We start from the raw sequence: 122,173 nt of genomic DNA, 5'->3' as shown, positions 1-122,173 counted from the left end.
GGCCTATTAATACCAAGGATCTCAGATTTATTTCAGATCAAGACAACCCTCTTTTATTGTCAGAAGTATATAGCAACCATCCATCTAATAGTAAATTTCAAAACCAGTGATAAAAATGTCTTATCTCATTGGCCTCTATTGCATCTGTAAGACAAAATAATTTTATGATAAGCTTTTTTGAAAAATAGATTTCAAAACCTGTACAGTACAGTTTTTTTTTTACCCTAATTTTCCCAAAATTCGGAAACAGAGTTTCGTTTACTTGTTACCAGAAACATAGTTTTAAAAATTTTTGAAAGTTCTAAAGCATCTTCCAATCTTAAAATAATATCTACCAAGTTGGCGGCTAAACTAGTCAATTATTTGTTACAGAATAAAGTAATAACAACAAGTATAGGTTTAAAAGACTCCTTAATTTCTTAAACTTAGTTTTACTAATATATAAACTTAGTTGCAAGATATAACGCACTTTTTCACACTCTTGATATGAAAATATTTAGCTTGGTAGACAAAAAAGCTGTTGACGCTTTAAAGTATTTTGCATATATCTACTTTTACATAAGTATAATAAAGTATAATATTTTGGTATTATATTTTGGTATAATATTTTGAAAAGTATAATATTTTGGTATTTATAAGTATTATATTTTGGTATATATGTATGGTTTTGTGTTATTTTTAACCTTTTATATCAACTTTAAGTAACTTTTAATTTATGAACCTAAGTTCTTAATTCTTTTATGCTATGTACTAGAAGCACAGTTGATATTTTTGGGGATAGTGCCCTTCTAGCTAACCCGAAAAAGCCACCTATATGGGGTGATAGTGGACACATGTAAGTGTCCAGAAATGGGAGTTTTGAAATCCATCTATTACGTCCGAGAAAAAAAAATCAACTTTAATTGAAAATTTCCCAATTTTTTTACTGTTTCCATTATTTACTAAAACAAGCCATAAAATTGAAATGAGTCATTGGAACTTCATGAAGTTTTATGGTGTTGTACCTATATAGTATGGCTATCAATGTATAAAATTTCATGCAGATATCTTACTTGGTCGTAAAATTATGGGCCAAAACATTTTGTAAAATCATACATTTTGACAGTGTTGGTACCAAAAGTTTTTAGTTTTGGTAAAACAATTTTGTCTGATTGCCCTGAAATTTTGTATGCATACTCTACAGGTTATAAGCAACAAGTTTTATTAACACTGTTTTGGAATTAGGACCATTGGTGAAAAACTGTGGCCACAAAATCATTTAAAACCACAAAATCTCCTCATAATATGGATTATTCAATTTTTGAGTGAAATGACCAACTCTGGGGAAAATTTTTGAAGTATTTGCTACCCTGAGCAGTTATCTATGTAAAATGTAATGAAATGCATGTACACATAACACAATTTGGGGGTCTAGCAATTTTAGTAGATTTTAAAATAGTAGACTTTTTAACTAATTCGCTCTTCTCATTATGTTCGCATGAATTTTATTCAGAAAAAGCAATACAGAGGCCGTAAAAATTGAGCTATCGAGTAAAAAGTTGAGCCCAATGTGAGCAATAGATTAAGGAACTCAATGATATATTAAAAATAACTAGATGTCTAACTTCCGCGTATTTTTTGAAGCAAAAATCTGCCATTATGGGGGGCAAATTTAAAAAATCTTAAGGTTCATATTTGTTTTGTTTTGATAAATAGCGTAAAGATTTTGCCCCCCATAATGGCCGATTTTTGCATCACTTTTTCTTATGCCGATTTACGGCAGTTAGACATCTAGTTATTCTTAATATATCATTGAAGGAACATTCGTGTAAATTTTGGTTGAAATCTGACGGGTAGTTTTTGACAGAGACAACTTTTACCGAAAAAAGAAATGTACGGCATTCCCTCTTTTTTTTGTTTAAGCGGATTTTACAGGTTCATCAATAAAAAAAACACTTGTTATTGTTTTCAAAACTTGCATTTTATTGCATTTGGAATTAATTTATTTCTTCAACAAAACTACAACTATCAAGGTAAGATTCTTTTTTTACATTTTCAATTTCTGAAGAAAGTTTTTGGTCTATGATGTTTAAGATGGAAATGTTTTTCAGCGGAAAATGTAACGAATGGGGAAAAAGCATTTTATTTTATTGAGTATAGTGTGCACTTTTATTACAAAAAAATGATATCAAAGAAAAAAGTGCACACTTTAAAAATGATATTTATTTAATAGATGTATTCCATATTTTTTGTTAAAAAAGTTGAGTGTGCACTATACTCATATGCAAACTATACTATATAAAATACTGTAAGATGACAAGTGGGTAAATGAACTAAAGGGAGAGTAGATATGAAAATAGTTTGCTTTTACATCAAAACTATTTTAATCCTAATAAATATATATTAAAGCTCTGAAATTAAGTTATTTTAAATTTTGTGACAAAGTATTGCTTAAATTTTAGGCCAATCTCCAAATAAAAGGTTCACCCTCACTTTTGTGACCGTCCATATTTCTGCATACAAGTAAAGTTTCGATTCGTTTCAATTGCATATATTGTCAATAACATCAATTATATTTTGGCTTATAAGTCTACAAACTTTTGCCTGTTTTTTTTTAATTCTTTCCATTTGCACAACTAAGAGATAGTTTAAATTTCAAGACTGATAAAACTATTTGAATACTGTTGCATTTACAGGAGACTAAGCAATTTCTCACAATGCCAAGTCATGCAACCAGGTCACGAGGAGAACAGAAAAATTGTCTAACTTGTCCTAAAAAGTGCACCAGGCAAATAACTTCATTCCAAGCGCAGCGTTTGTCAAAAATCTACGGCATCAACTTTGCCTTGGGTGATGCAAGAGTGCCTCAAGGAATATGTGATACATGCCGGACAATCATGAAGAAGCGAGATGAAGGCAAAGAAGTTGTTCTACCATCACTGTATGACTTCAAGTCTATCCGTGTCAGATTGGAAACTCATGGCGAAAACTGTGACTGTCTCATCTGCAGGATTGGGCGTCTAAAGCTGAATGAGAAACATCTACTATATGTTTCTCGAGCTGATGAGAAAGGGCACACTGTGCGCTGCAACGATTGTCTGAGTCCCATCGTGAAAGGCTTTCCACACAATTGGAACCAATCCACATATCGTGAAAACCTCAAATGGCTAGCTGCTCAAGATGAGAAAATTTGAACAGATTGCTGCAAAGTTGATTGCAAGCTAAACAGCTTCACCAAAAGGCACTGTAAGGCTATCAAAACCATCTGGAGGACCACCTCTTCCTGTGACTCCAGGTGCTTCATTTAATAATGAATACCTCAAGTAATGTTACATTGACACGACAAATATTTTTATTCAAGAAGCATTTTTCTCCTCAATAATTTAGTACTTGGAAAAATGTTTCATAAGCCAATTTGTAATTACAGGGCCAAGTGGAGATATACCAAAAACCATCTCTCCTGCTTTGAAGACACAAGACATGGTCAATGTTCAGCTTAACACAGGTTTATCTAATGTAGGAATGATGAAATTGGCAAGAGTAGTAAACCAGACTTCAGGCACAAAGCTTGTTGAGCCGAATTTCAACAAGCATTTTCTGGCTGCTGGTCGAAAACTGAGTGATTTTTTTACCCACTCAAATGTAAAGGCTTCTGACGCAAAAGGTGAAACTGGTTTAGATCACACTGTTGCCCACTGTAAAAACATCACTGATCTTATCGGCACAATCAGCACATCTCTAAATGTTTTAACTAAGCGAATTATAAAAATTTGAATCGATGGTGGCAAGGGATTTCTGAAATTTTGTTTGAGAGTCATCGACAGAGCCACAAAAGAGTCCCCACCTCAAAAGCGTCTCTTGATTGACAGGCTTGCAAAAGATACGGGTGTAAAGCGCCAGATGCTTGTGGCAGTTGCAGAAGAGCTTCCCGAGACTTATGAGGATGTCCGCCAAATTTGGTTGCTCATTCAAGTCGATAGAGTGAAGGAAATTGTTGCTTGTGATTTGAAACTGGCCAACATTCTCTGTGGGCTTCAAGCTCACTTAAGCTCTCACCCTTGCTCTTGGTGTAGAATTGATTTCTCAAATCTAGAGAAGGCTGGAGCCTTGAGAACACTTGGGTCACTCAGAGAGAGAGCTATAAAAGCTTCTTAAGTGCAGGGAGCATTCTTGCCAAGGCAAAACACACTGGCAATGTTGTCCATCTACCTATCCTCAGTGGAGCCGATGATACTCTCATTCTGGACATTTTGCCTCCACCGGAATTGCATCTTTTGCTTGGAATTGTTAACCACATTTTTCAGAAGATGAAAAGTGTATGGCCCAATGCCGAAAAATGGCCAACTTCTCTTAACATGAAACTGAGCCCCTATTATGGAGGCATGTTTGAAGGAAACAATTGTCGCAAGCTTCTTCGGAATGTGGATAGGCTTCAACAGTTGGCAGAAGCTGAGTTGGCTTTCCAAGTTTTTGGATTCATTGAAGCGCTCAGGAAGTTTGATGCTGTAGTGAAAAGCTACTTTGGATCAGACCTTAAGGATAACTTTTTGGACAAACTCCAACAATTTCAAGACTCATACCTTACCATCCCGAATGCTAGTGTTACACCCAAGATCCATATGGTATTTCACCACATCAAAGACTTTGTGAACCGCCACATATCACAACTTGGAATTTACAGCGAACAGGTAGTTGAAGCAGCTCATCAAGAGTTTTCTCATCATTGGCAACGATACAAACGACTCCCATCTCATCCAGAATACGCTCTTAGACTTAAAAACTGCCTTGTGAACTACAACAGCAAGCACCTTTAATAGTCTTACTCTGCCAAAAATGCCACATTTTATAATTCTAAAACTGTGCAGCTTATTTTAGAACTGTTTAATTAAATTAGAAAGTAGGTGTTTCTTGAATCAAAAAAAAAAACATAAATTGTGATTGAGAGAAAATTGTTAAGTTATCAATTTAAGAGGAAAATAAAATTTTTGAGTAAAAAGCTTTCACCTCTAATATTTGAGTTTTCTTCAACTCTTCATTTCAACTATTTCAGGTGACTTACCTGATTAAAATCCAAGTTTTATTGCATCTAAAAGTTATTTTCAGCTTTGAACCTTTACTAAAGCCCCAAGGTGCATGAAGAGGAAGCCTTAAAATTAACTTATTGGGCAAAACCCCCCAATTTGTGTTATGTGTACATGCATTCCATTATATTTTACAATCTAATTTTATTTTTTAGTTTTTCATGCAAAAATAGCCATGGTTACTTATTGCTTTTCCATTTTGAACTTATATTAATGCATAGAAAATGTACACGAAAAAGGCCTATTTTATGAAAATCTAAAAACTGACCTTTAAGTTGCAATTTTTTGATATTTTTCAATAGGCTCTATAATTTTTCATATTGGTTGGTGCTCAGGGTAGCAAAAAATGCAAAATGGACTTTTCAGTTGGTCATTTTCATTGAAAATTGATTTGCCAATTTTATAAGGAAATTTTGGGGCTCGAAATGATTTTGTGGTCACAGTTTTTTAGCAAATGGTCTAATTCCAAAACTCTAATAACATAAGCTGTTGCCTATTGCCTATAGAGTGTACATACAAAAATTCTGGGCAATCAGACAAAATTGTTTTACCAAAACTAAAAACTTTTGGTACCAACACTGTCAAAATGTACGATTTTGCATAACGTTTTGGCCTATAATTTTATAACCAAGTAAGATATCTGCATGAAATTTTATACATTGATAGCCATACTATATAGGTACAACACCATAAAACTTCATGAATTTCCAATGACCCATTTCAATTTTATGGTTTGTTTAGTAAATAATGGAAACAGTAAAAAAATTGGGAAATTTTCAATTAAAGTTGATTTTTTTTTCTCGGACGTAATAGATGGATTTCAAAACTCCCATTTCTGGACACTTACATGTGTCCACTATCACCCCATATAGGTGGCTTTTTCGGGTTAGCTAGAAGGGCACTATCCCCAAAAATATCAACTGTGGAAGGGTAATAGCACAATAACATGATAACCAGCTAGAATATCTGCATAAAATTAATTAATTTTATATTATTAAATTTTGTACGCAAATAAGTCTTACGTACAAATGCTGCATAAACATTATTAAAATGGTATTAAGAGTATAAATATTGTGAGGAGGGAAAACTAAAATAAAAACGACGATCGATAGAAAAACATACACAAGATGATTCAACAACTCTTCACATAAATAAGTGACAAAGCGTTAGAAGAAAGGTTAAACACAACTGTGGAAAAACGTAAACACAAAGACGCGTAAATGATAAAGCGATAATAAGAAAAGCTAAAAACAACGATCGGAAAAGACACATACAAGATGACTCGTCCACTATTCACATAAGTAAATGATAAAGCAAAAAGAATTAAGTTAAAAACAACAACTGAGAAAAGACGTAAACGTGGAGACTCGTAAACGATAAAGCGACAATTAGAAAAGTTAAAAACAACGATCAGAAAAGACTTATACACGACGATTCACCGATCTATCACGTAAGTAGACGATAAAACGGAAAGAAGAAAAGTTAAATACAACTGAGAAAAGACGTAAACACGAAGACTCTTCAACCTGCCATATAAGTAAATGAAAAGATATCGCAACAGGAAAACAAGCAAAAACTATAAAAGCTCAAAAAAGAGGGAATCTGACAGTTTTTGTTAGGAGAAGAATTGGAGAAGAATTAGAGTTTTTTTGGGAGAAGAGAAAAGAGTTTTTGAAGAAGAGATTTAAAAGAGAATTTTAAGAGAAAGAGTTTTAAAGAGATTTAAAAGAAGATTTTTATGAGAAAAGAGTTTTAAGAGATTTAAAGAGGAATTTAAGAGAAAGAGTTTTTAAGAGATTTAAAAGAAGATTTTTATGAGAAAAGAGTTTTAAAGAGATTTAAAAGAAGATTTTTATGAGAAAAGAGTTTTAAGAGATTTAAAGAGGATTTTAAAGAAGAAGAAGAATTTTGTGGTAAGAAGAGTATTTTGATGAATAAACAGTTTAATAAGCAGTTGAATAAAAGAATAAAAGAAGATTTTAATATTGACTGTTGGAGAATAACCAGAAGATTTAATTAAAGAAGAGATATTTGTAATAAAAGAAGATATAAAAGAAAGAGGAGCAATTGAAATAAAAAGTATTGAACACTGCAAGAAGCGTAAGAGAATATTATTTGTATTATATAAAAGTTATAAGAGTAAGAGTGCTACCATTACACATTAATAGAACATTTGTTGAGTTTTATTATATTATAAAATATACTGAGGACGGCAATTATAAGTTTAGCCCTTTTTGATTAAACCTTGCCCATTCCTAACTAAACTATCCCTAAACCTCGCCCTTACCTAACCAAATACTTCCCAGACCATCAACCTCGTTCCCAACCTCCATACACCTAACCAAACATAACACTAAACCCAAAACAACCCCTTCCCATTCCCCTTTACTACAAAAGAAAACAGAATTATAATAATAATTAAAAATGCCACCCTCACAATATGTATGTAATAAACAAAAGTTATATAAATATATAAAAAGTTATTTAGTATCAAAAATTAAGGTAATTTTAGATGTTGTTTAACACGCAACTAAACATCATGCACCTGTGAAATGAAAATTCGCTTTTAAATTATGGACTCTTCTATTTAATCCGTTTCGATTTGTACATCCATAAATGATGCAGATTAACAAAGTAATAATTTAACACATTAAGTCCTAAAATACATAAACTTTAATAACTCAGTGTTTTAACCAACATATATCCAAAAATGCTGTCAAAAATGACTTTTTTACAATTGTGACAAACTTAATAGCTTTGTACTAACATGGGTTGTATAATATAATTACAAATATAACCCTACAAGGAATCTCTGAGTTGTATGTACTCACTTTAAGTGACTAGCAATTCATGCAGTGTAAACAGAATTCTAGTAACCAGCTACAATCAAGACGTATGGAGACACATTTGCTGTACACAGTACAGTGTTATGGGATATAACCAAACAGTTTTTGTTTAGATTTAGCTCATGGCCTATATTTTACACTTAGAGGACTTTGAGAAACATCGTTTGAGTAGAAGTTTTTATTCCTATTTGTAATCCAAGATAAACAATTTTCTATGTGAAGTTTTATGGAGACAACCGCTAGTTTATAACTTCGCTTTGAAATATTTTGTTTCTTCTTTCTTTTTATACCTTATTTGTGCACTTAAATTTTCAAGCTATTGGACGTTGCGAGACGTCACGCAGCTTGAAAATTCAAGTGCACCGAAGTGACTTCATGGTCACAATAGTTGTATATCAGCTTGTTTATTTTTCATGTAATCTAGCCTGTATAAAAAAAGATAAAAACGTTTTATAAAGGTCTTGTTAAAAAAAATTGATATTATACATCAACAACATTGAATGGCATAAAAATCAATTATTCCTATAAAAATAAGCTAATAAAACAGATTTTTCATTTAAAAGCTTGAATTTAAAATAATTGACGTGTTAGTGACTAAAAAATGTGACTAAAATTTAAGTTATTTAATGCGGCAGTTTATCTATTTTTTTAAAGCCATTTTTTCAGGTTAGAATTATTTTGTTCTATCTCTCATTTTGAACGTTGGGAGAAAATTAGTTATTAATTTCACTAATGATTACTTTAAAATGCACTTTATTTTTTAAATTTATTTCGGGGGAATATTTCAAAGACGGATTTCCAAGGCTTGCCCTATTAAATGAAATAACTTGTCATATTTTTATTAAGAGTTCTTGGAAAAATTACTTGCCATAAACTTTTAAATTTTCTTTTAGGATTTTGGTCTGAAATTAAATGTTTTTTGTAAATGATTCATAAAACAATAATTTAAAAAAACTTAACTATATATTAGACTAAAAATAATGATTATTTAACAGGAGTCATTTTAAAGTTTATTGAGGCAATTTTATTTCAGAAAAAAAGTTAAAAAAAGTTAAAACCTTACTATTTTAATTGGTGACAATTTATTTAAAAAATGGACATTCCATACAAAGTAGACAAATGTTATTATCTTCTTTGTCATTTTTTAACCAGATTTGCTGGGTTTTGATTATCTAACTGTCCAGAGCGTAATTATAGCAGATTAGCAAGTAAAAAAAAAGATGACGAAATTAACTTTTCACTGATATTCTACAAGATGAGTTTAAAGATCTATTTTAAAAAATCTAATGAAACAATGACTTAAGAAAATTCTAAAAGTAAAAGAATTAATACGAGAATTAGTACGCATTAGCCATTACAGCTTATTCGTGGTTGAACCATGCTATAAAAACGATAAATGATGAAATGATAACACAAAAATTTTTAGAACAATAGATGAAGAAATAAAAAAAAAAATTTTTTTAAATATCTCATCAAAAAATAAAAATTTGAAAAATGATAATTTACAAATGATTTCAGCTTTAGGCAGATTCAAGAGTTTCATAACCTTAGATTAATTTCGCAAAAAAACTTCAAATCGTTGAAATGACGAAAAATTAAGTGACAAAAGGGAAAAAACTTGATGTCACACAAAACTGATTTAAGCAGAACCATCCATCAAAATAGTTTGCTCATAAGAAGAGTGATACAAATTAACCTTTAATGTCTTCTTTATAACTATATTATATTGCATTTAAAGCTGCCCGTCAATTCTAAGTCTCTACTAAGGTCTTTGTTGAATAATCAGGTTCCTCGAAATTAAAAAAGAAAATCAAAAGCAAAGAGATAATATTGAGCATCACGAATAATTCGACAAAATAAACTAAGATAGAACAAGATCTTCAATACGGAATATTACTTCAATACCACTGAAGTTTCACAGCAAAGTTTTAGAAGTTTTTGAAAAATAAAAAAAGCGGGTGAAACACAAAAAACATAGATTTATTAAAATTTCCCATTAAACTTTATTTACAATTGTTACTACAGCATATACAAATTGGGTTTGTTAAGGTTCCATTTACATTACCTATTATAATCCGTTCTTTAAAACACTATAAATATTAGTGGAAGCTCTTCGAAGGAGAAAAAAAAAGAAAAAAAGTCATAAAAAACCCTTGTCATAAAATAATTTCCGTACAATTTTATATATTTATAAACCTTCAAAAAACAAAACAAAAAAAAAACAGCATCAAAAAACAAAAAAAAACAAATAAGAAAAAAAGGCCGGGGTTGTGTAAAGGTTGTAATCGCTAGAGAGTGATAGCACTGAAGTTGAAGCTTTTAATATGTTACAGACCGCATTTATACAAATATCCGTGAAGAATGAGAGCACACCTCTGTTAACTCGCAAATTTTAACCAATAAAAGAGCCAAATACGTTAAACTTAAGCAACATGTTCTAAAAGAAACAAAATTATTTAAAAAGAAAGTTTTTAGCATAAGCCATCATGAAGAAAATCAACTGATATTATGAAAATTTAAGAAAGGGCATCTTACTTCTAACTCCAGGCATTGCTTCTTCTAAATTTCTGACTTTTTTGTAACCAGCCTGACGTCTTGTAGACGGGGGACCTCCTTCTAACAGATAACCAAGGATCTAAAAAAAAAAGAAAATTAATAATACTAAAAAGTCACTAAAAAAAGTCACTAAAAAAACCAACTAAAAAATTAAAGAGCTGAAACAAAATCGTTTTACTTTGGTTTTGTTATGGTACAAGAAGTAACCACCAACAATAAGAACAATAGAGACCATAAAGATCAACGGAAAATTACTACTGGTTGGCTCCTCTTCAAACGTCTTCATACTGTAAATAAATAAAAATACATAAGTTACACAGGCGATTGCATTTAAATTTCTTTTTTTATGTCTAGAAATGATTAATGCAAGTAAAATGGCAAGATTGGCTAAAGAGGTTAATTTTATACTTACCCAGGGTTTTTGGTATGTGATTCTTCTTTGACTATAAAAATAAGTAAATAAATAAAAAATACAACAGAAAAAAGCACATGATATAACGAATGAGCCTAAAGAAGGAAAAGATGCTTATTTTCCTTTGTTATTGTATCAAAGGTTAAGGCAATCTTACAGTAAAAGATTTTACAGATATTTTAGAAACCTATAAATGTAAATAAAGCTGTTTATTAAAGAGATAAAAATACAATTTATAAATCTAAAATAAACTTATAATATCAAAGTTAAAGAAAATTTACATCATTTAAAAACTTATATTAAGAAGTGTTTTTTTAAAATTTTATTTAAAAGTTTTAAAAATTTATTTGATTTTAAATCTAACTTAAGCACAAACTATCTTAAATAATTAATCAACCTTGAAAAGTTTGTGAAGGAAAATCTTCAATTTCTTCTTCAATAACAACTGAACCTTTTAATTCATCTTTCATGTCATCATTTTCTGATAAAAAATAAAAAAAATTATATAGTCAAGATGTGTAAAAAAAAAATATCAAAAAGAACTGAAAAAGTTTTTTGAATTAGGCAAATTCCAATTATTTTAAATTAAAAAGTAAAAAAAACAAAAAAACAAAACAAAAAAACCTTGATTATTTTTGGAGTTTTCTTTCACTTTTGATGGAGTTTTATTTTTAAGTGGTATTCTTTTTGGTTTCTGAGAGTTTTTCTGCACTGTATACGAGTTTGTCTTGATGGTTTCTTTCTCTAGAATTTGAAAGTCAACTTTTCATATATATATATATATATATATATATGAAACATTTTTATAAAAAGATTTTACAGAAGTAAAAAATTCTTTAAAAGCGTTTTACTATATAAAAGCATTTTTTTAATTTTAGTATTACTTTTAATTTTTTGTTGTTTAATGAACAATTAGTTTTGTAAATAAATATTTAACATGTAAATAAATATTTAACATGTAAATAATATCATTAGATAAAAAATAACATAATATATATTTTAAAAAAATATGGTAATCTGTTTTTCTCCTTTATATTTTATGCAGCAAAAAGTACCAATTTTTAGAAGTATGTAAAAGTTTTGTTGCCAAAATTTAATCTTAAGCTAATTATGCTAATTATAACATAATCACTATGCTTTATACATGATTTGAAAGAGAATTTTTTCTTGTTTAAGATGACTATTTATTTCAAGTGAAGATAATTTATTACTTTTGAAAAATTTTTTGTAAAAAAATGGATGTAGAAAAAATTCATTTCACAGATTGCATGCTTTATTGTTTCAACAAAGAAAAAATGCTGTTAACACTACCAATTCGAGTTGTTATGTTTATAGAATTGATGCTCTAAAAATAAAAACTTGTCAAAGATGGTTTGCTTGGTTTAACAATGGATGCTATGACTAAGAGCAATGCTCTATAAAACCACAAGTCGCAAAAAAATAAAGATTTGTTAGGATTGTTTGATGAAATCCACATCAAACAACAATGGAATTAGCTCAAACGCTTTCAGTTCATCAATCAACCATTTCTAAACGTTAGCATGAAAATGCTTGCCATTGTTGCTATGGAAACACAAAATATAATATTTGAACTAGGCTGAGAGATCATTCCACATTCTGGTTATTCACCAAACCAAGTGCCATCAGATTACTATTTCTTTTGCTCACTTGAGCATTCTCTTAGAGAGCAATCTATTACAAGCCAGCAAGAAGTTAAAAATTTCTTCATCTTTTCTTGATTCCAAACCAATATCATTCTATATATCATTCATGTAAAAGACTAACCTTGAACTTATTTTAGCTTTTTAAAAAGTGATTGCAATTTTCTTCACTAGATTACAGTGTCAGAAAAGGTATTTGAACATTTTAAAAGAATTTTAACAATATATTTTTTCTGAAGGCATTTCGAAAAACAGAAGAGTCTTTTCATGTAAAAAGAGGACAGCCATTCCACCACTCAGACCTCCTTCAAATTTTAAACAGTATCTCCTTTCAATAAAACATGAGAAAATACAACTCTGAGCTTCCAACTCCAACCGGTTCAAAAGCTATGACATTTTGAAGTTTAACCTAAAGTGCCTATTCTTTTCCATGCCTGCCATTATGGATTTTATAGTGTCAACTTTTCAAGAATAATTCAAGTTCTAGTAATGGGGGGAGGGAGGGAGGGGTTTGGAAAGTGCTACCTGAAAATTTATGAAGGTGTTGATTACCAAAACGTAATCAAAGTTTTAGATTGTTGTTTTTACATTTTAAATTGTTTAAAAAATTCTAAAAGTAAAAATTGACAGATGTTTTGTTGCATTATCATGGATGATGGTTTGACTAATTCCTGGAATTGTCCAAATATGATTGCTATCCTTCAATATTAGGCTACCCTTCTATTTGAAGGATACCAATGTTTAAAAGTCTAAGTCAAAAAATATCGTTAATTGTTACCAATGAATGTTGCTGAATCTTGCAAGTTTAAAAAAATGTCGCTTAGTAGTCTGATATAGCTTTGTGATGTCAGTTGTGATGTATAAATCCTAAAATTTTTAGTATTACTGTTTTAAATTTAGATTAGATACTACTGAGTCTTATTTAGAAAGTCAATTTCTCAATCATGGCAAACAATCAAAAATGTTGCATTGGAATTCATCTAGAAAGAAAATGGAATCTGACAATATATATACCCTTGCTTGGAATTGAACCTTTTAAAGAACTTTGTAATAATGATAGAGAAATATTAAAATAGAGGACCGGACTATTAATAATCAATGTCAAATCAACAACTCATCTCCATCATAACCCTTTACCACTTATCATGTCTTAGAAATGAATAAAAAAAAAAATTCAATTTGCATATGTTCACTATTTATGATACCAATTTAAAATCATAAAAGCGATTTTGCAGGCATTAGCGGTTTTATAAAAACTTAAGGTAACCATGTTTACTCTGAGCATTTATGGAATAATCATAACAAAAATCATAATTCTTTAAGAAAGTTACTTTATAAAAAAACATGAAGGAAAAAATGAAAAAAAAAAAAAAAAAAAAAAAAAAAAATTAATTAGTACACATGTCACTTTTTAGTGACATACCATTTTCGAAGAGGTTAGAAATTTTCCCCAATCTAAAACTTCAATGTGTATCTATGATAGCAAAAAGTTTAAATGTGAAATATGAGTATTTTAAACTTGTGTTGAAAATTATAAAATCAAAAAATGAAATATAAAAACTTTTAACTCTGTTATTTTCTCCACATTTTTGGAATAATTGGCAAACCTTGAGCTCAAAACATCAAAACACTCGAAATTATTTGAATTGGGAGATCAAACTTTGCATACTTACATGATTGATTATTTAAATAAACTAGTAAAACATTGAATGAAATCAGAGGGGTTGAATGAAAATTTTAATAATTTTGTCCTACTTTTACATAAAGTAACCCAGAAACTCTTTTGTTATCTGAACTTTTTCAAAAATTGAATATTAAACAGTATATTTACTAGAAGATTTTTTTAATTTCATTTCCATCTTGAACAGGTACTATCAAAGTAAAATAAAAAAGAAAAAGTATGATAGAAAACATGTAACCATTTATAAGTTGAACTATTTACAACTTGAAAATATAGTGACATATTTACCTGAAGATTTCTTATTTTCATTTGCATTTTGAACAGGTTCTATCAAAGTAAAAGAAAAAGTAAGATAGAAAACATGCAATCATTTCTAAGTTGAACTATTTACAACTTGAAAATATAGTGACATATTTACCAGAAGATTTGTTGTTTTCATTAGCATTTTGAACAGGTTCTATCAAAGTAAAAGAAAAAGTAAGATAGAAAACATGCAATCATTTCTAAGTTGAACTATTTACAACTTGAAAATATAGTGACATATTTACCAGAAGATTTGTTGTTTTCATTTGCATTTTGAACAGGCACTATCAAAGTAAAAGAAAAAGTAAGATAGAAAACATGCAATCATTTCTAAGTTGAACTATTTACAACTTGAAAATATAGTGACATATTTACCAGAAGATTTGTTGTTTTCATTTGCATTTTGAACAGGCACTATCAAAGTAAAAGAAAAAGTAAGATAGAAAACATGCAATCATTTCTAAGTTGAACTATTTACAACTTGAAAATATAGTGACATATTTACCAGAAGATTTGTTGTTTTCATTTGCATTTTGAACAGGCACTATCAAAGTAAAAGAAAAAGTAAGATAGAAAACATGCAATCATTTCTAAGTTGAACTATTTACAACTTGAAAATATAGTGACATATTTACCAGAAGATTTGTTGTTTTCATTTGCATTTTGAACAGGCACTATCAAAGTAAAAGAAAAAGTAAGATAGAAAACATGCAACCATTTTTGAGCTGAACTATTTATGATTTGAAAATATAAAAATATATTTACCAGAAGAGTTTCTTTCTTCAACTGCCATATGACCTAAGACTATTTTAAAAAAGTAAGATGGAAAATTTTCAAACAAAGTGCAAAAAGGATTTTGAGAGAATAATTTTTTGTTACAATAAACCATAGAAGTAAAAAACTATAAGAAGCGAATCTTCAACTTTGTAAGAGTTTAATAATGGCATCACAACCACAATATGAGCTACTTTTTAATTCTTAGATGAAATAAAGTGTACTAGTAATATATAGAAGTAAAAATATTATTTATTGAGTATTTCTAAATAATCAAATACTATTTCTAACTAAAAAAATATGAAAGAATCATGTAATTTAATCTATTAAGGGAAAGCAATCTATAAGAAAAAACATACCACACATTATAAGTAATGTTGTTAAAATCATTTTCAAATTCATTTTGTTTGAATATTGGTTGTTCTAAAGATAAATTTGTGGCACATGTAAGAAATTTTAAAAGACATATATATATATATATATATATATATATATATATATATATATATATATATATATATATATATATATATATATATATATATATATATATATATATATATATATATATAAAAGAAAACAGCAAAATGAAAGTCACCGACTGTAGAAAATTTGATTATTTACTCAAGTAAGAGTTACTTAGGGATCTTTAACTGTATTCCTTTCCTAAAAAAAAAAACTACTGTTTTCATAAAACCATGTTCTTTGGAATACTTATTGAGGAAGAAAGGTTAGTTATAGTTAAAAATAGCCTAAATAACTCTTTGTTTTCGCGTTAAGATACTTCAGCTGACAAAAGTACACAGAAAGCCGTGTTAATTATGTATGAATTTAATCTGAATTTTCCTTATCACTTGATATTATTTTTAAAAAATGTCAAAATTACAAAATTTGTAGAACTATGAAATACAAAGTTGTTTAAGTATGATGGTTCCAATTTAAACCGTGTTGTTTATAGAGATCAAGTTACCTATTTTGCGAAGTAAAAATAGAAAAATGCCGAACAGCCGTAATCGGTCAACAACAGAGTTGATTAACGGCAGAAATCGTCTTGCCTGCACGTTTCTTCCACAGCTATTAGCGGCCGCTTCCCAAACATTTTTTCCCGGCAGAATTTCTGGCCTCCACCTCCAATTTCCGCCTCCCAATTGGATGCCGCCGTCAGAATTGTGTATTGGAGGCAGAATTTTTTGGAGACCACCAACAATCGGGAGGCAAATGCCACTGGCGGCAGCCGTCAGAAGATATTTTGGAGGTAAGATGAATTGGAGACCGCCTCCAGTGGTTTCTCCCTCCCAGTTTGTTGCAGCCGCTAAACTGGACGCGAAATTTATCAAAGATCAGACTATACCAAAGATTTTCAAAGATCAGACTATACCATATCGGACTTATGAGAATGGTGATGAATTTACAAAAGATTGCCGATAAACATAATAATTTAGCATCAAAACTTCTAAAAGCTTTAAATTTACGTTCACAAAAGTTTTTTGAATGTGATGCTTTCATCGCTGCTCTCTTATTGAATCCTCGTTTTGCATGGAATAGTGCTAGTCATGAAGTTTTCAACGATTTATTGAGAAGCCGTGGAGTTGTCCATTTACTGAAGATTCATTACTTTGTAAACTCTTAAAGACAACTTGCTGAAACTGCTCGACAGCCTGAAAATTTACGAGACGAAGATGAAGTACGTTTGACTCAACTTTCAGGTAGAGATTTTACTATCATTCAATAACTAATTTTAACCAGTATTTGATATCAAGTGGTTCATAAAATAAATTTTATTCAATTACATTAAAAAAATCAAGAATTACCCCACTGTGTATCAATAAAAGTTCAATACAATTCAATATCTTGATATTAATTATTTTCTTCATCATAAAGTATTATTCGTTTCTTCTATTTTATTTTATTTTTTTTCACAATTCAAACGAAAATAATTTAACCTCTTATTGATTTAAGGCCAAAGAGTCAAATTTTTAAGAAAAGTTTTTATCTTTTAAATGTTTGAAAGTTTTGAAACTTTTAATGATTCGAAAATCAGTTCGATTAGACAATACTTGTTGTTTGATAAAGAAATAATTGATATCTCTTCTTTCAGGAGGAGGTCAACGTCAAAGCACAGATATCATACAAAACACAAGAATTCATCAGCAAATAACAAATATTGTATATAGTGAGCTACGTATTGGTATGAATGAAAATTTTAATATTCTTGAATATTGGCATTTAAAACATGATGATCCTAATTGGAAGGAACTTCACAATACTTTTTAAGTTGTTTTTGGTGCTGCATTTTCTCAAGTCAAAGTTGAACGAGATTTTAGTAGTTTTGCAATGGTCTCCACCCATTTGAGAACTTGACTTTTGCATAAAATGTTAAACTCGATTTTAACAGTTAGACAAAATATAGTGTACAGCTATTGACGAAAGTTTAAAAGATTGCAGAATTTTTATCAAGTATGTTTGGTTTTTGTTTAATAAAAAAAAACTGTAAAATGATATCGAATAAATTTTTTTAATTTATTAAAGAAAAAGTAATTAGCTTTAAAATGAGTATCAACATATTATAAAAATTTTAATATTTAGTTAGAAAAAAACAATTACAAAAAATCATATAGGAAAAATAAGAAGCACAAAAGTTTAAACGAATTGCAACATTCGAACAAAAAATTAAAAAAAAAAGCAAAATTAATATTTAAAGTGTCCTCCTTTGTTTTTATAGCAAAGATAAACTCGTTTATGGATTGATTCAACTAATTTCATGCACATCAAGCGAGGTACCTTCAGCCAGTACTCATTCAAAAGTTGTTTCAAATACTGAGTTGATTGAACTTAATAGTATGTCAGTTGATTGTTGATCCAAGACCAAATATTTTCAATTGGGTTGAGATCTGGTGATCTAGGGCACCAGGGCATCACATTGAACTTTTTTTTCAAAAATATTCTTTGATTGAGTGAGCTGTGAGAGCTAAAGCCCCGTCTTGTTGAAAGATGAATTGCTTGCTTTTGCCATACAAGTGTCTGATTGATGGATTTAAACACGTTTTCAATGTGTTCTTGTAGTTGTATTGATTAATTCGGCCTTTGTACAGCTCACAGAAGCCTATACCTTTGTGAGAAAAACATCCCCAGATGCCAACCGAACCTCCACCGCCTTGTCGATGATGTTGCAAAAACCTGTCTGAATATTTCTCAGTTGCAAATCTTTTCACATTCTTCCCTTGCGGTTTACGACTTTAAAGTTAGCTTCATCACTCCAAATAACATTTGACCACTGTTCTACAGACCAGTCCTGCCTTTCTTTGGACCACACTCGTCGTTTACGTTTATCCGTGATTGAAAGAATAGGTTTTCTAGCAGCTGTTTACGTTCCATTACCTTTGTCCAAAAATGTTCGTCTCACGAGCTCTCTGCTAACTTTTGAATTATTTTTTGAGTCGTTGAAGATTTGTGCAAGCTTTTTGTAGCTGAGTCTGGGGTTTTCTCTGCTCATTCTGAATATACCACTTTTGTCACGGTTGCTGAGTTTGGATGGTCTCCCAGTACGCTGCATGTCGGAGATGCCCTTGGTAAGTTCCCAGGTTTTGATGGTTTTTCGAACGCAATATTCAGAAACGTGAAGTATTTTGCCTATTTGAACGTTTGTGTGATTTTTTGTCCTCGCCGTACCAATAACTTGCCACTTGATCTCACTAGAAACTGCTTTGCAACCCATTTGCACGCAATTGAAAATAATTTGAAATTTACAATATTTCAAGTTGATTTTTTAAAATTTAAAAGCTGCCTGATGATGTTGCGATAAATTTTTTGATTGTAATTGACTCATTTTGAATTTATTAAAAAATAAAAAAAATTTTCGCCCCGGATTTATCAATTAATTAGCAAATAATTGATCCTAAATAAAATCGTTTAAACTTTTTTGACACCTCTTAATTTGTATCACCTACCTCTTCATGAAATTTCTGAGTAAACAGTGATGAGTAGAAACCTACTTTTTTTAATTTTATTAACAAATAACCTATATACCAAATTAGAAAAAAAACTATTTTGAAATCTATTTCCGTTAGATTTTTATTCAAGAAAAACTGAAGATTAGATCTTAAAATTCTGTAATCGTTTAAACTTTCGTGAATAGCTGTATAGATGGTAAGGATTTGCTTTAGTAAGTCAAACTCTCTTTCTTACGTTAATGATATATATATATATATATATATATATATATATATATATATATATATATATATATATATATATATATATATATATATATATATATATATATATATATATATATAAGATTCTATTTAATGTTACTTGTTTGAAAATGAAATATAAAACACAACCCAAACTTTAATCCCTGTCTTTGAACGCTCAGTGATATTGACTTTTGTTTCGATGATCAAATCGATTTTTATTTAACTTTTTGCATTAAAAAAAAAAGAGAATTACGAATGAGAAATGTTTGTAAAATATTTTAAAATTTAAAAAATTTATTATACCAAAATATTTTTCGCTTTTGGTGTAAGTTTAAAATTTCTTATCTTATTTAAAAGCTGATAGAACATTCTCTAAAAATTTCATAACTTTTTTAAAATACTAAATATTTGGCAATTAATATTATAAAACGATTTCAAGATTTCAGTGTTTTGGAGAGGCGGACGCCAATGGCTGCGAACGAAAAGTGTAGTCGAGATTTTTTCCGTCTTTTCTAAACTCTGCTGATAGCTAAATAACTATATTCAACTGGCATTAATATTGCTAACTGAAACACTCGAAAATAATGACACGGCATGCCCTTGATTAATAAAAAAAACATTTAGGGTGGAATGCAATAACACGTTTAAAATAAACATTTTATAAGCATCATCCTATCACAGTCAAACTTTTTATAAATTTATGAAAAAGTAGCATAAACTTTAACTTTGAAAAGGATTTCGAACAAATCGTTTACTCATAAATATTCAATTAGGAAGAACCTTTCCCTTACAGCTCTTTCTTTTGCAAAATTCCCTTGAGTCAACTTCCTAGCAAACATAAGACGTATTAAGACCGTCTTATATTCAGGTCTTTAAATAGTCTTGTCTTTGAATGAAGTCTTCAAGAAGTCTTCAAGACACACCTATCCAAAAATGGCCCCAACCTCAATTTTGAGGACCAAAAAAACGACCGATGGGGCATTAATCTGCATGGTCTCAGATATCACCAGATGTAAAAAACAAAATCTAATCTCTATAGCCAAAGGAGAAAAACAGATTTAAAGTTTTATAGCACTTTGCGCTACTGATCGCACTTGGAGCCCCGTTGTAAATCTATTTGGTGTTTTTTTTCACTTTGGGTTATGGAGTTTTTAAAAAATATCAAAAACTCTTTACATGTGTGTGTTGGCTATAACCTGACAAAAAAATCAGCTCTTTAACACTTGTGGTTTGTGTACAGGGACCTAAAGTATAGGGTATGGCACTAAAAGCAAAGCCTCTTTAAAAAGAGACAACGGATGCTTTACGTTGTTATTCTAACCTTATTATCGGCTATGGAAGTTACAAAATTTAATAGAATGAGGCTTTGGCATTTATCTTTCAGGCAAAAAAAATAGAATCAAAATATCTTTTATCTGTGCAAAGATATAGCTCCTAAAGTAGGAATCTCGCCTTTGAAAAAACGGCCAAAATATAGCACCTTTTTTGGTTTTTATGCTTTTTAAAGATTCAAAGTTACATCAAACAACTAATTTAGTAACAACATCATGTGACTAGTGGATATGGGATTCTATGGTTGTTAGACTTCACATTTGTGTGTACTTTGACTGCAAAAAGAGTGCTTTTTTGTCCTAGTTTGTACAAAATATGGAGAAGAAAACACATAGTTAGAGGCATTTTTTCTAATTATTCTGAATTTAAAACATAAAAACCTCTTTATATTTTAGTTGTTAAACCTACAGGTTTGCTTTGTTGTTTTTGATTAAAATGATTGAACAAATATTGGATATAATAAAAACTTTTTTTCATATTGCAAAAATTTCTTTAAAATTGTAAATTCAAAATTAATTGGTAATTTATAAAATAATTTCAAACCTAATGCTAGAATCAAGTTTTTTTTTATATAAATCAAATATGTATAACCTTGTTGTACTTTTTCTCTTGAATTGAAGTTTCCTAAAATCTTTCATTCTTTGACCAAGTTTTTTCTGCTATTTAAAAATGCGAAAACAAATGTTTCTTATTTTCCGGGAAAAGCCACAACATCAAAGTAATTCCATTTAAGGAGTAAACAGCCGAAACAACTAAAAATATTTTTTATCAACACAAGCTTGTACTGAAGTTTTTTTTCATAGATCAGTTTTTTAAGTACTGAAATGCCATATAAAAGAAAAACTCATAAAGATTGTCGGCAATCTGTATGCTTCTTTTTTTTGTTTTTCAAAATGTGACAGGCATATTTCTGATTTCATCAAGGAAAGAATATTAAATATTTTTTCTGGAAATTCCATTGATTTTAAGGATGATAGAGTTCCATTGGGCATATGCAGTTCCTGCAGAGCAATGGTACAAAAGCATGGTAAAGGAGATAGAAACTTACCTCTTCCCAAGCTACATGGCTTTAAAAAAGTGGTTACTAGACCACAGACCAGAGGATTTGATTCTTGTAATTGTTAAATTTGCCAGGTTGGCCAACTAAAAGGACATTCTACAAAGCTCGCTTTTTCAACCGATCAAGGTTTGAAAGAATCATCAAGTAGCTTTGATAAATTATGCTCAAACTGTCTCAGTGTAGTCAAAAGAGGAATAACACATGGTTGTTCACAAGCTACCAAGTTTGAAAACTTAAAGAAAATGATACCAACTGATTCCAGAACTGCTGAAAAATTTGCGTCCTCTGTAATAATTCAAAAGGTATCCTCTCCACAGGGCACAATTAGGCTGAGCAGAGAAAGTGGTAAAGCTTTAACAATTACTCCAGGTCCCTCCAGATCTCAGTGCATCTCAAGAAATTCTCTAACTACTTTGGACATAGTTCAAGTTCAAATCAATACTGGTCTTTCAAATAAAAAGATGGAAGAACTGGCTGTAACATTAAACAAGACTACAAATTCAAAAATTTTTGAAACAAAATTTAGGGAAAATTTTACAATAACAGGTCGAAAGGTTGAAAGTTTATTCAAACTTTCTAAAATCTCACTTACAAGGCCATCAACAAAAACTGATTATTTGGCGAAGGTTGTTCACTGCAAGAGTTTAGGGGATTTTTACAACTCAATTCTCAGTGTTAGAGCAATCACTTCACCGCCTCTCATCAAACTAGGTATTGATGTGGAGGATCTTTCCTCAAGTTCAGCTTGAGTGTTATCTCCAATGGTGGATGTCAAAATATCAAAACAAGTTCAGCTTCAAATGACAAAAGCTTACTGGCTGTAGAACATGGGAAAGAAACAAGTGTCAAGCGTCAGCTACTTGTTGCTGTTGCTGAAAATGTTTTAGAAACTTATGAAAATGTCAAGAAAATTTTAAGTTTATTTGGGAAAATTGATGTGCCTTTCTTTATTGTATGTGACATGAAGTTAGCCAATATCATCTGTGGCATTTAGTCTCACTCAAGCAAACACCCTTGCTGTTGGTGTGATGTTAAATCTAGTGACCTCAAAGAACAGGGAACTCCAAGAAACTTCAAATCCATTAGGATGCAATACAAAACATTAATTGAGAAAGAGAATGGAATAATGTGCGCAAAGGATTTTCATAATGTTGTTCATAACCCATTGTTTGACCAAGAAGATGTCAAACAAGTTATTGAGTTTATTCCCCCAATGGAACTTCATCTTCTCTTTGGAATTGTAAATCATCTTTACAAATCAATGCTAAAGATATGGCCTAAAGACAAAGATTGGCCATTACTTCTCAAATTGAAATTAAAACCTTATCATGATGGAGAGTTTGTTGGGAATGATTGTCATAAGCTTTTGAAAAATATGGATGTTTTGCAAAGAATTGTTGAAAGAGAAAAGGCAGACCGTATGCTTGGTTTTGTGAAAACATTCCAACTTTTTAAGAGTGCTGTTAGCTCCTGTTTTGGAAGGACATTAAACACTGAATATGTTCAACATATCAAAGACCTTAAGAACACATATCTTCGACTCCCAGTTTCAGTCACCCCAAAAGCCCATGCAGTGTTCTACCATGTTCCTGACTTTATTGCTCTAATGGGTACAGCATTGGGCATTTTTAATGAGCAATCAACAGAAGCCTTACATTCAATCTTCAGTGCTCAATGAGCTAGGTGAAAAAGAGACGCTGATCACCCTGGTTATGGAGGCCAGTTACTGAAATGTGTTACTGACTATAACAGCAAGCATCTTTGAATTAGATTTTTTAAATAATTCACTTTTTTTAAACAATTAAACAGTGATTTCTAGAATTTTATTCTTATCTGAAATTTTTGTTTATATTATAAACTATATTAATTTATTTATATTTTCATAAAATATCATAAGTTTACAAAAAAATTAATCAGAAATATATATCTTATTTTGCAAGTACTAAATAAAAAAATCTCAAGAGCACTTTGAAGAAAAAGTAATAAACATCATAACACCACCATAAAGTAATTTTTTTTTTAAAGGAAAAAAGATGCTATATTTTGGCCGTTTTTTCAAAGGCGAGATTCCTACTTTAAGAGCTATATCTTTGCACAGATAAAAGATATTTTGATTCTATTTTTTTTGCCTGAGAGATAAATGCCAAAGCCTCATTCTATTAAATTTTGTAACTTCCATAGCCGATAATAAGGTTAGAATAACAACGTAAAGCATCCGTTGTCTCTTTTTAAAGAGGCTTTGCTTTTAGTGCCATACCCTATACTTTAGGTCCCTGTACACAAACCACAAGTGTTAAAGAGCTGATTTTTTTGTCAGGTTATAGCCAACACACACATGTAAAGAGTTTTTGATATTTTTTAAAAACTCCATAACCCAAAGTGAAAAAAAAAACCAAATAGATTTACAACGGGGCTCCAAGTGCGATCAGTAGCGCAAAGTGCTATAAAACTTTATATCTGTTTTTCTCCTTTGGCTATAGAGATTAGATTTTGTTTTTTACATCTGGTGATATCTGAGACCTTGCAGATTAATGCCCCATCGGTCGTTTTTTTGGTCCTCAAAATTGAGGCTGAAGCCATTTTTGGATAGGTGTGAAGATGTCTTTTAAAAGACTGCATCGTCGTGAAAGATTGCACATCTTCGTTAGACGTCTTGAAGACGTCTTGAAGACGTCTTTATTTTTCGAATAATTCTAGCAAACAAAAAGACGTCCAATAGTAGTCTTAAAGACATTTTTAAAGAGACTTTCGGGGTGAATTTTATGTCATTTGAAAATGTAAACTTTTTCATAAAAAGTTCTACCTCGAGCTCGACCAATATAAATTGTCTAAATCATTTTTCTAGCAAAAGATTTTACAAAGGTATCATAACGGAAACTGAAAATCGAATGATGCGTCGTCGCTTGAATAAAAGTATATTGAATTTTATTATGACATTAGAAGATAAAGATATTAAATTAGTACATCGGATTTGAATCCTGAATTTTATGCTTCTCAGGCTGAGCCTGAAAATCCTTGTAAACCTCTAAATAATCTTTTTAAAGAATACGAAGAAAACAATAAGTCTTCGAGTAGTAGCTATGAGAATTTTGAATGTTATGATGCAGCACCACAATTGACAACAGAAACATCCGAAGGTTTGACAATGTGGTCTTCTAAAAGCAAAATTTCTCAAAACCAATTAAACGAGATTTTGAATATTCTTAAAAAACATGGTCATTCAGAGTTACCAAGGGATGCAAGAATCCTTTTAAATTCCTCTAATATTGTTAAAGTAGGTAGGAAGTGTGATGGAACTTAAGCGTATTTTACTATTGCTGATGGCATAAATTGTTTTTGAATTTAAAAAATGATTCTAAATGTACTGAGTTATGTATTACTATTAATGTTAATAGGCTACTTCTTTTTAAATCTTCTAATCTTCAATTATGGCCAGTATTTGGTCTAATAGAGAACTATATTTTCATCATTGCACTTTTCTGTGGAGATGGTAAACCAAACTGCTTAGGTAATTTTTCCAATAATTTTCTCTATAAATCTTTATTGTTAAGTAATGAAGGTTTATAATATAATAATAAAAATTGATGTTACAGATAAAGAATTCATATGTGATGCACCTTCTCGATCTTTTCTTAAATATATACATGGTCATACAAGATATTACTTCTGTGAATGATGCCAAGTTAAAGGATTTTACAAGGAACATAGAGTGGTCTTCATTGATAACAACCCATCAACTCCAAGATTAATTGAGGAGTTTAATACCTTTTTTGTACACTGATCATCAGAAATCTCTTACTCCTGTAGCTCAACTTAAAATATCTTGTGTTTCTGATTTTATTTTGGATTATATGCACATTGTTTGTCTCGGTGTAGTAGGACCCATGTTTACTTTTTTAAAGTCAGGTCCAAAACATTGTAGACTTTCAAATACCCAAATGAAAAAATATCTGATAATCTAAAATGCTTATGTGGTATGCATTCTGAATTTGCTTGACAACCATATTCCCTTTTAAAATTAGGTCATTGGAAAGTAACAGAGTTCAGACAATTTATTTTATACACTGGTCACTTAGTTTTAAAGGGTGTTGTTAGCAAAGATATTTATAATCATTTTCTAACATAGCATGTTGCAATGGTGATTCCCTTTAATGAAGTCAATTTATGAAATACTATTTTGTATTTGCTAGAGAACTAATAATTATTTTGTTATCAATTTGAAGCATAAAAATTCATTGTGTTTATAATGTTCACTGTTTACTTCATATTTGTGATGATGTTCTTAAATTTGATTGTTCACTTAATGACATATCTTGTTTTCCCATTGAAAATTTTATGGAGACATTAAAGAAAGCAGTAAAAAATTCAAAGTGTCTTGTTGTTCAAATGAGTTAAAATCAGTAAATAAAAAACCTGATTACCTGATTTTCCTTTGCCTCAGCCAGTTTTTAAATCTGTGCTGAAAAAACCATTAAAGAGATCTTTTGACTCTAATTTTTCAGTTGGAAGCCACCTCTTTAGAATTTACTTGAATTTTTTATTTGGAGGAAATAAAATGCAGAGAGTTTTTGTACTCATTAAGATTTTTTTTAGGTATAAAAGTAATAGTTATGTATAATTTTGAAATTGTATTAGTTAATGTTTTGCATTCTAAATATTTCTTTTTTTATTTTCTTTATATAATTTAGAATACCAGCACATGATGTTCAAGATGGTTTCAAAGGTTCTTTATTTTTGTATGATTATTTTGCCAAACTTTTGTTTAGGTTAAACAGCTCAGTATTTTAGATGCAGAGGATTTTAAACAATTGATAAGATTGGTCATGAATTGGTTTTTTTTATCATATTTTGTATAGCAATCCTTTTTCGTATTTGTTTGTGGTAAATATATTTTTTATGTATAGTAATTATGGAAATCAATAACTGAAAATTGTTTATTATTTTTCATAGATTTTATTATTTATTCCATATGTTTTATAGATTATTTACTTATAACCTGTTGACACAGTTCAACTTAAAAGGTTCTGGTGGAAAGATTGGTTTATTATGAACTAAATTATATGACTTAATAGAAGGTAATATAAAGTAAGTTTAAATTATTTAACTTTTAATTTAATTAAAAATCTATGTTGAGTTAAATTTATTTCCAGTTTATTTGACAAATATATCCTACCTTATGCTTTGTTTGATTTTTAGAAGTTGTAAAAAGAAGATTTGAAAAGGTTTTAAATGATGAAATTAAACAGCAAAGTGAACGGTATTGTAAAAATGCTCCTTCACGGAAAAAAACAATGCAAAAAGAAATATTCTTTTTTAATATATATATTATTATATGTTGTTTAAATTGTTAAATAAGAGATACTTGGTAACAATCCAACTAACTGTGTTATATGTTCCTTTTTAAATTATTTGCGTTTTTTTTTTTTAATAGTTTTCTTTTTCTTCTTTACCCACCCAACATAAGACGACTTTAACACGTATGTAACTTAACCTTAACTCGTCTAGACGTTTGCAACTAGTTAAAGACGTGTTTAAGACGGCTTTTCAACACCTCATTAAGACATCTTCCTACAATAAGTTTAAGATATCCTTAAGACATCTTAACAAGATGTCTGTCGGAACAACAAGTTTATGACGTCCGCAAGCCTTCTTAACAAAACGTCTGTCGGAACCATGCTAGTTTCGCATTCTTAAAAATCTATTGTTTTAAACAATAGAAAGTCAATTCTCTTAAAGTCTGTCGGATTCGTCGAAAATTTTTGGGCTCGCCTAACCACTCACATCAACTTGCTTTTACTTTTTAAAAATAACAGCAATAGAACCAAGTTTTAAGCTTAACTTTATATAGCAAAGCATTCTTAATATTTTAAGAAATAACGCGGATGATGAAATGAAATTGCGATCATTTAGTTGAATACTTTAGTACATGTATAACTTGAGAGGTAATAAATAATACGAAATATCAAGAAGTTTTGTAGCTACCTAGAGCACAATGGTTCCATGTTTAGTGAACTACTTCATCTACTATATTGCTGCAGTCTTCCGGTTTATGAATATTAATGAATTTTCTATTTGGGCTTGCTCCATTAGACACTTAGTTTAGCCCTTAGTTTAAGTCCAATGGATTCTAATATCGCTATATACATATACATACATATAAATATACATAAATATACATATATATGTATATATATATATACACATACATACATATATATATATATATATATATATATACACACACACACACACACACACACACACACACACACACACACACACACACACACACACACACACACACACACACACACACACACACACACACACACACACACACACACACACACATATATATATATAGGCGCTATGCTACTTTTACAAACCCCCCCCCCTTCCCCCCATTTTATTAGAGATAATGAAAGATCGTCGTTTAAATATAAGAAAACGTATAAGAAACAACGCTTTTAGACCAACTTAATGTCCTCTAAACTAAATCAGAAAAGTTTAAAAACTCATACAAAAACGCTATTATTCGTCATTTTTCAACTCGATAACGATTTTAAAAAAACTTGGTTGTAATACCATCATTTCTTGGTTGTAATATCATAATTTCCGCAATGATTAGCATTCGAATGAAGCATTCAAAACTTTAAAAATTTAAACAGCAGTAAAAACCAAGTTTAATTTCTAGATAATTTTCATTTTCTAAATTCGTCATCCAGTTGAAAAAATAGCGAATATTAACGTTTTCGTATTTTAATTTTTTCAGATCTAGTTTAGAGTACATTGAGTTGATCTAAAAGTATTGTTTACTATACATTTTCTTATTTTTAGATGACGATCTTTTATAACCTGCAATAAAAGTAGGAGGTGTGAAAGGAAAATAACGCTATATATATATATATATAATATAATATATGAACATCATAAAATAAGAATTCTCTCAATACTAATTTTATTTTATCTAAGAAATTTTCGGTCAATATGTAAAAACGCAATTCTGGACGCCATATTTTTTATACCTACGTAATATTAAAGAAGCCCAATTAAAGCTAACTTTAAAGAAGCCATTAAAAAGTGACGTTACCGTTTGTTTGTAATTTAACTTAATAACTTGTAATTAAAGCTGAAGATGCTAATATCAATAATCTAGCAAAAATTTCTTAGATAAAATAAAAAAAATTAGTATCGAGAGAATTCGTATTTCATGATGTTCATATGTTATATTTTCAACTCTCATACAAGATATCGTCATTTAAAATATATATATATATATATATATATTTTATAACTCTTCTTATATGTACGAGGAAGCCTTAGAAAAATCAGGTTACGACCATAAGCTTATATACATCCCCAATTTACAACCTGTTAACAACAAAAGTGGTAAGCGAAGAATTATCTGGTTCAATCCTCCTTACAGCAAAAATGTTTGCACAAATATAGGAAAGCGGTTTTTAAACCTGGTCGACAAACATTTCCCAGTAACCCACAAACTCCATAAGATTTTCAATAGAAATTACATTAAAGTGAGCTACAGCTGCATGCCGAACATAAAAGACATCATAAATTCCCACAACCAAAGCATTCTGCAAAAAAACCAGCAGCAAAAAAACTCCAACATTACAGAAAAAACCTGTAATTGCATCAATAAAACTAAGTGTCCTTTACATCAAAATTGTCTTACAAAAAACATAGTCTACCAAGCCACCATCTCTTCCAGCAACCCAGTAATGAAAGAAGAAAAAATATATTACGGCATCAGCGAAACACCTTTCAAACTAAGGTATGCAAACCACCAAAAATCCTTTAACATTGAAAAATATAAGAAAGACACAGAACTATCGAAAGAAATATGGAAAATGAAAGAAGAAAATTTCACACCTATCGTTAAGTGGAAGATAATCAAACATTGCAAATCGTACAACCCGGCCACAAAATGTTGCATGCTATGCCTGCATGAGAAGTACATGATTATTATGTTTAATGAAGGTACCTTATTGAATAAGAAGAACGAATTGGTTTCAAAATGCAGGCATAGAAATAAATTTCTTCTTTCGAAATTTGATACTGGTGACTAGGCCTATATTATTTCTTTTCTTTTCTTTTCTTTTCTTTTCTTTTCTTTTCTTTTCTTTTCTTTTCTTTTCTTTTCTTTTCTTTTCTTTTCTTTTCTTTTCTTTTCTTCACATGAGGCGTGTCTTTTATAAATTTCACCAACAGTTCCATCGTCTTGAGGAAAGAGGCAAATAAAGTTGGCATTGGTTCTAATCGCATGTCCGTCAAGATCGAAAAAATTTTGAGCAAGGTAAAACATGTCGACGTTGGAGTGCCTTCCTTGGGTGTAATATTTTTCACACATGCTTTGCTTTTCTCCTTTTAAATCGTCAAATATCGTCAAATTGTTTTTTGTTCGATCAAGTTCGGAAGGGTCAGGCACATCATCTTCACTTTCGAAAAAATGACACTCTATGTTCTCAGAATAATTTTTCGATCCTTGGAAAGAATTTTTTGAAAGTTCATCAATCACATCTTTAGGGTTTAAATTCAATTTTTTCATCTTGTTTTTATTAAGCAATTGGAAAATGAGTTCTTTTGGAAGGTTATTTTCAAAGCCTTTTTTGAGTATTTGATATTCAGGTTGAAAAAGGGATTTGCCAAAGACTTGCAAGTGGTTATAATCCAGCCATCCAGGTCTTAATAACAGGTTTAACATCAATGTTGTTTTTCCACAGCCAGATTTTCCAACGATGAGTCCTCGAATGTCTCTTGGAAAGAATTTGTTATGATTTCTTGTGCTTTCTTTATCATATGACAAATCAACAATGTCCATTTTTATGTTAAAAAACTTATTTATATATGTTAAAATGTACTGCGTTAAATGCAAAAGAGAAACTGAAACCATTCACTTGAAAAAGGAGATGACAAAAAACAATAGACTTATATTGAAGGGGACTTGCGACTCTTGCGGAACGACCAAATGTCAATTTATTGCTAAAGAAACAAAAGGAGGTGACTTGGTCGAATCGATTAACAAGCTGTCGAGCAAAGTGAAGCTTCCATGGGCAAAATTTCCAGGAGAAATGCATATTCCTGGGATGAACTTTGCAGGACCTGGAACCAATTTGGACAAGCGACTAACTTCTACGGACATGTATCAAGAGTGGAGCAAGCCGGTAGACAGAGTGGACAATGCAGCGTATCACCATGATTTGGCTTATAAATATTTTAACGACCGACAAAACAGGAATGTGGCAGATCAGATGATGCTTGAGGAAATGAACTCCATTCCAAACCCCACTCATAGAGAGATCAACGAGAGAAAGCTCATTACTCCCATCATCAAAGCAAAAGCTAAATTTGGATTAGGTGTGAGTGATTTGAATTGGACGGATCAGCTTGCAGAGGAGCTTCATAAACCGGTCATTCACCATTTTAAAAGAAGAAGGGTGATTGTGAACGACATGGATGAGATATGGGCAGCAGATTTGGTGGACATGCAATCGTTTTCAAAATTCAACAACGGCGTAAAATATTTGCTCATGGTGATCGACGTGTTTTCAAAGTATGGATGGATCGTTCCGTTAAAAAGCAAAACAGGCTTTGAAGTAGCTGAAGCGCTGAAAAAGATTTTCGTAAGCATGGGAATTTCGGCCTTCGAAATCGACGAAATTAAACGAAATTCGTGTTTCAATTTCGTATCGAAATTTATATTGAATTTCGAAAGACGAAACTTTTAAACATTACAAATTCACGAATTTCGAAATTAAAACTTATGTTTAATTTCGTGTCAATTTCGTTACTTTCAATGACCCGAAATTATACGAAATTTTTTCGCGAAATTAAACAATCCAAAAAATCGAAATTTCGTTCTCAATTTCGATCCGAAATTGAAACACGAATTTCGTTTAATTTCGTCGATTTCGAAGGCCGAAATTCCCATGCTTAGATTTTCGAAGAAAGAAAATGCGCCAAATTGTGGGTGGATAAAGGAAAAGAATTTTACAACAAGCATGTGAAAGCGTTGGGTGTGCAATTGTATTCCACTGAAAACGAGGAAAAAAGCTGTGTCGTCGAGCGATGGAACAGAACAATCAAAGAGAGAATGTTTAAATATTTTTCAGCCAACAATACTAATAAATACATTGATGTTTTAGATGAGATGGTGAAAAATTACAACAAAACAAAGCACTCTTCCATCAAAATGACTCCAGTGGAAGCCAGTGATGAAAAGAATAAAGGTAGGGTATGGTGGAATCTGTATGGAAAGGATCAAACATTACCAGCAAAACCGAAATTTTTAATGGGTGATCAAGTGCGAATCACAAAAAAGAAGTCTCATTTTGAAAAGGGGTATACACCGAGATGGACTGAAGAGGTTTTTACCGTGTCAAAAGTTCAGTATACGGATCCTCCAACGTATAAAATCGTTAATGCTAACGGTGAAGAAATTCAAGGTACTTTTTACGAGCTGAAGATGCAAAAGACGCATCAGGATATATTCAGGATTGAAAAAATCGTTCGAAAGACTAATAAAAAATCATTGGTCAAATGGTTGGGGTATCCAGACTCGTTTAATTCGTGGGTGAACAACGATGAATTAATCAGTTTGCAAAAATGATCTAAAAATTCGAAGAATTTTCCAAAAATGCATGCTCCTCACAAGTTTTTTAGAAATGTTGCCTCAGCAGAAGTTCACAATTTGGAATTGCAACTAAAATTTTTAGAAGAGAGGATCAGAGGGTTGGAGGAAAGAAAACCGAGTAACATTATTTTTTATACGAAAACGTTAGATCATCCGCCCTATTACAACACGAACAGACAGTATGAGATTTTTGCTCAGAAAGACATTAAATTTGTTGCTCTCTCCCATACAACGATAGCTTTATCCATTGGACTGAATTTGGAGAAAGGTGTTGCAGTGGTGACATTAATGAATAAAATCACTGAGCAGTTGAATTATAGAAAGAACGAAGTTATTATTTCAGAGTCCGTAGATAACGTTATTATGGACGTGAACAGCAACAGCAAAGAGGATGTGATTGTTAAAAAAGGAGAAAAGTTCTGCACGATTACGCACATTGATTTAAAATAATCTTTCTTAATGAAAAAATGGAGATATTGAATGAAAAACTTTATCCAGTTCTTCCAACGGCTCCAGTGGATGATGGACACGTTTACCGTCTTCAGAAGATTGGTGAGATTCAGAAAGAAATAGAAACTGAAAAAGCAAAGAGAGTTCATCTCAGCAAAAAGTACCATCGCGTTTTCAGGATCATTTCGAATGTGGACAATACGATGCAAGGATTATGCATAGCATTGGGTGCGACTGGAATTGGTCTTTTGTCAACAATTATTGCAAGTCCAGCAGCGATTGCGTGTGAAGGGGTGGCTATTGGATTGGGTTTTTTATCGATTGTTGGCAGTCAAGTGAACAAAAGAATTGCTTTGAAAGCGGAAAAGCACGAAAAGATAAAAGTGTTAGCAGAGTCAAAGTTGAACACGATCAGCGAGCACATTTCCAAAGCGTTGATGGATGGAAGAATAAGCAATTCAGAGTTTCAGTTGATTTTAGAAGAGCTTCAAAAGTTTAAGACCATGATGGGGGAAATACGAACCAAAACCAAAAACGGAATAGATGAATTGGCTAAAGAGAACTTGATCCAAAAAGGCCGAGATGACGCGATTCAAGCGTTCAACAATTTTTATAAAAAGGCATAACATTAATGTGAAAACTGATTTAGGATATTTTGTCTACGTATTTTAAAAAGATGTTTTTCTTTAAAATACAAGACCCTGATAAAAGAGATGAAATTGTGAGAGAGATTAATGAGAGAAGAAAGAGGATTTACCAAGGTAGCATCAACGATAACATTTCACAGTCAAATTTTCAAGCTAATGCGAGTAAGCTGTTTAAGCCGCTCATCGAAAGCAACGGGAAGATGCTCAACGGATCTAAAAAATCTAAAAAATTTGTATCCAAAATGCCTTTTGAAGTGAATAAAGTTGATGATAAAATGTTCATTGGTAAAATGGAGATTGAAATGGATGGAGATGACATTATTGTTGGTGATGAAAGGTATGAAAGAACAAAAGGTCTTTGGGAGCTCATGACAAAGTTTGAAATACCGAGCGAGTATACGGATGAAGACTTGCAAAATTATGAAAAAATTTTAATGGACAGTGATGCTATACGATCTGATACGAAGCCGAATAAACCGAAAGCTTCAAGAACACCAAAGTATCAGAAACTTATTGCTCCTATTTGGGAAAAAATGATGCGCATTGAAAAAGGGAAAAAAGGTCGTGGAGTGATTATTCTTCCAAGCGATCCGAATGCGCTGGTGGAAAAGCTTGAATTGAGTATTGCTTCCTGGCATGCTGGAAATACGGGATCTAGAAATGAGGCTGTTGCTATTTGTGATGAGCTGTTGAGACAGAAGGAGATAAATAAATCGGAGTACAAATCGTTAATGAAGACGATTGATAAAATTTAGACGCTATGAGATGATCTAAAAAGAAAATGTTTATTTAAAAATGCTCATTGTGAACAAAAGAAGATATGCGAAAATGAACGTTGTTGGAGGAGGTGGTATTCTAGACTTGATTAAAAATTTCATTAAAAGAGCAGCTGCTTCAAATATGTCAAAAGCAACAATGACTATGCTTAAAAATGCTGCATCAAGCAAAATTGGACAAGAAGCGATTACAGCTGCAAAATCTGCTGGTACTGAGTAGGCTCTTTCTGCCATTTCTGCTGCTAAAGATGCGGCTGTTGATAAAGGTAAAAAGGCCATTGTGAAATTAAAGACTGGCTCATCCATTCAAACTAGGAAAATGTCAAAACAGAATGCGATTCGAATCCAAGATCTAGTGAAGATGGGAAGAGGACTGAAGATCGCATAATTTTAAGTCTTGAAGGATGAGTGTGAAATGATCTAAAAAAAAATTTCTTTCTATAAAATGATAACTACCGATCGATTAAGACTGACTGATAAACCAGAGTATGACACTGGCATTGAAAAATTGGATTTTTTCGAGTACCTTCCAACCAATCTTGATTAAAATTCTTCAGGAACGATCACTTTTGAAATTGACTGTCAATCCATTAAAACACTACCATCAGAGGCTTACATTCTTATTGAAGGAGTGCTGAAAAAGAGTGATGGAACTTTTTATGAAGCCACAGACAAGATCGCCTTGGTGAATAATGCTTTGATGTATTTGTTTAACGACGTGACTTATGACTTGTCTGGAGAGCAAGTGGAAAGAGTTATTTATCCAGGTCATGCCACTACCATTCTTGGAATGGTGAAATACCCTCACGGATATCAGATGACAGATGGTATGAAGCAAATGTGGTTCATGGACACATCAAATCTTGTTGAAAATGAAGGATTTAAAGTTAGACGAGACCATTTGTTTGCAGACACTACATCCGTTGGCGCTTTTTCGTTCAAGATACCTTTGAAGCACATTTTTGGTTTTTGTGAAACCTATTATAAAGTTGTTTATGGGTTCAGACACACCATCACCTTTACAAAGAAAGAATGCGATGATGCGATTTACAGAGCGGAGAGCGCTAGTATAGGAATGATTGATCTTAAAAAATTCAGGCTTTATATGCCACGCGCTGAATTGAGTGTTTCGAGAAATGCTGAATTCATGAGTTTAATAGCTCAAAAGATACCTATCGAAGTACCTTATAAATCAAACAAATGCGAAAGACAGCTTATTCCTGCTGGTCAAACGGAATTTACCTGGTCGCTTGGAAGAATCACCGACAAAAGCGTTCCGATGTTTGTTTTGTTTGGACTTCAGACGAACAGACCCTCTAGTCAAACTGTTAATCCGTCACTATTTGACCATTGCGATATTAGCAATTTTTACGTGACCGTCAATGGAATAAAGTACCCAAATTATAATTACGACTTGAATTTTGGAGAAAAGAAAGTAACTATGGCTTATGCAGATACGTTTTCTTTTGATGAAAAATATTACGGCACAAACGAACTTGTTTGCCAATCTGGGTTGTCCTTGTTTCATTATATAAAATTATACCCCTTGTTCTTTGTGGATATCAGCAAGCAAAAAGAAAGAGTGGCTTCAGAAACAGCTGAATTGGTGATCAACCTTAAATTTCGAACTTCAACTGTTGCAAATACCGTTATCTTTGCTGTGGTGATCTCCGACAAGCTGCTTAATTTTGTTTCAAATGGAACTCACATGACTGCTGTTTATTAGTTTCTTTGACTTCGTATGGATCTAAACCATGGAAATGATTTTTAGTTTTTTTATCTAAAAAATGGATAACAAAACGTTAAAAGAATTGCAAGACGATAAAGGGCAAATGAAAACAACAAAGCCTGTCATTGGTGAAAAAAATTGAATTGGCTTAAAAAAATCACGGCAGAAATAAAATGTATTACACAAAAAAGTTTTTAAAAGAGTTGCTGGTTAAAAATGGTGTTACTAAAACAGCTAAAAATATGCCAACGTTGTTGATGCTTGCGATTGAAAATAACTTGATCAGTAAAGATGATATTTTGGAAAGAGCTAAAGAAAAGAGAAAACGTCGTGAACCGAAAGAAAAGAATGATGATCCAAAATGGGACTGGCTTCGTTCAGTTAAGAAAAATCCAATCACTGTGAGAATGACTAACGTTGAAACAGGTGAGGTGACTGAATACAAGTCTCTTAACAAAGCGGAGAAAGCAACTGGTCATGGATGGAGATATTTAAAGCGTCGAGATGGAAAGGTAATTAATGGAATCAAGATTGAAAAGCTTCATCATTGATTTTTTAACTTTTGCCGTGTTAAAAAATCGCAGATTTTCCAGTGATCTTAAAAAATTGGATTTAAAAAATCTTGGTGAAAATAAAAAAGATGGGTAACATGCAAAGTAAATTTGACTTAGGTAGAACGAGCAGGGATGACATTCTCGACATCGAGTCTGAGCTGTCTTCAGATCCAACAGTTCGAAAAATTCAAAGAAGGGTGCGAGGACTTTCTTTGGAAGCTAGAAACCATATTTTAAAATGCTATAAAGATTGTTCTTTTGAAGTTCTTGACACGATTGTACAACTATTTATTGATGCCGAAAGTCATGATAAGATTGATTATCTTGCTCAACTTTTTAGTTCTCGAAGATCGTATTCTAAATGAGATTCTTTTTTGAAGAATTGAAAAATTGAACTCGAGTAAGATAATTTACGACGATTAAAAAAGATGGATAATATGCAAAGCACAATTGACAAGCTCAGACAGTCTGGAAAAATGCTTGAAAAAATTAGCAAGCTTGAATTTAAAGTTTATTGTAAACTGAGTAGACCGTTGATGAAAGATGCGTTTGAAAAGAACTACATGCCAATTCATGAAATGATTCAAGACCTCATCCCTCTCAGAAATCAGCTGCTTATGGAAATCGGGAAAAGTCATTTGAGTAAAAAAGACATATGCAAAATTAAAAGGCTTTATGAACACGATATTTATGAACTAAAATATATCTTGGGTAGAAACAGCGAAATGTTTAATGATGAGGTTTATGAAGGAGATATAGTTCATGCCCTTGATGGAGAACATTACCGAATGATCCAACTCTTTGTTGAAGAGGAACTGCTGATGAGTGACTTTGAGCGTCTAAAAGAGATGAAAAATAAAATTGACCTCACCATTTTATTAATCGAAATGGATGAACTAAGACCTTAAAATCACCCTTTTTGAGATCCTTCAGATCACTGAAAAAAAATTGAACTCGCTTTAAAAAAATCACGGCATTAAAAAAGATGGAGAGGAAGTATGTGATTGAATTTGATGAAATGGGTCGTGCTCATCTGTTTGATGAAGACAAAGAAATTCATGCGGCTGGATGCGAATTTACTGCACATGACGAGTGGGGAAGAAAGTACACGATTAGATTTGATGAAATGGGTCAAGCGCGTGTATACGACTCCATAAGCGAAATTTTTGCCAATTATCTTGTTTCATAAGATCCTGGAAAATTCTCTGAATTTTTTAATTCTTAAAAAAGAATTGAAAAAAAATCTTTACGGTTGTCATGGTTACCATCATAATTTTTTGCGAAAGACTTTTCGAACATGCAGACAGTGTGCCAAGATTTTAAAAAATTGAATTGACTTAAGGAAAATCACGGCGGAAATAAAATGAGTCCCCAATCTTCAGAAAAATTTATCGCGAAAGTGCGAAAAGATGAAAGCACCGAAAATTTTTTTCTTTCACTAATAAAAATGGAAGATAAAGCATTGAAAAAAGTCTCAATGGCATCATTACGAAGAGATGCTAAAGAAAGGCACCTCAAAGGCTTTACCAAAATGACGAGGGAACAGCTCATTGAAGCTATAAGAACAACAAAACCTGTCATTGGTCGAAAACCCCTTATAAAAGATGTTAATGATCGAAAAGATCGAAAGGATGACTATTCCAAAATGACTGTGAAAGAATTTAGAAAGATGGCTAAAGACCGTGGTGATATCAAAGGTATCTATAAAATGAAAAAAGCCGAGCTCATTGAAGCTATAGGACCCATCATTGGACGTGGACCTGCTCCTCAACATGTAGCTCGTAGACGAACGACTGAGGCGAGACCTTTGCCTGCTCCGCGTCCTGCACCTGTGCCTGCTCCAAGTCGTCAAAAGCCTGTCATCGCTCCGAAACCATCAACAATTCCACCCAGACCTGTTGCTGTAAAGCCTGTCATTGCTCCGAAACCGGCTCACCTGCAAAATCCACTAAAAGCTGGCTTGTTTTCAAGATTGACAGCAGCCGTCTCCAATGGTTTTAACCAAGTAAATAATATTATTAGTTCATACGTTCCAACCACGGTGAAAAATGCAGTAAGCAGCGTAAAAAGCGGAGTGGAAAAAACAATCAAGTCGTTCAAAGATGTTGCATTTCCTGTTACAACACCGTCTGATACAAGTCCTGCTGAAAAGCTGCCTATTGCTCCTAAACCGCGTGAAAAACCTTACACCATAAAGTTTGATATGACTAAGCATTCAGCAGAGCGCTCCACTAGACTGTTTTCTTATGAACCATCTTCTCGATGTCAAGATATTGTTTCTTTTTTCAACTTGGTGAGAGAGTCTGCTATTCAAACCATGGAAGGAGAAAGAAACACAAAGGTAAGGATTTCTTTAGTCTGTGAAATGACTCGTGTAAGCATCTTAACAGGTGAGGAAACTACTCAGACAGCTAACTTTTCATCCTACGCGAAAAGATTATTGGAGGGTGATGATGTGAGAGCGCTCATGACCGAAATGGAAGAAAAAATCTTGGAAAGTAGTGCTAATTACAACAAGATGGGATCTAATTGCGTCTTGTCCAAGATTTTAAGAATGGATATCAGCTTTGCCGATTATGAAGCTTTCAGAGGCTCTTCTTACAAGGAGCTACCTACCGAGTTGAAAAACAAGAAAGCCATCATCAACATGAAAAACAACGACAATGAATGCTTCAAGTGGTGTGTCACCAGAGCTCTTAACATGAAAAATACGCATAATGAAAGAATTGATGAAGACTTGATTGAAAAATCGAAAGAGCTCAATTTTAAAGGAATGGAATTTCCTGTAAAGGTGACTGATGTCGAAAAGTTTGAGAAAAATAATCTGGATATTAGCGTGAGCGTCTTTCACTATGAAATGAATAAACCTCAACCTATACTAATATCTAAATTTCATGATCGAAAGCATAATATTGATTTGCTGCTCATTTCAAACGAAAACAACAGCCATTACTGTCTCATTAACAATTTCAGTCGGTTTGCTTGTTCTTCAGCATCAAAGAATCAACACAAACAATATTTTTGTAGAAATTGCATGCATGGTTACGACCTTGAAGAAAATCTCAAAATTCATCGAGAATACTGTTATGAAAACGCTCCAATGAGAATCGATCTTCCTGAAAAAGGGACAACTGTTCAGTTTAAAAACTATAATAAGACTATGAGAGTTCCGTTTGTGGTAACTGCTGACTTTGAAAGTTTCATCAAACCCGTCGATGACAACACTGAATATGATAATAAAGAGTCGTACACCAAAAAATACCAAAAGCATGTGCCATGCTCGTTCAGCTACCATATCAAGTGCTTTGACGAAACCATTTATAAAGAAAAACCAGTCAAGTACACAGCAGAAAGCGATGAGGATGATGTGGCTCAAAAGTTCATCACCAGTCTTGAAGAAGACCATAAAAAGATTTGGAAAATTATCGATTCACTACAAGAACAATGGAAGAAAAATAGAATAGAGACTGATGAGGATAAGAAGAAGTTTGAAGCTGCAACCGAATGTCACATTTTCAAAAAGGATCTTAACGGTGACAAAGTATGGGAACACTGTCATTTGACTGGAAAGTACCGCGGTGCTGCTCACAATGTCTGCAATAAAAAATATCGAATTCCAAAATTTATTCCCGTATTTATACACAACTTGTCTGGCTATGACAGCCATTTGTTCATCAAGAAATTAGGTGGGAAACTCAATTGCATTCCCAACAATGATGAAAAATATATCAGCTTCTCTAAAAAAATCAAAGTAGGAGACACTATTGATAAGAAAGATGAACCAAAGGAAGTATTGAGAGAAATGAGGCTTCTTGACAGCTTCAGGTTCATGCCTGACAAATTAGACAAACTCTCTAAAAATCTAACCGATGAACAATGCATAAACGCTAGAGAATATTATCCTGAAAAGGAAAAGTTTGACCTGATAAGAAAAAAAGGTATTTTCCCTTACGAATGGATGGACTCCATTGAAAAATTATATGAAACGCAATTACCGCCTAAAGAAGACTTTTACTCCAGACTAGATGACAAACACATCACTGATACAGAATACGCGCATGCGCAAAACGTTTGGAAAGTATTTGGATGCAAAACCTTTAGAGATTACCTAGAAGTTTATAACGTGTCTGATGTCTTAATTCTAGAAGACGCTATTGAAAATTTTAGAGACGCTTGCATAAAAAATTACGATCTTGATCCTGCTCAGTTTTACACCTGTCCTGGACTCGGTATGGAAGCCTGTTATAAAAGTACAAAAGCTGAAATTGAACTTTTAAGCGATCCTGATATGCTCAACATGGTTAAAAAAAGAATACGCGGTGGAATTAGCATGATCTCAAACCGACTTGGAACTGCTAACAACAAATACATGCAAGGCTATGACCCTTCAAAACCATCTAAATTCCTCATGTATTTAGACGCCAACAATCTTTACGGATGGGCTATGAGCAAACCTCTTCCCGTTAGAGGATTCAGATGGATGAATGATGAAGAACTTAAAAATTGGCGCAGCATGCCTTGCTTTCTCGAAGTTGACTTGAGCTATCCTAAAGAGCTTCACGATTTACACAACGATTACCCTTTAGCTCCTGAAAGATTAACCATTGGAAAAGTAGCCAAGCTGGTTCCCAATTTAAACAACAAAGTAAAATACGTCGTTCATCATGAAAACCTAAAACTCTATGAACGATTAGGCTTAGTCATCACCAAAATTCATCGAGCCTTCACCTTTAGAGAAGAACCTTGGATGAAACCATACATCGATTTCAACACCCAAAAGAGAGCAGAACCAGGTCGAAACGAAAGTGAAAAAGAATTTTTTAAACTCATGAACAATGCTGTCTTTGGAAAAACCATGGAGAACATTGAAAAACACGTTGATATTAAACTTGTCACCACAAGAAAAGAAGTTAAAATTAACTAAAGAAACTCGATATAAACGACACGTCATTTTTGATGAAAACCTAGCTGCGATTCACATGAAGAAAACACAAGTCACTTACGACAAACCCGTTTTTTTAGGAATGTGCATCCTCGACATCAGCAAGACTCTCATCTATGAGTTCTATTACGACTACATCAAGCCTAAATACGGCGATAAAGCTAAGCTGCTCATGACTGACACTGACTCACTCTTTTTTGAAATCGAAACAGAAGATTTTTACAAAGACATTGCTGATGATGTTGAAACCAAATTTGACACAAACAACTTTCCTAAAGACCATCCTGCCATTGAAAACGTTGGTTTCAAAGTAGGCTTAAACAATAAGGTTATCGGAATGTTCAAAGACGAAGCCGGTGGTAAGCAAATTAAAGAGTTTGTTGGACTTCGACCCAAACTCTACTCTTACTACCTCACTAATGAAGAACGCAAAAAATGCAAAGGGGTCAAAAAGAACGTGGTTGAAAATAAAATAAGGCATCAACATTTTAAAGACTGCTTATTGAGTGGAAATGAACAGCTTGCAACCATGAACGTTTTCCGATCCCATCTTCATGACGTCTACACTGAAGAAATTAACAAAGTCGCACTCAGCGCTAACGACGACAAAAGAATCCTATTGAATGATCACAGAACCTTAGCCATTGGACACTACACAACAAGCTTGTGATAACACTCAGCTCAAAAGATGATAAAAGACACAGGAGAACAAGGCTTTAAATTTTGAAGAAACCATTTTTAAAAGGATACACGCTTTTAAAAGTGAAAAACAATCAATATCATCCTTGAATACTAAAAAATCGGCGTTTAAGACATTATTTACATAAAAAATTGAAGCGTTTATTTTGCGTTTTGCATCGGTGTTCATGCTCATGTCCCAGAACCGGCATTTGTCTATGGGGTATTAATAGAAGAAGAAGGCATGGTTCCACTTTGTTGGCTAGAGGGTAAAGATATTGTCAGGTATCCACCAAAGGCCAAAAAAGAGCGTGCTTTAAGAAAGAAGCAGATTCCTCAGCAAGATTGGATGTATGGGAAACTTGTACACAGGAAGGTCATATTCCTATTTCTTCTACAACCTATTTCTTCTACAACCATGAAATAGGTCAATTCCTATTTCTTCTACAACCATGAAGTATGTTTTAAGTTTAGCCGGGATTATTATATAGAATCACAGAAGGTTATTCAGGCTTCGCTGCAAAATGAAATATTCAAATCATTTTTCTTAGAATTGCTTTTAGGTAGTTTAGAAACTTGGGAAAATTGGGCATACTCAACATGTGCTGCTAGTTCAGATTCTGATGAAAATGTGGTAGAAGAGGTTAAGTTTTTTTTGGTAGATTAAAAATGACATTGATCTGTAAATATTTACTTTGTTGTCATTTTTATCAACTTTATAGATAAATATTCTATATATTTTTTTACTCTTATAATAGATGATAATGAGTTTGTGCCAATTACAAAACCAGGAAGGGACAAAGTTTGTAAGAGACAATTATTTATCGAAAAAATGAATTTAAACTAAAACGTTAATAAATTTGTTAAATTCATTTATGCGGAGTGAGTATTTTAAATCCTTTTCTTTACATAGTAAAAGTAGAATTATGTTTTCCCAACGGAGAGAAAGTGTTTTACATAAAGGACACCCAGACTTGTTTTTGATTTAGCTTGTCAGTCTATAAAAAAAATTCTTATCTGTTCTATCTTTTATTCCTATACCTCATATTATGGAAAAAATGTAAATAGAGGAAAAAAGAAACAGTTTCCCTCCATAGGGAACAACAAACCCTATTTTTGAATTATCCTGATCTGCAAAACAGGTTAATTTCAGGAAGGGCATCTGCTCGTTACTATTCTTTCATAATACCATATTTAAATAAGTTACTTGGTTCTATTACATGATATAAAAAAAAAATTGAAGAAAAAACAAAATTGAGAACAAATGTTGTGAGAAGAAGTATTGGGCGATTTGCTATAGGAATCAACGCATTATTATTATTCAGAAATTTGTGGCGATCTTTCTTTTATGAAAGGCAATTTTTATATTGTCAACGAGTTTTTCTCACTTTTTTTCGTTTTGAATTTAGAAAAAACGTGGTTATAAATTCTTTGAAAAAAGATTCCATCATACATTTGCAATCCTTGATGATTCCGATTAATTTGTCAGTATTGGGAAAAGTAAAAGAACTGAAAGACGATCCGTGGATTCAAAAAGTAAAAGATTATCACAAAAATAATTATTATGAATTTATTTTTAATATTTTCTCATCCTGCTTTGAATAACGAACCGATAAAATCGGATTGAATAGCTGATAAAGTCATTCTTATTCCATGATTTTAGAAACATCGTCGAACAAAACAGAATATATATATATATATATATAACAGTATTGTAAAGTTTATGAACAATTGTTATTTGAAAATGAACGATAATGACAATGCTGTTTTTGAAAAGTGCTTATATGAATAATGGTGTGAAATGGATGAAATGGATGAAATGGATGAAATGGATGAAATGGATGAAATGGTCGAAAAAGAATAATTTGCGAAGCAAAGTTAATGACGATTGGTGGAATCTAAAGTTTCCATATAACCCTTATTCTTATCTGCCTTTTAAATTTTGGAATGGGACATTTTGTAGTGGAGTATCTGAAACTCCTTTGAAAAATGATAATTATAACTCAAAAGAAAAAGTTATTGCAAGACAAAGTTATAAAAAGTCTGAGAATGGGAGATTTGTTTTTAGAAACAGATTTGATTGGGTTCATTTACCTTGAAGATAATCCAAAAGATCCTGATGTTTTAGACTTTATTGACCCAATTAGAAGAAAGTTTAATTATTTAATTGCTATTCAAATCGAAACTAAATATGAATTCAAAGGACAAAATATTACCGAAATTAAATGTTCAATGATTTTATCCAGTCATGTTTTTGGAACAGATGTGAGAATTATCATTAACTAATTATTTGCCGCATCCTTCGGTGTGTTTTTAAATCGAATGCTAAATCAATTCAGAAATCCAATAGTCGCAAGTTATTACTATTAATTTTATAATGCTAAGAATTCTGGTGACCTAGCGTGTTGGATTAATTTTGGACTTAAATTTAAAACACAAATTCAAGTTCCAACAAAAACAGGAGTTCATGTTGTAAAAAATGTTTTATTAGAAACGATGTATGAGCGGTTTTATTCTGACAATGATGGAATAATGCAAATATATGATAAGAGAATAATACTTGGAAACTAGCAGTTTCAATAGAAGAAATTTTCATTGACATCAATAAAACATCTTTATACTTAATATTTTTAAAATACTAACCTGCAACTATTAAAACATCTTTTAAATGTAGCAAATGAATTAAAAATTTAAAAAAATGTAAATTAACCATATAAAAGTATTCTTGTTAGGTTTTAATTTTAAGTTTGAAAAGTTTAATTAAGAAGTAAACTAAAAAACTCTAAAAAAAATAAGCTTTCACTCGGTATAAAAGTTGAAAGGATATGTTAGTCGGCTAGATTTATAAATACACTTGATGTATAAATTTTTGTCCACTTTTTTGAACACTTCTAAATGGCATAAAATTTTAACATGAAAAATTGTTAAAATGAAAATGTGTGAGTTTATCATCATACTCTTGAATAATTTAAGTAAAAAAATTGGTCAGAGATATTTTTTGAAACATCAATGTAATGAGTAGTACTAAACAAAGTAACCAATTCTAAACATACATATAATATCATTAATAAATACAATTTATATGCATATTTATGTTTTATAAAAACAAGTTTATACCTTACTGCCATAGACTGGAGCCAACTTTTCTAGCCTTGATGCTGACACAGGTTTGGTTGATCTGTCAACCAAAACAGGTGTGCTTTCTCTAAAAAGAAGTGCTTGGGTAAAGAAGGTAGAAGTAAGGAAGAAGCAAAAATAGAGTAAAAAAAAAAAAAAGATTACATTGGCTTGGATGAACGATCAATAACAGGCAGGGGTTTCTTCAAGAGTTGATCAGCACCTGATTCATTTAGGTTTGGGGAGGAGAGAGATCTTTTCATTTTTGATTCTGCATCATTTTTAAGAGAAATTTTTGGTGCTGCTAGAGGCGCTGTTAAAGGTGCTGTTAGAGGCTCTGTCAATGGTTTAATTCCAACTTCAGGTTCATTTTTTGGTGAAACCTTTGTTGATAACTGGTGCTGAATTTCTAAAGGTAAATCCCAGTGGGTTGTTGCTGTGTTATGATCTTTATAATAAATTCTCCCTGTATGACTAATAGCTTTTTCCCAACCATTTGGCAAACCAAATGGTGTAGTGAAAGGTTTTTTAGGTTTTTGTGTTTCAAATGGAAAACCATTTGTTGATGAAAGTGAAGTATTTGGAATAACACTAAGTTTAGCATCAGGCATTTTTGAATTTTGACTGTTTATAGGTGGTTTTGAAGAATTTAATGAAGCTTGAGTTGATCCAGTAGATTTTGTTGCTAAGTAAGGGAAGTTAATATTTTGTGTAGACAATGAAGTTGTAAGATTGTTTACTGGTGTTATTTCAGATGTATTTTTTGATTCATTTGAAGTTGCTGGTGATGAAATAAAAGAGACAGGAGTTTGTTGTTCAACTGAATGAGATGGCACTTGAACTTGATAATTGGACTGTGGCTGCAAAGGTACTTGTGGTTTAATAGTTGGGGAATGAGTGGTTGAAATATTGAATTGGGTTAAAGAAGAGGTAGGTGGGAGTTTATTAGTTAACACATTTGGCATTGGAGAAACCTGCGATACAACACTGATACCAGCAGGTTTATCAAGCTTGATTGATGATCCTGAGGCAGGTAGCACTGTAGTTAATTTGCTTAAGCTTGAAACAACAATCTTGGAAACATCATTCGCTTTATCATTTGAATTAATTACGGATGGATTCTGTGGTTGATTAGAGATAACATTAGAAGAATCAGAGGATTCTTTGGGAACATTGTAAGTTGAAGAAACCTCTGAAAGAGATCCATTATTTGGCTTAACAGAACTTGGCTTTTCATTCTGCTCAGTACTTAAATTTAACGAAGAAGTATTTTTAGCTGATGGGATTCTCTCTTCAATAAGTTCCAGCTTAGTTTGTTCAGATTTTAGATTTACTGGAATTACTTCAGACATAGAATTCTGTAAAACTCCACCATTAGAGATTTTTTGATTGGCAATCATCTGTTTCACTATTGGTACAGCAAAATAATCATCTTTTGAGGTAGTTGTATTTTCACTTTTTCCGTTTTGTTTTTCACCAGGAGGAGTAACATTGACATTTGCAATTGATGTAGAAGTGATTGTTTCTTCTTTCCTAGAATAACATGAAAATGTAAAATTCAATGGAAAAATTTCAATTTGGGAAAGATTGACTTTTCAACTTTATAACTTTAATGTAAAATTATACAGAAAATTATTTTAGATTTTCTTACATTTTACTGACATTAGCAGGGAGCACTGGATAACTAAGGTCTTTTATGAGACTAAGTGGATCTTGATCTATGTGCAGATTTTGAACCTAAAAAATTATTACTATTGTAATTAGAACTTTAGAACCTGAATTACTGGGCCTAAAATCTGTATGAAGCTTTATTTAAGATGACATAAAAAGAAATCCTGTTTTTACTTAAAAGAACTTTTTTAAAACAATTTTTTTTATTTTGCATTTAAATTTATATAAAAAGTTTGCATTTATTATTATAGAAAAACAGACTTCAAATAAAAAAAGACAAATAATGATAAAATACTTACAGCTTTGATGTATACAGGGTTTGTTGTTAATGAAGGATAGGATAGATGCCATTGTTTGAATCCACCCAACAGAGCAAACAATTTAAAATTGCCTTCAAACTTTAGCAAAATATCAGCAAGAATAGTAACAGGACATGGTATAGAAATGGAGTTTTCATTGAAATTATAATCAATGATAATAACATTTTGTTTTTCAAAACGACTCCTCCATAATTCCCAAGCTTCTTTACTGAGTTTCATTTCAATTGTATTAACATTAGCACCAGACTTTAAAAGGTTCTCTGGCACATTAATCATGCATTGATGAGAAATACTTGCTTCATTGTATTCATCAACAGGTCGTACATCAATTATTAGAGTAGAATGAGGATGGCTTTTAGAATCTTTTAGAATTTCATATAGATCATAAACAGAAATAAATTTGCAACTTGATTTCTCTTTAACAGTATTTATACTTCTTAAAGAAACCTCCCTCTTGTCCTCCTGATCCTTTGTGGTATTTTCTTTTTCTTTGACTATGTCAAATTGTTTAACTTTTAAATCGCTTGGAACATCAGGCAAAATCAGATCTACTTCCTCCTAAACAATCAAAAGTTATTTCAATATTGAAAATATTTCAAATTCGAAGTGTCAAAAAAATTTCCCTATTTAAAATAATATTTTACTACTTTTATTGCTTTTTTTAGTAATGTTTAGTTAAAAAAAACAACAACAAAAAAGAAAAAACAACTTACATTCAAATTATTTGAAGCTCTGAAAAAAAGATAAATAAAACTAATTGAAAGAAAGAGTAGAAGTGGAATAAGAATTTGTATGACTAAAATAACATGTAATTACAAAAAATTGCACTCCTAAAAAAGTTATTAACTGATCAGGACCTTTAAAAAACAAAGTATATTTACAATATTATATATTTCATAAATGTTGTGTGAAAAATTACAAACTTTGATTCCACTTTGAATCTGCTATTACCTTTCTGTTACAACACAGAGGATATGTTATATATATATAAAAAAAGAAATAAAATAAAAAAAAATAATTAAAAATAAGTGTTTTAAATGCCATGCATAAAAAAACGTTGAAATTCTTTTATCTTTGCAATCATTGAATAAAATGTAAACCATGTCAAAGCTGTAAATCATCAAACTTTAGAAAAAGATATTAACTTGTAAGAATATCCAAAAAATGATTTAAAACACGATAATTATTTTACTAACAGATTCATATACTAATATTTCATTGATGAAAGTTGCTAAGCACAATTTTGTGCAAAAATGAGTTATTTTAATATCCATAAGAATCATTATTACTGTTGGAGAACAGCTGTTACTTTATTGAAATACATCATCTGACAAGATAAGACCTTTTTGAAAGTTACATAGGACATCTAACCCATAAAGTCTGACCAATCACTCTTCAGATTATTATCTGTGAAGGAGAGGAAGCTTATTTCCTGATAATATGTGGCCGCAAAATATTTAGCAGAAGCAGTATTTGAAACAATTACCACTCACTTCATGTACTCATTTTACATTTTTTTTGAAAGCAAGACCGTGTTGTGGTAATACTAATAATAAACATTAACATAGCGCAAGAAAAACTAACACAAATAAATTCTGCCTAGGAAACATTTTATTTCTGTCAACAATTGATGCATAAATTTTGTGTGTATATATAATTGATGCATAAATTTTGTGTGAATATCATGAAACTGGGAAAAAAACTTCCTACTCCTCCCATGCAGAATAAACATTAAAGAGATCTAACAAAGTGGAATCATGCTTGAATGGCTATACTTGTAATAACAATTTTGATGAACTAATGAGTTGGACTTAGTTTGCAATCAATGTCCTTGATTTTTGAAAGCAAAAGCAATGCTATGATCAAAAATCTGTTAGGATTATCAGCCGCTTAAAAAATATGTGATGGAGAATTTCCAGCTGTAAAGCACAAAATAAAAGACATGAACAAAATAAAAAACAGGAAAAAAATTACTAAAGAGGATAAGATAAAATTTTAAGCTTATGCCTGTTTGAATTTATATTTTATCCTAATAAGCCGGAATATGTTTCATTGACAATAAAATGAAGAGCAAAACTAAAGCTTGTTGTGCAAGCATTCTTATTCTGGATGAATGTTTACATGGCAAACTACTGCTAAAAAATACTAGTAAATCTGTAAAAAATGAATGACTAACAATAGTTGAAACATATACCAGCAGAGTATGAAAACCCTCAATAAGACATTTAAACAAGGGCAGACCGAAGTGGCAGAATGACAAGAAGAAAATACTTACAAAAAATGTTTTTCATAGTATGAACATTCTGTAAAATTTAAAAGAAAGTAATAAAAAATTAAACATCTTTTCTAAATTTTTATAAAATGCTTTTAATTTACAATAAAAGCACCAAACCACTAAGAAAATTTTTTAAATAACTATTAAAAGTATTGTTTTCCTCAAGACTCTTATACATGAGAAATCTATTTCAGAATGTTACAAAGCAGTGCACTATTACTTAGAGCTAGACACAGTGGTTACATTAATTTATAAACTTAAAAAAGCAGACAGTTGATGCAAAATTTCATTATCTTAAATTGATATATACGACAAACAATCTCCGAAAATGGCACTCTCAAAAAGTTTTTACTGCTTTATTGTGTAAAATTATCATTAGCTTAACTGAAACACAAAACCCTGTTTCAAAACATTCAAGTTGATATAAGTTTGGGATTACTATCACATCTCGTCAAATTCACGATCAACCTCATCTGAAAGTACCAAAAAATCCTTCTGTGAAAGCATTGCGTAGACCTTATAAGTACATTTGCAGGTGCTTTTAAAATCTTTTAATTCTTTTAGAGTTTGATTTTTGTGTTTTTTCAGGTGGACGTAGAAATTTGTGTATTTGAGATGGTTAATTTACCAGCATGGTGCAAGCAAATAAACTTTTATATGTTCAAGGTGATGTCAAATGAGGATGGTTTACGAACAATTAAAACAATCAGAACTTGGGGAAAAAAATACCCCAACAATTTTGCCCTCTTGACCCCCATCAAAGAAAATATTATTTTGGCAAAAAAGTACGTTATTCTATAGTAGAACAAAGCTCGTTTATACAAATCAAATTTCATCAACAATAAATAAATTTGATTAAACTTGCTTTTTTTTAATGAATTTTGATTTGATTTAAGATAGCGGAGTTTTTTTTTTCAAAAAAAATTATCTTTTTAAATGGGATTCAAGAGGGCAAATATATTGGGAGATTTTTGTGAAAATGGCGGAAAATGTTGTTGCAAAAATCAATTATCATAAACATTAAAAAAAAAAAAGATGTAACCTTAACCTTATTGTTTAAACTCTAAATTTAGCTTGGTCGAAATTAGATTTCTAAACATCTCATCTGAAGTGCACCAAAGGTTGAGATAAGTTCTCCATGGATGTCTACCTATAAATATTATTTTAGTTCCTTGCAAATAATTGTATGTTAGTTAAAAACTGAAAAAAACTACTTGCTGTTATAGTCAACAACACAACTATAAATTTGTTTTCCATACTCTGGATGCTCAGAGCAGTACTCGTATCTTTCCTGATGAACATTGAATTTTGAGAGCAATGTTTCAGTTGCTTGTTCGCTAAAGATTCCGAGTGAAGATTGATGCTTTAACACAAGTTCTTCAACATGCTAGAAAACATCATGGACCAACGGTGCGACCGATATAGGAAAAAATAGGAAAAATCCTTTGAATTTCTGAAGTTCAGTCATAAAGCTTCCCTTTAGTATTGTTCCAAACATGAAGAAACAACTTCTTTAAAATGTCTCAGAGTTTCAATAAAACCAAAGACTTTATAAGCACAAGCTTTTTCAGTAATTCGTTGGAGAGTGTCAATGTTTTTTAAAAGCGTTTGGCAATTGTTGCCTTTGAATTGTCTACCTTGGCACAGCTGGAGCTGAATGTGCAACTCAGATGGCCATTCTTTTGCATCAGGCTGGAAATCTGAAAGATATTTGAAAAGACGGTTATCAATTCCAAGAAGAAGATGGAGTTCCATTGGCGGAATAACATCTAAAATGAACACTGAGTTATCCATATTGATCAACGCTGAATGAATTACATTTGCAAAGTCTACATCTGAGCCATAAGCAACAAGCTCCGCATATCTTTCCTTCAAAGTGCCAAAAGATCTTAGAGATCCACATTCTAATAGATTGTCAGAATCGACATCACACCAGCAGCAAGGATGCTTGCTTGAATGGGATTGAATTCCACAAATGAGATTGGCCACTTTTAGATTGCATGAAATGTAAAATGCCACATCATTCACTTGAATAATATTCATTGATGCTTTAAGAATCTCGTATATTTCAGCTGCATTTTCAACAATGGCATTAATTAGTTGACATTTAACACCGTCTCAAGCTATTGAACATGTTAACATGTGACTCTTTTTTTGCTGAGAACTACTCATTTTGTCACTATCGTCAGTTACCTTAACAACAGCCGAGCTCACTTTCAAAAATGATCCTCTGCCATCAATCCCAAGTTTGACAAATGGTTTTACCTGTAATCTCTGTCCAACTGCGCCTTGTTAGTTTAATCCTCAAAACTTTTGTTTTCCAATTCAGCAAATAAGACAATCACATGCACTAGATGTTCATGTAAAAGGCTTGATAACCATCGAAATTGTTGAGAGGTTGCAATGAACACGTCATATCACCGACATCTCTTTTTTGTAAAATAGTTCCACATAAGTTGCAAATACCATGTTGAACTCGTTCATCTGCATGATTTATGTCATTTTAACAAGTTTTCGGATTCTTGCTATAATAAAGTAATTTAAATATCTATCACTTTTTCTCATGCATAACAGACATACAGAACTTCTACAGTCTTCGTGACTTTTTGGTTTATTTGGTATTGGAAATTATTTCTTTAAATTGTTTCTTAATATTAAAGCTGACTATTTTCTTGCAACAAAAGTATTTTTTTTTTTTTGAGTGTCTTCAACTCACATTAATCCAACTACCACAATTACAGATTGTTTAAACCAAATTGGTATAAGGGTTGAATGAAAAAGAGATCAGATCTTCCAAATTATTCTTTAATTCCCACAATCTGATGTCACTAATTTACTTTGATTTACACTTAAGGTCAATCTGTGACATTGAAATTACTACAGTAAAATAATATACTAATGCTAATTTTCAATTTTTAAGAAAATAATATTTGGCAGCAAAGCTATATGTTATTTTTATGAAAATACCTTAACTATTTGCCTCTTGACCCTGATTGAGGGAGAAACTTTTTGAACAAAAACACAACTTTAACATAAAGTTGAGGGGTTTGTAAATTTTACCTGGTCACCGTTTCTAATCACATTGAGTATTGTTGATGAAATTTGAGTTATGCAAAAGTGCTTTGGTCTACTATAGAGTAACGCAGTTTTTTTTTCCAAAATATAATTTAGCTTGTCAAGGGGGTCAAGAGGGCAAACTTGTTGGGGTATTTTGCCCAGGTTCCGGTTGCGGTGCTTTTTTTGTAAACCATCCTCATATCACATCATCATTAACTTATAAAAGTTTTGAGTTTGCACCATGCTGGGAAGTTAACCATCTCAAACATAAAAAATTCAAAATCCATCTATTAAAACGTAAAAATAAAGAATTTAAAATTGCCTCCAAATGTATACTTAACAGCTAAATAATGCTTCTATAGAAGGATTATTTGGTCTTTTGAGATGAGATTGATTGTGAATTTGATAGGGTGTGCTGAAATATCAAGTTTTTCCTATACACCCTTTATCTCAAGAACACCTTCCACACTTCTCTGTGCAATGGTCAATTGTATTTTTTTTTGTCAGTAGCAAAAGGAAAATAATTGTTGCTCTTAAATTTACTTTTAATTTCTGCACTACAATGAAACATGTCCCTTAACATACAAACTTGGTAAACCCTCTTTGTTTTACTGATATAGATTCAAAACAATTATTTTGAAATATATAACCACAATTGATATTATCTTGCAAAAATATTACTAAAAATAAGTAAAATATTTTGCTCTCATTTACAAAATGTGAAAATGTCATAAACTTTGGTTTTACCTGCCTAAAATCCATACATACTAGTTTTCTACTAAAAATGCTGCTACTGCTACTGCTACGACTACTAAACTTTTAAGTGGTATTGCAAATATGTCATTAAATGCAAATATTAAATAAATATATGACAAAGCAAAAATTATTTTTTTGTGTCCTAAGAATTTAAAAGATCTAAAATTGTCTTATTTAAAGACTTGTAAATCAAATATATTTGTGATCAAAAGAAGTAATTATTTACTCATTACAGCTGTTTGAACTCTTTTGTTTTAAACTAGTACATCTTATTCATGAGTTTTTTATTACTTAGTGACTAATAATACAAAATGATTATATATAGCAAATAATAGAACACATACTTTTTCTTGCTTGCATCTTCAGCTTTCACTAGATTCATATATCTTAAATAACAATCAATATTGTTAAATTGCATTCTATTTTACATGTTGCATAATCTTGATTATCTGGATGACAACTATTTAAGCTAGTAGTTAAGCTAGGAAAATGATCAATACAATCTACCTTTTATGTAAACACTGAGAAAGATCTTCTGCTCTTTCCATACCAGCTTCTGTATCACATTCCTTCAGTATTAATAAATATATCTTCTAAAAATAAAACATAAAAGCTGCAATAAAATATGTCAAAAGTGTTATCAAGAAGTAAAACATGTTCATTTTGTGATTTCTTAGTACACATTAAATAAAAAAAAATTTTTAGCTCACCATGGTTACTAATGTTACTTAAATAGATCAAAATATGATATATTATATATATGAAGAGCTTTGCTGTATATGCCAATTTTAAAAACAAATATAAATTTAAACAAGACAAAATTGAAGGGATTTTTGTTAAATACAGTTAATTTATTTAACAGATACTATTTAATAGATACCTTTTAAGAAGTACTTTTTAACAGATACATTTTAACAGATACTTTTCCACATAATAAAAATTACATACTTTACATATATATTCATTTACATTACTGAAAATTTACATACTTTATCTTTGTTAAACTCAAAAGATTTTCTAATTTTGTCATAGATATAGAAGTATCGCATGTACAGAATATATGCATTTTCCTCATCTCCGTTTTTGTAATGACTCTCTGCTTTTCTAAATACTTCATTAGCAGATTTGCAATATCTATACACAAACGCAAAGGAGATCAATAAATAAAAGTATTATAAAACTATCATTTAATTTGTGAGGAACTACAGATTTAAAAAATGTTACTACATAGATAAAAGTTCTTATTAGATACCAAAAAAATAAAATTCAATTGCAATAACAGTTACTAAGTGCATGGCACAAGTTCTTCTTTAAAATATATTATAGCATAAAGTACCAAATAACAAGTTAACCTTATCATCAGTGTCATTCCATTTTAAATTAGTAGCTTTATAACATAATTTATCTTAACCTTTATCATAACTCATATAAACCAAGAAAAGCATGTTTTGTTACTAGGCTTAACAAAGTCAATTAATTATAATTACTTTTGCTCAAATACTAAAAGCTGAAAAATCTGATACAAATTTGGGACTATATTTTACTAACTTCTTTTTATAGACTGTTTTTTTAGTAAATTAACGCATAGGAATAATTGCTGTTCAAATTTACAACATAAACCTAATAAAATCAAAATGTATACATTGCAAATTATTTTAAATTTTTATTAGAAATCTTTTTTCAGGTGTATATTTACAAGCTACTTTTTATTGAGACTTTAATTTTGTTTTTTCAAACCCTTTACTTCAACACTTGCTACAAATTCATACATAAAAAACCTTTGATACTGTAAAATATATATAATTTCTCAATAAAAGTCTCATCGTTTTGAGAAAAAGTGAAGAAATTCTCTTACAAAACTTCAAAGAATAATTTTAATACTCCTTTTACTTATGATTACTTTAATCTTTGGAGTGTTTATTAATATTTGAATTTCTATAAAAAAAAAAGTACAAAAAAAAAAAAAAAAAAAAAAAAAATCAAAAATATGATATATACACTTTTAGCAAATAGATGTGTATAATAATCTTTATTTCTTACTGTTTACATTGCGCTTGATTCTTGATAATTATTTTTATATTTTTTGCAACTTTATTCAATTCATCGACATTCTTGTAATTAAGTGGTTTATTGACAGATGAGCGTTTAACATTAGCAGGCATTATACAAAAATAGTAATTATTGCAACTAAGAAGTCTTGCAACTAGAAATCATCGATAAAATTAATTTCAACTACTCGTTTGACAACAATTTTTGTTATTTCATTTGAATTCCGGAAAAGAAGCTCAGTTCCGGGTAAGTTCTGGATGCTTACATTTCAGTCAGAGTTTTGAGTCCGGTGTCACGTTAAATAAGTAGCCCGTTGTCACGTTAAATAAGTAGCCCGTTAAAAAAGTAGACAGATAGCTCTGCGCATGCGATAAGCATGATATGATGTTAAGTTCTCTTTCTTGTGATTTTGTTGCAATTGAAAAAAAGAGATGCATGTGTATTCTAACGTGGTTACGATAAACGAGAGTCGATCTCTCTGAAATCTTTTATAATGTTTTTTTTTTTTGTTTTTCGTTTTTGCTTACTCAAAATTCTGAAAAAGGTTAGCATTTGATTTTCGAATAACAATAGTTGGTAGTTGATTCTGAATAATAGTTAAATTAAATGAAGTGAAATTTGTAAAACGCTTACTTCTTGAAGAATTTCATATATTTATTCTTGTATTTACAATTTTTATTCTGGGATTTTAAAAAAATAGCTGTTAATCAGGGTTCCTTTTTAAAACTGTTTCTTTCCGTAAAATATAAATGTTTGTTTTCTTTTTTTACACTTAAGAAAATAGTACATAAGAGGTCAGAACTATGAAAGGTTCATTTGAGAAGAGCTACAGGGTAAAAAAGGTACTTGTTTCTTTGAGCAAGAAAGTAGATTTAAACAATAAAAAGGACCAGAGGCAATCAGTTTTCATGAAAATTCCAAAACTCATCCACAAAGCTTTACTTAGTGGAAAGAAAGGGAAAGAAATTTACTTAACAACAGAGGCATAATTGATGCAGAACTTTAAGAGCAAATTCAAGGAGAAGATTAGTGATAGAATTGGAGTGATATTTTGAAAAAACCTTTACCCTGCAATACATACATTTAGGTATAAAGCCTGGCTTTACAAGCCCATAGAGAGTCATTTCAGCCAGATTTATAATACAGGAAATGTATTTGGGTTGTTGAAACAAGTTTCTAATTTTAACTTGTAAAAGAGCACAGGTTTTGTCGAATCCACCCTGAATCTTTTTCATATCTTTCACCAAAGAAATAGAACGAGTTTATTCTCAACATGGTATTCAATGTTCTTGATAGTTTACTAGAAAAAACATGTAATGCAAAGTATCAGAGGATAATGTTTAGAGAAAAGCAGTTAGAGAAAAAAAAAGAAAAAAAAAAAGAAATTATAAGATTGTCGGTCACAGTGCTACAATAAAGCTGCTACTATGACTGGATACAAAGCTAGTGTTCATTAAAGAGCCAAAAAAAAAAAAAGAGAAAGAAAACAACACAGCAGTTTTTATATATTATTTTTATCACTCAATTTGGTAGGCGTCCATGCACCCAAATAAGGATTAATGATGGTTACCTTTTTCAGAACTATCAATGCACTTTATGTTTTCTTCTCTCAATGCAAAGCAGTTCTATAATCAAATATTAACAATTGTTTTTCTAACATCATGGTTTTGGAAGATCTCAATTTGTATTGATTTTAATATGACCTTCCATGATAAAGCTTTTGATTTAAAAGTTCTCCAAAATTATTTTCATGATGAAAGAGAAGAGTAAGTGATTTCACTGTAAGAAAGAATTCGAATTTGTAATCAAAGGGACATTGAAGTAGAAATTCGTCAATTAAGAAAGAAAAAAACGGATGGTGAAACATCGAGGGATGCTGGTTAATCAACTAAAAAAGAAAATAGCAAGGTCATTGTCATTGGAATCATCTGAAAGGACTTAGTATTTAAAAAAATTAACCCTAAATATACAAAATATGGCGTTATTATCAAATTAAGTAACAAAAAATATCAAATAGTACCAAAAACTAATCTTCAGAATAATGATCTTTAAAATGAACTTGGAAATTTTACTGGCAATGCACCAGCATGCCCGCACGCTAAAGGTACAGCTTTGTTCGTTGTCGCGCCAGGTTCATTTTTTTCAAGTTGGTCAATGGCTGCAACAAGTGACCTCTGAATCTTGTTCAGCCTTATACAAACATTTTGAAAAGTTGGAGAAAGGTCTGCTTTAGTTCAGCCATGATAAGAAACAATTCCTTTAAAATGAGGAGGATATGTCATATTTGGCTTTGATTGGACTGACTTCCTTCAGATTTCCAGAGCTGTCATCTAAAACTGTAAACAAACCATCTTGACTGATTTTCACCAAAGTCAACCGTTTTCTACTTGTAAAATGTTAAGTTTATGAACAATCTTAGCGTCTCCTTGAAGTAGTTGATTACAAATGGCTTCTAAAGTTAGACGAAACTTAATAATCGTGTTTAATAGATAGGCTATGCCGAGAACACCTTGTTGAACTTTGGTGCTTTTCTTGACAGGTGGGATCGTATCAGAATCCTTGTCAGAGACCATCGTTTTCCTGGCATCAGGCTTGTGTTAGGACATTTCCAGACATCCCTAAAAATATTTTTAAAAAAATATGTTTTTGACAGGCAGTTAATTAACAGAAAAAAAATCAATAATTCACAGGAAATAGTTGTGGAATTCACAGAAGATAATTGATTTTGACCATTTTTACTGCAGTAAATTGACTATTTACAAATTACAGGATAACACAAAAAAACATTGATCAAGATTTTTTATATAGAAACATTTCGCTAAAAATAAAAAAATTAAAAACAAAAAATAACAGTATGATTTAGTAGTAATATTATTTACGTCTGGTTTCACGAAGCTTATCAATCAAAATTTTGCTTTAACTCCGAAAAAATGTTGTAGTGTTTAGTGCAAGCACTTGCGTCTAAAACTGACAACACAATGTATTTCATCAAATTTAAATCCAGCGAATAAGGCGACCACTCCACAGAGGTTATAAAATCAGAAAAATGCGCCTTGCACCATTTTTGCGTAACTTTTGCATTGTTAACTTGGGCGGTATCCTGTTGTATGGTTCAGTTTGTATTGCCAATATGCTCTTATAACCACAAAAGTAATACAGATTCAGGGATGTCTCGACGATACATTTCTTGATTGAATTTCACGTCTTAATTGCCAAAAGTAAGAAGTTTTTTTTTTTAACCGTAATGGACTGCGGATTTTGTTGAAACTTAACCACTGCAGGCGTTCCGGGAGTTTTTTTTTTTAAAAACATAATGGACTGCGGATTTTGTTAAAACTCAACTACCGCAGGCGTTCCAGGAGTTACTTTTGATCAAATTCTGCCGTTTTGATTGTAATGCGCTTGTTCCACTGAAAAGAGCTTTTCATCTATGAAAAAAGTATTCTGGCAGTTGCATGTTTAAAAAGAAGACATCGTAATCTTTCAAGTCTTATGCATCTTTTTTTTTTTATTTGACGAACCATTCGCAACTAATACCGGTCTCACAGCTATTTTTCGCATTGAAACTGTTGGATTCCTTCTGTGTTCCTGCGATTTCTTCATGATTCCTGCGAAGCCTTGCGCTTTGCTTCCTCGGGGGCGGCCATCATGACTAAGTTCCTGATATTGTTTGATGGTCCGACAAACCAGTTGCTGTATTTGTAAAACATATACAAATCATTACTTTTTATTTTTTATTTTGTTTATGTTAAAACTCAAATTTAACATTTATTTAACGAGTTGAACCAAAGATGTTTGCATAGATTCAATTTATTTTTAAAGAATTATTACTTGGAAAATATGGAAGCAGCAATTGCATTTAGCCGACACTCGATGTTTGCCTCCATGAACCATTTGAAGATCTCGGTTTGTCTGCAAAGTTAAAGGGAAGATTTTCCGTTTTTCGAGCAGGCACGGGTCAAATGGCTTGTAACTCAAGTGATTCATTATTTTGTTAGGCGAATAGCGAAGTAGCCCAATAATGTTCTTTTTCTTAACAAATCCGAAGATAGAACTCTCGGTCATCCATTCTTTCGTCGTACTATTCATCATGGTCTAAAGTTTCTTGAATCTTGACATAGGGCTCGTCGTTTTCGTGTTTCTGTTCTTACTGGTCTTTTAAAAGCTCTGTAACTTGTTTTATGGCAAAGAGAAACAAATAAAAAATATTTGAAAATGCTTTTTCTAGTTATTTTTAATTTTAGAAGCAAGCGACATGACCGATAGCAACACGATAAACAATTTTTAGTGTACCTAAAACTTCTTTACCGTGTTCCTATCTGATGTAATTTCAATAGCAAAAAGAAGCAATTAACAAAAGAGTTCGAAAAAACAATGGTAAAGGGAGGTAGTTGTTATTCATGTTTTGTGTGTTGATTTTCAGAAAATATGCCGCCAATCGGATTACTATTTGCTTTTAGTAATCAACACAAAAGGGGAACAAACATTTGAAAATACATTTATATTCAGGAAGAATTTTAAATCAGCTGCATGCTAATCAACTAATTCAGAACTAAAATTAGAAAAAGGTTGCATCATTATTTGAGATGTTGAAGGCTTAAGATTTCTTTAAAAACCTTCAAACTGAGTAAATTATTAGTTGTATTTTTAGCACAGGCTATTTATCAATTGCTAGTATATTTTTTTTTACATTTGTTTTCTAGTGTTAATTATTAAATCCTATGATGGATGAGTGGCCTCCGTCCTCTACCGACCTGAATCCACTTGATTTTTCCGTGTGGGGTATTTTGGAGTCCAAGGTCAATTCTAAATAACATCACAACTTGGCCTCCATGAAACGAATGATCTGTTACTGTAATTTCAGTAGTTTATGTATATTGTATCAAAAATAAATTGATTGTGAAGTACTGACAGAACTTTCCAGTCACCTTGTAGATATTCAGCATAATTTGTTAAATCACACCAATTGGCAGAAGAAAAAAATTACTCTGGTAAGCTCCAGAAAAACTCTTTGGTGGGAGCAATTTTGACACTTTCCTGATCTCAAAACTATAAAAACTGAAATCATCCATCACCGTCCGCAGAAGAAAAGTGCACTTAAAATTTTGCTTATTCTTAAAAAATTTAAAATGACAGCATTGAATATTTTTTGGCATTTTTACAGTATTATAAAAATTCTTTATTCTAAATTGGCATAAAAAACAAAATAGGTAACTGTTTAACAAAAAATTGCAAAAGATAATATAACAAATCAAGTTTTTATATACTTTTTTTTTCTAAAGCAAAAGATATTCAATAACTGCTATAAAATAATCTGCAATATCAGAAGAAAATACAATGGAAAATTGCATCTTTGATAGTTTCATCGATGATCCTTAAAATATGGTTGAGTTCAACAGCTTTTACTCAACAAGTTATCCAAGAGTGAAAAAAGCAGTTTTTCTCATTGAAAGAATAGAAAATGTGCACTATTTTCTACTATTTATACCTTTCTCTTCCTTACAAGCTTTTGCTGTTGTAGTCAACCAGACAGGTTTGCAGCCACTTCTCATACTCAGGATGATCAATTGGCCTTTTATATTTACTCCAGTGTGATTTGAAGTTGTGGTGCAAAGCCTCTAATGCCTACTCACTGTATTTTGTTAGTGGTTCTCTTTGTTTTTCAATGAACTCTTTCACGTGGAAAAATACTGCATGAACCTTTGGAGTGATGCTTCCTCTTGTCAGGGACAAGTATGCAATGTGAAATTCATCATGCAGTGTGAAATTCTTTTTACATAGCCAGGTTTCATTTTGTTTCCGAAGCATCCAGAAACCACAGAATCAAATTTTTGCTATGTGTCAATTATATCAAAGATGTCGAATAGGCAATCTTGTTCTACCATTATCTTAAGAAGATCCACATTCTTCAGCATTTTCCTGCATTCATTGGCAGCATACTGCCCACCATGAGAAGGGTGTGGTTTGATATGCAGATTCTTTAGCCAAGTTGAGACTTTTGGCCAAGACTCCCTTAGAATTTTGTAAAGATGGTTTACCACACCCAGAAGTAAGTGGAATTCCATTGGTGAAATGACGTCCAAGACAAGTGTGCTGTCTGGTACATTTAGATGTGGCAAGTTGACAACATTTTTGAATAGCTTAGCTTTCTTCAAATCCTGACCACTTCCATTGAAATCCTCAAAGCATTGTCTCAAAGAGCCAAATGTTTTAGGGGTGCCACATTGGGCTAAATTCTTGTGAGGCATCACACCATGTGCAAGGGTCAGGAGCTTGCATATGACTGAAGGCCAAAAACAATGTAGGCTAACTTCAAATCTGTTGAGAGAAGGAGGTCAATTTTCTCGATTCCAAGAAGATTGAAGATCTTTTGAATATTACTGTAATTTTCAGGCACATCCTCAGCAATTGCAACTAGCAGCTGCTTCTTGACTCCTCTGTCCCTGACAGTTGGTGTGGCTAAAGTTTTCTTGGTTGGTGGTGACCCTGCCTCCATGTTCTGCTCTGCCTCTTGAATGCCCAAAATTACTTTCAAGAAACCACTACTTCCATCAAGGCCAAGCTTTACAATGTGTGATGAATAGATTTGTCTATTCAACAGAACATAATTGAGGAAATCTGTAAGATCTTTGCAATGCATGACAATTTGTTGGTTTTTCTGCAACTTATCGTTACTGAACTCAATTTTTGTTTGGATGAAATGATCTTTGAGTTGTTTTTCTGCATCACAAAAGTTTTCATGAAAGTTAGGCTCCAAAATCTGACCCTTGGACACGTGATGGATAGTTGAAGCAAACTTCTTCATGTTTGTGTTTGACAGGCCTGTGTTGACTAACACTTGCACAAGATCATGAGTGCTCAAGATAGGACCATCACCAAAGAGTTTTTTTGCTCTTGATGAACCTGAAAGTTATCATTACATCACACTATTGTCTTGATTGTATTACATTCATAGTGACGTCATTATATTTTTTTAACTCTAGCAAAAAGCAACTGCCTCACTCATCTTCTTTAAGTTTGGCCTGTTTCCAATTTTTCTTAATCTTTAAGTGGGTGCTTTTCAAAAACTTTCAATCAACCAATCTGGTAGATTAGGCAGACACAGTTGTTGCCTCTTGTCGAACTTTGACAGGTGTGAAGTCAAAAAGAGGTGGTAAATTGACTTCTGCTCAAAAAGATGTGGTAAATTGAATTCTTCTTCTCTCCTATGGTGATTCGGCAAGTATCACATATTCCAAGAGGCACTCTGTTGTCGGCAAAATCAAGACTGTGTTAAAGTATGCTCAACACATCATCCATCAGATTTTATGAGAACTCTGAAAACAATACATAAAGCTCATCAGATAATGTATATCAAAAGAATTTTATGTTAAATATTCAAATGGTTTTATAAATAAATCAAAGTATTAAAGAAAAAAGAAAAAATAACACAATACCTTGAGCTCTTTCTCATGCAGAGAAAACAGACGGTTTTTCTGCAGTCATTGTGTGATTTGGCTTGATTCGGCTTTTTCTTCAATTTAAGTTTAGAAACTGAAAAAATTATTCTTTTTTTCTATAACAATACTGATATGTAGATTTTTTAAGCACACAGTTCAAAATTTGAGTAACAGCATAAGTTTAAAAATGGTAATTGCTGTTTCCTTGGTTTGGTAAAAGTTATATAGTTTCAAAATTAAAAATTATTTAATTTTGGTTAGTTTACTGCATGGAAGTGACAAACAATATTCAATTAATGATCGAAAAATTTTATACTGAATATCTAAAATTAACGTAACAAAAGAGCAATGTATATCATTAACAATTGCTCATTTTCAGATTTAATAAAAATGAAATTATTTGCAGTTTAAGATTCTCATTAGTTTCTCTAACCAGATTATATGTTTTTAATTGTTTACAATATGAAAATTTAAGGTTACTGCTGCTGTAAAAATGCCAAAAACTTTTAATGCTATCATTTGCTTTTTTTTATAAAGCAAAAGTTTAAAAATGAAATTTCTTCCCCGGACGGTGATGGATGACTTCAGTTTTTATAGTTTTGAGATCAGGAAAGTGTCAAAATTGCTCCCACCAAAGGGTTTTTTTGGAGCTTGCCAGAGTAATTTTTTTCTTCTGCCAATGGGTGTGAAATGTTCATTTACGTAAGTATCAGTGGCTTGCATCGTTAAAGGTTTAACAACGTTTTCATCAACATAGTTTTTAGTTACAGCACCATGACCATCAACATGATATACTGAACTTGTTATTCTATTAATTCCCATATTGAATGGACCAGTGATTGTACCACAAGTCAATTTCAAAAACATACTATCAACATTTTTAGTAGCAGTATCTGGATAATTACACAACCTGTCAAATTTACGATCAACTTCATCTGAAAAGGCTAAAAAATGCTTCTATAAAAGCATTACTTTGCCCTTAAGTGTACATTTGAAGAAAATTTTAAAATCTTATAATTTGTCTGAGCCTCCTTTTTACGCTTTAATAGATGGATTTTGAATTTTTTGCGGGGGTCAAAACTTTTATATGCTAATGATAATGTCAAATGAGGATGGTTTACAAAAAATCACGGCAACTGGAACTTGGGGGAAAAAAAATACGCTAACAACTTTTCTCTCTTGACCCCCGACAAAGTAAATATTACTTTGGAAAAAAAACTACATTACTCTATAGTAAACCAAAGCTCTTTTGCATAATTCAAATTTCATCAAAAATACTCAATATGTTTAGAAACGGTGACCATGTAAAATTTACAAACCCCTCAATTTGAGGGAGTTGTATTTATTACATGGTCATTATTCTTAAACACGAGAAGAAAAATTCTTCTAAACCTTAATTTTGTTATTGAATTTTGTTCTACTTTAAGTTACAGTTGTGCTTTTGTTCAAAAAATTTCTCCCTCAATCAGGATCAAGAGGCAAATAATTAAGGTATTTTCATAAAAATGACATATACAATCCCGGATTAAGGCGTAAGCAGTGTAGGCTTCAGCCTACACAACCACGGATTTAGGGGCACGGGCACTACATACTATCCTTTTTTTTTTTTTTTAAACTAGAAAAATTGTACAATCTGTAAAATAATTATTGACAATAAGCACAATACTATCCTGATCTTATTTTTATTTAAATAATATCGGAAATTTGAAATAGTAATAATCAATGCGTTTTGTCGTGCGGTCTTCTAAACCTCGTTTTATTTTTAGATTGTTATTTTTCCGTAGAACCGGTTGCACACCGATAACGTATGTGGAGCCGCAGACGGCAGACAATGCCAGTGCATTTACTTATTTATATTTGTCGTAGCTCGCCGCCGATGGTCATAAATTGGGTAAAATAGTATTTATACTATTTTACCCAATTTATGACCATTTTTTAAAATTTTTTTAAAATATTTTTTTTTATTTAAAATATTTTAAATGATTTTATAAAATATTAAATAGTATTAGTATTTCGTATACACGCGTCACGTGCATCGAAAATTCCTCCGTTTGATCGTACGTATGTTTTGTTAACACTATTGTAACTTGTAAATTTAAATTATAAAGGTTTTACTTTAGTGCGAGTAGTGCGTTTTATATATAGTTTAGTGTTCGATATTTATGTAAAAATGGATCAGAAACGACATATTAGTGGAGCCCAAGCGAGAAAGCGTGTAATTTTTAAAAAAGAAAAAGAAGTGATTTTACGGTGAAATAATTTTTTCAAACAAATAAATAACATTTCCCCTAGTTGTGTTGAAGATAATAAACTAGAATCTTCAAATGATATAACTATTACCAATAATTGTTCTACTACTTCTACTTCTATTCAATGTACTGCGTCTTCTTCAGATCAATCAGTTGTTGATGTAAATGAGGAATCAGAAAAATCTGAGCTAAATGTCATTCCTAATCCTCTTACGCAGAATAATACAAATAATTTTAAAGATCCAGCAGATTGGACAAATAGTAATATATATCGTAATTATATTGGAAAATTTGGATATGATCAGAACATTGATGCAGATTTTACCTCACCAAAACGATCTTATTCTGATTATGATCGTTATTGTAGTAAATTAATCTTTACGAAAAATCGAAAAAACGTAGAAAATGTTTCACGGAAATGGCTTGTTTATTCAATTTCAAAATTTGTATTATTTTGTGCTCCATGCAAATTATTTGGATGCAGTACTCAACTGGGAGATGCTGGATTTAATGATTGGAAAAATGGACATTTACTTATTTCCAGGCACGAAAATTCTTTGGCACATAAAAATAATACATTAAGTTTTATTACATTACAAAGTGATGTAGGTAGAATTGACACTCAATTGGCAACACAAGTGACTGATGAAAAGAATTACTGGAAAGCTGTTCTTCATCGAATTGTTGAAGTAATTAAATTTCTCGGTGCAAAAGGTTTATCATTCAGAGGTGATAATGAACAATTTAACAAAATTAACAATGGGAACTTTTTGGGAACGTTAGAGTTACTTGCTAAATTTGACCCTTTTATTGCTCAACATATAGAAAAATATGGGAATAGAGGGAAAGGAACTCCGTCTTATTTATCATCCACAATCTATGAAGAACTTATACTTTTGATGAAGAATGATATAATTAAAATTATATTAAAAGAATTAAAAGCAGCCAAGTATTATTCTTTAATTGTTGATTCTACACCTGATATAGCAAACGTCGATCAACTTGTTATTGCATTAAGATATGTTTTACCTAATGGTGTACCTGCAGAAAGATTTTTAATATTCATTCCGAACAGTGGTCATAAATCTGAAGAAATGAGCAATGTTGTAATGGATTTTCTTAATTCACACAATATACCAATTGAAAATTGTCGTGGCCAGAGCTACGACAATGCGAGAAATATGTCAGGTCAGTATTCTGGATTGCAGTCAAGAATTAAAAGTTTTAATTCATTTGCAGAGTATGTACCATGTTCTGCACATTCTCTTAACTTGGTCGGAACGTGTGCAGCAGAAAGTTGTAATTCTGCTACTTCATTTTTTATGCTTCTCAAGGAACTATACAATTTTTTTTCTAGTTCTACTGCACGTTGGGACATTTTAAAAACATATTTGAAGAAAAATCTTTGTGTAAAAAATTTATCAGTAACTCGCTGGAGTGCTCATTTTGATGCTTGCCATGCTTTATATAATTCTTATGCATTTATAATTGAAGTTTTGCATAGTATAGTTGATAATCAGAAAGAAAAAGCTGTATGTAAAGTAGAAGATAATGGGTTGCTTGCAAGATTAAAAACTTTAGAAACTGGTTTAATGATATGCATATGGAATTCAATATTAAACAGGTATTTTTCACTCTATAAATTAATTATTTTTAAATAATAAATTATGCTTTCATTTATTTTATTTTATTAGGGTCAGCTTAATAGATAAATAAATTAATATAAAGTTTAATATGATTTTAGTTTTAATGCTACAAATAAAAAATTACAATCAACTGACATTGATCTTCATACAGTATTAGACCTATATAATGGCCTTGAAAATTACTTGGTACAGATCAGAGATGATTTTGATGCTTTTGAAAATAAGGCTGTAGAAAGTACTGATTGTTCGGAGTATGTCAAAGATTCCAAGAGAAAAAAAAGAGAAAGGTATGTTTAACTTATTAATTTTAAAATACACATAAAATAATTTGAAAAAAGTCATAAACATTAACAACATTAAAAACTATTTTTTTTTTAGGCTATGGCTGATGAATCAAGATCTCAACCTCTAACAGAAATCACAGGGAAAATAGATTTTGTTAGAAATGTATATTATGTGATCATTGATACTCTTAAATGTCAACTTAGTTCAAGAAGACAAGCTTATGAAAAAATATCAGATATTTATGGGTGTATACCCACATTGTATAAAACACCGAGTTCTATTGTTATAAGGAACGCATGTGAAACTTTGGCAAAATATTTTATTGATGATGTTGAAAACTCAAGCTTACTTATAGATGAGTGTATTCTTTTTTCAAAATTAATTTCCACGGATAAAAATGTAAAATCTGTTCTCTCTATGTATAAGTACATCAAGACCAAAAGATTAGAGTGTATGTTTCCAAATTTAGAAGTAGTTATGCGTATGTACCTTAGTACAGCAGTTTCAAACTGCTCAGGCGAAAGAGCTTTTTCTGTACTTAAAAGAGTAAAATCCTACTTGAGGTCAACCATGAAGGAGGAAAGACTGAATGCATTAGCAATATTTAGCATTGAAGCAGAATTGGTTGAAAAATTAGATTTTAATGATACTATTAACACATTTGCCACTACTAGAAAAGGAGAGTTCTGGGACAAAACCATTTTCGATCTCCGTTTTGAATTTTTTTGATAATCGCGGGGTTGAAAATTTCTGACGAGGGCGAGGGGTGAGGGGTGGCGAAGACGGCGAGGGTGACGATGAGAAAACATTTTTTTCATGACGTGATAAAACGCGTAATGAAAAAAAAAATTTAATGATTACAAAGGTGTTTAAATCTTGCGCGAAAAATTTCTTTTTTTATTTGTTCTTGTTTTTGTTCTTGTTTTTGTTCGAGAATTGATTTGTAAATTTCAATTTCTCGCCATCCAAATCCTTTTTTCCTTAAATATTCAATGGGGTCAAGTGTTTTTATGCTTTTAATTTTTCCGTCCTCATTTCTCAAGATCCTTGTTTTTCCGTTCATTTTATTATGCCAAGAAATTTTTTTTAAAGGATTTTTGAGAATGGGTCCGAGAAGAAATTAAGATAAGATGGGAACATATTTTCTGTCTCTTTTGAAGTATAATCCATCTTTGAGTGAGCTTCCTGTGACCCAGGGTGTTAAAAACAGTCCGTCTCCTTTGTATGTGGCAATTTTCATTCCTTTTCCATTGCTTTTGAGGTAAGCAATACCATTTCCAACAATTTTTTCGATCAAAGTGGGCGCAAGAGCTCCCAATAAAGGTAAAAGAAGAGGAAGAAACCCTCCTTCTGATTTTATTCCATTTCCTAAAATTTTGTCAATCATATTGGAACCAAGAGAAGAGGCAACACCGCCCAAAGCGGCCTTGCCAAAAACTGGGACGGCTTTGGCTGCAACCCTTCCCAATAAAGGCAAAAGAGCACCAAGAAATCCTCCTTCTACTTTTGCGTTGTGTTCCAATTGAGTTTTGCTCATTTTTATGGTGACTCCAACTCCACGATTGAGGGCGTCCACAATTTTTCGGTGTTGGCTTTCTGTTAAAAGTAAAATGTCGTTTCCGTGAAGATTATCATTTGAAATGCGGATGCTCGCGGGTTTTCCTTCAATGATTAATTTTTTTATTTTGTCGATCTATCCCTGAGACACATTTAATTTGACACGAATGTAATTGCTCATTTTTAAAATGCCGGAAAAAAAATTTATTTTACTTCTCGAATGTGATAACGGATCGTGATGTCCTCTCCTCGAAAGTCGATTAGATTTCCGTTTTGATCAACAATGCGTGTGATCATCGTGGAAATTTCAGGTACTTTGACAGGGAGGTAAACCAAATGGGTGGGTCTTTCGATGATTTTAAAGCCAGGACCCACAGAGGGGTAAAAGGAGTAAATGCAATTTAATTGCGATCCGTTGATGTATGCCGAACCGATAACGTTGTTGACGATTCTGATCGTGTTGATGTTCGTGATTCTGACAATGTCGTCGGACTCGTATTCGGAATTCGAGTCTAATTGTCTTTTTGTGAAGCCCAAAAGGGATGCGATGCTGTTTTCCACGTTCAAATCCATCAAATAATTTAATCCAAGTTTGATGGTTGATTTTAAAGTGTTTGAATTGGATCCAATCTTGATGTTTTCTGGTGAGTAACTGATTTTATTTGCGGTGACGTAACTTGCGCTTTGAGACGCATAATTTTTGATTGTGTTTGAGACGGTTTTTTGCAAATAATTGTTGATGTCGATGATGTCGTAGCTTCCTTCTGGAATGACAACGTTTTCCCAATTGGCACCGTTGTTCATGCTGTACCGGAAAGAATTGTTTTTGCTGGTGATGTTTGGAAAGCTGTTGTATGTCTCAAGACCGAGAAAAGCCATCTCATATTTTTTTTCTTTTTCAAAAACGATTTTGTCCAAAAATTCTGTTTGAATTATGTTGGATGTTCCATCCACATCGATGATTATGCCTGACATTTTTTAAATGGGCGAATTTTTTTTACTCAGAAATTTTTTTTTTCTTCTGAGAAATGTTAAATCCGCTTCGATATTTTGTCTTAATTTTGTTTGTGGACAAATCAATGACTGCAAATCCGTGGGGTTGAGACCAGCAATATTTGCAAAATTTTTTGAATTCTTCTTTTTTCATGTCGCTCGAAACGTGGTCTCGATAAATGTGGTCAATATTTTTTGAGTCTTGAGGAAACAAGCAAATAAAATTGGTGTTTTCTAGAATGGTTTGTCTGGGGAGCATAAAATAATTTTGAGCAAGGTAAAAGCAGTCAACGTTGGAGTGTCTTCCTCGGATGTAATATTTTTCACACTTGTTTTGTTTGGTCAATTGCAAATCGTCAAAGATCATTAGATTGTTTTTTGTTGAATCGAGGTCTTCAGGTTCAGGCACATCGTCAGCTGTTTCAAAAAATTGACACTCCATGTCTGCTTCTTTACCACATTCTTTTGAAAGATCATCAATCACATCTTCAGGGTTTAGATTTAATTTTTCCATTATTTTTTGTACATTGACATCGAATAAATCGAGGATAATCTCTTTTGGCAAATTTTTTTCGAACGAGCTTTTCAGTATTTTGTACTCGGGTTGGAAAAGAGATTTGCCTAAGACTTGCAAATGGTTATAATCCAACCATCCAGGTTTGAGCAGTAAATTGAGAAGCAAGGTTGTTTTTCCGCAACCGGACTTTCCAACGATGATTCCTCGAATACTTCTTGGTAAAAGCTCGTTGTTGTTCCTTTCTTTTTTGCCAATATTCCATGACAAATCGGTCACTTCCATTTTTTTTGTTTAAAAAAAAATATTTTAAATAAAAAATGTACTGTGTCAAATGCTAAAGGAAAACAGAAACGATCCATTTGAGAAACGAGAGGACAAAAAACAACAGAAACTGGCACAAACCTGGACAAAAGGCTCACATCCACCGACATGTATCAAGAGTGGAGCAAACCGGTTGACCGAGTGGACAATGCAGCGTACCACCATGATTTTGCATATAAATAATTAAACGACGTTAAAAGCAGAAATTTGGCAGACCAAATGATGCTTGAGGAGATGAACTCCATTCCAAACCCAACTCAAAAAGAAATAAACGAAAGAAAGATTATCGAGCCCATCATAAAAGCCAAAGCCAAATTTGGATTGGGTGTCTCTGCAAAAAAAAAAAAAATTTTTCAAGTTTAAAATGGACGGATCAGCTTGGAGAGGAGCTTCACAAACCGGTCATTCGCCATTTTAAAAAAAGAAAAGTGTTTGTGAACGACATCGATGAAATATGGGCTGTCGATTTGGTTGACATGCAATCGTTTTCAAAATTCAACAATGGAATAAAATATTTGCTCATGGTGATCGACGTGTTTTCAAAGTATGGGTGGATCGTTCCGTTGAAAAGCAAAGCGGGACTTGAAGTGGCTGAAGCATTGAAAAAAATATTCTCAGAAAGAAAATGTGTCAAAATGTGGATGGACAAAGGAAAAGAGTTTTACAACAAGCACGTGAAAGCGCTGGGTGTTCAATTATATTCCACTGAAAACGAGGAAAAAAGCTGTGTCGTCGAGCGATGGAACAGAACGATGAAAGAAAAAATGTTTAAATATTTTTCAGCCAACAGCACCAATAAATACATTGATGTTTTGGACGAAATGGTGAAAAATTACAACAGCACAAAGCACTCATCCATCAAAATGACACCGATTGAAGCCAGCGAGGAAAAGAATAAAAATATGATCTGGATGAATCTGAATGGAAAGATGCCAAAAGAAAGACCAGAGCCGAAATTTTTAATGGGAGACAAAGTGAGGATCACAAAAAAGAAGCCCCATTTTGAAAAAGGGTACACTCCGAGATGGACCGAGGAGGTTTTTACCGTGTTTAAAGTTCAGAGAACGGATCCAACCACGTATAAAATCACTGACGCCAACGGTGAAGACATTCAAGGCACTTTTTATGAGCAGGAGATGCAAAAGACGGATCAGAAAATATTCAGGATTGAAAAAATCGTTCGCAGAACAAAAAGCAAATCACTGGTCAAATGGAAAGGATATCCAGACTCGTTCAACTCATGGGTGGACAATAATGAATTGATCCGTTTGAAAAAAATGAGTTAAAAAAATTTTCTTTTCATAATAAAAAGATGAATTTGGTGACGATTGAAAATTTTGATGACAGCAAATTATCGGTTGGAGAGATTTATTCCGCAACCAGACCAATTCAATATCAAAAGATCCCTCTTTTTTATGAGTACTCCTCTGGAAAAGGCCCGTTTGTTTTAAGAACCCCCGTTTTGTTTTCTCTGGGTGTGTTTGAGAACTGTAGTTTTGGAAGGAACGAGCTGGAGGGATATTCCATGTCCTTTCTCGGTTTCAACGAAAAAAACGGAATGAGCGAAAAAGAAAAAAAGTTTATCGAGGTGACTGAAAAAATATCAAAATTTCTTCGCGAAAAAGTCAAGGAAATGGCCCCAACTTTGAAAAAAGGAGGAAGAACGAAAAAAATAACGACAGAGGATCTGTCCATTTTTAAAAACAAATCTGAGATGCCACATGCAGCGCCCATTTTTTTCGGAAAATTGTTCACAAAGAAAAGTGAAAAAAACATTGAGGTTTCTTCTTTGTTTTTCAAAAAGGAGAACAAAAAGCTGGTGAAAACAGATCCTTTGGAATATATTCGACAAAAGTGTTACGCGATCGCTTCTTTGAAAATTGAAGGTGTTTTTGTCGGAGCGCAGATCGAGTCCATTCAGGTTAGGATTCCCGAAGTGGTCATCGCAAAAAATGAGACTTCAGTCCAAAGCATCATGGGTGATGATTTGGATTTGGGGGGAATGAAATCTGACGAAGAAGAAATGTGAAAAACGCAAAGAAAAAAAGAAAAATAAAATGAGTTAAGAAATTTTCTTTTCATATTAAAAAGATGTCGATTGAAAACGGATTCAATATTGATGCGAAAGATAAAGACGAAAAGACAGCATTGCATTTGGCATGTGAAAACGGCCATTTAGACCTTGTTAAACTTTTATTGCAAAACGGATCCGATGTCAACGCGCGAGATGGAAAAAAACAAACACCGCTGCACTTAGCAACCCAAAACGGTCATCTTGGCGTCATGAAAATTTTACTTGAAAACGGAGCCGATGTCAACGCGCGAGATGAAAAAAACAGGACGCCGTTGCACTTTGCTATTATAAAGGAGTCTAAATCAGAAGAAGAAGAAATGTGAAAAACACGAAGAAAAAAATGAAAATAAAATGAGTTAAAACATTTTCTTTTCATATTAAAAAAATGCATGCCCCTCACAAGTTTTTTAAAAACGTCTCCTCGGCAGAGAAACACGCTGATTCGAGTTTGGAGATTTCGAAAATGTATTTGGGACAAATGGATGAGAGGATCAAAGTGTTGGAGAAATTCAAAGAGTCGGATCGAACCAAAAATTTGGAAAATTTGGTGGAACGGATCAAAGAGCTGGAAAATTTGGAGGAAACAATAAAAAACCTGCAAAAAAAGACATCGCAAAATATTGTTGTGGCAAAAAAAGATTTGGTTCACCCAAACTGTTTTAACATAAACGGTTATCATGAGATTTTTGCTCAGAAAGACATTAAATTTGCTGCTCTTGTTAACACGTCAATATCGTTGTCTGTTGGATTGAATTTTGAAAAAGGAATCGCAGTCGTCACTTTGATGAACAAAATAAGTGACAAATTAAACTTTAACAAAAACGATGCCATTTTTTCTGAGCCTGTGGAAGACATCGTTTTGGATATAATCAACAACAGCGGAAATGATGTCATTGTCAAAAAAGGCGAAAAGCTTTGCAAAATAAATCACATCGATTCGAATTAAAAAAATCTGTCTTTGTTAAAAAGATGGAGATAATAAAAAACACTGAAAAAATTTATCCAGTTCTTCCAACAGCACCATCCAATGACGCTTTTCGTCTTCAAAAAATAGGTGAGATCCAAAAAGAAATGGAGGATGAAAAAGCGAAAAGAATGGCCTTGAGCAAAAAGTACCATCGAGTGGCAAAAATTATTCGTTTTGCGGACGATGGGTTGCAAACGGTGTGCATCTGTTTGGGGATTACAGAAATTGCACTTTTGTCAACCGTCGTTGCCACCCCAGTTTCGATTGCGTGCGAGGGGATTGCAGTTGGAATGGGTGCTTTGTCCATTTTTGGAAACCATCAAAACAAAAAAATGTTGTTGAAGGCTGAAAAGCACGAAAAAATAAAGGTTGTTTCCGAGTCAAAATTGAACACGATTAGCGATCACATTTCAAAATCGCTCATGGACGGTTTTATGAGCGATTCCGAATACGAACTCATCCTAGGCGAGCTTCAAAAATTTAAAACCATGACCGAAGAAATCAGAACAAAAACAAAAAGCAGCATTGACGAATTGACCAAAGAGTCACTGATCCAAAAAGGAAGAGAAGAAGCCATTCAAGCATTTAACAACTTTTACAAAAAAGGAAAATGAACGCAAACGCAAACGAGTTTTCGTTTTTGTTTAAGTTTTTTTTCTCCGTATTTTAAAATATGGAGTTCTTTAAAATAACTGACCCGAAAAAGAGAGATGAGATTGTGAAAAATTACATGGCCAACAGGGAGAAGCTTTACAATGAGAGCCCAACCGGAACGTTTCAGATGCAAATTATCAGACTGATCTGTCCAAGTTTTTTCAACCGTTGATCGAGAGCAACGAAAATGTGAAAAACGAGTTGAAAAGCATCGCATACAGGGAGGTTGACAACAGTCCACTGGCTTTGACTTATCCAGAAAGCGAGTCGTCTTTTGAAAGTTTAAAAAGTGTTGAAAGTTCAAATCCAACCAAAAGATTAAAACCTTTTAAAAATATGAATGTTGAAGAATATGGGAAAATCGCGTCTTATTATTTGAAGCATTATGCGATGAGAAAAAAAATGGGTGACACAGTGTTTGGAATTTACTGTAATGAAGATGGAAAAAAGTTTATTGGAAAAGAAGAAGTTACCATCGATGATAATGACGTCATTATTAATGGAGAAAAGTACGAGGGAACAAGAGGACTTTGGGAGTTGATTACAAAATCAATACCTAACGAAAACATTTACACAGATGCTGACCTTAAAAATTATGAAAAAATACTGATCGAAACGCATGCAATGGAGAAAGAAAGGATACCGACCGCACCAAAATCTTCGGGAGGCAAAAAGTGGGTAACAATTGTTTCAAAAATTTGGGAAAGAAATTCCACAAAAACAAAGGGTTCAAAAGGTCACGGAGTGATCATTCTTCCGAGCGATCCAAATGCTCTTGTGCAGCGACTCAGTTTGAGCATCGCCGCTGGTCATGCTGGAAATATCTCATCGAGAAACGAAGCTGTTGCCATTTGTGACGAGCTTTTGAGGCAGGGGGAAATCAACAAAGAGGAATACCGATCGATTCAAAAATACATCGAGTCGTGAAACACGAATTAATAAAAAATTTTTCTCATTTTTAAAATGCTCATTGTGAACAACAGAAGATATTTAAAAAAGAACGTCGTCGTCGTCGGAGGGATCGTTGACACGTTTAAAAATTTTTTGAGGAGAATGATCGCTTCAAACGCATCAAAGTCATCTCTTCAATTATTAAGAAAAGCAGCAGCAAGCGAAATTGGAAGAGAAGCGATCACCGCCGCCAGATCTGCCGGAAAAGAATTGGCCTCTTCTGCCATATCAACCGCCAGAGACATTGCCATCGACAAAGGAAAAAAAGCGATTGAAAAAGTTTACGCCAAGACGGGGACAGTCAATCCAAACCAATCGGTCAACACGATTGTGAACGAAGCAGCAAAGCAATATGAATCTATTAATCCGATGGAAGAGCTGCATAAAAAAATGTTTGGATCGTCCATCCAAGTAAAAAAGAAAATGAAAAAAAAGAACGCTTCCAGAATCCAAGATCTGGTCAAAATGGGGAGCGGTCTTTTGATTGCGTGATTTTTTTTTGACGAATCAAAAATGACATAAAATTTTTTTTTCTCATTTTAAAAAATGATAAACACCGACAGATTAATAATTGACGAAAAGCCTGTCTACGACACCGGCATTGAAAAAGTTGATTTTTTCGAGTACCTTCCAACAAACCTCGATTTAAATTCTTCAGGATCAATCGTTTTTGAGATTGATTGCCAGTCTGTGCAGACACTTCCGTCTGAGGCTTACATCCTCGTCGAAGTGGTTCTGAAAAAAGCAGACGGGACAGCTTACGCAGCAGCAGACAACATTGCTCTGGTTAACAACGCCATCATGTATTTGTTCAGTGACGTCACTTACGACTTATCAGGACAGCAAGTGGAAAGAGTCATGTATCCAGGTCAGGGAACAACCATGCTTGGATTGTTGAAATATCCTTTCGGTTTTCAGCTTGCCGATGGTTTGAAGCAAATGTGGTATAAAGACACCTCAAACGCGACTGGAAGCACGGGGTTCAACGTCAGGAGAGACCACTTGTTTGCAGACACCACATCCATTGGAGCATTTTCTTTTAGGATCCCTTTAAAGCACATTTTTGGTTTTTGTGAAACTTACGACAGTCGTTTACAGATTCAGACACACGATCACCTTTACAAAAAAAGAATACGATGACGCCATTTACAGAGCCGGAACTGTTACTGCAGGAATGATCAACATCAAAAAATTCCGACTATTCATGCCAAGGATTGAACTGGATGTTTTGAAAAAATCCGAATTTTTGAACCTGATGACAAATAAAATCACCGTTCCAGTGGCTTACAAAGCAAACAAAGTCGAAAGGCAAGCCATTCCAGCGGGTCTCACAGAACTCACTTGGACCCTTGGAAGGATCACGGACAAAAGCGTTCCGAGATATATCGTGTTTGGTCTTGAGACAAACAGAGGTTCCAGTCAAACTGCAAATCCAGCCGTGTTCGATTATTGTGACGTCAACAATTTTTTCGTGACCGTCAATGGGATTAAATATCCAAACTACAATTACGACTTGAATTTTGGAGAAAAGAAAATGGTCATGGCTCATTCCGATGCGTTCACTTTTGACGAAAAATATTATGGAACAAACGAGCTTGTTTGTCAATCCGGTTTGACACTGCTTGAATATAAAAATTTGTTTCCGTTGTTTTTTGTCAACATCAGCAAGCAAAAGGAAAGAGTTGTTTCCGAAACGGTTGAATTGGTTGTCAACCTAAAATTCAGAACGGCTGTGCCAGACAGCACCGTTATTTTCGCAGTGATCATTTCCGACAAATTGATCAAATTTGTTTCAGACGGAAACAACATGAACGCTGTTTATTAAGCGTCATGAGATTCTTGACAAAAAATTGATTTAAAAAAAATTTTTTCTTTTCAAAATAAAACATGAGACTAACAAAAAATTATCTGAAAAATTTGCTGAGAGAAAATGGTGTCACAATAACCTCAAACAATTTGTTGTCTTTGCTGATGATTGCGGTTGAAAACAATCTCGTAAGCAAAGATTCGCTTTTGGAAGGTGCAAAAGAATGCAGACAGGTGGGTCGACCGAAAAAAGAAATAAAAACGGAAAATGCGAAAGAGGAAAATTCAAAAAAACCGATCAACCCAAAATACGAGAGGCTTGGTTTGATTCGAAAAAAACCTGTTTCTGTGAAAACGACCAACATCGAAACAGGGTAGGTGGTTGAATACGGATCCCTTTACAAAGCGATGAAAAAGACGGGACATGGCTGGAGATATTTGGAGCGTCGAGATGGAAAAGTGGAAAATGGAATAAGGATTGAGATTTTCAATTCTGAAAAACTCGAAAACAGAAAAAAAACTCCAAGTCCAAAAAAATGAAAAAAAAAAATCAAAGTCTGAAAAAATGAAAAAAAAAATCAAAGTCCGAAAAAAAATTTTTTCAATTCTCGGAAAAAAAGAGTTGAAAAAAATTCTCGAAAAAAAAAGAAAAATTTTTTTTTCTTGGCATAATAAAAATGGAAAACAGAATGCGAAAAATCAGCAAGTCCGAAAAAATCGGAAAAACCAAAAAAATTGAATTTGAGTTAAATAATTTTCTTGGCAATAAAAAAATGGAAAGCAAAACTGTCAAAGAAAAAAAAGTTTCAATGGAAAAATTGAAAAATCAAGCCAAAGAAAGGGCAATAAAAGGATTTTCAAAAATGACAAGGGAACAGCTCGTTGAGGCAATAAAAACAACAAGACCTGTCATTGGAAGTGTTCCCCGTAGACGCACGACTGAGGCAAGACCTCTTTCGATTGTTCAAAATCCTATTGCGACGAGATCTGTTCCAGAGCCCTCACATTACCTCATTGACCATCCTCTTCCAGAGCCCTCACATTACCTCATTAACCATCCTGTTGCAAGACCACTCATTAACGATCCTGTTCCAGATTCGTCTCCTGTGTTGACTCCAGGAACTTTTTCAAGGTTTACGACAGCTGTGAGAAATGCGGCTGCAAACACATTCAACAGCATGTTTGAGTTCATTGATCCGTTTGTTCCAGAGGCAGTGAAGAAAACAGTGAAAAGTGTGGGGAATAAATTTAAAAAAGAAATCGGATCTTTCAAATTAATGGCCCTCAAATCAATTGTGCAAGGAACAGTTTACAAGCCACTCAAACCACTCATTGATTTTCAATTGACTAATCACGCGCTGAGACATGTGGCAAAACAATTTTCGCATCAAGTCAAAGGAAAACAAAAAGATGCTTCTGCCTTCTTAGATTTGGCGAAAGACGGAGCGATAAAAATTCTTCAAGAGAATAAAAACAAAAAAGCGAGCCTTGTTTTGACAATCGATATGGAGAGCGTCAGCCTTACAACGGGAGAGGAGGTGCATCGAATTGTGCCTTTTTTGTCAAAAGCTGGGATTATTTTGGAGTCGACTGACTTGGGAGATTTTTATGAAAAAGCAAAAGAGGAGATCCTGGAAAACATGGAAAAATACAACAAAATGGGCTCTAATTGCACAGTGTCCGCCATCTTGAAAATGGACATTAATTTAATTGACTACAGACCCATTGGTGGCCGGTCGTACATCCCTCTCGACGATTTTCTGTCAAACATAAAAGCAATCATCAACATGGAGAACGAAGACAATGAATGCTTCAAGTGGAGCGTCACCAGGGCCTTGAACATAAAAGAAAAACATGGAGAAAGGATTGACAAAGACTTGATTGAAAAATCGAAAGCGTTGAATTGGGAAGGGATCGATTTTCCGGTCAAGCTCGACCAAATAAAAAAATTTGAAAAAAACAATCCGGAAATCAGCGTCAACGTTTTCATGTGCGAAAATAAATCCGTCCAGCCATTGCGAATATCAAAATGCATGAACAGTAAGCATGAAATCGATTTGCTGCTTATTTCAGACGAAAAAACGAGTCATTATTGCCTGATCAAAAATCTGAGTCGACTCATTTCATCTCAAGCATCCCAAAAAAACGGGAAAAAATATTTTTGCAGAAATTGCTTGCAGGGAATGAAAAGCGAGGAGGATCTTTCAAAGCATTCAACCTATTGCAGAGAGAACAGCGCTGTTCGAATTGATCTTCCTCCAGAAAATTCGTTCATGAAATTTGAGCACATTGAAAGGTCGATGAGGGTTCCATTTGTGGTTTACGCGGATTTTGAAAGCTTTATCAAACCGATTGACTCGTGCGAGCAAAACCAAGACCAGTCATACACCAAAAAGTTTCAAAAGCACGTTCCGAGCTCATTTGCCTTTCACATCAAATGTTTTGACGAAACAGTTTATGACGGTGAACCATCCATTTCCGAATCGTCAAACGAGAACCAAGACGTGGCCCAATTTTTTATCGAAAGTTTGGAAAAAGAAATAAAAGAAATTTTTGGAAAAAACTTGAAAAAAAAAATGGTCTTCACAAAAGACGACGAAAATAATTTCAAAGAAGCCACCGTTTGTCACATTTGTGAAAAAAAAATCATCGATGCAGAAAAAGTGCGAGACCACTGTCATTTCACTGGAAAATATCGAGGAGCGGCTCACAACGAATGCAACTTAAAATACAAAATCCCAAAATTCATTCCGGTCGTTTTTCACAACTTGTCTGGTTATGACTGCCATTTGTTCATCAAGAAACTAGGTGGAGAAATAACCTGCATCCCATGCAACGAGGAAAAATACATCAGCTTCTCGAAAAAAATCAAAGTGGGAGAGTACATTGGGAAAGACGGAAAACCCAAAGACAAAAAAATTGAATTGAGGTTCATCGACAGTTTTAAGTTCATGCCTTTCAGTTTGGACAGTTTGTCAAAAAATTTAAAGCCAGAAGAGTTCAGAAACCTCTCAAAATATTTTGAAGGAGAAAAATTCGATTTGCTTCGGAAAAAAGGCGTGTACCCTTACGATTGGGTTGACTCATTCGATAAATTTCATGAAACGCAATTGCCTCCAAAAGAAGCGTTTTTCTCAAGACTCAGACAAGAGGGAACAAACGATGAAAATTACGCGCATGCGCAAAATGTCTGGAACGTGTTTCAATGCAAAACGTTCAGAGATTATCACGATTTGTACAACGTGTCAGACGTTTTGATCCTAGCGGACGTCTTTGAAAATTTCAGGGACGTTTGCATGAAAGAATACAAGCTCGATCCAGCCTGGTGTTACACATCTCCCGGGTTGGCTTGGGACGCTTGTTTGAAAAAAACAAAAAAAAAATTGGAGCTTTTAAGCGACCCAGACATGCTTCTAATGATCCAAAAAGGAACCCGTGGAAGAATCAGCATGATCTCAAACCGACATGGAAAATCAAACAACAAATACATGAGCAACTCGTATGATCCAAGTCAACCATCAAAATTTATTCAATATTTGGATGCAAACAACCTGTACGGATGGGCCATGTGCAAACCTCTTCCCACCCACGGTTTCAAATGGATGACCGAAGATCAATTGTGCGATCGGAAATCCATCCCGTGCATTTTGGAGGTTGATTTGGATTATCCTGAAAGCCTTCACGATGAACACAATGATTACCCTCTGGTTCCTGAAAGAATGAAAATCGGAAAAGTGGATAAGCTCGTTCCCAATTTAAATGACAAAAAAAATTACGTCCTCCACTGTGAAAACGTGAAGCTTTACGAACGATTGGGAATGAAAATTTCAAAGGTACACAGAGGCATAACATTTGAGCAACGGAATTGGATGAAATTCATTGACCTCAACACCGAATTGAGAACAAAAGCAACAAGCGAATTTGAGAAGGATTTTTTCAAGCTGATGAACAATTCGGTGTTTGGCAAAACCATGGAAAACATTGAAAAGCGAGTGGACGTGAGACTGGTGATAAAAAGAGAAAAAGTCACGAAATTGGCCTCCAAACCAAACTACGATCGTCACACGATTTTCGATGAAAACCTGATCGCCGTTCACATGAAAAGAACAACACTGTTTTTCAACAAACCGGTTTATTTGGGGATGTCCATCTTGGATTTGAGCAAGACTTTGATGTTTGATTTCCACTACAATTACATCAGAAAAAAATATCCAGGCAAAGCAAAGCTGTTGATGACAGACACGGACTCGCTGGTTTATGAAATAAAAACGGACGACTTTTACAAAGACATTTCCGACGATGTTGAAACCAAATTCGACACGAGCGATTTTGACAAAAGCCATCCAGCCATTCAAATCGCAGGGCTCAAAGTTGGTTTAAACAAAAAGGTCATTGGGATGTTTAAAGACGAAACCGGAGGAAAACAGATTGAAGAGTTTGTCGACCTCAGGTCAAAACTTTACTCTTACAAAGTCCATGAAAAAGAGCACAAAAAATGCAAAGGAATCAAAAGAAATGTCGTCGACAAATGCATCACCCACGACGATTACAAAAAATGCCTCGAAACCAAAAAAGAACAAGTAAACAAAATGAACGTCATCCGATCCCGTTTGCATGACGTTTACACCGAAGAAATCAACAAAACCTCTCTCAGCGCCGCCGACGACAAAAGGATCATTTTGGAAGATGGAATACACACGTTGGCATATGGTCATCACAAATTTAAAAAAATTGCAAAGCAAGAGCAAGAGACAGAGACAGAGACAGAGACAGAGACAGAGCCAGAGATAGAGACAGAGACAGAGCAAGAGCAAGAGACAGAGCAAGAGCAAGAGCAAGAGCAAGAGCAAGAGCAAGAGCAAGAGCAAGAGCAAGAGCAAGAGCAAGAGCAAGAGCAAGAGCAAGAGCAAGAGCAAGAGCAAGAGCAAGAGCAAGAGCAAGAGCAAGAGCAAGAGCAAGAGCAAGAGCAAGAGCAAGAGCAAGAGCAAGAAACAGAGGCAAAAAGGTTGATCGCAGAATGCAGAAAGATAATCGCAGAGAACAAAAAAATTTCAAGTAAGTCAAAAAGGTTGATCGCAGAGTGCAGAGGGATAATCGCGGAGCCAAAAAGATTTAAAAAAAAAAAAATCAACAAAATAAATGCAGGAACAAAAGGTAAGTGAAAAAAATGATGAGGAAAAATAAAAAAATGAACAAAATAAAAAAATGAACAAAATGATCAATGTGGAAGGAGTCATTTTGCCGAACGAGGCTTTGACCAATTTTCAATTGATGGAAGCAGCAAAAAAACTTAAAATAAAAAACTTTCGCGGGGTTTTTGTCAGGGATACATTGCCAAAAAAACCGAGAAAAAAAGAATGCGGGATCATCAACACCGGGGATTCGAGCACTGGAGGGTTTCATTGGGTGTGTTGGCACAAAGACGGAGACGAAAAGTTCAGCTTTGACTCTTACGCTCAACCCCCTCTCGTCGATCTCGTCAATTATTTGAAAAGCCCTGTCTTTTACAACAGCGAAAGGGTTCAATTTGGAAACACGTCTTATTGCGGTCACTTGTGTCTTTACGTCTTGAAAAAATGTGAAGAGGGAAACAGCTTTCAAGACGTTGTCAACACCCTTTGGTGATCACTTGCGAATTAAAAAAATTTTTCACCCTTTTAAAAAATGATTAACAAATTCAACAGAAACGAGTTCAGCGCTTATTTAGAAAATCTTACAGCAGACTCAACAAGCAACGTTTATATCAAAACGGATGGATCCGGCACCATCACTTCAGACATTGATTTTAACTCTCAAAAAATCATCAACCTGGCAGAACCAACCAACTCGCACGACGCCGCCACAAAAAATTACGTTGACACGCATTTAACAGGAGGAGGAACTTCAGTTGGCACAGCTGACTTGGATTTGAATTCGCATAAACTGATCAATGTGCTCGACCCTTTAAACGCGCAAGACGCCGCGACAAAAAGTTACACAGACGTTTTGTTGCAAAAATCTAACTTTTTAGGGCTTGTTCCAAATTCAAGCTTTTCGTCCTTGGGATTAAAATCGCAAACAATAGCATCAGCCGCCACGACAACAGTTTTCACTTACTCGGACGGACCTGGAGTCCTGAGAAGGTTGTGGTTGGCTCTCAGTGGAACTTTTCCTGGAAATGTTTTCATTCGAATATTTACAGATGGCGAGATTAACGTTGGAAATTATTCAGAAACCACGGAAGGAATAGGAGTGGACAACACTGGACTTGCTTGCGACTTGCTTTTTTCACCCATCGGCGGACCTTTTTACGCCAATTCTTTGCAAGGATGCAACGTTTTAAGCAACACTTCGTTGGGAGGATATTTTACTCTTGACATGCCGTTCAGGACAAACATCAGCATCCAATTGGTCAACAAAAATACCTCTACAATCACTTACTGGATTCAACCGTTCATTTCCACTCTTGCCTCCATTCCTGCCTCCATCCCTCTTTTCAAACTTTACTGCAAGACCTTCAGATATTTAAACACCACTTACGGAAACAAATATGTTTTGCTTGACACCAATGGAAAAGGAAATGGAGTTTTTCTAAAATACATCAGGATGCACATCATCGGCGCTTCTGGAAGCTGGTGGGAATCGAGAGTCAGAATGTACGACGGCAATCTACCTCCTGGAAACGGAACCGTTCTCAGTCCTTGGACACTAGGGCGTTCCGTAATTCAATGGAGAAAATTTTTTTTTCGATTTTTTTTGCTCCCTGGCAATTTTCCCATTTCTATTGTTTATGTAAACATATTGTTAAATTTTTTTAAGCCTGAATTAACGTTTAAGGTTGCCACCGTGTGCTAGAATTAATAGAATTTATGTATTTTTATGGTTTTTTACCATATAAAAGCCTATATTTAATGTAATTTTTTATACCATACATTTTAAGTTGGTAAACACAAAACAAACATATATATCAACAGAATTAATGGTAAGTTAAATATATATATTATATTGTTAGTGAATTGTATAGTAAATAACAGGATTGTATGTGGCAAAATCGTGTTATAACATGAATTGACATCTTAACTCAATCCCCTCGTGCTACACTCCATTTACAAGTTGACTGTTGTTAAGTGTGGGTGTTTTATTACATTGTTCAGTTTTTTGATGTATCCTTTTAAATTATAGTTGGCAGCCTTTTGTTAGCAAATACTTTTCTGTTGTTGAATCCAAAAATGGGTTTAATGTTACGTTTGTTTCCTTTGGATGGGTTTAGTTTTATCTTAATATAGTTTAAACAACTACCTAATATGAATACAATTTATATGTATAATATAATTATTATAATATAAATGAATAAAACATATATATACCTTAACTATATTGTTAGTATATGATTGGTGATTGCTTTAGACATGGCTGATTCAGCAATATCGAAAAGAAGACAACAGTCACAAAATATTTGGTTGATAGGAAATTCTATTGATGCTCTGAGCCAAACAATTATTCCTACTAATGGGGATATTTTGAAATTATTTTTTCACCTTAAGAACTGTGAATTTAAAACTGAGAAATCAATAAAATCAAATTCAATTGTTGCTGATGCAGTATGTGAAGCAGTTCTAGAAGTCTGGCATAAGACCGGTATTGAAACCCAAAGGAAAGATAAAATCAAAGAAAAAATAACTAAATTGCATGATGAATACAGGAACGTTCAAAAAAGAAAAGGCCAAAAATCAAATGAAACTAAACAAAATAATTTTGTAGCAATGCTTGAAGACTATTTTTTCATTGCCCACATTAACGCTGAAGAAACCATTTGGAAAGACAGACTACGGAACGATAAACAAAAAAGTGAAGACATTAAGTTTTTAATCGCGATCAAAGATAACAAAAGAGTAAAACTGGGAACACCAGATAATCAATACGCAAAGAAACTAAAAATGAAAGATGAACGAACCAAAACAGAGCAAGAGAGGGCAACATTAGTAAAGAAAGGCCTAAAGAATTCAAATATTAAACATTTAAGTTCGTCAGAAAGTGAAGGAAATCAAGATTGTGATTCATCCTCAAGTGAAGCAAGCATAAGTGAAATACTTGTGAAAAAAATGCAAAGTGATCAAAGAAAAACCTTGAAAAATAATCAAACAACCGATACTGAAAATAAGGTTCAGCTACTATTGCCAAAAAACCCATTCTTGAATCCAAACATTTGCCAAACCGCTGATAGGCTGAACTTGTCCTTGGGACAAAGAACAGCATTTTTGGGAGCTATTGCGAAGGAAGGAGGTGCTTCCTGTAGTAGTGTTACACTATCAAAGACAAGTTCCTATAATGCTAGTAAATATAATCGCCAAGACATTGCAAAAAACATCAAATCTGACTTTAACAAGCCGGACTTTCTAACAATTCATTGGGATGGAAAAATTATTGAAGGGGATGGGGAACGATTGGCAGTTTTAGTTTCAGGTGCACCAAATTATGTAGAAGGAAAGTTGCTGGGCATTCCAAAAATCATGAATGGGACAGGATTAGTCCAAGCAGAGACAAGCTTTGATCTCATTAAAGACTGGGAGTTGAACAAATCTATCATCGGTATGGTATTTGATACCACAGCTTCCAACTCAGGATGGAAAAATGGAGCTTCTGTCATTCTAGAAAAAAAGTTGAATTCTAAGCTGTTTTATTTACCATGTCGGCACCATATCTTTGAGATTATTTTGTCGTCCGTATGGAAACACCTGTTTGGCCCAACAACAGGCCCGACCAATATAGAATTTCTAAAATTAAAGAACTCTTGGGACACAATCCCTCAAAAGAATGACAATTTTAAATTGCTGGACGTAAATGAAAGCTCGTTGAAATCCACAAAAGAAGATATGATTAATTTTCTTAAACTGTCCCTCCAAGAACATACATTTATAAGAGATGATTATAGGGAATGCATTTATGTCACGTTGTTACTCCTTGGTGAGAAAAATGTGAAAAAGGGAGAACAATGGCTTAAGCCAGGAGCTTTCCATCACGCTAGATGGATGGCAAACATTCTATATGCAGCTAAAATGTATGCATTCAGTGAGTACTTAGGTTATGATAAAAATATGATTCAGAAACTGCATCGCTTTTGCCTATTTACAAGCTTGTTCTTTGTAAAAGTTTGGTTGACATCTTCAAACGCCATAGATGCTCCTATCAACGACCTACAGTTTTGGAAGAACATGCAAATGTTTAAAAAAATTGACCCAGGAGTAGCAGAAGCAGCTTTGATAGCTCAAACAAGACACCTATGGTACCTAAGTGAAGAAGTTGCACCCTTTGCCCTCTTTTCAGGATCTGTGTCCACCCATGAAAAAAAGAAAATTGCTTCAACAATTCTGAAAAAAATAAACGATGAAAATATGGAAACTGGAGTGCCAGTAATGCCACAGATGAATCAAAACGTGAAAGTGAGCTCTCTAATTGGAAAAAATTCCAGGCTTCTTTTTGATCTTTTGAAAGTCAATACTAAGTGGCTTTCACTATACCCCGATGAATGGTCAAAAAATTATGAATTTAACTACATATCTGGGATATTAAAGGACCTAAAAGTTGTCAACGATTTAGCAGAAAGGTCAGTTAAACTAGTTACTGACTTTAATCAAAGTCTAACACGGGATGAAAATCAAAAGCAGTGCCTTTTCCAAGTAGTGGAACAGCATAGAAGGAACATACCAAAGTTTGATAAAGCATCAATGTTGATGAAAAAGTAGAACTCTTTTTAATAAATATGTATGTAAATGCATGAATACAACTCTGTTGGACTTATTGGAACATCAGTTACCAACATTTTCTTTTATAATGGAAATACATATTTTTACAATTTATACAGTTTTTATTTTATTACAATTTTTCTTTTGTAAATTTTATCTCGCATTTCCAAGTCTAAGTATGTTTTAGTGAATTTGAATCTAATATAGAAACATTTTAATTTAATATCTGTAACATTGTTTCCAATTGATTAGTTATATACAAATAATAAGGAAATTAAAGTTTTCTATAACTTTGTTTTGTTACTCATTTCATAAACTAGTAATTACTTGAATCTCAAACATTTATTTTTTATTTTGCATAAAGGTCTAAATCAATTAATTATATCATTGTGTTCTGGTAGCAACTTTAATTTTTAGATTCATAGTTGCAATCAATTAAAAGTATTAATTAATGTTCTGCATTATTATCCCAAATTCATGAATAAGATTAAACTTTAATAATTCATGAAAACTTTAAAAGGCTGGTGGCAATGTTAAATCAGCAGGTATTGACCTGAAATTTGAATAATGGTCATATCTTATCAAGTAAAATGGGAAAATTACCAGGGAGCTTGTATTTTCAAAAAAAAATTTTTTCTGAACACCCTATTGGACACCTTATAATACAAACAATTACACCACTTTTTCTGGATATGACGGTAACAGCAAATGCATCTTTTCCTCGTTTGGATTGGAAGATTTTTATTTGTCTTCTTGGAACGGATCAAACGTATCCTCATTCAACAACACATCGACTGGACTGCTGTTACAATCCAACTCCACCATCGGATCCACCACCACCATCTCCTTTTACAGAAATTTTGCAAATGCAGACTCCATGCCCAGCATCGCAGCCGGAAGAAGGCTCGTCGTCACTCTCAACTCCGGCGACGCGCAAGTTGGTCAATCCGGAAGCTTTAACCTTCTTCTCGGACAAGCATATTATTACGCATAATTCTCAGGCGTAAAAAAGAAATTTTTCGCGCAAGATTTAAACACCTTTGCAATCATTAAATTTTTTTTTTCATTACGCGTTTTATCACGTCATGAAAAAAATTTTTTCTCATCGTCACCCTCGCCGTCTTCGCCACCCCTCACCCCTCGCCCTCGTCAGAAATTTTCAACCCCGCGATTATCAAAAAAATTCAAAACGGAGATCGAAAATGGTTTTGTCCCAGAACTCTCCTTTTCTAGTAGTTTTGCCCATCAAAAAGCAAGAAAAAGAAAAGTATAAAATAATGGTTTGTTACTTTTTGTAATATGATTATTTTATATTTTTATATATCTAAAATATATTTTGTTTAATTTTAATTTTATGCTTTTATTTGTTTTCACATAGGTATTATATACATGTACATATTGATGTGGCTAATAAACCTAAAATAAAGTTTTATTATTTATTCAAGTATCGAGTAGAGAAATATGTAAAAAAAAAATTTTAATTGGGGGCACCAAATTTTTTACAGCCTATGGGCACTGTAGACCTTAATCCGGGCCTGGACATATAGCTTTGCTGTCCAGTATTATTTTCTTAAACTTTAAAAATCAGCATCAGTACATTATCTTACTCTAGTAATTTCAATGTCACAGATTGACCTTAAGTGTAAATCAAAGTAAATTAGTGACATCAAATTATGGGAATTAAAGAATAATTTGGAAAATTTGATCTCTTTTTTATTTCACCGTTAAATAAATTTGATTTAAACAATCTGTAATTGTGGTAGTTGGATTAATGTGAGTTGAAAACACTCAAAAAAAAAAAAAAAAATACTTTTGTTGCAAGAAAATAGTCAGCTTTAATATTAAGAAACAATTTAAAGAAATAATTTCCAATGCCAAATAAACCAAAAAGTCACGAAGACTGTAGAAGTTCTGTATGTCTGTTATGCATGAGAAAAATTGATAGATAATTAAATGACTTTATTATAGCAAGAATCCGAAAACTTGTTAAAATGACATAAATCATGCAGATGAACGAGTTCAACATGGTATTTGCAACTTATGTGGAACTATTTTACAAAAAAGAGATGTCGGTGATATGACGTGTTCATTGCAACATCTCAACGATTTCTCTTCGATGGTTATCAAGCCTTTTACATGAACATCTAGTGTATGTGATTGTCTTATTTGCTGAATTGGAAAACAAAAGTTTTGAGGATTAAACTGACAAGGTGCAGTTGGACAGAGATTACAGGTACAACCATTTGTCAAACTTGGGATTGATGGCGGAGGATCATTTTTGAAAGTGAGCTCGGCTGTGGTTAAGGTACCTAACGATAGTGACAAAATGAGTAGTTCTCAGCAAAAAAAAGTCTCATGTTAACAGTTTCAATAGCTCGAGACACAAATGTTAAACGTCAACTTATTACTGCCATTGTTGAAAATGCAGCTGAAACATACGAGAATATCAAAGCGTCAATGAATATTATTCAAGTGAATGATGTGGCATTTTACATTTCATGCGATCTAAAAATGGCGGATATCATTTGTGGAATTCAGTCGCATTCAAGCAAGCATTCTTGCTGCTGGTGTGATGTCGATTCGAACAATCTATCAGAATGTGGAACGCTAAGATCTTTTGGCACATTGAAGGAAAGATATGCGGAGCTTGTTGCTTATGGCTCAGATGTAGACTTTGCAAATGTAATTCATTCAGCGTTGAGCAATATGGATAACTCAGTGCTCATTTAAGGAAAGCTTTATGACTGAACTTCAGAAATTCAAAGGATTTTTCCTATTTTTGCTACAATATCGGTCACACTGTAGGTCCATGCTGTTTTCTAGCACGTTGAAGAACTTGTGTTAAAGCATCAATCTTCACTCGGAGTCTTTAGCGAACAAGCAACTGAAACATTGCTCTCAAAATTCAATGTTCATCGGGAAAGATACAAGTACTGCTCTGAGCATCCAGAGTATGGAAAACAAATTTATAGTTGTGTTGTTGACTATAACAGCAAGTAATTTTTTTCAGTTTTTAACTAAAGTACAAATATTTGCAAGGAACTAGAATAATATTTATAAGTAAATATCCGTGGAGAACTTATCTCGACCTTTGGTGCACTTTAGATGAGATTTTAAGAAATCTTTTAGTTTCAACAAAGCTAAATTTGAAGTTTAAACAATAAGGTTAAGGGAGCATCTTTTTTTTTTAAACATTTAAGATAATTGATTTTTGCAACAACATTTTCCGCCATTAATACAACAACTCTCCAATATATTTGCCCTCTTAAACCCCATTTACAAAGACAAAATTTTTAGAAAAAACATTACACCATCCTAAAGTAAATCAAAATTTATATAAAAAATGCAAATTTAATCAAATTTATTTTCGTTTAAAAATAATGACCATGTAATGAATGCAATCCCCTTAAGTTCAGGGGGTTGTAAATTTTATAAGATCACTGTTTCGAAACATCAAGAATATTGTTGATGAAATCGGAAATATTTTTAAGAGCTTTGGTCTACTTTAGAGTGATGCAGTTTTTTTTCAAAAACAATGTTTCTTTGATGGGGTAAAGAGGCTCTAATTATTGGGGTATTTTTTTCCCCATGTTCCTATTGCCGTAATTTTAAACCATCTTTTAACATCATCATGAACATATAAAAGTTTTGAGTTCGCGCCTTGCTGGAAAGTTAATCATCATGTTAAAAGGCAAATATCAGGTTCTAATAAAATTAAGACTTTAAAAGCACCTCCAAATGTACTTATAAGGTCTACGCAATGCTTCCATTGAAGGATTTTTTGGTCCTTTTAGATGAGGTTGATCTTAAATTTGACAAGGTGTGATTTGGATATATTACACTGCTATTTTATGGTCACTCAAATTCAACAACCAAGCCATTGTACTTCATGATTTTTTTCACAAACAATTGATTATTATCAACATAATTTTTAATAGCAGCATCTTGTGCACAAGTTGGATCTGTTACTCTTTTTTTTTTATTAATATACATATCTGCCATCAAAGTATTGCTATATGTTTTTAAAAATGTTTTGCTCTCTGTAAGATAGTTATTTGCCATTTTCGCTTACATTTGTTACGGATGGACCGCTACCGAATTTATAAACAGTCATTTTTGTTAGTAAAAAAATTGTAAATTCCGCATTTTCATAACTAGTGCTCCACACCACTACTAATTTTTAGCTGCTCCTAAACTATTACAGGATCGAAATCTACTAAATATCTAGCACAAAAAAATATATGATGCGCTTTTGTTTTATCATCACTAATGACGAATCCTCTATAAACCACAAAAAAATGTATTTCTCCATCTAAATGTACACCAGATGTTAATTTAGTGCTTCCATTTGTTGAACGTTCAGTAAATCTTGGTAAATGATTTGATTGCACCATACTGAGCTACCGAGCGCTCCACCAAGAACGTTCCAATGAACTGATAGTCATATCCATTGATTTAAAACACCAGTGTTTGTTTAAGTTTCATATCTTGTTTAAGTTAGGGCATTTATATCCATAACCAACTGATACTGCATTTTCAATCGCTCCTGAAACTGCGAAATCACCATTTAAAAAGTTATAAATTTACATCATCTAGGATTATCATGTCCGAATAAACCGTTTGTAACATAAAACTGTAAACAATAAATATATTAGTTGCATCAGGTTCCACCAGTAACTGGGTTTTAAATTTAATAGAGATATAAATCTATTAACACTGGTAATACTATATTTTTAATTAAGGATAAAGCAGGTTGATTTGCTGTATTGTTTTGTGTAGCATTCAAACCACTAAGAGTTCTACCAAGAAATATGGATATCTTTCTAGTTACTGAATCATATGTTAGCTTTGTACTTAATCCTCTTTCAATTTGATATTGACATTCAGCTCAATCGGTCAAGTAAGGGAAAGTAGAAAAACATGAGATGGTGGGTAATATTGGCATCTGTGATATCTTTCTACAGGTTCGAAGTGAAAACGAGCCTTATATTAGGAGAACACTTCCACATAGATATTTCAGCATTTGGTTTAAAAGAATCATTTGTATTAAACTTTAAATAATTCGATTGTTCTCTTTACATCATACCATAAACTCTTATAAAAGTAATTTATCATACCGTGAGAATGACATTTTCAATTATTTGAATTATTCATTTGTTTAAAACTTACGTTGTGTGGAAGGAAAGGGAGGTTTGGGTTTAGAGTTGTGTGGAAGAGTGTAAGGACTTTGGGAACAAGGTTGATGGCGTGGGAAGTATATGGTTAGGAAAGGGGAAGGTTTGGGGATAGTTTGGTTATAAATGGGCGAGGTTTATTTGTTAAAGGGTTAATTAGCCGCCCTCAATATATTCTATTATGTAATAAACTCAACAAATGCTCTATTAGTGAATAATGGTTAGCACTCTTTTACTCACGACATTTATATAATACAAATATTATTCTCTTACGCTTCTTGCAGTGATCAATACTGTTTTCATTAATTACTCCTCTTTTTATATCTTCTTGTTATTACAAATATCTCTTCTTTATTTGAATCTTCTGGTTATTCTCTTTTAATCAATATTAAAATCTTCCTTTTTTCTTCTTTTACTCAACTGCTAATTAAACTGCTTTTAAAACTGCTTGCTCATCAAAGTATTTTTCTTATCACAAAATTCTATTTCTTTTTAGAAGTCTCCTTAAAACTTTCTTAAAACTTTCTCTTTAAAACTTCGTCTTCTTTTCTTCTTCTCTCTTTCCAAAGACACGACCGTACTCATCAGTCGGTCTAATCCCTCCTAATCCGTCTCTCTATTCTATTTTTTTTCGAGTTTTTATAGCTTTTTGGTAGTTTTTCGGTTACGATACCTATTCATCTTTCATTTATGCAGCAGGTTGATGGGGCTTCGAGTTTACGTCTTTTCTCAGTGGTATTTAACTTTTCTTACGTTTTATCGTTTATACGCATTTGTGCTTACGTCTTTTCCGAATTTTATCTAACTTTTCTTTTTACGCTTTATCGTTTATGTGTCTCCGTGTTTACGTCTTTTCCCAGTCGTATTTAACTTTTCTTCTTACGCTTTATCGTTTATGCGTCTCCGTGTTAACGTCTTTCCCCAGTCGTATTTAACTTTTCTTGTTACGCTTATCGTTTATGTGTCTCCGTGTTTACGTCTTTCCCCAGTCGTATTTAACTTTTCTTCTTACGCTTTATCGTTTATGCGTCTCCGTGTTAACGTCTTTCCCCAGTCGTATTTAACTTTTCTTCTTACGCTTTATCGTTTATGCGTCATATATAAGGAGATGCCGGTTCTGGCGCATGAGCATGAACACCGATGCAAAACGCAAAATAAACGCTTCAATTTTTTATGGAAATAATGTCTCAAACGCCGATTTTTCAGTATTCAAGGATGATATTGATTGTTTTTCACTTTTAAAAAGCGTGTATCCTTTTAAAAATGGTTCTCCTGTGTCTTTTGATCTGAGTGCAATGATTATCACAAGGTGTTAAGCCTTGTTTTGTAGTGACCGATGGCTAGCGTGTGAATTCCGTCTTCTAAGATAATTCTTTTGTCGTCGTTAGCGCTGAGTGCAACTTTGTTAATTTCTTCGCTGTAAACGTCGTGAAGATGGGATCGGAAAACGTTCATGGTTGCAAGCTGTTCATTTCCACTCAATAAGCAGTCATAGTAGTCTTGGTGAGTGAGGTGATTTTTACCACAAGGTGTTAATAATGCTTTGAAAGTCAAGACCTTCATTCAATTTTTTCAAGACGTAAAGGCACAAGTGACCGCAATAAGAGGTATTACCAAACTGTACTCTTTCGCTGTTGTAATAAACGGGACTTTTTAAATAGTCAACCAGTTCAACAAGAGGAGGTTGAGCGCATGAATCAAAGCTGTATTTCTTATCGCCGTCTTTGTACCAGCACACCCAATGAAATTCTCCAGTGCTTGAATCACCAGTGTTTGCAATGCCACATTCTTTTCTTCTTGGTTTATTCGGTTACTCGTCTCTTACAAGAACACCTCTAAAGTTTTTTAATTTTAACTGTTTTTCAGACTTTATCAGTTGAAAGTTGGTTAAGGCTTCGTTGGGTAAAACAATTCCTTCAACGTTAATCATTTTTTAAATTTGTTAAAAAGTTTAAATTAGAGAATGGAGCCTAAAATGGGTATGCTATTGAAGGGTGAATTAGGACCGAGAAGTAAACCAGAACCAGAAATAAGAGTGCTTGCAAGCGTACCGAGCAAGGAGAGTAGAGCACCGATGAAACCTCCTGTTATTTCATGTCCTTTTCCAGTTTTAACAAAGAGTCCTTTTCCAGTTTTAATGAAGAGCCCATCGCCTTGAGTATTTCCAATCCAAGGTTTTAAGAATAAGCCAGAGCCAAATTTGGTTATATTTATGCCTTTTCCATCTTTGCTCAAGTAAAATGTTTTGGGTTTATTAGTTTTAGCTGAGCTTGTATGATTGACGCCTCGTCCAGCGATAGAATCAACCATAGCTGAGCCGGCAGATGAAGCAAGTCCGCCCAATAAACCTTTTGCTGGAGCTGCACGAGAGGCAAGTACTGGAGCTGCACGAGAGGCAAGCGTTCCTAGTAAAGGTAAAAGAGCCCCGATGAATCCTCCTTCAACTTTTGCGTTGTGCATGAGTTGTTTTTTGCTGAGTTTGAACGTGACGCCTTTTCCAGCTTCGTAGGCTTTTCTAATTTGGTTGAGTTGTGTGCTAGTGACAGCAAGAACATATTCGCCGTTCAAGTCTTGATGAGTGAGTTTTATGCTAGCAGCAGTTTTGTCTTGAATGGCTTTTTTAATTTTGTCAGCTTGTCCTTTTGAAATGTTGAGTTTGATGTTTTGATACATTTTATAGAGTTAAGAAATTTATTTATTTCACTTCTCGAATGTGATAACGGATCGTGATGTCCTCACCGCGAAAATCGATCAAATCTCCATTTTGATCAATGATGCGAGTAACCATTGTTGAAATTACAAGAAGCTTAACAGGAAGATAAATTAAATGCATTGGTCTTTCGATGATTTTGTAACCAGGGTTAACATTTGGGTAAAAGGAGTAGATGCAGTTGAGTTGGGTTCCATTAATGTAGGATGATCCGATAACGTTGTTAACAATTCTGATGGTGTTGGAGCTTAAAATTTTAGCAATATGATCAGACTCGTATTCGGAATTGGAATTTAATTTTCTTTTAGTAAACCCTAAAACTGAGGCGATGCTGTTCTCCACGTCAAAGTCAATCAGATAATTCATACCAAGTTTAATGCTTGATTTTAAAGTATTAATGTTGATTCCAATTTGAAGGTTGTTTGAAGAGTAGTTAATTTTATTTGCAATGATATAACTTCCACGTTGAGCTGTTTTTATCGTGTTTAAAATTGTCTTTTGCAGATAGTCGTTGATGTCTTTAATTTCATAGCTTCCATCAGGAACGATAATGTTTTCCCAATGAGCTCCATTGTTCATGCTGTATTTGAACGAATTGTTTTTACTGTTTACATTGGGAATGCTGTTGTACGTTTCCATACCGAGAAAAGCCATTTCATAACTTTTTCCTTTGTCAAAAACGATTTTGTCTAAAAATTCAGTCGTGATAACACTTGATTTACCATCCACGTCAATGATTATACCAGGCATTTTTTACGTTGAGAAAATTTTTTAGATCCTTTTGGATCCGTGGAAATTCTTCGAATTTTTTATATCATCTCATGATCCGTGGAAAAAGGCAAATTCATCCAGTTTGTTTCGGTACTTTCCATTGTCTTTTTTGGAGGATAAATCAATGACAGAAAACCCATGTTCTTCAGCCCAGCAATAATCGCAAAACATTTTAAAATCTTTTATTGTCATGTCTCTAGAAGCGTAGATATGATAAATGTGGTTGATGTTTTTTTCGTCCTGAGGAAAGAGGCAAATAAAATTAGCATTTGTTCTAATCGCATGTCTATCAAGATCGAAATAGTTTTGAGCAAGGTAGAGGCAATCTGTATTAAAGTGTCTTCCTTGGGTGTAATATTTTTCACACATGCTTTGCTTTTCTCCTTTTAAATCGTCAAAGATCATCAAATTGTTTTTGCTTCTATCGAGATCGGAAGGGTCAGGAACGTCTTCTTCATTTTCAAAGAATTGACATTCCATGTCTGTTTCTTCGTCACATTCTTTTGAAAGATCATCAATTACATCTTCAGGGTTTAAATTTAATTTTTTCATCTTGTTTTTATTAAGGAATTGGAGAATGAGTTCTTTTGGTAGTTTATTCTCAAAGGCTTTTTTGAGTATTTTGTATTCAGTTTGGTAAAGAGATTTGCTAAAGACCAGCAAGTGGTTAAAATCCAGCCATCCAGGTTGGAGTAGAAAATTGAGAAGCAATGTTGTTTTACCACAACCAGACATTCCAGCGATAGCACCTCGAATGCTTTTTGGTAAAAGCTTACTGTTGTTTCTTTTATTTTCATCATTGTTAATTGCCAAAGGAATGACTTCCATTTTATATTAAAACTTTTTTATATATATTAAAAATGTACTGCGTTAAATGTAAAAGAGAAACTGAAACCATTCACTTGAAAAAGGAGATGACAAAAAACAACCGACCTATGTTGAAAGGAACGTGCGACTCTTGAGGAACGACCAAATGTCAATTTGTTTCTTCGCATGCGCTCGATGGATCATCTTCTTCAACAAAAGGAGGTGATTTGGTGGAGTCAATCAATAAGCTGTCGAGCAAAATCAAGCTTCCATGGGCTAAATTTCCAGGAGAAATGCACATTCCAGGAATGAACTTTGCAGGACCTGGAACTAATTTGGATAAGAGGTTGACTTCAACAGACATGTATCAAGATTGGAGCAAACCGGTAGACAGAGTAGACAATGCAGCGTATCACCATGATTTGGCTTATAAATATTTCAATGACGTTCAAAGCAGAAATTTAGCAGATCAGATAATGCTTAAAGAGATGAATTCGATTCCCAATCCCACTCAAAGAGAGATCAACGAAAGAAAGCTCATTACGCCGGTGATTAAAGCCAAAGCTAAATTTGGATTAGGTGTGAGTGATTTGAAATGGACGGATCAGCTTGCAGAGGAGCTTCATAAACCGGTCATTCACCATTTTAAAAGAAGAAGGGTGATTGTGAACGACATGGATGAGATATGGGCTGCAGATTTGGTGGACATGCAATCGTTTTCAAATTTAACAACGGTGTAAAATATTTGCTCATGGTGATTGATGTGTTTTCAAAGTATGGATGGATCGTTCCGTTAAAAAGCAAAACAGGCTTTGAAGTAGCTGAAGCGTTGAAAAAAATCTTCAGTGAAAGAAAATGCTTCAAATTGTGGGTGGATAAAGGAAAAGAATTTTACAACAAGCACGTGAGAGCGCTAGGTGTTCAATTGTATTCCACTGAAAACGAGGAAAAAAGCTGTGTCGTTGAGCGATGGAACAGAACGATGAAAGAGAGAATGTTTAAATATTTTTCAGCCAACAATACTAATAAATACATTGACGTTTTGGATGAGATGGTGAAAAATTACAACAACACAAAGCACTCTTCCATCAAAATGACTCCAGTGGAAGCCAGTGATGAAAAGAATAAAGGTAGGGTATGGTGGAATCTGTATGAAAAGGATCAAACATTACCAGCAAAACCAAAATTTTCCATGGGTGATCAAGTGCGAATCGTAAAAAAGAAGTCTCACTTTGAAAAAGGGTATACACCGAGATGAACTGAAGAGGTTTTTACCGTGTCAAATGTTCAGCATACGGATCCTCCTACATATAAAATCGCTGATGCTAACGGTGAAGAAATTCAAGGCACTTTTTACGAGCAGGAGATGCAAAAGACGCATCAGGACATATTCAGGATTGAAAAAATCGTTCGAAAGACGAATAAAATATCCAGACTCGTTTAATTCGTGGGTGGACAATAAAGAATTGATCAGTTTGCAAAAAAAAAAGATCTAAAAATCGTAGATTTCCACTGATCATGAGATGATCTAAAAAATTTTAAAGATGTTTTAAAATGCATGCTCCTCACAGGTTTTTAAGAAATGTTGCCTCAGCTGAAGTTCACAATTTGGAATTGCAATTAAGGTTTTTAGAAGAGAGGATCAGAGAGTTGGAGGAAAGAAAACCGAGTAACATTTTTTATACGAAAACGTTGGATCATCCACCCTATTACAACACGAACAGACAGTATGAGATTTTTGCTCAGAAAGACATTAAATTTGTTGCTCTCTCCCATACAACGATAGCTTTATCCATTGGACTGAATTTGGAAAGAGGTGTTGCAGTGGTGACATTAATGAATAAAATCACTGAGCAGTTGAATTATAGAAAGAACGAAGTTATTATTTCAGAGTCTGTAGATAACGTTATTATGGACGTGAACAGCAACTGCAAAGAGGATGTGATTGTTAAAAAAGGCGAAAAGTTCTGCACGATTACGCACATTGATTTAAAATAATCTTTCTTAATGAAAAATGGAGATATTGAATGAAAAACTTTATCCAGTTCTTCCATCAGCTCCAGTGGATGATGGACACGTTTACCGTCTTCAGAAGATTGGTGAGATTCAGAAAGAAATAGAAACTGAAAAAGCAAAGAGAGTTCATCTCAGCAAAAAGTACCATCGCGTTTTCAGGATCATTTCGAATGTGGACAATACGATGCAAGATTTATGCATAGCATTGGGTGCGACTGGAATTGGTCTTTTGTCTACGATTATTGCAAGTCCAGCAGCGATTGCGTGTGAAGGGTTAGCTATTGGAATGGGTTTTTTATCGATTGTCGGAGGTCAAGTGAACAAAAGAATGGCTTTGAAAGCGGAAAAGCACGAAAAGATAAAAGTGTTAGCAGAGTCAAAATTGAACACGATCAGCGAGCACATTTCCGAAGCGTTGATGGATAATAAAATAAGCGATTCAGAGTTTCAGTTGATTCTTGGTGAGCTTCAAAAGTTTAAGACCATGACGGAGGAAATACGAACCAAAACTAAAAACGGAATAGATGAATTGGCTAAAGAGAACTTGATCCAAAAAGGTCGAGATGACGCGATTCAAGCGTTTAACAATTTTTATAAGAAGGGATAACATTAATGTGAAAATTGATTTAGGATTTTTTGTCTATGTATTTTAAAAAGATGTTTTTCTTTAAAATACAAGACCCGAATAAAAGAGATGAAATTGTGAGAGAGATTAATAAGAGAAGAAAGAGGATTTACCAAGGTAGCATCAACGATAACATTTTAGATGCAAATTTTCAAGCTAATGTGAGCAAGCTGTTAAAGCCTCTCATCGAAAGCAACAAGAAGATGCTCAACGGATTCAAAGAATCTAAAAAAAAGCGTTCCGATGTTTGTTTTGTTTGGACTTCAGACGAACAGACCCTCTAGTCAAACTGTTAATCCGTCACTATTTGACCATTGTGATATTAGCAATTTTTACGTGACCGTCAATGGAATAAAGTACCCAAATTATAATTACGACTTGAATTTTGGAGAAAAGAAAGTAACCATGGCTTATGCAGATACGTTTTCTTTTGATGAAAAATATTACGGTACAAACGAACTTGTTTGTCAATCTGGGTTGTCCTTGTTTCATTATATAAAACTGTATCCCTTGCTCTTTGTTGATATCAGCAAGCAAAAAGAAAGAGTGGCTTCAGAAACAGCTATTTTGGTGATCAACCTTAAATTTCGAACTTCAACTGTTGCAAATACCGTCATCTTTGCTGTGGTGATCTCTGACAAGCTGCTTAATTTTGTTTCAAATGGAACTCACATGACTGCTGTTTATTAGATCTTTAAGATCCATGGAAAATCTACGATTTTTTAAGTTCTATTGTGATTTTTAGTTTTTTTATCTAAAAAATAAAATGGATAACAAAACGTTAAAAGAATTGCAAGAATTAGCTAAAAGTCGTGCGATAAAGGGTTACTCACAAATGAAAAAAGAGGATCTTATCAAAGCAGTGAAAACAACAAAGCCTGTCATTGGTGAAAAAAATTGAATTGACTTAAAAAAAAATCTTGGCAAAATAAAATGCATTACACAAAAAAGTTTTTCAAAGAGTTGCTGAATGAAAACGGTGTAACTAAAACAGCTAAAAATATGCCAACGTTGTTGATGCTTGCGGTTGAAAATAACTTGATCAGTAAAGATGATATTTTGGAAAGAGCTAAAGAAAAGAGAAAACGTCGTGAACCGAAAGAAAAGAAACCTACTGATCCAAAATATGAAAGGCTTTGTTTTGTTAAGAAAAATCCAATCACTGTGAGAATGACCAACGTTGAAACAGGTGAGGTGACTGAATACAAGTCTCTTTACAAAGCGATGAAAGAGACTGGTCATGGATGGAGATATTTTAAGCGTCGAGATGGAAAGGTGGAAAATGGATTTAAAATTGAATATTTACATCCTTTGGATTCATGAAAAGCTTTTAAAAATCGCAGATTTTCCAGTGATTCAAAGAATCTAAAAAATGAATTCGCTTAAAAAAATTTCTTCTCTTAATAAAATGAGATATACAACATCATATTTGAAAAATTTGCTGAGGGAAAATGGAGTCACCAAAACCTCAAACAATTTATTTGGTCTGATGATGCTTGCGGTTGAAAATAACTTGATCAGTAAAGACGAGATTTTTGAAAGTGTGAAAGAATACAAGCCAGTAGGTCGACCAAGAATACATGAGCCTAGAGAAAAGAATGATGATCCAAAATGGAACTGGCTTCGTTCAGTTAGAAAAAATCCAATCACTGTGAGAATGACTAATGTTGAAACAGGTGAGGTGACTGAATACAAGTCTCTTTACAAGGCGATGAAAGGAACTGGTCATAGATGCAAAGGTGATTAATGGAATCAAGATTGAAGAGCTTCATCATTGATTTTTTCAATTCTTTTCGAAGAATTAAAAATCGCAGATTTCCATGGATCTAAAAGATCCTGAAAAATGAATAAGGCTGAAAATGAGATCATATTTGAAAAATTTGCTGAGGGAAAATGGAGTCACCAAAACCTCAAACAATTTCTGTCGATGCTCTCGGATGAAAATAACTTGATCAGAAATTTGATGAAAATAAAAAAAATTGAACTCGAGTAAGATAATTTACGACGATTAAAAAAGATGGGTAACAATCAAAGCAAATATCAAGTTTCACTGCTTGACAAACTCAGACAGTCTGGAAAAATGCTTGAAAAAATTAGCAATCTTGAAAATAAAGTTTATTGGAAGCTGAGTAGACCGTTGATGAAAGATGCGTTTGAAAAGAACTACATGCCAATTCATGAAATGATTCAAGACCTCAGCCCTCTCAGAAATCAGCTGCTTATGGAAATCGGGAAAAGTCATTTGAGTAAAAAAGACATATACAAAATTAAAAGGATTTTTGAGCATGATCTTTATGAACTAAAACATATCTTAGGAGGCGAAGAACGCGAAGAGTGGCAAGATGATTTTGTTCGTGAGTTTGGAGATGAATTTTATAATATTTTACCAGATCTTAATATTGTTCCTTCTTATATTGAAGGAAGTCATCCCAGAATGATCCAACTCTTTGGTGAAGAGGAACTGCTGATGAGTGACTTTGAGCGTCTAGAAGAGATGAAAAATCAAATCGACGTCACCGTTTTATTATTCGAAATGGATGAACTAAGACCTTAAAATCACCCTTTTTGAGATCCTTTTTTGATTCTTTTTTAAGAATTAAAAAATTCAGAGAATTTTCCATGGATCTAAAAAGATCCTGAAAAAATTGAACTCGATTAAGATCAATGACAACGATTAAAAAAGATGGAAAGGAATTATGTGATTGAATTTGATGAAATGGGTCGTGCTCATCTGTTTGATGAAGACAAAGAAATTCATGCGGCTGGATGCAAATTTACTGCACATGACGAGTGGGGAAGAAAGTATACGATTAGATTTGATGAAATGGGTCAAGCGCATGTATACGATTCAATAAGCGAAATTTTTGCCAATTATCTTGTTTCTTAATTCTTCAAAAAGAATCTAAAAATTCGAAGCGCGCCAGAAAGATCTAATTTTTTAATTCTTCACGCGAGAATTAAAATATGCCGACGGTGTGCCAAGATTTAAAAAAAAATTGAATTGACTTAAAGAAAATTACGGCGGAAATAAAATGAGTCGCCAATCTTCAGAAAAATTTATCGCTAAAGAGCGAAAAGATGAAAATGTCGAAAATTTTTTTCTTCCGTTAATAAAAATGGAAGATAAATCATTGAAAAAAGTCTCAATGACATCATTACGAAGAGATGCTAACGAAAGGGCTATCAAAGGCTATACCAAAATGACAAGGGAACAGCTCGTTGAAGCTATAAGAACAACAAAACCTGTCATTGGTCAAAAGTCTGTCAAAGAGCCTGTTAATGATCGAAAAGATCGAAACTATTATAAAATGACTGTGAAAAAATTATGAGAGGTGGCTAAAGGTCGTGGTGATATCAAAGGCATCTATAAAATGAAAAAAGCCGAGCTCATTGAGGCTATAAAAATTCGAAGAATTTCCAATGATTCGGAGAATCTACAAAATCAAAGAATTTCCACGGATTCAAAGAATCTACAAAATCCTGTCATGGGACGTGGACCTGCTCCTCAACATGTAGCTCGTAGACGAACGACTGAGGCAAGGCCGCTTTCGATTGCTCCGGTTATTGCTCCAGCACCTGTTCCTGCTTCAAGAGCTGGTTGGTTTTCAAGAATGATAACATCTGGCTCTAACGGTTTTAACCAACTTAATGCTCTCGTTGATCCATACGTTCCAACTGCGGTGAAAAATGCAGTGAGCAGCGTGAGAAATGGAGTGGAAAAAACGATCAAGTCAATCAAAGACGCTGCATTTGCTGTTACAACACCGTCTGATACAAGTCCTGCTGAAAAGCTGCCTATTGCTCCTAAACCGCGTGAAAAACCTTACACCATAAAGTTTAATATGACTAAGCATTCAGCAGAGCGCTCCACCAAACTGTTTTCTTATGAACCATCTTCTCGATACCAAGACATTGTTTCTTTTTTCAACTTAGTGAGAGAGTCTGCTATTCAAACCATGGAAGGAGAAAGAAACACAAAGGTAAGGATTTCTTTAGTCTGTGAAATGACTCGCGTAAGCATCTTAACAGGTGAGGTAACTACACAGGCAGCTAACTTTTCATCCTACGCGAAAAGATTATTGGAGGGTGATGATGTGCGAACGTTAATGACCGAAATGGAAGAAAAAATCTTGGAAAGTAGTGCTAATTACAACAAGATGGGATCCAATTGTGTCTTGTCAAAGATTTTAAGAATGGATATCAGCTTTGCCGATTATGAAGCTTTCAGAGGCTCTTCTTACATGGAGCTATCTCCTATACTAAAAAGTAAAAAAGCCATCATCAACATGAAAAATAACGACAATGAATGTTTCAAGTGGTGTGTCGTCAGGGCTCTTAACATGAAAAATAGAGACAACGAAAGAATTGATGAAGACTTGATTGAAAAACCTAAAGAGCTCAATTTTAAAGGAATGGAATTTCCTGTAAAGACAACTCAAATCGAAATGTTTGAGAAAAATAATACTGACATTAGCGTGAACGTCTTTCATTATGAAATGAATAAACCTCAACCTATACTAATATCTAAATTTCATGATCGAAAGCATAATATTGATTTGCTGCTCATTTCAAACGAAAACAACAGCCATTATTGCCTCATTAAAAATTTCAGTCGGTTTGCTTGTTCTTCAGCATCAAAGAATCAACACAAACAATATTTTTGCAGAAATTGTATGCACGGATATGACCTTGAAGAAAAGCTGCAAAACCACAGAGAATACTGTTATGAAAACGCTCCAATGAGAATCGATCTTCCTGAAAAAGGGACAACTGTTCAGTTTAAAAACTATAACAAGACTATGAGAGTTCCGTTTGTGGTAACTGCCGACTTTGAAAGTTTCATCAAACCCGTCGATGACAACTCTGAATATGATAGTAAAGAGTCGTACACCAAACAATATCAAAAGCATGTTCCATGCTCGTTCAGCTACCATATCAAATGCTTTGACGAAACCATTTATAAAGAAAAACCAGTCAAGTACACAGCAGAAAGCGATGAGGATGACGTAGCTCAAAAGTTTATCACCAGTCTTGAAGAAGACCTTAAAAAGATTTTCGATAAGATTGATTCACGAAAACAACAATGGAAGGAAAATAGAATAGAGACTGATGAGGATAAGAAGAAGTTTGAAGCTGAAACCGAATGCCACATCTGCAAAAATGATCTTAACGGTGACAAAGTATGGGAACACTCTCATTTGACTGGAAAGTACCGTGGTGCTGCTCACAATGCCTGCAAAAAAAAATATCGAATTCCAAAATTTATTCCCGTATTTATACACAACTTGTCTGGCTATGACAGCCATTTGTTCATCAAGAAATTAGGTGGAAAGCTCAATTGCATACCCAACAATGATGAGAAATATATAAGCTTCTCTAAAAAAATCAAAGTGAGAGACACTATTGATAAGAAAGGTGAACCAAAGGAAGTATTGAGAGAAATGAGGTTTCTTGACAGCTACAGGTTCATGCCTGACAAATTAGACAAACTCTCTAAAAATCTAACCGATGAACAATGCATAAACGCTAGAGAATATTATCCTGAAAAGGAAAAGTTTGACCTGATAAGAAAAAAAGGTATTTTCCCTTACGAATGGATGGACTCCATTGAAAAATTACATGAAACGCAATTACCGCCTAAAGAAGCCTTTTATTCTAGACTGGACGATAAACACATCACTGATGAAGAATACGCGCATGCGCAAAACGTTTGGAAAGTATTTGGATGCAAAACCTTTAGAGATTACCTAGAAATTTATAACGTGTCTGATGTCTTAATTCTAGAAGACGCTATTGAAAATTTTAGAGACGCTTGCATGAAAAATTACGATCTTGATCCTGCTCAGTTTTACACCTGCCCTGGACTCGGTATAGAAGCCTGTTATAAAAGTACAAAAGCTGAAATTGAACTTTTTAGCGATCATGATATGCTCAACATGGTTAAAAAAGGAATACGCGCCGGAATTAGCATGATCTCAAACCGGCTTGGAACTGCTAACAACAAATACATGCAAGGCTATGACCCTTCAAAACCATCTAAATTACTCATGTATTTAGACGCCAACAATCTTTACGGATGGGCTATGAGCAAACCTCTTCCCGTTGGAGGATTCAGATGGATGAATGATGTAGAGCTTAAAAATTGGAAATTGATGCCATGCATTCTCGAAGTCGATTTGAGCTATCCTGAAGAGCTTCATGATTTACACAACGATTACCCTTTAGCTCCTGAAAGATTAACCATTGGAAAAGTAGAAAAGCTGGTTCCCAATTTAAACAACAAAGAAAAATACGTCGTTCATCACACAAATCTTAAACTCTATGAACGATTAGGCTTAGTCATCACCAAAATTCATCGAAGCTTTACCTTTAGAGAAGAACCTTGGATGAAATCATATATTGATGGCAACACTGAAAAAAGAAAAGACGCTCCTAACGAATCTGAAAAAGAATTTTTTAAACTCATGAACAATGCCGTCTTTGGAAAAACCATGGAAAACATCGAAAAACACGTTGATATTAAACTTGTCACCACAAGAAAAGAAGTCTTAAAATTATCTAAAGAAACTCGATATAAACGACACGTCATTTTTGATGAAAACCTAGCTGCGATTCACATGAAGAAAACACAAGTCACTTACGACAAACCCGTTTTTTTAGGAATGTGCATCCTCGACATCAGCAAGACTCTCATCTATGAGTTCTATTACGACTACATCAAGCCTAAATACGGTGATAAAGCTAAGCTGCTCATGACCGACACTGACTCACTCTTTTTTGAAATCGAAACAGAAGATTTTTACAAAGACATTGCTGATGATGTTGAAACCAAATTTGACACAAGCAACTTTCCTAATAACCATCCTGCCATTGAAAACGTTGGGTTCAAAGTAGGTGAAAACAATAAAACCATCGGCATGTTCAAAGACGAAGCCGGTGGTAAGCAAATTAAAGAGTTTGTTGGACTTCGACCTAAACTCTACTCTTACTACATCACTAATGAAGAACGCAAAAAATGCAAAGGAGTCAAAAAGAGCGTGGTTGAAAATAAAATAAGGCATCAACATTTTAAAGACTGCTTATTGAGTGGAAATGAACAGCTTGCAACCATGAACGTTTTCCGATCCCATCTTCACGACGTTTACAACGAAGAAATTAACAAAGTTGCACTCAGCGCTAACGACGACAAAAGAATTATCTTAGAAGACGGAATTCACACGCTAGCCATCGGTCACTACAAAACAAGGCTTAACACCTTGTGATAATCATTGCACTCAGATCAAAAGACACAGGAGAACCATTTTTAAAAGGATACACGCTTTTTAAAAGTGAAAAACAATCAATATCATCCTTGAATACTGAAAAATCGGCGTTTGAGACATTATTTCCATAAAAAATTGAAGCGTTTATTTTGCGTTTTGCATCGGTGTTCATGCTTATGCGCCAGAACCGGCATCTCCTTATATATTGCGTCTCCGTGTTAACGTCTTTCCCCAGTCGTATTTAACTTTTCTTCTTACGCTTTATCGTTTATGCGTCTCCGTGTTTACGTTTTTTCCCAGTCGTATTTAACTTTCCTTCTTAAGCTTTAACTTATATGTGTCTTCGTGTTTACGCTTTTTCCCAATCGTATTTAACTTTTCTTCTAACACTTTATCACATATTTATATGAAGAGTTGATGAGTCATCTTGTGTACGTTTTTTTTATCGATCGTTGTTTTTAGTTTAGTTCTCCGTCGTCACAATATTATATTTTCTATATAATGAATAAATGGGAAAATGTAATTTAATAATTGCTCTGCTTCCGATGTGGTAGATTTCATATTTCAGGTTGTTACCATAGGGGTAATACGGTTTACCCAAATTGGGGTAAAATGAGATATCTTATATTACCATCTTATCTTAAATGGCTCACAGATCTAGATCAATATTGTTACAATTTTTAAAATTATAAATTATGATAGATGAGGTGACTTCTAGAATATCCTAGATCTAATGATCTATCTAGAACGCTATTTCTAGATCTTTTATTTAGATACAGATCTAAAACTAGTTATCTACCCCAGCAAGCCCAACCATACGGGAACCCACCTGGGATGTCAAACGGGATGTCGCGGGATCGACACAGGGACTATATAGATAAGAAAAAAAAAAAATTTTTTTTTCTGCTATTTTGTTTTTTTCCCCATATTGAGCCAGGATTTCTCCCGGATGTGTTTTAAATAGATTTAATTTAAAGGTTTCTTTTTTTAATTTGATTATTTATAATTTACATTTTTTAGAGTTTATTAACTAACTTTAAAATATGTAAACTTTAAGTAAATTATTAGATCTATATATAGAAACACTGATACCTGGAACCTCAAGCTCATCGGCAAGATGCACGCAATGCCGAAAGTATTCTAGGCATCCTAGGTAATGAAGGTTCAACTTCATGACCCATTGAAATTGAAGATTCCAGCTAAATAAATCGATATTTTGTGTCACTTGCCCCTAGAGTTCCTTCGATAATCTGTACTAACTAGCTGACGATGCGCTGTTTTTTCTAATGACTTTGACGTTGCAATTCGCAATCGTAGACTCACTAATGATACGAAGTATAAATATACCAGTACGCATTACATTATATTTTAAATAATATGAACATGTACTCTATTTGATATATATTAGATTTTAGAAAACCTTAACCGATGAGTTTTTCAAATTTTTTTCACATCTCCATCCTTCAATTTTTCTTCAACAGCTTTGACATCCTAAATTATTTTAAAAGGTAAGTTTGTGTCACAACTTGTTGTCGGCTGTTGTGCAAAATAACTGAATGTAACTTTTGTTCTCTCTTACTTCTTCTTGCCCAGCAGTAGTTTTCAACAATAGTTTTTCTGTTTGTAAAAAATTTAACAATTATCAAGAACCAATATAAAACAATTTCATAAACAATTACAATTACATAAACAGTTACAAGCAACAATTTTGGTGAAGCATTTTGTTGTTTTAGTATCTTACCTGATGTAGTACGGCCAAATGTTTTTGACAAAGGACTAATTATGTCACAGGAAGAACCAGACATGTCTTTTGGCTTTACAACAATTTCTGATTAAAAATCGACACACTGTTTAATTTGTTTGTGGTGAACATTGTTTTCTAAATCACCTCTGAAAAAAATTTTAAAAAAAGCAGTAAGGAATTTATAATATTTGCAACAGTTTAACATGTTGCAGCAGTATAAACCTTACGTGATGATTCTATGTGTACCACAGAAATAAACAGTCCACAGTTGCCACTCTTAGAATGATCATCACCTATCAACCCAAAATCAATCTGGTATTCTAAAGTTTATTTACTTAAAAGTTCGACATTTAATTAAAATGAAAAACTGATGCATTATTTATGCGATTATGAATTTTAGATTGCATTTTATTGATGTTTATCAAAGTAAAAAAAATAATTTAGATAGTAAAACCTGTTTCTTTCCCTATTCTTCCACTGAGAATACACGCTTAAGATTTTTTTTTCTGGCATTCCTTATTTTCTTATAGGTGTTTTCAAAAAGTAAAAATATCAATAAAGAACAGAAACAAAAATCATTTTGAAAAAAAATAAACGCAATTAGGATAATATTAAAGTATAAACAGAACATCTATCGCTGAGTTTACTTTTCAAATCAGCACATTCAACTACATATTCTTCGCTGCTAGACAGTATTTTTTTCAGTCTGTTTACACGAAAGTAGAAAACAGTTAAAATATAAGAATGTCTTTGTTAAAAAATAAAAATTTCTAAAAACTAAATTGAGAATAATAATTTTAAATTTTTTTTCTTTATCCGGCCAACCAAAAACCGTGACGTAAACGGCCGACAGGGGTCCGATGGAATAACTAACATTGAGACCACCCCAGTAGCAATTATTTGTGTTTATTTAATGGATGGTGACTGACTGTTCCATATCTGCCCGTTTTTTTTGTAATTCACAGTACCACTGTTGTCCCTATTAGGATTATCCCTATCGTCATCTTGAGACACACTTTTAGTGTCACTAAGCTTTGAAGCTTCATTTTCATGATCCTCGTCACTATCTGTGTTAGTGTCAATGTCAGTGTCTTCATCCACCGGCAACTCCAGATCATCATCGCCGTCCAAACCTTAGTCAACAATCTTCTGTATTGCCAACTGCAGCTGCATCTATAAATAACACAAACTGCGATGAACATTAGACATGAAACTAAGAGAAATATTAGACATAAAGTCTAATATTTCTCTAAGTTTGTGGCTCGACGTTTATTTGGGAATCGGACTTTACTCAAAGGTTTACAGGAAATAAATCCTGAAATTGCAGGCAGGTTACTACAATTGAAATAATTCAAACTAAAGTACAAACCTAATTCTCACCATTACAAACGGCAACAAATTTTAGTAACTTTTTACTTTTTCGTAACTGAAAAATAAATTCCATGCCTGTAGTAATAATTACGCAATAGTTACGAAATATTTACGCAATAAGCAGAAACAGGAAAATAAATAAAAGACAACGCGTAACGTTATCTTATATACAGTACTGTGCAAAAGATAGTTGCACCTAAGAAAATTTTAAAAAAATGTACGTTTAAATAAATATAAGTAAATAATGTTGAGTTTTTATTAAATTAAACTAAGATATTGTTTAAAATAAAGCTATATTTATTTATTTTAGTTAATAATTATGTTAATAACGTTTTTTTTTATTGATATTTATTAGATGGTTTCATTTTGCATCGTTTTTCACCCACTTATAATGTTTGTTTATTTATTACAGACAAGGATTAACACTTGAAATTGATTACATCAACCACTGTACTATTTATTTATTTTGTTTAAATTTATTATAGTTAAAATTTTTTTGATAGGTAAGAGTGTGGTGAAGAATTTTTAATTACCGTTAAATTCTCGTGTTAATTAGAGATTTTTATTTCAAAAGTTTTGTTTTGAAATAAAATTACTTTTCAATACGAAAATATTTTCAGTACGAATAAAATGCCAAAAATATCAATAAATGCTAGAAACCGCATAATTGTTTTACATGAAGAGGGCAATAGTCAAGTTAAAATAGCCAAACGTGTGAATTGTTCGCGAGCATCAGTTCAAAAAATAGTTAAAAAATTTAATGAAACAGGTGATGAAGTGGATAAAAAGAAGTCTGTTCGTCCCAAGAAGTTAAGCCCACGTGATGAACAGTTTTTAAAATGAACAGCTCTATGAAATCGCAACAAAGTAAGCGCAAAATTCCTTCAAGCTCTTAAAAGAGCTAGTGAAACTTTAGTACATGCATCTACTGTGTGACGATCTTTGTTAAAATCTGGAATAAAAGGCTGTGTAGCTATTAAAACACCTTTACGAGGCAATAAATACATATCGCACTTAAAAAAAAAACAAATAAAAAATATATATAAATAAATACAATGTTCTATCTAATATAATATATTATATCAGGTAGAACGTTGCTTGAGTTACATGACATAAATTTTTTTCAGTAGTTTTCAGTAGAAGAATTAAAATTTGTTAGTAAAAACTGCATTTTTTTAATATTAGTCAATAAATAATTAACAATAAACAAAACATGTCAGAGAGCAAGAATAAAGTCAGTCCTTATGAGAAATGCATATATTTTAATAAAGAGAAGACTTCTTGTGGTCCTTTTAAGTGTTGGAACAAAGATGGAATCATTTAAGTTAATGAATTAACTACTGACATAACTAATCATTTACAAGCTTTAAAGGTATTAATAATATTAGAGCATTATTTGCTTTTTTATTAAAAGAAACAGGATTTCTTACTCCATAGGTGGAAAATCTAACGTTACTGTTTTATAGCTGCTACCGACAAACCAGTTAATGAAAAAACCTTGATTGATAGCCGGCTACAAGCTTATCTTTTACGCTATGACTCATTATGTGCGTACCATCGTTTTTCTTTTGGTATTGGCTGGAAGCAGACAAACAGTTGTCAACACCCAAGACATGAATTTCAAATCGGTAAAAAAGCACCAAAAATTAGATCCGTCCCTTTGAATACCCTTGGTGCTTATAGTGAAAAGAATTTATCACTTCCTGTCGGAGCCGTATTTTGCTTCAGCCACCTAAAAAGTATTTCTACAGGTAACAATATTGACATGTTAGAACCAGCTCCAACACCAATAAAGTCTTGCTTTCCTGCTGATGACATATATGTTCCAGATAGAACAATCATTTCAGATGAAACTATCAAAGAATTAAAAAAAGCGGCTAGCTCTTTGTGTGAAGCATTTAGAGCAAGTCCACTGTTCTTTTAGATAAAGCAAGTTCACCAGCAGCTGAGTACATTTTTAAAGCCAAGTGAATATGTGACAACTCAACAAACTCGATCATTATTCTGTAGGCAAGTAAATGAACTTGTATATTTACAAATACCCAAAGTAATTATGCTAAAAAATGAGATTTTTTTCTTTTTTTGAGACTTGAGATAAACATTTAGCAATGTCCTTTATCCTTCAAGTGTAATTTTTTAGATAGAGTAAGCAAAAAAGAACAGGAAGGTTGGCAACCACTTTTTGTGAAGAGGTTAACTTAACTGATGATATGATGACTGATGATATGATTTATGAAACTGTTGATATGAAAGATGCACCTGAAAACGAAGATGTTTTAAACAACGATATTCAGTTGATTGCAAAGGAGTTAGCAGCTGATTTTCAAATTGGTGATTGGATTATTGTTTCATACTTTATGCAATAGTATCCTGCAATAATTAAAAATGTAAGAAGTTTTAACACTATAATATTGTATTTTTGTGTATTGAGATCTATTACAAAATTATTGGTTTATTAACAATATTAACTAATTTCAAGGAATATTTAGAAAGCAGCAATGATTAGAAGTTACTTTACCTCAACCATTAGGTCAATGATAATGGAATATATGCTTCTTGTATGGAAATGTCTGTTACACCTGGAAAGAACTGCTTCAAGTGGCCAACCAAAGAAAATATTCTCCAGTGTTCGTCTCTTGACGTTGTTTGTAAGATTGATGCACCAACACCAACTAATGAAAGAGGTGATTATTCACTCAAAAAAGACGATATTGACAACGTGGAGATTCAGATCGGCCTTTAATAAATTTATTATATATTTTTCTTAATTCTTAGAAAACTGCATTTCCCATCAGTTTTAAACGGAAAAAACGATCTTGAAGTTTAATGGTTCTTTCTTTCACTGATAAAACCAAAAAAAAATTTTTTTTTCAAGTTCTCTTGTACAGTTCCTTTATAAAAAAGTATCATGTTAAAATTTTTAATAGCAGTACTAATTAATAAGGCTGTAAAGTATCCGTTGCTAAGTATATCTATACCGTTGCTAGGGTATTTTTTTAGTTAAAAAATTGGCAAAATAAGGCTACTTCTAGGACATCTATAGGCTTTTTATCACTCGAGCATATAGATTTTTTTTCAGATATTTGAAGATGCATATTTAAGGAAAATAAATAACTTACACTGTTCATGGTGGACCTAAGGCCACGGTTGTTATGGGTAATCTATCAAAGCGCGTTGAACGCAAAAAGTGATTTTTGGCAGGTTACTTCTTCCCAGGTCCTTGCATGCACATGGTTTTTGTTCCAAAAAGTCAATGTATGTCTTAGTGTCTTTCAAAAACACCTAAAAAAAACTACGTACAAGTATTGGCCTTAAGAGATATTAGAGCTCAAAGTTAGGGTAAAATTTCAAATGTTGTGGTTTTGGACCACGATTTCTAGACAACTGAAAATGTAATCTTGTTGAATTTTTACTTTTACTGTAGAAACCTACCCAGACTAGTAAAAAAATTAAAAAGAAATGTTTCTATCATATTCATGTTGCTAAAACTACTCCTCAAAGTAGCAATTGCACTCAATGCGCAAAGTTTTCTCAAAACGGGCCAAATTTTGGGACCCCCAATATCTCCGAAATCAATAAAAATTTTAGAAAAAAAACTGCCAGTGGCCTACTTTCATTGTCTTTTACAAAATATCTAAAAATGAGTACAATTTGAAGACATCACTTCCAAAATTTGCTTATTTTGCCTACATTTCTCAGACAATGGCTCATAAGGCGTGGTTTGGCTTGGCTTATGCATAGCGTGAAAATCTCGACATTTCTTAATGTAAAAACTACTGCCAAAGTGGAAATAAACCTTAAAAAATGTGTAAAACCTGGTCGAAAGACCTCCAGTTGGTTAAACAAAAAAAAAACGTCTCTGTTAGATTAAGTCATAAAATAACTATTAAAACCCTTTTTTTTTTTTTACATTATATTACCATTAAATAGCATCTGATTACAATTTAAGAAATGTTTTTTGATTTTCTCCACAAAATATTTTTTAATAAATAGCTCAATATACTCTTTTAGTACAAATACTCTACAATACTATTTTAAATGTAATATCAAAATTCATAATTTTTATGTTAACAGCATTTAAGGATAAAGTTGGTTGAAATGTTCATTATAAACCGTAAGCTATGATTTTCTGCTCCTTAACTCTAATAACTCAAATCATGACAGCAGAAGTGAGCATTAAAGATGCTCACTTTTTCCCAGCCGGTGTCGCTTGACAAATGTTCCCCCCATATTTTGTCCCCCCGGAAAGTATATTCTAGTATAAACGTTCCGGGGAATACATTATTTCTTCCCCGCCCGTAAAAAATTTTCCCCCTATAAAATTTTTACTAAGTCTTGTTTTTTTGATAAAACATTTGTAATTAATGTTACGCTGTTTTATTTATTAAAAAACATGCCTGAAAGTTAATTATGACCGATACCAAGAAACATTAATATGCATGGCGGATCTTGATGCATAATTTTCACAAAGTCCCCAGTATTTTATTTTTAAAAAGAACGAACATAATAAAATAATAACGTAATTTAGCAGTAAAATACAGTTCAAAAGTACTAAATAACATGTTCTAAATGCTGATAATTTGCATCGCCTTCTTGCGTTCATGTTTACGTGAGACGGATTTTGGAAAAGGTGTGATGATTCCAAACAGCAAATGAGATGAGAGCGCATCATTTTGGTTTCAAATGTTTGCGTTATACCATCTTTTCCATAAATTGCTAACTGAAATGGAAAAGCAGCTGCATAAACACCACAGTCCAATGCATTCGGTTGTAGTGCGCATGGTACTACTGTTACTGGAAGAAAACCCTCGTGATTAACAAGTCTGACATAGAGTTGTCTCATTTGAGCTTTAAAAAAGTTTGAAACGAAGCTATTAGGGTTATCTGAATACATAACTTCTCCTTCAATGCATGCAGTTGTCACCCAATGGTTGACATCGTGAAGAATGATTTATCGACTCACAGATGACTGCTTCGAACCCAGATCGTGTCTAATCTAGAAGAGTTGATTAATTGTTTTTGTTACCAAGATGTGTTGAAACCATTTTGTTGACCGCATCTATAATTCTGTCATTCAAACATGCGTCTAAAGTCAGGATATGTTTATCTCCAATTGTTAGATTGTACTTTGAAATCCAGGGTTCTGACTTTGAAACCTTTTTTGATGATCGATTTTTTCGACTGAATCTTTCAATGCTTCTGTTGCTATAACTTCATCAATATCCTGACCGGAGGTTGCAAGTTTTATTGACATGGCGTATTCCTATTGTTCATTCCATCTTTTTAGGTTGATAACGTTAACAACTTGTTTCAATATTCTTTTTTTTAGCTTGCAACCGATAAACTCCTCTGTCTAACACAGTCATTATTGTGTTAGGGTTGTAGAATCTTTGAGCTAACTTATCGCCCATTTGTGTGTCTTTGCGTCTATTGCATTTCAAAACTTTGTCGCCAACTGCAAATAATTGAGCTAAATGTTTAATATCGTAACGTTTCTTCTGCATATAATACGCCATTGTGATGTTCTTTTTACCTGCGTTTCTTTTCGAGCCAATTTCTTCAGCGAACTCAGCCATCCGTAATCCTTGTTTGACTTCGTCAATTTTGGTATCCCACAAAAAAGTTTCTCTTGCCCGGTTTTCCAAATCGATTGGAATCTGAGCTTTAACTCCATATATAATCTCAAAGGGAGAGTATTTTGTAGAAACTTGTTTATTTATTCGATATGAAAAAGCCACAGGGTCTAGAAGCTCATCCTAGTCGTTTGCTTCGTTGTTGACAAGCTTCATTGTATGTATAATCAACGTTTGATTGAAGCGTAAAATAAATAAGTTATAGTTAGTAACTGTTGTATTTAAAACTATTAAATAATGCCCCTTTTTTACACAAAAAACAAATTTAAAAGTTATTATAAAAACTATACAAAAATAAAGAAAGAGTATAAGTATTTATAACTTTTCTGTCAGTCTATTAGTCTGGAGATGATATGCTGACGTTTTTGTGGATTCTGTCTAATTACAATAAAAGATCTTCCACGAGCTTGTTACATAACTCGCGACGAAGAATGAAACGATGAATAGAATCCGCATCCTTGTTTCCAATCGAATCAACTTTAGCCCATCTAGTCAGGTATTCTGTTGCTACTACAATATACTTCTTTCCGTTCGTAGTTTCTTTCAATGGACCAATTAGATCTATTCCCCAACGGTGAAAAATGTCATGAACTGGGATTGAATGGAGCGTTACAGGTGATGGTTTGTTGTTAGATTTGCACGTTGACATTCAGGGCATGATCCGACAAGTTCGACTATGTCTTTTGAAATCGAATTCCATCAATACCTCTCAGTTGCTTTTTTGATCGTGGCGTTTTGCCCAAAGTGACATCCTCCAACTATGTTGCTACGGAGAGTTCGTATTATACGGTTTCGCTCTTCTTCTCCAATTACAACTCCTAGTGGTCGTTTTTCATTTCAGATATGAAATAATTCTCCATGTACCAACCGGAAAGATTCTGCTTTCTTTCGAAGTTTCCTCTTATCGTCTTTCGTATACTTCGATGGATATTCTTTTTTCCCGAGATATATAACCAGAATCTCGCTTTCTTCTTTTTCCATATTCTTGTTTCAAATAGTTAAATAAGACAAAAACAACTTATATTTGCAAGTTTTGTACTTTTATGTAACTAGTTGAATAATAAACGTTCGCAAATATCCTTGTTCTTTTCTGATAGCAAATAACTATAATAAATAAAAATTGTAAGTTATTTCATAAAATGATTCGCAATTTTATGAAATTTATTCACTAAGCATAGCAAAATACTCATATAGATATGAACAACTAGTTCATAAATAGTCCGAAAAAAATCAAAAACTAACGAGCCTTTGCTTTTTAAAACATTCAAAAACGTTCTAAACTTGCACGAAGTTATTTTATTAATAATCAAAAATAATTTTAGTTATTGTTATCAACTTGTTTAAAGAAACCGAGTTTAAACTTATCTAACATTAATTTTTATTTTTTTATTTATGCGTTTGATTCAATTGAAACTTTGTTTTTTATGTAGGTTAATTTAGCATTTAAATAGATAGTATATTTATTAAGATTTAGTATTTAATACAACGTGTTTTCAACATAAAGGGAAGAGAATATCCGAGTGAGGATTTGAGGCACCATTTCGAATGTATAGTTTCCCAAGTTTTAAAAGAAATAGCCTAAAAAGAGAACTATGTATTAGTCAGCTTAGACGAGAACGGAACATAAAAGAAAGTGGATGGGAACCCGGAACTGCAGATAGAGTATGCTCCGATCATTTTGTTGATAAAATTCTAACTGTTATGAACCCTAATCCAACAATAAATATGAGTTTTGATCAACCTGAACAAAAAAAAAATCTAGAAGAACTTTAATAAAGCACCCAATCACTTCTTTACCATGTTCTAGCAAAATGCAACCTGTGGAACCTTTGTTGACTGAAAAAAGTATTGTCACAGAGTTTTCAAGTGTTAGCTTTAATGCAGATGTTTTATCACCTATATCATCAGACTATGCGTATTCATTCAGCTTACCACAACTTTACAAATTTACTTCATGTGAATACAAATCTTTACTTATCACCTCTTATGTGAGTAAAGTAAATAGCCTTACTAATCAGTGAAAAAAGTTGAAAAAAAAAACAGTCAAGCCTAAACAAAAATTCTTTTGGAGATTAGTTAAGAATGATAAAAAAATGAACTTTAATACTGGTATATCTTCGATTGCTATTTTTAATGTTATTTTTGGTTTGTTAAAACCATTTTTACCCTGCATTGGTTATTGGAGAGGCCCAAAACATTCACGTAGCAAAGTCAAAAACTATAATCTATATTTAAATGTAAACTGTTATCACACAGAGAAGAAATTTTAATGACACTTATGACGTTGCGCTGAGGTTTACTAAATGAAGATATTGCTGATCGCTTTGGCATTTCAAAATCTTTGTGTTCTAATATATTTACCACTTTTATTACAATTATTGCTTATATTCTCGGAAATACTATTATTGTTTGGCTCCTAAGTGAAGTCATAAAAAAAACTTACCTGAGTCCTTTGTGAAAGCAAAGCATCGCAAGTGTAGAGTGATTATTGATTATTTTGAAATATTTATTGAACGTCCAAAGTCCTTTTACAACCAAACAGTGATTTTATCTGATTATAAGCACCACAACACTGTCAAGGTATTAATTGGTATAACACCAAATGGGTACATAACGTTTCTATCTAAACTTACGGTGGCAGAGTATCAGATAAACTTATTACAAGTGACAATGGCTTTTATGAGGAAAGAGACACAAGGTGAAGGCAGATAGAGGATTTCAAATAAGAGAAGAATTATTATTTTGTTAATGCAGTTTATCAGTTCCACCAGGTGCAAGAGTAAAGAGTCAAATGACTGCAAGTGAATGTAAGAAGACTACTGATGTTGCAAACTTAATCATTCAGATAGAAAAGGCCTTAAACCGAATAAAAAACTGTTGAATCTTAAAAAATATATTACTTGTTTCTATGGTTCATCATATGGATGATATCATTTTATTGTGTGCAGCTTTATGTAATTTAAAACCTGTTTTAATAAAAAATAATTCAAGTTTAAAAGTTTAAAATTTATTTTTTAATTTCTTATTAGTCATGCTTGCTTACATATGAATATATATATTGCTTATATGATGAATACATATCTTTCACATTATTACTGCTTTTTACTATTGTAAATGGCTTGAATAACCATTTTGATTTTCAGCATATTCATTGCCTAAATATTTTTACACCATTATTTGGGTCTTATAATAAGACAATAAGTTATTGTTTCTTTTTTCTAGGCAAAAAAATACAAAAAACTCAATAAAAGTGTCAATTTAAATATAAGAAGGATATTATAATTAAAAAAAAAAAGATTTTACAATTTTTTTCCAGTCAGTTAATAGAAAAATCTACAAAGACAGTTTTTAAGTAATGATCGTTGTAGTTCCTAAAAAAATCAACTTTCATACTCAACCAACCAGCTTCATCAAATGCAATTTTATCAATTATATACCAATGAGCTGTCCATACCATAAAATAACAATTGTTCATGTTAACAGTTCCCATTTGAACCTGACATTGAGTAAAATATCTATGCTTTTTATTAATGACAAACTTGTCATTTAATTTTTTTTTAATATAAGGAAGAGATATATTAGGATCTTGTGGTGTTGTATGGTTAATTGAAAACGGACATTTTATTTCTAAACAAGCTGGCGGGCAACATGAGCATCTAATTATTCTAACTGGTCTTCCACCTATATAGGGCATTTTAACATCTAAAAATAATCCACATTTATTTACAGTTAAACTTTGATGAAGAGATTTCATAACTTCAAAAAACTGGTTTGCTGCTTCAATTTCCATTGCTCTCCCATACTTTAATGTAGGTATATCTGGGTTCACAAAAGTTAACGCTGAAATACTTTGGTGTAATAACCACATATTAACTTTAGTGCCCATGTTAATTTTTAAAATTTTTTTTAGAACATCATGAGCTTTTGAAGCAGTTATAAATCGCTTTCGGAATTTAACTACTATGCTGTGGTTGGGAAGCCACTCTGATTTTGAACTTGTACAAGCTATATCGTCAAACCATTTTTAACAGCAGCCTCAATTCGAAAGAAGGTTGCGGCAACATGATTACATGTCTGCGATAAACCAGCTAGACAAGTACAATGTACAGAAACTATTTTAGCAGTTTTTTTTTATTAAAAGTAATCCATAACTTGTAACAGGGATCATAAATTTTTTCAGATTTCCTACTGTCGTGATAACTTCTTCAAGATGTAATTAGCGTGTGTGAAGGTGTGAATGTTTTTAGGTGCTAATGTGTGTAGGTGCTAATGTTTATACCCAGCAAGCACATAACGTTGAAACAACGTTGAAACAACGTTGAAACAACGTTGAAACAACGTTGAAACAACGTTGAAACAACGTTGAAACAACGTTGAAACAACGTTGAAACAACGTTGAAACAACGTTGAAACAACGTTAAAACAACGTTGAAACAACGTTGAAACAACGTTGTAACAACGTTGATCAACGTCGATCAACGTTATTTCAACGTTTTTTCAACGTTGTGTGCTAGCAGGGTAGGTGCTAATGTGAGTAGGTGTTAATTTATGAAATTGTGAATGCATTAAATGTGTTAAAATGACGCGATTGTAAAAATGTATAAAAAGAGAGTGTATTTTGTAAAATGTATTGATTCGCAGTCAGATGTAAAAAATATTATCAAGTTCAAAAAGAAAAAGTGACTCTTTAGTGTCTCAGGGAAAGTCTAAATAATTCCCCACACTATTTGGTGGCGACTACTGCCAGGACAACGAAACTTACGGATTAGCAAAGAATGGACCAAGAGCGAACTTATCAGAGAAATCAACATGATAAGAATAAACATTAAAAGCATAGAACGCAACACGATTAATGGCGATAAACCAAGCATCTTAGCCCTGGACGAAATCACAAATTTATTGGGAAGATTTGAAATGGCAAAGGATGGGCTGACCAGTAAAATGCTTGACGACGGCGAAAACATCGATTCGGTAGAAGAATGGCTTTCAAAACCAGTTATGGACGTAGAAGCAGCGATTAAAATTAAAAACAAAATGGTGGACAAGTTGGATTCGATAAACAAAAACGAAAGCAACAGAAAATTCGAGTATGAAAAACCTATAATGGAGCAGCAGTTAACGATTCAAAAAGAAGATGAACAAGCCTAATTAAGAAAACTTCAAAGCGAAGAAGAATGGTATCTAAACAAACTAAAAATGAAAGAAAGATTGCGTAAATCTCTTGGGAACGAAAACGAAGCTACTCAACAATCCGTCAAGCTTCAAAAGTACACAATCACAAAATTTAATGGCGATTATAAAGACTGGTTGCGATTTTGGAACCAATTCACCGAAGAAGTCGACAACTCAAACATATCAAACAGCAAATTCAACTACTTACTGTAACTCGCCGAAGGAAAGCCCAGAGAGGACATACTTGGTTTACCGCATTCGTTGGAGGAATACGAGGAAGCAAAACGCATACTACAAGAAACTTACGGAAAAGATATTTGGGTTCACAAAGCATTGATTATTAATTTGGAAGGATTGACGGCTATACACAGCACGCACAAAATCCACATGTATCTACTGTGGATTACAAAATCACAAAAGCGAAGATTGTACAAAAGTGCTAACTGTTGCAAGACGCAGGGAGATTTTAACAAGCAAAAGGATATGCTACAACTGAATTGGTTACGGACACTCGGCAGCAAATTGAAAATCAAGAGGATGCAGAAAGTGCAATAAAAAACATCATGCATCCATTTGTCAAGTTGGGAACGCAACAATGGACGGTAAAATGGAAAATAAAAAGGAAACCATGGGAGCGGTGCTTAATGCAAGTACAACTATTCACCCACAGTGATTGCAAAAGTAAATCCGGCCATTTTTACAAATCCGGATATTTATATTTTTACAAATCCGGATTTTGTTTTCATAAATCCGGCTCCGGCAAAAAGTTTTGAAACCCGGCCACATTTTAGCCGGATTTCTGAATTTTGGTCAGTTATTTATTACATCTTTTTTGCTTTTATTTATACAAATCAATGCTCTTTGTAATTCTATATTCTATGTACTCCTTGTTTGTAAAGGTATCTGTATTTACATTTCTTTACAATTCCTTTTCCCCTTTGAAGTTATCGATTCCATTCATTGCGACAATTAAAATTGGTAACTTCAAAGCAAAAAAAATTCGAAAATCGAAAAAATTAATCGTTGAAATATTTCTGAAAGATTTAAATTTATAAAAATACATATTTAATTAAAAATTAAATTATTTAAAGTATTTAATTAATAAAAATACCTTATTAACATAATATAATATTTTCTTTGATAATTTAAATAAAATTTATTTATTATAAACAATCTTTAGAAGTAATTTGTTACTTTATTTTCGCTTATTAATCAAATCATTCACGCTTATTCAAAATATCAAATTTTTAAAGTTGTTTATTTCAAACATAATTAAGAATATAATATAAATAAATTTCTAACGTTTAGCTATATTTATGTTGAGATAATACATTCAACTACTTTTCAAAAATTGTATTATCATTCATAAGATTTGTTTTAACTTTTTTCAACTAGATGGCAGGCAAAGGAAAAAATGATAAAAGCAGTCCAGTTTGGGAATTCTTCAAATTAAAGGATAGCGACAGCCAGTGCTTGCTGTGTCCCAGCATCTTGTCACGTGGTAAAGCTGGTGAACCTAAAAAGTTTTCAACTTCGTCTATGATAACACATCTTCGTTCAAAACATCCTAAAGAATACAACGAAATGAAAATAAAAGTTGCTGACTCACAGAAGAAAGCTGAAACTCTAGCACTGTCAAATGCTAAGCCTGGTGCAACTGCCGCAACCAGTAAAGCCATGGTTCAGTACACAATTCCAGAACAAGTTGCACGCATGAAATTATGGGACATCAACAACAGCTCACCAATTAGAATTCATCGTGCCATTGCTAAGATGATTATAACTGATATGGAACCGATTCAGGTTGTTCAGAAGACAGGCTTCGTTAAACTGATGAGAGCTTTAGAGAGGCGGTACACTGTTCCATCACACAAATATTTTTCAGAGCGATTAATTCCTGAAATAAACGATGAAGTGTGTGCTCAACTATTGGTAATACTAGATCCAGCAACTTCTCCATTTTTGTCATTTACCACTGATACATGGACATCAGGCAATACTGTGCAATCATTCATGGGTTTAACTGCCTAAAACTTGAGGTTTGTGTTGAATTGTAAGCCATTCATTAGACATCATACTGCCCCTGCACTGATGACTGCCTTTCAGCAGATGCTTGACAAATGGAACATTGACGTTGGACTTTGTCATGTCGTATTT

The 122,173-nt window shown here is 32.9% G+C and overlaps 3 protein-coding genes and 2 pseudogenes across 6 annotated transcripts; 3 read left to right on the top strand and 2 right to left on the bottom strand.

The window, feature by feature from the left end:
- Positions 1 to 9,885: 9,885 nt before the first annotated feature.
- On the bottom strand, positions 9,886 to 55,829 carry LOC145185665 (uncharacterized). Of its 3 annotated transcripts, XM_090078508.1 has the most exons (23): positions 55,542 to 55,828; positions 54,491 to 54,635; positions 54,009 to 54,094; positions 53,846 to 53,887; positions 48,127 to 48,145; positions 47,393 to 47,971; positions 47,074 to 47,159; positions 45,588 to 46,955; positions 45,423 to 45,510; positions 15,653 to 15,716; positions 15,285 to 15,323; positions 15,155 to 15,193; positions 15,025 to 15,063; positions 14,895 to 14,933; positions 14,765 to 14,803; positions 14,635 to 14,673; positions 14,505 to 14,543; positions 11,499 to 11,618; positions 11,272 to 11,355; positions 10,875 to 10,905; positions 10,641 to 10,749; positions 10,442 to 10,541; positions 9,886 to 10,343 (listed from the first exon to the last, which is right to left on the bottom strand). In XM_090078508.1, exons 1-23 carry the CDS (start codon positions 55,661 to 55,663, stop codon positions 10,330 to 10,332), a joined length of 3,330 nt encoding a protein of 1,109 aa, XP_089934634.1. In that variant the 5' UTR covers positions 55,664 to 55,828; the 3' UTR covers positions 9,886 to 10,329. The 3 variants fall into 3 exon arrangements, with proteins under 3 accessions (XP_089934634.1, XP_089934635.1, XP_089934636.1); XM_090078509.1 differs by lacking the exons at positions 9,886 to 10,343; positions 10,442 to 10,541; positions 10,641 to 10,749; ... (9 more) ...; positions 15,285 to 15,323; positions 15,653 to 15,716 and adding an exon at positions 16,841 to 16,951 and having other exon boundaries at positions 55,542 to 55,829; XM_090078510.1 differs by lacking the exons at positions 9,886 to 10,343; positions 10,442 to 10,541; positions 10,641 to 10,749; ... (9 more) ...; positions 15,285 to 15,323; positions 15,653 to 15,716 and adding an exon at positions 45,111 to 45,196 and having other exon boundaries at positions 55,542 to 55,829.
- LOC149892337 (uncharacterized) lies at positions 29,982 to 33,090 on the top strand. Its single transcript, XM_090078511.1, has 2 exons — positions 29,982 to 31,523; positions 31,897 to 33,090. Exons 1-2 carry the CDS (start codon positions 30,710 to 30,712, stop codon positions 31,932 to 31,934), a joined length of 852 nt encoding a protein of 283 aa, XP_089934637.1. The 5' UTR covers positions 29,982 to 30,709; the 3' UTR covers positions 31,935 to 33,090.
- On the bottom strand, positions 48,480 to 51,980 carry LOC149892336 (uncharacterized; annotated as a pseudogene). Its single transcript, XR_016450317.1, has one exon. The product of XR_016450317.1 is annotated as an uncharacterized LOC149892336 (transcript).
- A 9,330-nt stretch (positions 55,830 to 65,159) lies between the features above and the next one.
- Positions 65,160 to 67,898, top strand: LOC149892335 (zinc finger MYM-type protein 1-like). The gene is made up of 4 exons (XM_090078119.1): positions 65,160 to 65,239; positions 65,282 to 66,862; positions 66,983 to 67,175; positions 67,263 to 67,898. Exons 1-4 carry the CDS (start codon positions 65,160 to 65,162, stop codon positions 67,896 to 67,898), a joined length of 2,490 nt encoding a protein of 829 aa, XP_089934245.1.
- A 48,757-nt stretch (positions 67,899 to 116,655) lies between these two features.
- Positions 116,656 to 117,848, top strand: LOC149892334 (uncharacterized; annotated as a pseudogene).
- Positions 117,849 to 122,173: the final 4,325 nt, after the last annotated feature.

The sequence above is a fragment of the Hydra viridissima genome, unplaced genomic scaffold (genome assembly GCF_058129835.1).
Source record: "Hydra viridissima isolate aposymbiotic clone 2 unplaced genomic scaffold, HvirCarnegie_v1 scaffold_2, whole genome shotgun sequence".
Taxonomy (NCBI): Eukaryota; Metazoa; Cnidaria; class Hydrozoa; order Anthoathecata; family Hydridae; genus Hydra; species Hydra viridissima.
This window is presented reverse-complemented; position numbering and strand designations above follow the sequence as displayed.

Coding starts and splice junctions, on each gene's coding strand:
- LOC149892335 (XM_090078119.1), top strand. CDS start 65,160: ATGGATCAGAAACGACATATTAGTGGAGCCCAAGCGAGAAAGCGTGTA. Junction 65,240..65,281: donor GAAAAAGAAGTGATTTTACG/GTGAAATAATTT, acceptor CATTTCCCCTAG/TTGTGTTGAAGATAATAAAC. Junction 66,863..66,982: donor TGGAATTCAATATTAAACAG/GTATTTTTCACT, acceptor ATATGATTTTAG/TTTTAATGCTACAAATAAAA.
- LOC149892337 (XM_090078511.1), top strand. CDS start 30,710: ATGTCCATTTTTATGTTAAAAAACTTATTTATATATGTTAAAATGTAC. Junction 31,524..31,896: donor GCTGAAAAAGATTTTCGTAA/GCATGGGAATTT, acceptor TTTTACAACAAG/CATGTGAAAGCGTTGGGTGT.
- LOC145185665 (XM_090078508.1), bottom strand. CDS start 55,663: ATGCCTGCTAATGTTAAACGCTCATCTGTCAATAAACCACTTAATTAC. Junction 15,324..15,652: donor AACATTACTTATAATGTGTG/GTATGTTTTTTC, acceptor TTTTTAAAATAG/TCTTAGGTCATATGGCAGTT. Junction 11,356..11,498: donor AAACTCCAAAAATAATCAAG/GTTTTTTTGTTT, acceptor ATTTTTTATCAG/AAAATGATGACATGAAAGAT.